The 144,179-nt window shown below is 40.3% G+C and overlaps 4 protein-coding genes across 6 annotated transcripts; 2 read left to right on the forward strand and 2 right to left on the reverse strand.

Annotated features, from left to right (window-relative positions):
* Positions 1-1,850: 1,850 nt before the first annotated feature.
* ST13 (ST13 Hsp70 interacting protein) lies at positions 1,851-28,509 on the reverse strand. The gene is made up of 12 exons (XM_027107764.1): positions 27,970-28,509; positions 22,839-22,896; positions 20,673-20,748; positions 18,898-18,968; positions 14,423-14,489; positions 10,166-10,250; positions 9,934-10,044; positions 7,369-7,471; positions 6,141-6,257; positions 5,457-5,505; positions 3,237-3,370; positions 1,851-2,736 (listed from the first exon to the last, which is right to left on the reverse strand). Exons 1-12 carry the CDS (start codon positions 28,077-28,079, stop codon positions 2,608-2,610), a joined length of 1,110 nt encoding a protein of 369 aa, XP_026963565.1. The 5' UTR covers positions 28,080-28,509; the 3' UTR covers positions 1,851-2,607.
* A 107-nt stretch (positions 28,510-28,616) lies between these two features.
* XPNPEP3 (X-prolyl aminopeptidase 3) lies at positions 28,617-87,051 on the forward strand. Of its 2 annotated transcripts, XM_027107760.1 has the most exons (10): positions 28,617-28,781; positions 38,879-38,995; positions 48,249-48,656; positions 51,134-51,336; positions 67,562-67,624; positions 68,685-68,798; positions 76,012-76,097; positions 82,460-82,640; positions 83,720-83,840; positions 84,748-87,051. In XM_027107760.1, the coding sequence occupies exons 1-10, from the start codon at positions 28,718-28,720 to the stop codon at positions 84,912-84,914; spliced, it is 1,524 nt and encodes a 507-aa protein (XP_026963561.1). In that variant the 5' UTR covers positions 28,617-28,717; the 3' UTR covers positions 84,915-87,051. The 2 variants fall into 2 exon arrangements, with proteins under 2 accessions (XP_026963561.1, XP_026963564.1); XM_027107763.1 differs by lacking the exon at positions 67,562-67,624.
* Positions 34,000-35,152, reverse strand: DNAJB7 (DnaJ heat shock protein family (Hsp40) member B7; the record flags this gene model as incomplete). The annotated part of the gene is given in 4 exon segments (XM_027108188.1): positions 34,000-34,236; positions 34,239-34,610; positions 34,613-34,661; positions 34,664-35,152. Coding segments are annotated over 4 exon segments (1,017 nt in total), but the record flags the coding sequence as incomplete, so codon positions are not given.
* A 23,829-nt stretch (positions 87,052-110,880) lies between the features above and the next one.
* Positions 110,881-124,196, forward strand: RBX1 (ring-box 1). Of its 2 annotated transcripts, XM_027107765.1 has the most exons (5): positions 110,881-111,015; positions 112,931-113,009; positions 117,908-117,978; positions 121,133-121,218; positions 124,004-124,194. In XM_027107765.1, exons 1-5 carry the CDS (start codon positions 110,938-110,940, stop codon positions 124,014-124,016), a joined length of 327 nt encoding a protein of 108 aa, XP_026963566.1. In that variant the 5' UTR covers positions 110,881-110,937; the 3' UTR covers positions 124,017-124,194. The 2 variants fall into 2 exon arrangements, with proteins under 2 accessions (XP_026963566.1, XP_026963567.1); XM_027107766.1 differs by lacking the exon at positions 117,908-117,978 and having other exon boundaries at positions 110,883-111,015; positions 124,004-124,196.
* Positions 124,197-144,179: the final 19,983 nt, after the last annotated feature.

The following is a 144,179-nucleotide window of genomic DNA, read 5'->3' on the forward strand; positions in this document are numbered from 1 at the left end:
GGGTCCTTGTTAACACTGTATAATCTAAAGTCTACTGTGCTTAGTAAATACCTTAGGATTAGTGATATAGAGACATAAAAGAAATGGAACATGTGCTGAAAAAAAGGGGAGTGGTGGTGGGAAGAGTCAATATCCAGTCTGAAGCCACACTTTATTTTTAACGTAGCTAGAAATATCCAATAACTCTCTCTCTCTATATATATATTTATTTATTTATTTATTTTAATAATGATGCCATTGATCACTGTGAATCAGCCAGGAACAAAGATCGCCATGTGTTTTTCTTTTTTTTTTAAACCCCTCATTTAAATATATATATATATATATTTTTTTTTTGGCGGTACGTGGGCCTCTCACTGTTGTGCCCTCTCCCGTTGTGGAGCACAGGCTCCAGACGCGCAGGCTCAGCGGCCATGGCTCACGGGCCCAGCCGCTCCGCGGCATGTGGGATTTTCCTGAACCGGGGCACGAACCCGCATCTCCTGCATCGGCAGGCGGACTCTCAACCACTGCGCCACCAGGGAAGCCCCTAACTATATATTTTTAAGCAGAAAAAACGTCCTTTAGTTTTCCTTCTTATAGCATCATTGGCACAAGAACAGAACATTTCTGGTTTAGAAATGATGTTCAGTTTCTACAAAAATGAATATGTACTTTGTATTAACTTAAAAGTCTAAAAAGCACAGGATACATTTTCAGACCAATTTTACTTTTACCCACTGTGCAATGTTAGAATGTACTTAGGTAATGTGTAAATCAAATGAAAAATCCAGAAGCAGCTGGATTACAGCACACACTGGAAATTTTGAATTACAGCACACACTGGAAATTTTGAGAAAGGAGAACACATATTAACAAAAAGAACACCAGCAAGCTCACACTCAAGTTTATATGCTGAGTATTTTTAAAGGGTTTAAAAAGCATAATCAGCATACAGCTTTTTCTCACTTAACAGATGCATTTCTATTTGCTTGCATACAGCAAAGGGTAAAAACTTGAATCAACTTACTTATGATTTCAGAAATGTATTCCATGGAATTTACTTCACTGCTTCTACCACTGATTCTTCAAATAAGCAAAGTACAGAGGGTCTCATCCCCTGAAACTGCTTTTAAACTAGCACTTTACATTGAAAAATAAGTAAAAACCTAGCAATTCCTGGTACAGTGCCTGGACTTAGCCTCATTTAATATAAGAATTGGATGTACAACAAAAAATTTATCATTTTCTTTATCCTTGGAGGACAGGGAAGGAATAAGGAGAGGTGGGGACATGGCTGCAGTATTTAAGAGCTGAATAGAACAATGCATCTTTCACAATGCTGAGAACTCCACAAAGAAGAATCACCATGAATCTCATCAATTTTTTTAGTTCATGCTGGATTAGGAATTTAGATGCCCCTCTTTGTGTATCAATTAATTCAAACTTCTCCCAAAATTAATACTATAAGATAAACTCTAACTGCAATAGGTATTTCCTAAGTAGGAGACCAAACACCAAAGGGAATCCCTTCTTCCAACATCTTTTGGTATGTTAAGATTTCACCAAAGAGGAAATCTAACACTTAAATATGAAATCTCTTGGCCAAGTAAGAAACTACAGCTATTATGGGTATTACCCTACATAGCCACTATTTGTATTACATATTAAATTAAACCCAGCGTTAAATATGCTTGCATAATTATGCTGTGAATGATGATAGCAGTGATGACGCTAGTGAAAAAGCATCATCTTTACCCCAAGAAGAGTAGGATAAAAAAATGTGAAAACAAGGAGAAAGCAGACAAAGAGTTGGGCATTTTCTGATCTGAAAAGAACATTTTAAACATAGAAATACAAAAAGAAAAGTATTCCCTTATTTCCCCTGTGTGGAAATGTGAAACATTTATTTTAGATATCAGACAAGAACAGAGCGAAGTAATCCAATTTTACTGCAGCAGTATAAAAATCATCCTTTCACCACAGTGTAAGATTTAAGTTAATCTGCACAAGGGTACACATTATATAAAATGTAGTAAGATTACTGCTGCCCTGCCAAGTACTTCCAGTCCCTACCCAGGTCCTACTGCAAGACTGGTGGTCCCAATAGTTTCATGGAAGCAAATCATTAAAAATAATAATAATAAAGCAATTAAAAAGACAAATCAAAATGCCTCAGTGACCATATATCCAACTCAAACTTTATCTATTTAAATGTTACATTTGCTTCCCACTAATAAATCTTTATTTCACTCAAACTTGAACAATAAATCTTCCATACTGAAGTATCTTCCTTGCCTAACTAATTCAAAGGAAAAAACCAAAATGATTAGTAAAGAAAAATGTAGGGATTAACACACCCTCTTGTTTTAAATATTTTTAAGGTTTAAAAATTGTTTAAAGTTTTAAATTTCTAGTAAGAAAACATTATCTGAATGAATACCCTAATGGCAAACCACTGTAAAATGTTTCAGCTGCATTTGGAGCAGAGGGGTAGGGATTATCTTCAAAGCACCCCAGCTTTCTTCATGAGAAGATCAGAGGTACACTGGTTTGTATTATTGCGACATCCATTAGGTGATCTAAGTTGCTTTTTCTTCAGCAGGGGCTTTATTTGTCAGAAGGGCATTATGCTTGACCTCCAAATTTGGCCGACAATTTACTGATGAGATTCATAACCTTTGGGTTGCTCTGATATTTTGACATATTTGCCGGGTTCTGAGCCACATCCTGGAAGGCCACCATAACTTCTGGATCCTGCAAAGAAAGGTGTGTCTGTGTATATATATATGCGTATACATATATATATGTTTAGTATGGAAAAAATGTTCTATGGGTCATCTGTTTTGTTATCCTAAATCCTATCTCTTTATTCAGACCTTCAAATTTGTCATGGCTAAGTCAACTCAGGTTTGGACAAGTCCCTGAAGCGTAAACATTATTAATGTGTACTTCCAACTCCAACTCAATGATGTCACTTCAGACAATGAAAAAAAAGATACACAATTTTGATACAAAGAAAAGGACAACAGGATATAATTACCAACTATTACAGAGTATTTCCCTATAAACCACTTTTAAAAACTTAAGCTCATTCTGAAAAAAAGAACATGAATGTCACAACTGCATAATAAGCTATTTGGTAATTCAGCTCAATAAAATATGGCCAACAGAGTAACCTTAACCTGTCTCCACATAGAATTATGAAAGAAATGCCTCAGTGATATAAAGTTCAACTTTGTTCTTCCAAGTCTTACCTGCATGGCTGCAAGAACCTCTGGATCACTAAGAATTTCATTGAGCCCAGGCATTCCTGCCATTCCAGGCATGCCCCCTCCCATTCCAGGCATTCCTCCAGGAAAATTACCAGGCATTCCACCAGGAAAGCCACCTACAAGAATAAATGAAAGATCTGTACCAAGCATATTCCCAAGCAGTCTGAGTACACTATTTCCTCCTGATTAAAATAACACATGTGCATGCACAAAGAACAAGTGTGCTACTAGACACAAAGTAGTCTGAACATTCTAACTGGGTGTAACAAGACATAATTTTTAACATTAATTATTTAAAAATAAGGCTGTAAATATGTTTTTCCTAGTAACAAAACTTTAAAAAGAAAACTAGTCTTACCTCAGAGAGAAAACTAACAGTCCCTTGGAATTATAAAATTAAAAAGTCTCGTAAGTCACCTTGTATCTTATCTTCTCATTCTTTAATATTATTTGTCTGTTTCAATTTAAAGTTAATTCATAAGAGTTTAGTTTTTTTTTTTTTCCCCAAAAACACTATATTCCCCTAAGCTAACTGCTTCCTTCAAGAACTACCTGAAATGCTTGTTATAAAAAGCTGTGGATTTTGGGGAGTCCCCTGGTGGTCCAGTGGTTAGGATTTGGTGCTTTTCACTACCGCGAGCCAGGTTCAATCCCTGGTCAGGGAACTGAGATTCTGCAAGCTGCAGGACTCAGCCAAAATTAAAAAAAAAAAAAAAAAAAGCTGTGGATCTTAATCTCCACCCTGACTGCCCCAAAATTTCTGAAAGTAAAACTGAAAATCTGCATTTTTAACAAGCAGTCCTGGTGTCTCTTTTTTACACTGAAAACAATGCTCTAGTAAAAAAGATTTAATTCTCCCAGTATATTTTTAGATTACAAACCCAAACTTTTCTACTCAGTTTTTCACTACCATAAACCTTTATGTCCACTGGAGATATCCTAAAATCACAATTAACACCAACATAGGGACATCCTAAAAAGAAATACAGGTAACATTAATCTACAGATCAAGGGTCATTACAAATAAAGCTATCATGAAGAAGAAACACCTATAACACAGTGATTTCCATCTGTCTCCACAATACAAACGTGCCCATAAATAACTAACAATCACAGATAAGGAGATCTCATCGGGGGCCTGAAAACAACTTCTAGCTTCTTATGCTACTGCTGACTTTTTAAAACTACTTTCTACAAAAATTACTGACCCAAGGCAACAATAGTTGGCCAGTCTGCTTGTCAAATCCATAGAATAAAACCCACATAACAAAAAATTATCTCTAGTACTAGTCCACATTAGTGGTCATTTTCTAAAACAAAGGTACCTGATATAAGGTATTATCTAATAAACAGAAAGTAAGCTATGAGCTAAAATTTATTTTCTTGCTTTTTCTCCAAGTCATCCCCAATGTATGTTCCTTCCTTTTTTTTTCCTTTTAGTTGCTTGCACATGACCTTTCAGATTAGAGGCTACCTTTCCTAGCCTCTGACCATGTGGTAAATTCTAAGCAAGGGAAGCATAAGTGGTGTGCAGCTGCCTCTATAAACCTTTACAAGACTAGTTGCAGCTGCTGATCCCCCATTACAATTACGAACTTAAAAAAAAAAAAACTCTCTTCTCTTTACGTAAATTTCACACTGCCTCATTAAGGAAGCATTCTGAGTGCCTTTTTAACAGCTCTTCTACCTGTATCGCATAGGCCTCTGCTATCATTCAAGGCTTTGCCTCACTAGTAATTTCTGATCACTTGACATTTGCAAGAAAGGGAAGAATGTGTTGATATATTAATTCTACACTGGATGCAGAACTTTTTGTGCTTAATGATTCCATGCTTTTACCTAGTATCCTCATGAATATCAATGTATAATAGAATAAAATTCCATTACAGCCATTTAGGAATACTCTAATTAATACATCATAATAAATTCTTATAGTCTTTTAATAAAATACAATGCTCAGACCTCAGTAAATTTTATCTATTTTTAAAAAGTATACTACTCAAAATATGAGGAAAATAATATACTGTATTTCCACTAACAAAATTTTTAACAAGAATGAAACTTTATAGAGGCTGACATTCTAAAGACTCAGTGTTCCAGGGACTAATGGTACAAAATACAATATACATACCTGAGCCTCCAAATCAGAATATTACCCAATTATTTACAATATTAAGAGTTTTAATTTTTCTTTCAAAATACCTGGAAAAGAGCCATACTGAGCTCCTGATTGTCGTCTGGCTTCTTCCTCCTTTAATACAAAGAGGAAATAAATTATATAATAAGAAGGGGGAAGTCTGCTGTCCACGCCTACCTTATCCATGCAAAACCATGAAAAAATTGTAAAATAAGCTAGTTAGAGGACTTACAAGTTTTGACAAGTTTCAAATGGCAATATTGGACTAAAGGAGACACCCCATCTCCCAAAAAACAATTTTCAATTGGATTCTCAATGGGTATTACTTTTGGTAATGATTTTAAGTAATATTTTTGATTTGTAACTAAAACTAAAAAATAACTAGAGTCAATTTTAAATAGCTATGAATCCACTATTAAAACGGAAGTAATCATAAAACTTAAAATATCAGGGCTTGCATCCTAAAGAAAGCAAATAATACTGCCAAGTTTTAAATTAATTACTTGATCAGGAAAAAGTCTTGATTTTAGGAGAACACAAACAAGGATATAAATTGGTGCTATACAAACTCACTTAAGAATTTGAAGACTAAGCAATGAAGGGAAGGAAAACTTCCTTTAAGTAGTATCACTATCCTACAGAACTGCAGCCAGCTCTTTTTATTTAACAAGAGCCAGGAATTAGAATGATATCCAAAAAAGTCTCATCTACTATATTTTGCTTTAATGGTTTAAGTATAGAAACCTTACCCTCTGGGCTCTCTCATGTTCTTCCCGAGCCTTCTTGACTCTTTCTATTCTTTCTTTGATCTCTCGCTCTTCACGTTTTCGCTCATACTTTCTCCGATGTTCAGCAATTTTCTGGGCCTAGGGAAGAAACAGCCACAGAAAAATGTCTTCTCTGAAAGTTGAATAAGGTCAGCACAAATCAATGGTTTTGTTAAAGAATTACTTTTCTTTGTGGAGAGATTTAATTCAACACATAGTTGTGAAAAATGGGTTAGATTTACCCTATAGAAAAAGACCTAACTCAGGCTTTAACAAGTCCACTGTGAAACAAAGAAAAGAGGCTGGGATTTGAAGATAGAGAAAAGTGTTAAAAATTTCAAACAATTACCTAGTGCAAGGATGACAAACAGATGTCAAACTGCATGACAATTTTTGCCTGATACCTGCCATGGGAAGGCAGAGACTGGGAACACATACCAGTTACTTCCCACAGTCTAACTATACTGAAGATTTCCTCATCAATAAAATGAGAGGAAGGGAGAAGTATGTTAGTCTTAACTATAACAATCAAGAGAAAATATGTACCAGGCACTAGTACATAGTCCATGCCAAACATTTGGAATCTAGTAGTTATTCACAGAATAATATAAACGTAAGAGATTCATATTCAACCATTATTTTAGCTTGTTTATGATTATTTTTTAAGAACCTTGTGTCCTAGAATATCTCATCCGATAACCTTGCTGAGTTAGCCCTGTTACAAAAAGAAAGAAAATCAAATCATCTGATAGATTAAATTCAATAAAACTTCCACCACCTTAAAGCCTCTGATAGTAAATTCTTGAACTTCCCACAAAGCTGAAAGATTTACCATGTAAACGCACTAAGTTGTTTTAACTAACAATTTTAGATAGAAATAAGGACAAACCAGACTCAATCTTGGGCTGCATTTTATAAATTTTGTATTTGTTCTTTTGCTGTAAACTTGATGCCCCCTTTCCATTTCTAACCTTCTGGTTATAATTTTGCAGGGTTGCAAACAAAATAACATAGCTTGCTGTAATACTGCATGAGAAATTAAAGCATGAAAACCCAATGAGATTTCCTGAGTTCAACACAAATTTAAGTGATTACAGATTATAACTTCCAAAGATTGTTTCTTTGCATCTGTTTTGCAGTTAATTTACTGCTAGGGCATTAAGTACTAGAGCCATTAGTAATGACTTTTCCCTTCTCTACTTTACCATACCCTTGGTTGAACTTCTTTCAGCATTGCACTAGCATCTTCATCATAATCCAGCTTACAGGCAAGGGCAAGATCATGGGCAGCTTCTTCCCAATGGCCCAAAAGTCTGAAACAGATTTTAAGTAATTTTTGGAGCCTTTTACACATATTCACTTACGTAGCATGGTGTCTTACTTCCTTATTATAAAAAAGGACTGTTACAGAAGAGGTTTAGATATTCAACTACAAATTTTCATGAACCAATTCAATTAGTATGTTCCACTCCATAAAAATTTAGTTTAAATTTCCTCTATGGTAACTGTGAAGCTGTTCTACTAAAAAATGTTTAAAAGCTTTTAAAAAATTGTTTTAATTCACAGTATTATGATGTTTTAAAAAATTATATAGAGCCACAACTTTCAACTCATTAAAAACAGGGTTAACATGATGCGTATTCAGCATGCTACCTTCTATATGGGATAGAAAACAACATGTGTGCACATATTATTTAAAAAGGAGAGATGGGGGCTTCCCTGGTGGCGCAGTGGTTGAGAGTCTGCCTGCCGATGCAGGGGACGCAGGTTCGTGCCCCGCTCAGGGAAGATCCCACATGCCGTGGGGAGTGGCTAGGCCCGTGAGCCATGGTCGCTGAGACTGCACTTCCAGAGCCTGTGCTCCGCAACGGGAGAGGTCACAACAGTGAAAGGCCCACGTACCGCAAAAAAATAAATAAATAGAAAGGAGAGATGGGATGGATCAGAAACTAAAGGTTGATGGAGATAGGTAAATATGGAGTAGAGGAGATAGCAATGGAAATGAGACTTCTCTGGTTATACCTATTAACTCAGTTTTAAACATGCAAATGTTTTACAAACTCAAATAAGAAAATTAAATCAGAAAGGACAGAAATAAAGCAAGCCCAAACCCTGAATACAAACAGAAATAAAAAGAGGCTAATTATTTATCACATTGACAACATAAACCATACAGGAAAAATTAATTCAAGTAATTTTTAAACCAGTATTCTGACTGTATATCTTAAGTGAGACATATCCTAGGGATAAGAAAGAACTGCAAAATAAACTTTACTTAAAGGGTATATTATTTTTAATGCATGATTCTAGGAGAATACTGTCTAAAATACAAAATGGAAAACATTTAATGTTGAATTTTAATTGAGAATATCGGTATAAACTCAAAATTTCTCAATTTCTTTCCCTAAAATCATTATTTTTAAAGGTTTTTTCTGACTGTTAATTGAAATGACAATGACAATACCCTGGAAACAATAAACATACCTAGTGGCCAAATTTCAGTTTCCACAAAATAATCCCCACTAAAACAAACCAAGATTTTCTGGAGAAATGGTCTATTCCAAGCTGTTTGTTTTTTAATGGTTTTCTTTGATGTTATATAGTGTATTTTTAAAATTTATTTTTTATTTATTTACTTTTTTGGCTGCATTGGGTCTTAGTTGTGGCACGTGGGATCTTAGTTCCCTGACCAGGGATCGAACCTGCGTCCCCTGCATTGGAATGCAGATTCTTTACCACTGGACCACCAGGGAAGTCCCTGGTCTATTCCAAGCTAAAGTACAAGATGAGTTCTTATACCAGAAGGCCAAGAAATGCTCAAAGACTAATGGGGTCGATCTCAAGACAATCAACAGCAATGCATGACCTTTCATATACCCAGAGAGCATTAATATAAATTTTCCAATCTTTTACCTGTATCTTTGACATCTGTCTTCATAATCACTAGAGCTACTTTTTGAGTCACCTAATACAGATGGTCCCAAGCATATTCATCTTCATTTCCATCCACACTTGAAGCACAGTACCTTTTCAATCCATGTAAGATGTAAATAGCACAGGACATTTCATCCCAAGCCACAAAGACTCATCTGTATATTAAGTTTTGCTTCCAGGTTTGATTACTGATCTGGGTTAAATTCACCTCTTTATTTTCCCCCTTATCTGACTCTTTAAGTGACCTAACAGTGATTGAAGTAGTCTGAAGCTAGTATATTCCTTTTTCCATAATATATTGGCTGTTTAATGTTAAGTTACAAAGTCTGAAAATAACAGAAAGTTTGTAAGACACTGATATAAAGCCACTCTCTTTTCTTGGCGATAACTGAGAAAAATCCTTACCTTACATTTGCCTATATGTGGCCAAAAACTGTTAACACTGGTATTCACTGAATGGAAGCAGTGAAAAGAATTTTTATTTTCTTACTTGTTCCTTATGACATTCTCTCAATTCTACATATTGAGCATGTATTACATTAAAATTAAATCCTTAGGCAATTTTTTAAATATTTTTTTTGATGTGGACCATTTTTAAAGTCTTTATTGAGTTTGTTACAATACTGCTTCTGTTTTATGTTTTGGTTTTTTGGCTGTGAGGCATGTGGGATCTTAGCTCCCCAACCGGGAATCGAACCCACACCCCCTGCATTAGAAGGCGAAGTGTCTTAACCACTGGGCAGCCAGGGAAATCCCGCGATTTTTTTTTTTAAATAAGGTATATTAAAACATCAGATTTAAACTTAAAGAGCTCTGAAAATAACTAAGTCTCATTATTTACCTGTGTGCTTTCCCTCGCCACTTGTATGGCTGAGCAGAATCAGGATTTATTTCAATAGCTCTGTCACAGTCTCGGATGGCAGCATTTGGCTTCTGTAATTTGATGAAGACACTAAAAAATAAGTATGATATTAAAAAGTATTCATTTCAAACAGTAACTTTTTGGGGGTTGCCACAGAAGCAATTCTATCTAAACAAATAAGCAGAAATCAGTTTTTATTTAGAATTCTCACCTTGCTCTCTTGGCATAAAGAATGGCCAAACGAGGATTTAGCTTGATGGCATCTGTGAACAAGTCAATGGCTTTCTGTAGTTCACCTAAAGTGAAACAAAAGTTTATTGAGAAATAGTGGATAAAAAATATTAATAAAAACTGTTGGTCTCTTTAATTAGCCTTTCACATTTCCCTTTTAGCCTAGTAAGACTAGTTTCTAAATTAACATACAAAACTGGCTCTTCAAAGCAAAATCTTTACCATACCTATACTGTAAATCACTCAAGACAGACAATTTGGGGGAACATAACCCCCCTAAAAAATATTAGAATACCACATTCTTGGTAGGACTCATTGGCTTTTAAATTTAGATAAAATCAAAGGATAAGTCAATTTTATTCTATTAATTACATTTTCCTGTATTCATTAAGTTAAAAGGACAGGGCTTCCCTGGTGGCGCAGTGGTTAAGAACCCGCCCGCCAATGCCGGGGACATGGGTTCGAGCCCTGGTCCAGGAAGATCCCACATGCCGTGGAGCAACTAAGCACATGCACCACAGCTACTGAGCCTGCACTCTAGAGCCCACGAGCCACAACTACTGAGCCCGCGTGCCACAACTACTGAAGCCCACGTACCTAGAGCTCATGCTCTGCAACAAGAGAAGCCACTGCCATGAGAAGCCGGCGCACTGCAACGAAAAGTAGCCCCTGCTCACCGCAACTAGAGAAAGCCCGCGCACAGCAATGAAGACCCAGCCAAAATTTAATTAATTAATTTTTATTAATATAGTAATTAATTAATGCAGCCAAAAATTAATTAATTTTTTAAAGTTGTTTCTATGATAAAAAAGCAAGAACTGTAGAAAAAGAGATGTGGAGCAGGGAGGGTGGCAATGTCCAATCTGATTCCAAGATCTGAGAAGCTGTTTAATGCCCAACATATATCCACTGCTTACTAGAAAATAAACATGGTTATTAAAGGATGAAATTAAATATATTTTCTTTCCATTTGTATTATTTTTTTCAAACAATCACTAACTTGTTAGGACATAGATACTTATTAAATTGTTTGAACCTAACTACATTATAAACTAAACTCTTATGTATTTCTTTTGGCCTAGGAGTGCTGTGAAAAAAGTGAAAATGGTGAGGACACTATAAACAAAGCAAGTTTGGGAAACTCTGCCCCAATGCAAAGCTATCATCATTAGCTACCTGGACTACAAAAATTTCTTCCCTCCCTCTGTGGAGTCATGAAAATGCACCTTAGATTTGCTGCAGCGAGCACAACTGATGGAGAACGCCGCCTTCTAGGCTCAAGGCTATACTCCATAAGCTGCTCCCAGCTAATGACTGAATACAGGAAGGATACCCAGGTAGGCCCATTCTTGTGAGACGTGCAACTCCTCTAATGGGCAACCTTGACTTGCCTAGACTTTTAGAAACACACACACCGTTGAAGACTTTTCCTACACAACCTTCCATCTCTCCTACGGAGGGGTAAGACCTACATGATAGCCTCACTGTCTTCCCAGACTCCTCCAGTTCTCCCTGCTCCCCCACCTTGCCTCACAGGTATTTTCCTAATATACCTCTGCCACACCAACTCATGTCTTGGCTTCTACTTCTCCAATGAACATACCCTTAATTTGCCCCTAAAATCTGATCTACACAGAGTAGCAAGAATAATCCTTTTCAAAAGTAAATTCTTCTCACTATGAAATCCTCCTAGTCAAAAAACCCTCAATGGCTTTGCATAATCAAGGATAAAATCCTAAATCCTTAGCATGATCTACTAAGTTCTTTAGTGAGCTGTCAATCATCTGTCCTCCTCACCACCTTCCCACCCCCCATCTCCCACCCCTCAAGCACTTCTCTGACCTCAACTCTACCACTCTTATCCCTTCGCTCAGCACACTCCAGATAGTCTGGCCTTTCTGCTATTCCTTGAACACGTAATTGCCCCCAATGCTCTCCCAATTAACCTCTGTATTTGTTCTCCCCTATGTCCCCAAAAGCGCTTCTTTACACGGCTTGCTCCCTGCACTTCATCAGGTGCTTTCCTGACCACCTTATATAAAATATAGCTTCCATCATTGACTATCCCTTTACTCAGCTCTATTTTTCTTCATAGCACTAATTACCACCTAACTTTATATTATAAATTTGTTTATTTTTGTTCTCCCAAAATATAAAGTCTACGAAGTAAAGAACTTGGTCTGCTTTGTTTCCCGCTGTATACCCAGTATCTGGAACATGGTAAGCCTTCAATAAATACTTGTTCAATAAATATATTAAACTGAAAAAGCCTAACAGAAATACCTCTAATAATGTGACAGCTGGAAACACTAAGGTCTTAATAAGAAAAGTACCAGTACCTTAATATTAGTACCAGGTACTATTCTAGGCATATTATACACATTTACTCATTTATTCCTTATGACTCTATTAAGTAGGTATTATTATCCATATTTTACAAGGGAGGGAACAAAAACAGAGGCAGAGAGAGTAACTTCTCCAAGTTTACGTAGCTAGTAAGCCCCAGAGCTGGGATTCAAACCCAGGAACTTGGGCTCCTTAAACCCAGGGTTTAACTATATTCCTGCCTCTCCGACCCCAGGTGGGGCCTGAACCTACAATCCCTAGCTTATAACACTAGTGTTTTATCCCTGTAACATACACCATAAAATTGTACCTATTCTAAAATTAGAACTAGGCTATATTTACACATAAACACAGCTTGGAAAAAAATAAGGAAAAACAAAAACGTGACTTATTAGGTGGTGGCTGCTTCATTTTCACTTTGTTAAATATTGCTTAGACAATATGTAAGTAAATTTTTAAAAATACAATATGCCAAAATAAGTGACAAAAATAATGAGTTGATAGTATGGCACAGTAAGATCCTGGGCAAGTCAAAACCCCTCTAAGCCCTCAGATTATTCACTGATCTGTAAAATGGGACTAGTATGAGATTTTAATGAAATAATGCACATTAAAATATAATAAAGCTGGCAGAAATGTAGAAGGCACAATTATATGCTAGGTAAATAGAAATCTTAGGTGGTAGGGAAATTAAGAAAAGATAGTGTGAAAAAGGAATGGTCAGGAAGAGAAGTGGCTGGGATGAATTGATGGGTACAACTTAGAAGTTGAAATAGGTGAAGAAGAGCTTTACAGAGAAGCACAAGTAAAGGGACATTCTAGGAAAGTGAGGTCTGGCTGGAATGGAAGGTTAATACTCAAAAAGAATAAGGCTGGGAAGGCAAAATATAGGATCTGACTCTAGCAGGTCCAATGCTATGATGAGCTTCAAAATGTATGCAAAAGTTAGTCACAGGTTACAAGCAAAGGAGTGTGTACCAATAAAAACAAGTTCTAAATAAGAATGATCCAGGGGCAGTGAATAGAAAGCAATGAAGTAGAGACATGTCAGGTAGACAAACTATTAAGGTAACTGCAATAATATAAACATATAAGGACTTAAGCTAAGAAGGTGGTGGGATTACAATGAAAAGGAACCTGAACAGCATTCGATACTGAACTCATTCTAAAATAAAACTTTAGTCATCTTCTAAGTCTAAGGATGAAGTACAAATGCACAACAGCATCATATAATAGCATCTATTCAATGATGGCATTGTGACACACTACACCACACAGCTATAAAGGGGTTTGCACAGTACCCAAGTTAATAAATAATTTGTTCTTATAAATTTTAACTAATTAAACGTAATACTTAATACTACCAGCACTCTCCCACTCTGATAGGATTTTCTGAAGGGGTTCTAACATGCAGAAACTAGAACAAGAGTGTTGTATTGATGGACAATATTTGTCAAGGGTGTTAAAATGTAAAAAGTTGAGGATCATCGATCTAATACCATTTTTGGGGAAAACCTTTCAGCTTTTATTATTATTATTTTTTCAGGTTTTCCCATCAGGCTTTTATTATAAAGAAGGTCCCAAAGCCTCCTGTCAGTGGAGAAACACTAGACTATTGTCAGGGAAGTACCCTCTTTGAGTTATAATCAGGATCTGTACACGCCCTGAGGCAAGATAATTGATACCTGAGTGATTTCAGCCTCTTTATTAATGGGAAAGGGGTGAGTGGAGGACAAGACGCTTTCTTCTCCAGTACCATATACTCAATAAATTTAAGTTCCCTTCCAGTTTCCCACCATTAACAGTTACTGCAGCAGAGAAGTAGAGAAGAGAATATCCAGACTACTATAGGAAATGTAGCAAAGAGAAAAAAAAAAAAAAAATCACTCACCATCATTTAGGGCATCAATGGCAGCCACTTTTTTATCATTTGCCTGATCCATCATCTCCTCAGTTATCTATGGGGAAATTGAATATCAACTAAGTAGCAGAAGAAAAGCAAAGGGAAGGAGGAAACAATTTGGACTTTCTTAGGGATGTGGTAGTCACAACCCCCATTTCCACTCATTTTTCTCTGGTCTCAAGGGAACAAAGAGGAGAATTATAATAAAGGATTAGTAAGAAATCTTACAGGATACATTGTAATCTTTCATACTAAATAATAAATTTCATTCCCTATACTCTGCCCTAGACATGAGTTTTGCTTCCCTCCATCCCGATCCGAGCAGGTTTTTCTGCCCTAGTTTTTACCAAATCCTTTCTAGTTATTCACAAGTATAGGCACAGCTTATTTTATTGCACTTGGCAGACAGCACAAATTTTACAAATTGAAGGTTTCTGGCAATGCTGTGAGTCTACTGGAGCCATTTTTCCAACAACATTTGCTTACTTTGTGTCATTTTGGCAATTCTTCCAGTATTTCAAATTTTTTCATTATTGTATTTGCTATGGTGATCTGTGATGTTACTACTATGACTTGCTGAAGGCTCAGATGGTTAGCGTTTTTTAGCAATGAAGTATTTTTAAATTAAGGTATGTACATTGTTTTTTAGACATTTAGCTATTGTACACTTAATAGACTATAACATAGTGTAAACATAACTCCTACATGCACTGGGAAACCAAAAAATTTGTGTGACTCACCTTATTGTGGTGGTCTAGAACCTAACTCACAATGAGATCTTGGAGGTATACCTGTACTAAAACCCAGTCTCCCCACAAGTGGAAAAGCTAGTTCCTAAGAGGCTTGAATCTTAGAAATGTCTCATTCTTTTGGTCCTATGAACATCTATTGAGCATCTATACTAGACAGGACAAACACCATACAAGATGCTGACAGTACAATGATCATTAATAACGAAAACGTACAGCAAACCTCCTACAAGAAGCGATTTCTTTAACAATCAAAAATCCACTCTATCACCATCACTGTAAAATATTACTGAAGGTGCTGGCTAATCATTAAGAAAATGATTTGATACGTTTAAAAACTGGAAGGAAAATACCAGCTGTCTTTATACACATACCTAGAAAATCTAATAGAACTGACAAGCTATTAGACCTACTATGACAATTCAGTAAAGTTCTCTTTACTGAAGAGAACAACAAGAGAATACAAGAGCAACATAAAAAACAAACCCAGAGTTCTTCCACATCAGCAACAATTATAAAATATAATAGAACAAGATACCATTCTAAGAGCACACAAGACTTTCATGGGAGGGAGCAGGGGAAAAGATAAAATTCTATTAAAGGACACAGATATATACCATGCTCATGAAAAACTCATCAACTGTATCAATCTACCCCCAAGTTACTCAATAAATTCAAAGCATTTCAAACAAAAATCCCTACAAGTTTTGGACAAACTAAAACTTTTTAAAAGAATAAAGGAAAACACACTTTCCACATAGTAAGACATCCTACAGAGCCAGGATAATTTGCAAAAAGACGACTTCAGTTTATGGCAATATGATGCACATGATACTCTGAACAAGTCTAAAACACACTTTTTATCAATAAAAGCCATCTTTGGCCTAAGAATGTAGAAATCCTCAAACAAAATAAAGTGAAGGCTTGAAATCCAGCCAGGTGCCAAGTGCTCCATCTGCTATCACCTTTGTGGAAGGTGTCAAACTGGGTGACCTTGCAATTCTGTTTTTGAAGATAGTGCAGGACACATGAAACAAAGTCTAGATTCAGGTGAAACAAATGTATGTTGTCTAATCAGACATCCTCCAAAACAAATCTGGAACCCCAAATGCCTATACTTGCAGGCATAATGGTATATCAAAAATAAACCCGTCCCAAAGAGGGAAACCTATATAGAGAGAAGAAAAAGAAATCTCCCCTGAAAATTCACAACCACAAGCCAGCCTTTGCACTGGAATTCACATTACTTCTGTAGTTAAATAAGCAATGAAAAAACCATGCTGAGAATCTGAAGTGATCCTTGAGCTGGTCGCACCAACTCAGCGTCTTGATTGAAGCAAACATCTCTCTCTTTGGAGGAACACACCTTCTACTCAGGCCTCAAAACCTTTCCACAGGTAAAGTTTACAAGAACTCATGGTCAACACACACAAGCGTGCATGCGCACGCACACACACAAACTACAGTAAACAAAGTACCTCAATGAGCAAGAGTCAGGAAAAATAACAGGAGAATAAGACCAGCAAAACAGTCCGATAAAGAATTTAATGTGTTTAAGAAAATAAATGCAAGTTCTAAAAATGAGTAAGGAGCAAGAGACTTAAAAATAACCAAGTGGTCTTTAAAAAGAATCAAAGAGAAAGTATCAAAATGAAAAACAAGCATTCAAATTCAAACATCAATGGAACAGCTGATTAGACAAAGAAAGCATACATAATTCGTCAGTGATAAAGAGATGGAACTTAATAGTGAAAAAGTCTGTGTCTAACTATGGCTCCAGAATGAGAGTAGAGAGAATGGGAAAGAAGCCATTTTTGAAAGAGATACTAGCTGAAAATATTCCAGAGCTAAAAAAAGTTAACCCTAGGATTTACGATGCCCAGTAAATCCCAAGTAGGATAAATAAAAAGTATTATAAACCTAAACACACCGAGATGAACGGCACCATCAATAAATAGAACATGATTAATTTTTTAACAAATATTGACAAAGTATTTATATTCGTTATGGAGAAAAAGTTAAATTATTTAAAGACATTAAAAAAGACCTAAAAATAAAACAGACATCACATTCATGGATAATCTCAACAATGAGGAGATGTAGCTCCTCCATTTGTTAATTTAGGTTTAATGCAATTCTAACGGAGGGGGGATAACAATCTGATTCTAAAATTTACATGGATGAAGAAAGGGCCAATAGCAACCAAAATTACTCCTAAAGGTTTGGGGGTCCTTGCCCTACAAGATAACAGACTTAATATAAAGCTAAACACAACAATGTGTCATTAGTGCATGGAAAAAAATTAGACAAGTAGAACAAGAAAACACCAAAACAGACCCACACATATACAGAAACCGTGTATTTTGGCATTAGTGAGGAAAAGGATTTTTCAATTATGGTGTTGATGGTTAAAGGTGAAAGGCAAGCATGAAATTTTCAGAAGGAAAAAACCAATATATTACAGCAATTATAACCTTAAGGTAATAAAGCATATAAAAGAACTTTCAATTTAACTATATTAGAAGATTTTGTATGGGGGGAGGGATAAATCAGGAACTTGGGATTAACATACACACACTACTGTATATAAAATAGATATCCAGCAAGGACCTACTGTACAGCACAGGGAACACTACTCAATACTCTGTAATAACCTATATGGGAAATATTCTGAAAAAGAATTAATAGATGTATATGTATAACTGAATTACTTTGTTGTACACCTGAAACTAACAACATTGTAAATCAACTATATTCCAATAAAATTAAAATATTTAAAAAAAGACTTTGTATACTAAGACAATGTAAAGAAAGTGAAGAGAAACCACAAACTAGTAGAAAAAAATGTGGAGCACACAGACGACAAACTGTTGGCATCAACTGTTAGCAGAATATAAACTGAACTTAAAAATCAGCAAGAGATGAACCAGTAAAAGAAAAAGGAAAAGTCAGAATAAGACTTCACAAGCACCTGTGAATAACCAATAAACATGAGAATATGTCAACTTTATTAGAAATCAGGAAAATGCAAACTTAAAAGCCACAAGGACATATTTCACACAGTAAGGTTGGCAAAGATGAATTATGACAATATCAAGAACTGGTGAGAATATGGACCAATCTTTTAAACTGCAATTAGTATATCACAATGTTTCTCAAGCTTTGTTTCATTATCAACCCCCAAAGAGCCTTTTTAGGCAATTTTTTCTTACTTCTCACCCCCTCCATTTTAATACTGCAGATATAGTGCATATATGTGAATGTGCTACGACCTTTGGAGTACCACTAACCATTGTAACACCTAAGTTTTTTTCAAGCCCCCCTCCCAAGAACCGATTTTCATCACCTTGAGGGCAATATCTTTTGTTGGGACAAAACCATTTTAGAAAACTGGCGATAGATATCCCATTAACAGGCAATTCCACTTGTAGAAATAAATGTTACATGAACTCTATGGTCTCAAAAGCAGTCGAACCAGATGCAAACTGAAATAGGTAAACAGAATACAAGTATTTCAGAGATTGTTAGAGACTACGATTAAAAATAAAGGGAATTTTCACAAATATTTTAAAGAATAAAATGCTTTCCTAGATGCCTTAAGTCAGAGAAAGATTCAACTTGCGCTTTTCCTAGAAGAGAGATGTCATAAAATTATTACAGTAGGTAGGCTTTCACATTCCTGGCAGCAAGCAGAAAATAAGCCATTGAACTTACCTCTACATTTTCATCTCCCATTTCTTGAGGGGCATCAGTGTCTGGTTCAATCACACCTTCATTGTCAATTTCTGTTGAAGTTAAGAAAATGAAAATAAGACCTGGGCTATCCAATATAGTAGCCACTAGCCACATGAGGCTACTAAAAATTAATTAACCTTGGCTAGTGCAACTGATGAACTGAATATTTTACTCTAGATTAATTTAAATATTTTACTTTGTTAATTTTATTTAAACTGGTACACTAAAATATTTCCCTGTTAAACACAATCTTATTGTTTTGGTAAAATTATATTTAATTTTAATAGTCACATAATGCAAGGTATTTATTATCATATTGTAGTAGGTACTCTGGCAAGTGCATAGTTTCTATTCCTATTACATATTACACAGACATACTGATTTAGTCAGTGTCAACAAACTGATTCAGTTGAAATATTGTGTTCTACACACCAATATACTATAATGTTTTTTTTAAAAATATTTTATGCAGATAGCACAAGTTATAGTGATACTCTGATGTAAATCATGATAAAATATTTAATTTTACCATTTTCTGCCTTTGAAAACATAGTATGGATAAATTTTAAACTAAAAGTATACTACTCGTACAGAACTGACCCCCAAAGATAGCACTACAAAGAGCTATGCTGCAAACTTCATGATGGACAACTGTATAAACAAAACAAAGTAACTGTTATATATCAAAAATTTTTTAAACAATAAACATTAGGAGACATTTTTAGCAAAGAGTAAATGTGATAAAAGCAGTTTCCTCTCAACTGTCAAAAAAGAATGAAATTAAAATTGGCTACCTGAAATCAGAATTAACATCCAACAATAAATTTTTAATCAATTTTTAACAGGAACTGAGCTTGTAACTTTTTCTAATTATAAAACAGCTTGATTCCTGCACAAAATGCTTTTAGATGGAATTAATTTTTTAAAAAATATTAGTCATGGTAATTGTTAGAAAATTGTAAGACTAAAAAAATTTTACAAAAAGTAAAAGATCTGATTAAGCCCCCAAACAACAAACCCTTTCTAACATACCAAAGATCAACGGACTCAAAATTTGAAAAATGAGTATTTTTTTTAAAGCTTTTAGATAGGTTCTGTGAATTAAGAGACTGCCCAATTAATAACTGGGGTATACATTTATAGTCTCAAAGGACCTCCAAATTTATGAAGAAATTTGTCAGTTTTCAGTCTAAAAAAACCAAACCAAACAAACAAATAAAACCCCAAGCCCATGGCATAGACATCAATTCTTCTAAACTGAACAAGTTTTATTAACACAGATGCAGGTACTAAAGGAAAATAATTTTTTGGTACTGGATTCATTTATTGGAAAACTTTTACATATGTCTAGAAAAACCTGGGTATCTGACCCAACTTATTCAAATACAAATTTCATGAAGTCTGAATACTGATCAAGTATTTCCATTAAAAAGGTAACATCTGCATTGAGATACGCTATAAATACTCTGGATTTGAAGACCTAGTATGAAAAAAGGAAAACAGCTCATTAATAATTTTCCCATATTGATTACATGCTGAAATGGTACCATTTTACATATTGTTTAAAATATATTATTTGAATTAATTTCAACTGCTTTAAATTTTTAAAACGTGGTTACTAGAAAATTTTAAATTTCATATGTAGCTCACGTTATACTTCCTATTAGATAGCACTAATTTAGCCAATTTAGTAAAAATCAACACAGGACCATATCATGAGATTATCAAATACAAACTAACTACCATCTCCTCACCTAGATCACTCTCCTCACTTGATGGTTCGTCTGTCTTTATGTTTTCCTCCGCCTTCCTACTATCTGTTTTTTCTTCCTAGCAAAAGGAAGGCAAACAATGCTATCAGCATTTAATAACACACCCAACATATATGCTATTATTTTATACCAATTTATGTATAAACTATTCAGATACACTGTATTTCAGTTGTTGATGCTCTTTCTTGTTTTGTTTTGGTAAACTAGCTTTTGTTTTCTATTTTTATTTCTCTTTTTAAATTAAAGGGACTTCCCTGGTGGCACAGTGGTTAAGAATCCGCCTGCCAATGCTGGGGACACAGGTTCGATCCCTGGTCCGTGAAAACCCCACATGCAGTGGAGCAACTAAGCCCATGTGCCACAACTACTGAGCCTGTGCTCTAGAGCCCATGCACTGCAACTACTGAGCCCACGTGCCACAACACTGAAGCCTGCGTGCTGTACGGCCCACGTGCTGCAACTGAGTCCAAGCACCTAGAGCCCATGCTCCGCAACAAAGAGAAGCCACTGCAATGAGAAGCCCACGCACCGCAACGAAGAGTAGCCTCCGCTCGCCACAATTAGAGAAAGCCCGCGCATAGCGACGAAGACCCAACGGAGCCCAAAAAATAAATAAATAAAAATAAATTAATTAAGTATAGGTCCAGTCCCTCATCCAAACCATTTAGAAAATGAGTTTTAGAATTTTTGAAATTTTGGATTTTAGGAAGCTAATAAAGTGGACATACCACATATTATGTAACACCCTTAACAGGCACTGTAGTCCACAACTCTCCATAATCAAACACATACTACTTTCGCAAAATAAAAATTTTTTAGCAGAGATATATAAGTTAATACAATTTTGTCTTCACACATGTATCACATGGCAAAATATCTTACCTAGGGCTCAGAATCTACCAAACTCTGACAATTGACTCACCAAAAAAAGAATTACTACTTCTGAAGCTTTTACTTAACTTCTCTCATTTCACTGTTCAAAGATAAGCTAAATAATAAAACAGCAAATTTTCTTATCAATTTAAGACAGCTAGTCAGAAGACTGAGGAAAAAAACCTTTTAGACATGAAGGCAGAAAATAGGAGAAAAAGGAATTCCAAAGGGAGCATTCTTTTTTTAAAAAATTTATTTATTTATTTATTTATTTATTTATTTTCGGCTGCATTAGGTCTTCTTCGTTGCTGTGCACGGGCTTTCTCTAGTTGTGGCGCGAGCAGGGGCTACTCTTTGTCGTGATGCACGGGCTTCTCACTGCGGTGGTTTCTCTTGTTGCAGAGCTCGGGCTCTAGGTGCATGGGCTTCAGTAGTTGTGGCACACAGGCTCAGTAGTTGTGGCTCGCAGGCTTAGTTGCTCCACAACATGTGGGATCTTCCCAGACCAGGGCTTGAACCAGTGTCCCCTGCATTCGCAGGCGGGTTCTCAACCACTGTGCTACCAGGGAAGTCCCAAGGGAGCATTAAGAGTACATCTTCCCCCATCCCCATCTCTAAACTTTAGATACCAGCAACCTCCTCCTGTTTGTACACACCTTTTTGGCAAATACGCTAAAGCAACTCCATGAACCACATTCAGAAATATTCCTCAGGTGGTAGGGCAGAAAAAAAAATTGAGAGTAACTAATTTGGGCTGTTTTTTCATTTACTTTCCAAATATTAATAAAGTACCTACAAAAACACTATGTTACGTGCTAAAAAACAACCAACCAAAAATGATGAATGGGAATTCCCTGGCAGTCCAGTAGTTAGAACTCAGCACTTTCACTGCTGTGGGCCCAGGTTCAATCCCTGGTCAGGGAACTAAGATCCCACAAGCAGCGCTGAGTGGCTAAAAAAAATAATAAATAAAGATGAAGACTACGAATGCACACAGACACAGAGCTTACCACTTACAGGTCATGCATATAATATATATCCAGCATTTATTCTCACTTACTCTATACAACATAGTGAACATTCAACCCCACATTCTCAGTGTTAAATCAGATTATAGAGATTTGATGTCCAAATAGAAATTTTACAAAGATGTTACTTCCAAGTGATTTCTCAGGGAAATCAGGAATGGCAATTTGAGGGCAGAAGGTGACAAACATCCCTAAGAAACCTTATTGTACTTTATCACTAAACATACAAATGAAATTCATAGCTTACCTTGGTATTTTCTTCCAATTTAGTTTTATGAGTAGCAGGTGGTATTTTACCCCCCATGCTTGAGAAAGATGAAAGAAAAGATATTTGTTTAGAAAACTAAAATTCAGTAAGCCAAGAAACATTTATTTATGCTGAGAAAAAGGTTACATATTTAAATAATTACCTTTTCAAACCTTTAAGGGTAACTCATTTGAATGCTTCAGTATTGTAAGTTTCTTTCAGCTTAAAAATTTATTTACTTTTAGGATACTGGTTAATAAAAATCTAACCCTTTCCTTGTCTCAATAAGTCTAGTAAACTTAATTATACAGCTTCTCTGCCCATTCCCAGAGAAAAAGGAAAAGAGGTAGAGAAACATGCAATGACAAAATCATTTGTACAAGTTGTTAGAGTTCAGTAGATATACTCGAATTCAAAACTTTGAATTTTTGAATCAGAAGTTTGATATTTAGTAAGAATAGCTCAATTAAATTCAAATAGGCAGTTTATAAAATAACCATATGAAGTCACAGTGTAATGATTCAAAACATTTGTTTCCTCTGACTAGTACCTACAAGGGTTCTTCTTGGTTATATTCATATGCCCCTCACACTGAAGATTTTCTCCTTATCACCTCTAAACTTCACCCATTAGAATTTCTTCTTGGCCTTGCAAGCCCTTGTTTCCCAAATACTCCAGGCCAACGAAGTGAATTATACATAAATAACTTAAAAATAAGGAAAAAATAAGACCATGAAGAGTTAGTGTTATATGCTCCTTCTAAGCGTAAGGGCTACATGCAACAGTCCAGTGATTAAAAAATTCAGTGGATTAAGAGCACTCCACAATAGTGAGAGCTGGAGATCACAAAGACTTAACATGTGCCTTAAAAAAAAAAAAAAAGGCCATTAACTTTTTATGTAAAACAAAGATATGTTAACTTGGAAAACAGAAAGGAACCTAGTCCAAAACACGTGTAAGCGTCAATTCTTTATAACTTACAGTTATCAGAGCCATGCTTACATTAATTTCAATTGGGTGGGATTTCTGGACATAAGGTATGAGTATACTGGATTTAAATAGATATTGGTTTTCCAAAGTTCTTTTACCAACTTACACATCTATTACCACTGTATGAGAATTCATCAGTTCCACACTTAGCTACTGTCCATCTTTTAAATTTTTAGCATTTTTAACAGGTGTGTAGTGGTATCTTATTGTAACAGGTGTGTAGTGGTATCTCTTTTCATACATTTACTGGCCATTTTAAAAACCTTTATCGTAAAGTTCACCTCTTGTCAAGCCATCTATTAGGTTGTCTATCATGTTTGTAGGTGTTCTTTGTATATTCCACATATGCACATTCTGTCAGTTTTACAAGTTGCAAATGTCTTCTCCCACCCTGTGGCTTGCCTATTCACTCAATAGTATCTTCTGATAAGGCCAACATGAAGTAAAAGTATAAATGCAAAGTAACAAATGTAAGGAGAAACAAAATTTGCAATTTCTTGTATGTACCATTCAATTAAGAAAAATGTGTACCTTTCCCATTCTGTTTAATGTGACAGTAACAAAAAAAATCTTCAGTTACTCAGTACCTTTGATAAGGAAAAATGGCTCCCGTGTGCCAATCATTAAATCATTACACAATCCAAAACATCTAACTACGCAATTCAGCAAAGTGAGATGGTTTAATGATAGGGAACAAGCATATAAACAGGACAAAATTCTTTAAAATTCTATTCTACCGAAAAACTTTTCGAAAGAGCACAGTAATCAAATACCAGTTCTTTGTAGTTAAATTTTAATGAAGGCACCAGACTTCCTAAACTGTGTTTTTCCTAAGTTTCAAAATGCAGCATCCAAGAATGTATTTAGAGTGACATCCAAACACAGTCCTAACAGTGTAATTTATGTTAAAACTTTGGGAGGTGATAGTCCTGCCAACTAATGTGTTAAACTAAATCTAATCCTAAGGAAATATCAGACAAACCCAAATTGAGGGAAATTCTACAAAATAACTGACCCATAATATTCAAAATTGCCAAGGTCATGAAAATCAGTGAAAGACTGAAGAATTATTTCAGAACGAAGAGACATGAGTACGAAGTGTAACATGTAATTCTCAAGATTAGATACTATTAATGTATCAGTATCAGTTTCCTGAGTTGATGGCTGTACTGCAGAGGACTGTCCTTGTTTGCAGAAAACACACCCTAAATGGTGTTGGGGACACAGTGTTGGAAATAGTTCAGGAAAAAATTCCTTGTACTATACTTGCATTTTGTTTGCAAGCTAGAAACTGTTTCCAAAAAATTAAAAAATTTAAAACTTGGGAGGAAAACCCAAGAGGGTTTATTCATAAACTAGATTTAGAGTTTCTCACATTCCAAATTCTAGTTAACTATTGGAAGGTAACACCAATTTATAGGTACAGAAGTTTCATTTTATGCTTCCAAGATTTAAAACAAGATAGTTCTCCGCCAAAAATTGCAAACTGGACTTTGCCAACATAGGCATTTATGTGGGACCACACAAGACTTCAGTCATAATTCTCTTAATTTAGTAACATTAAACCTACTCTGTGCTATATTTACTTACACACATGTACAAAACACTGGGTGCTATATTTTAAATTCACTGAGGATACAAATGCATCCTGTTCATTTCATTTAAAATATCTGCTGAAGGGCTTCCCTGGTGGCGCAGTAGTTGAGAGTCCACCTGCCGATGCAGGGGACATGGGTTCATGCCCCAGTCCAGGAAGATCCCACATGCCGCAGAGCGGCTGGGCCCGTGGGCCATGGCCGCTGAGCCTGCGCCTCCGGAGCCTGTGCTCCGCAACGGGAGAGGCCACAACAGTGAGAGGCCCGCGTACCACAAAAAACAAACAAACAAACAAAAAAAACAAATCTGCTGAAAAGCCATGTGCCATGCATGCACTGTGCTGGAGACTAGAATACAAGATTCTCCCTTTGATCTTAAATTGCCATAGTAACTGCACGATACAAAGTAGACCGAGTTGTGATATAGGAGCAAGTAGCATCAGAAAATACTTCTCCCCCTAGAAAAACAAAAATATTCCAAAACATTATTTCTTGGAAAGAATGTAGTCTCCCTGATTCCCACTGACTATTGGGCCAAAATTTTTTTCTTCATATTTCTCTTGTTCAATTTATTAAACTTATATAAACTTAAAACCAAATAAAATTTTAAGCTATAAACAATAGCAGAAATTATAGCAAATAAGCAAATGGACTGTTCTTCAATGTCTAAGCCTGGATATCCATGACTAATTTAGTATGTACTAAAGGAAAACCTGAGATGGTTTCTACTTGAGGAACCCTAAAAGTAGGATTAGGTTTAGGAATATTACTGGACCTAGAAGTCTCCACATTCAACCCTATCTCCTATAACTTTGGACTGCTTTAAGAAGACTGATACCAAGACAGAAAAGAGAGGAACTGATACACTTCAGAGACTACAATACTTGACAGAATTTTCAGACCATAAATCGGAATTCTCTACACAGCCACAATCACTCCAGCACAAGTTACAACACTGCTCTCGGATGCGTGTTAACTTTTTCCTCACAGTGTCCTCTACCTCTCTAGGAGTGGAACATAACATTGTATCAACTCAATATACCGCTCACTCTTGGTGCCAAATATTTCTTCCTGCAGTATAGGTCCGCTTTACCTGGAATTTTAAGAACTTATTAATTGTAGGCTCTTTTCTCCAATGAGTAAGTTTAAGAGAAGGACAAAAGCATACAAATATCTTAAGTGACATTTTTGGATCAAGTTACTCAACAGAGAAAATGACTAAAATCTAGACCTCGATTCCTAGTCCTAAAAATTTTTCTGTTAAAAAGCACAATTTGCAAAACGGTATTAACTGTTAACAACTGTTATTAAGCTACTACAGTAACTAATTGTAAGTGTTCTCAGAATTTTACATAAATTAACATGAGCAAAAATCTTACAGTAGCTAGAAAACTGGTGGGGGAAAAAAGGACTGAGAAACTTCTAGAGGAAAAAAATTACTATCAGACAACGTTGATAGATCTGAACTTAAGTTTCTTCGTTAGAACAAGCTCACTGGAAGAAATATTCTTTCAAATGTTGGCTAATCGTTGGTTCATCTTCCCCTATAAAAATGTTACTAAAATAAACAAATCAACGTTTAGGGTAGTACCTTTTAGGAGTCATATTGTTTTACACTATTTATCCCTTTTTACTCGCTATTTATCACCGTGAGATGCAATTTGTATGTCATCTCTTTTAAATTCCTCACCAGGAGTACTGACTCTAAAGAATCATCTCGGGGAAGAGTTCCCTTTCTCCCTTAAGTTCCCCTTCAATACGAAGAATACTAATCTCTATTACATGCTAAACACCAAGACGAATTTCTGTACTTATCCATCTGTATCCCTAAATAGATTGTACTTAAACTGTTTCCTAGCTAGCACCTGGCACAATGCCTGTCCAATTAATTCCACGCTCGTAGCGCCGTACTCTGGAGTTAAAGATAACAAGAATAGATCGTGTTAACATGTGGGTCCTTGAAAAATCAGTTTTTTAAAAGTGTTTGGCGTGATGGCACTGCCACTACGGAGGTACAATAAGCGATTCCCAAAATAATTCTACGCACTTAGAATCGCTGTAATTGTAAAAGTAATCAAACACAGTTACCACTTTTATTGTAACTTATTAAATAACTTACACATCACACCACTTTTTAAAGGCACAGTGCGTAAAGGAGCTGCTTCGTGTCACTGCGACCTCAGCAGGACACCAGAGATTTCAAGAAAAACAACTCCATGAGAAAGCTAAGTCTTGCCGCTTTCACCCCTCCCCCTCACTGTAGCAGGCTACAGTGCCCTGCTGCCCGCAACCATCTGCATCTCCGTATTTCGCCGAAGACACACCCCTGGCGACCTCAGAGCGGAGGAAACCCAGCTCTGCCTTTTCCTTCCCTGCCTCTGAACCATCTAAGCTTCCCGATCCTCCACGAGCCCCTCGAGGTCGCCGCCAGGGAGCGAGACTCGCCGCCGAGCTCCAGGTTCCTCCGCCCCGCGCCAGCTCGGGCCCAGCTCCCCCTCCCGCCGTCCCTGTTCCCTCCCCCATCGGCCCTCAGGCCCGGGTCTCACCTCTCCACCCACTCCTTCAGGAAGCGCATTTCCTCGGTGTGCAGAACGCTTGGGTCCTGCTTGCACATTTTCACAAAGGCTCGAAGCTCGCTCACTTTGCGGGGGTCCATGGTCCGGAGGCGGCGGGAGGCAGCAGGAGGCGGCGGGCGCGGCAGAGGCTGCGGCCCGATCCCAAGCCCGGGCTAGCTCAGCGTGACCGCGTAAAGGGGGCGGCTGCTGAGAGGCAGAACAGACTAGAACCTCCCCGGCCGCTGGCTCCGCCCACCCAACGGTCTCGTGACCCCGGGTCCTTCGCCCGTTCATTCCTATTCCTCTACAGCCGCGCTGTGCACTGGCTAGAATCTTCTAGAAGTGTGGCTGTTCGTGCTGGTGCCTGCCTCTCCATGCACGGATTCTTATCTTCACTCAGAACAGTGCTCTAGATGGATCAACCTCCTATCCGGTGCTTTCAAGGAGGCGGGAGCTGTCAGCCCCTGCGGGGAGTCATTTAGAATAGAATATTCTGTGATTGTGGCCGTTAAATGGAACATGACGTCATGACGCCAGGGTGGCCCTCCGGCCGGAGCGGCGGTCACAGCGCCGGGCGTGACGTCAACATACTGCGCCCCTGTGGGAGGAAAGCCCGTCGAGCAGCGCCGGCCGGAAGGGGAGGGACGCCTGGCCTGGTTTCCGGGCGACTCCACCCTGCTGGCGGCGGCATCATCGTCAGTTTTCCGCGTTTCCTTCCTGAAGTGCAAGCGTGGCGGTCATGCCTTGGATACTCTCGGCAACTAAGCTTGTTCCCGCGGTAGCAAGCGCCCGCAGCCTCTCAGGTTAGACTCACCTCCCACAGTGTCTGCTTCGGGGCTTGCTCTGAGAAGCCTGAGGCGCACCAGAGGGGTCCAGGTTGGTCTGGGCGACCCCTGCTTCAGTGGACTCTTCTGCTGGGGTCTCCACTCCCAAACCCTCTGTGCGCTCCTTGGATTTCTTCTCTATCCCCTGTCCCTGGAAAAGGGTGGGCCCGGGGTTCTTTCTGCAGTTGAGGTATTCTAAGAGGTTGAAATGACTGCAGAGAGAAAAGGGTGTGCTGTCTTCCCAGAGGGGCTGTCTTCAAAGTAACTCGGACTCATGGAAGTTGTGTCAGTTATCACACTTGCCCAGGTGACACAGTGTCTCACATCACGTAGCTCTTGTTTCTGTTAGGTTAACTTACAGTCGGATTTTCGTGTTTTCAAAGAGTAGACGTGAGAGCTGGCTGCAGAATGTACGGGAAACACATGTTTAGTACTACACATCCTTTGAGTAGTTCCTCTCAGAAGAGGTAATATTTGAAAATACTCCTGAGGCTTTTTATGTCTGAAGGCCTTGCTCGAAAAGGCAAGATAGTAAGTCAGGAAGAAAAAAACAAATACCGTATATTAACGCATATATGTGGAGCCTAGAAAAATGATACAGATGAACTGGTTTGCAGGGCAGAAGTTGAGACACGGATGTAGAGAACAAACGTATGGACACCAAGGGGGGAAAGCCGCGGAGGGGTGGGGGTGGTGGTGTGATGAATTGGGCGATTGGGATTGACGTGTATAAAATGGATGACTGATAAGAACCTGCTGTATAAAAATATAAATTAAATAAAATTCAAAAAAAAGAAACTTAAAAAAAGAAAAGGCAAGATAGAGTAGTCCAGGAATGGGGGGCGGGGCATTTTTTTAGGGTGTATTCTGTCGCAAGCAGTGAACATGAAGCTTGATCGGTGAAAGCTGAATCGTCTTTCAGGAAGATCTGCCATTGGATCATATTTTAGTTTTGGGGGCCGATAGGTGAACAATGTGTGAGCCGGAGCATGTGGTAGTTGACACCAGTGTTAAGTCTTGACATGTGTTTCTTACGTTGGTATACCTGAATTTATTGAAAATGGAATGGTAATTATATCAAGACTTACTCCTTACTCTAGAAAGTAAAACTAAAAAGTAATCATTGTTCAGTGCACAGAACTTGCTCTTTGCTTCTAACACTTAAGTTCCATAAAGCTGTCCCTCTCCATGGGAGTAGGTGAATAGATATGCAGTTAGTCAGTCAGTTTTTTTTTTTTTTTTTGCGGTACGCGGGCCTCTCACCGCTGTGGCCTTTCCCGTGGCGGAGCACAGGCTCCGGAAGCGCAGGCCCAGCGGCCATGGCTCACGGGCCCAGCCGCTCCGCGGCGTGCGGGATCCTCCCTGACCGGGGCACAAACCCGTGTCCCCCGCATTGGCAGGCGAACCCTCAACCACTGCGCCACCAGGGAAGCCCACAGTTAGTCAGTCTTGATCACAGAGGCCATAACTTGTGATTTAGAGCTGGAACCATTCTTTGCTTGTAACTTTTTTTCCATTTGTTGAGGCTTTGTGTAAAACCTGATTAATCAAAATTTAGAGCTAGGTACTGGGTTATACACACCAGTGTCCTGGAAAAATGTAGTCATTATGCTTCATTTTGCTTCAGTGGAATAAGTAAATTTAACCACCTCTCATATTAACATCATAATATACATATATAGGCTTTTTGAATGAATGAATGATCTCCTTGGATCTTCACAAGTCCAATAAGTTAGAGCAAATATCATTTTACTGATGGGGAACTGAAACTAACACGATATCACAAGTAGCAAGTGAGGAATGTTAGTTGTATGATTCCCATCTAGTCCTTTTTCTGTTATACCTCTGCTAGGTCTTACTCTGCTTAGTAGAGTCCTTTTGGACCTTTTTATTGAGCCAGAAAGAATGTATCTTCATTCAGTAACTTTTGAGTTAGCAGTCATTGTGGGTGAATCTCCACTTCCCTGGAGTTACAGTCTAGTCAGATGATAGAGAAGCAACAAATAAATGAATATATATAGCAAAGGATGGTAATAGAGTCTTGACTCTAGTGACATGGGAGCCCAAGAAAGGCAATAATGGGTTGTAAGTATGTTATTCTGGGATTTTATAAAGTTTTACAATTTGAAAATTCCACCGACTTTAGATGTTCATAAATAGAACTTCAAATGTCTGTGGTGCTCTTGGGTGCTTTTCCTTAGGAAGACTCTGGGAACAGGGTATTGAGTACCATAGGTAAAGTCCTATTCTGTGAAAGTCATGCATTCCTAAAATGAAAATGCTTTGGCTAATTAAGAGTGTGATTTCATTAGTTGTGATATAGTTATTAACACCTAGTCATTTGAGAAAAAGCAAAATAAAGCATTAATGATGCATAAGTAAGTTTTATATTTTAAAAGACTAGATCATTTAAATATAAGTGTGAGATGAGGAAGGGAAATATTGAAAACATTAAAGAATAAGTAGAAAATAATTTTTAAAAGCCTGTTTGCAGTTAATTCTATTAACATTAATTGAGCACCACATAGGAGAACTAAGCACACAAAAAAAGTTTCTACCATCATGCGAGACGGACAAAAAAGCAAGTAATTGTGGGCTTCCCTGGTGGCGCAGTGGTTGAGAGTCTGCCTGCCGATGCAGGGAACGTGGGTTCGTGCCCCGGTCCGGGAAGATCCCACATGCCATGGAGCGGCTGGGCCCGTGAGCCATGGCCGCTGAGCCTGTGCGTCCGGAGCCTGTGTTCCGCAATGGGAGAGGCCACAGCAGTGAGAGGCCCGCGTACCACAATAAATAAATAAATAAATAAATTAATTAAAAAGCAAGTAATTGTAATGTAACATACTTGTGGGGAGAAGGAAAAAGTGTTGATATTTTCTGGGGGCAGAGAGGGGCAAAGAGGAAACGTGGGCGTGACTTCAAAGGTTAGGAGAGTTGAGACTTGAAAGAAGGCTTAAATTCACCAAGCCAACTAGAGTGATGGAGCCATCCTGGCAGAGAGAAAGAATGCAAAGGCCCAGAACTCTGAAACAGAATGACTGGTACAAAGCTTTGCATCATTAATAAGCCTGGAGCTTTTTTGAAATAGGTTGCTGGGCATGTTAGTAGCTGTTACACCAAAAGGGTTCTGTGGTCAAATAAGTATGGGGAATGCTGCATTTTATAGTGCTCATAATAGACTATTTCCACGTCTCTAAGAGGGAAATGTCTTTGGCATTAATTTGCAAAATGTATTTGACCATGGAGCCCTTTTTCTCTGGTGAATCTTGAACTGGTATCCCTTTGAACACAGATTGGGAAAAGTTGGGCTCAAGCATGAGATGTGTAAGAAGACACATGATAGAAAGTCAAGTTGGGAAGAAAGCTGGTGGCTGGCTCGTGGAGTGTCTTGTATATTATGTTAAGCAACATTGCGCTTTTTCCTCTAGGCAGTAGGAGACGAATAATTTTAAACTATTGAATAAGATTAAATCTGAATTTTTAGTTATCTGTTAAGAATAAAATAAAAAATGGACCAGAGGGCATGTTATTGCATTCTCAAATTTTCAGAGACACTGGTTTTTGCTTTTGTTGAAAAATTGCATTTTTTTCTAAGTCTGATTAGTCCCACATGTGTAACAATAAATAAATTCTACTAAATGTCACATTTTATATAAGTGGCATTTAAAATACTCTGAGCTTTTATGATTTTATTTTCTGCAAATAAGCATTAAATGCTAATTGTCCCCAGTCTCTCCTGTAGAATAAATGAACTTTCCTCCCCACCCACCTACCAACTAAAAATCAAACAAAACAAGAGCTCACGCTTTATTCTAGCAGTCGTTTAAAAATAGTTGATACTAGGGCTTCCCTGGTGGCGCAGTGGTTGAGAGTCCGCCTGCCGATGCAGGGGACACGGGTTCCTGCCCCGGTCCGGGAAGATCCCACATGCCGCAGAGCGGCTAGGCCCGTGAGTCATGGCTGCTGAGCCTGCGGCGTCCGGAGCCTGTGCTCCGCAACGGGAGAGGCCACAACAGTGAGAGGCCCACGTACCGCAAAAAAAAAAAAAAAAAAAATAGTCGATCCTAGAATTTTTTCTGGTTTCAAAATTTATTGCATTGCTATATATCACTGAACTATGTTTTTCGAAAGGTGGTTGGGTTTTAAGTGCTACTAGATTATTTGCTCCTATCTTTTAGTCACATTAAAATTTATAGTAATTATATTTCTAAGATAAAAGATTAATATGATCAATAAGATCTGTTTGTTAAAAAAAAAAAGGAAGAATTCAATGACAGGGAACATGCAGGATGCAAGTCAACGTAGGAAATTCTTTTTTTGTTGCTTAATAAATTCGGGTGCCTTGAATGTAGCACATCCAAAATTTAACACCTCCAGGCCTATCTCAGATTAATGGCACTTCTCTTCTTTCAGTTGCTAAGGCCAAAAATCCTGACTTCTGTCATACCCCACATCCAGTCTGTCAGCAAATTCCATTTGGCCCTACCTTTAGAATATATCCAGAGTCTGATCTCTCTTTACCACCACCGCCTCCACCACCTTGGCCAAGCTACTGCAGTCTCTGGCCTGGATTGTGGCAGTAGCCTGCATTTCCCTGCTTTTACCCCTGCTTACTTAGAGTCTGTTTTTAATGACGGCAACCAGCACAGGCCTGTTTAAGTATGTCAGATTATGTCACTCTTCTGCTCACAGCCTCCATTGGCTTCCTGTCTGACAATTATAACATAGTTCATACTGTGATCTAGTAGTCCCTGAATAATCTGGTCTTCTGTTACCTTTCTTACTTCATCTACTTGCTCTCATAACTGGCCATACTGATCTCCATGTTCCTCAAACACACCTTACACAGTCTGCTTTAGGGACATTTCGCTTGCTAGTCCTGCTGCCTGGAATCTTCTTTGACCATATATCCACATGGCTGACTCCTTCATTTCATTTAGATCTTTTTCCTGGCTACCTTATCTAAAATTTCAAAACTCATTAATCTTTGCTGTTTTCTAAATTCTTAGTATCACTGTTACCACAAATTCATCTTTTTCTAACATACCTAATCCAAACAGCCACTCATCAGATGTTTACAGTCCTGCTAAATACGTTAAAAACATAATCTTAGTGTGGTATTAAACAAATATTATCTGCAAAACTCTAACAGAAACACACAAAGATGGTGTGATGAATTGGATTGACATATATACACTAATATGTATAAAGTGGATAACTAATAAGAACCTGCTGTATAAAAATATAAATAAAATAAAATTTTAAAAAAAGAAGCACATAAAGAGCTGTGTTCAAATGTTATATGAACATAATGTGTCTGAAGAGTCAACTTAATGATTCCTTTTAGTTGACTTCTTCTTCTGTACCTCTTTATGCTTCTTTTTTTTCCTCTTACCACCTGCTTTGAATCCTGCTGAGAAAATAGAGGGATTCCAGTTGCAAAAGTATATTGAGATACATGTTTGGGGCTGCAGGACTTTGGTGAATAATTGTTGAATGACCGTCTTCTCCAACTGCATTCTTCAGCAAAGCTCTCTTCATCTGCCATACCATTTAAAAGAAAGGACTTCAACTCACCATTGTCTTTGTCTCTTTCTTGATCATTCTCAATAATTCTCTTTGTATTGGTATTTCTGCCATTAACAATTTTACCTGAAGTTGTAACAGATATGTAGTTGCCCATCCCACTGTCGTCAAATGTCAGGGAAGAGAATGAATGAAGGCCCTCATGGCCCAGTGAACCACATGGTATATATCCTGTATCATATGAAGAAAATCTCTCGAAAGCTGGATATTCACTGGATGTAGAGGAAAAGATCTTTCACCTCTGTTTCTGCTTCCATAGGAGCTTCTTGGATTATTTAAAAGGTCTGCAAAAAAAAAAAAAAAAAAAGGTCCTCAAGCAAGTCTTCAAAGAAATGAAATGAAAATGGGTCCCTTTTACGAAAAATTTCTTTAAAGACATCATCTGGCTTACGGAATGTGAAGCCATACTCAGAAGAATCATCAAAATGACTTCTGCCTCCACCATTTAATCCTTCTTTGCCATATTTATCATAAATGTCCCATTTTTCATCATTTGATAATGCCTCAGCTACTTCTTTGAATTTTCTCTCGGCTTCTTCTTTATTTTCTGGATTTTTATCAGGGTGCCATTTAAGTGCCACTTTTCAATAATCCTTTTTAATGTCCACAGGTGAAGTATATCTCTGCAATTCTAGAACTTCATAGTAATCCACTGTGTTGTAACAGGTGGTTGGAAAGGGGTGCTCAGGGTAGTGAGAACCGTGGTTTCCTCTCAGCTTAGGCTCTGCTGGTGATGGTGGTAGAGGCAGTGACTGCAGATAGGCACATTTTTACATTGAAGACAATGTTATTACCATGGACCACTGCTAGGACACATTAGGATACAGATTATATGGCAAGCAGAGTTACAAGCTTATGTCAGGGAGGGCTGCATTGTGGTGTCACTGTGGGGTTGGGGTAGGGACTAGACCTTCCAAACAGAGCTAGTCCAGAGTCATACCAGACCATCCTTAACCCTCTGGACTATTTCCCCTATATTTTCCTGGAAGCCTCAAACAGTGCCATATAAACCAGTGGGAGCTGTTGTTTATGGCCACAGCATACCTCTTGCATAATATGACCTCTGGGTTACTGAGCTTTAATAACTTACTTCTCAGTTGTTCCATGTTTTTGTTTGAAAAAATGAAGAATTTGTGAACTATGAAAAAATAATCAAGCACTTGACATATTTATTTCAACCTTAGTAAGTCATTGTATTAGTCCTGAGGCTACCATAACAAATTACCATGAACATGTCTGCTTAAAACAACAGAAATGTATTGTCTCACAGTTCTGGAGGCCAGAAGCCCGAGATCATGTGTCAGCAGGACTACACTCCTTCCCGGGGCACTAGGGGAGAATCCGTTCTTCCCATCTTCCAGCTTCTGGTGGCTATACATATTCCTTGGCTTGTGGCCACATCTCTTCTGTTTCTGCCTCCATGGTTACATTGCTTCCTCCTCTTCTGTCTCAATTCTCCCTGTGCATTTCTCTTACAAGGACACATGTCATTGGATTTAGGATCAACCCAGATAATGCAGGATGATCCGTTCATCTCAAGTTCCTTAATTACATCTGCAAAAACCCTTTTTCCAATTAACAGTCACAAGTTCTGGAGATTAGGATGTGGACGTATCTTCTGGGGGCCACCATTCCAGACACTGCAGTAATAAAATCATTTTAGTGCACTGAGGCAAGCTTATTTTTAATGGAATAGGGCAGCAAAAATAAGAGTCACAGGAAGAATAGTATTTAGTGAAATTTCTATATATATTATACATATATATGTCTGTATATACTAGGTTACTGTGTAAAATATATTTCTTTTTTTTTTTTTTTTTTTGCGGTATGCAGGCCTCTCACTGTTGTGGCCTCTCCCGTTGTGGAGCACAGGCTCCGGATGCACAGGCTCAGCAGCCATAGCTCACGGGCCCAGCCGCTCTGCGGCATGTGGGATCTTCCCGGACCGGGGCATGAACCTGTGTCCCCTGCATCGGCAGGTGGACTCTCAACCACTGCGCCACCAGGGAAGCCCTAAAATATATTTCTTACTGTGGGTCTTGGTTTTAAAAATTTGAAAGCCACTACCTAATATAACGGCTTTATTTCACAGGTGAAGAAATAAGTACAGAGGAGTTATGTAACATGCCAAGATCATGTAGTTAGTAGAACTAAACTAGAACTAGCACTTTTTTCTACTATACCATGCTGCCTTTAATTCTTTGTCTTAGATTGCCTTCTGGAGTACATGCTTATTTCCTTCATTTTTCTCTATGGTCGCTTCATCTTTCTTTTTCTTTCAACTTTTTTATTATGGAAAATTTCAAACATATACACAAGTAGAGTAGTATAATGAACTCTGATGTACCCATCACACAGCTTCAATAATTATCAGCTCATGGCCAGTCTTGTTTCATTCAAATCCCCATTCATCCTCTCCGCAATCCACCCCACCCCCATATTATTTTGAGACAAACCTGAGATCATATCACTTCATCTGTAAATATTTCTATTTATATCTCTAAAAGATAAGTTTCTTTTTAACATAATCACAACACCATTATCACACGTTAAAACAAATATTACTTCCGTAATACCATCAAATATGCAATCACTGTCCCAATTTCCAGTGATCTCATAAATATAATGTACTTGTTTTACAGTTTGTTGCTTGAATCGGGATCCAGTTAAGGTTCACATATTACAGTTGGTTGATAATGTCTTTTAAGGCTTACTTAATCTATAGATTCCCCCTTCCATACCTTACCACCCCTACCTGCCTTCGAATTTATGTGGAAAAAGCTGAATTGTTCTTTGTTGATTGCTTCCCTGTGGTGTCACTTAGCAGGTTTCTCTGTATTTTTGTAAATTGCTTGCCTCATCTTTGTTAAGCTTTCAACCTGTGTAGACTGGGCATATTCCTTAATATGTATTCTGTACATTTTCTAAAGACAGATTCCAGGAAATACTTAATATTTTGTCCTTTTTCTCATTTTCCACTATTCTTAACTGTATTTTCATACTGCCTGGAAACCTGTACCATTTTCTCTGTCTTTTTAATCATTCAAGAAGCTATAATTTTTCTCAATAACCCTTTGTAAATTTAATTCAAAGTTAATGTTTAAGACTTCTTAACTCTCCAAATACATACGCTGTCATTCATGCTTTATAATCCCTACTAAAACCTTTAACTTGATCCAGACTTACTGCGTTTTGCTGTGGTAGTGATTGTATGTTCACGGGAAGATTGTACAGTACTAATTGTATTGTTGGGATTTAGCAGAGAAGACTTACTGAGTGACAGAGTAGAGGGATAAGAGCAAAGATTTTGAAGTTAAATAAAACTGAGTTTGAATCCCAGCTTCCCTAGTACTAACTGTGTAACATTGCACAAATTACTTCTCTGAGTCTGATTCCTTGTTTGTTAAAAAAAAATAAAAAAGAAGGCGATGATAATGCCTACCTCACGTAACAGTTAAAAATCTAATTCCTTAGTTTGGTGTACAAAGCCTTCAATGGTCTGATCCTTACCTTGCTGATCTTTTCCTCTCCCACCAGCAGCAACACTGACCTGAAATTCTCTTTCTATCCCTTTTCCCTCTACACGCACACATGGGCACATGTGAATGTGGTGCTTTCTATGCCTTCCCTTTCATAATCTCATTCATGATAACCTTCAGCTCCCCTTGTCACTTTCACTGACTAATTCCTACTCAGAGTAGGCATTTCTACTTCTGCAGTCTCACACAAGCGCCTGTAGTGTGCTTCTCTGTTCCCCAGATCACTGTGTCCTATCGTCATTGTACCCGTCCCAGAACGTTGTGTTAGTTTTTGTGCTCTCAAAAACCTTGTGTATGAATCCACCACTGCGTTCACAATGTAGTATTGCTCTGTCTCACCTCCACTAGACTGTATGTTCTTTCCAGACCAGGACAGATAGTCTTGTGTCTTTCCCAGCATGTGCCAATCACACACTTAATAAATCTTGCTGAATGAATGCTAATAATATTACTTCTTATGGGCTAAATATGATTAAGCATTTTTCAGACATTTCACTAGCTCTAACATTCCAAGATTAAATGAGATAAGATATGCATATTTTCTCAAACTTCACATATTCTCAATAAAAATGTTAATTCTCTTTTTCTGAATTTTAGGACACAGCATAACACTACCTCAATGGAATACTTCCTACCCCCTCCCCTGCTTTTGTTTGTTGTCTTTCTTCTGTTCCCATAGTTCCTATTCATACGTTAATCATACCGTATGTATATATACCTCTATTATATTCAGGTAGACTAAAGTCACTAAAGGTAAAGATAATCTCATTTCTGTATCCCTAAGGCCCAACACAGGCTCTGGCTGGCCCAGAGGAAGGACCATATAAATACTGAAGGAGATACTAATTTGCATTTTTCTAAAGCATCCTACTGCTGGAGGTAGATAAATGTGTATATACTGTCAGGACTTTCTAGGTACACTATTCCATTTCATCCTCTTTATCTCTCCTTCAGGACGCATGTCATGTTCACAGCGAAGGTACTCCCTGCAGCCCATCCCAGAGAGGAGGATTCCAAACCGATACTTAGGCCAGCCCAGCCCCTTTACACACCCACACCTCCTCAGACCAGGTAAGGCCTTTTAACTGTAATGACTGTCTCTCTCTATAGGGGCTTTGTCTAGAACTGTGCTATCCAATAGAATTTTTGCAGCAGTGGGAATGTTCTACAGCTTTGCTGTCCAATACAGTAGCCACTATACACAAGTGGCTACTGTACACTTAAAATGTTGCTAGTGCAACTGAGGAACTAAGTTTTTTAAAATTTTATTTTAATTAATTTAAATTTAAACAGCTACATGTGGCTAATAGTACTGTATAGACAGCACCATCTAGAGCAATAAATACGATTAGCCTTATAATTCAGAAGTATCAGTGAAAAGTATGTATTTCAAGATGTTTTTAAAGAAAAATTCTGTTACTTTCTAAAACATGGTGTCTAGAACTGTGTTCTAACTATTGATTCTTTGTGAACTACTGTGTTAAAGACATTTTAGGAAACATTTCTCTTGAAAGCATTAAATGCTCATGTCAATATTAAGAAAAATATTTTTATATAGGTTACACAAGATTTCCAGATGTGATTGTCACAACTTTGAGAAGTTGTAACAGTGATAAAGGTGATGCAAAAAGTTGATAAAGGTTTACTTCACTAATTTTTTTTTTCTACTTTAAGATTCCAGCGTTCCTGCTGGAAGATGTGTCATCACTATTGTTCAAATTCATACCTAAGGTTTTTTTTTTTTTTTTTTTTTTTTTCAAGACACTTAAGGGATGAACTATGATGAATGAATATCATCCCAAAGAGGTAGGCAGGGTAAAACCAAATGCTTTGGAGAAAAATCAGTCAGGTTTTCAAGGGAGATTAATTGTTGCTTCTGCCATGCGAAGTTAAATCTATATTTACTGTGTAAGCATATATATTAATAATCTAAATTGCCTTTGGAAATATGTTGCTCTTTCACTGTCTCCACTCAGTGAATGATACCAGTGTGTCTCTCAGTGAGGGCTTCCTTTTGCTGATTCTTCATCAGACTGGAATTCCTGCTGGGAAGTCGGCTGAGACTCAGGAAATGCAGCTCACCACTGAAACACACAGGAAATCAGAGTTTTTCAAAGCTGTAAGGTAAGCTTAATAGCAATACAGTTGATATTAATTTAAGTATTTCTCCATCCAATCAACCTACCTGTAGCTTCAATTTAATACTAAGTTTTACCAGCTTTGAAAATTACTGATTTCTCGTGGTGAGATACTTTTACATGGTGAGCTGCATTTTCCAGGCCTTGAAACTAGTAATCATGTTGTCAAGATGATGGCCTCTGTATCTAGACTGTTATTTGTGTTATGTGCATGTTAACTATGTTAAAAATGAATGTAAATAAATACATAAAAGTTCATATATATACATATGTTCATATAAACTATGGGGGGAAAGGAATACCTATCATAATTTTTTTTTTTTGTTCTTGCGATATGCGGGCCTCTCACTGTTGTGGCCTCTCCCGTTGCGGAGCACAGACTCCGTACGCCGCAGGCTCAGCGGCCATGGCTTATGGGCCCAGCTGCTCCGTGGCATGTGGGATCTTCCCGGACCAGGGCATGAACCCGTGTCCCCTGCATCGGCAGGCGGACTCTCAACCACTGTGCCACCAGGGAAGCCCAACTATCATAATTTTTATTCTCCTGTACAATAGGGATTGGGGTAAGTGAGAAGGGATAAAAGTAGATAGAATTTTAAAAGAGAATTATCAGTGTTAAAGAAACCACCAGATATACAATAGCCAAAGTGTTAATCACTTATCTTTCTCCACGTAGAGAAGCAAAACTTACAGGAATGTTAAAATAATTGAGGGGTGGAGGAAGAGTCAATTATTAAGAAAAATTAAGAGGCATTTAATACTTTTTTTAAAATCTCTTTTACAAAGCCAAGGTCAGTTTGTTAGTTTGGGGTTTAAAAGTATGTTTCTATTATGTGGTTTGCTCCAAAAGGTTTCATGTTTGGAATATTTCCCCAGTACTTGCCAGTACTTTAAACTTTTGGAAAATATCTCAGTCCCTTTCCTAATTATTATACAAGTTCCATATATATGATAGACAAATTAGAGAATTCAGATAGGGCTTCCCTGGTGGCGCAGTGGTTGAGAGTCCGCCTGCCGATGCAGGGGACATGGGTTCGTGCCCCGGTCTGGGAAGATCCCACATGCCGCAGAGCGGCTAGGCCCGTGAGTCATGGCCGCTGAGCCTGCAGCGTCTGGAGCCTGTGCTCCGCAACGGGAGAGGCCACAACAGTGAGAGGCCCGCGTACCACAAAAGAAAAAAAAAAAAAGCTCCTGAATCACTTAACTCATTCTTGTCATTGTGTGAGAAAACCAGATAATTCAGGGCTTTCATGTAAATAATTACTTTGATAGGGATAATGGTCATCCCTATAAATTTTACTCTTTCAAGATCCTACCTGGCTTTGTATTACCAAGGATGACAACCTCTTCAAGTGTAAATTATTTATTGTGGTAATAATTATAACTAATATTTATATAGTGCTAACTGTTCTAAGTATTTCATTAATTTATTAAATCCTCCTGACAACTTTGTGAAGTGGGTGCTATTATTATCTCCACTTTACAGATGAGGACACAGGCACAGAACAGTTTGGTAGCTCTCTCCAAGTCACTCAGTAGGTTGTTAAGCCAGAATTCCAACTCAGCAAAAGTCTGAGTCCACACTTAACCACAAAACAGCACATAACACCCATGCCAAAGAATACTATATGGGAATTTTTTTAAGTCTTTTTTTTTGATATAATATTTTTGGTAAGAAGAAATTCAAGTGAGAGAAGTCTTGATGTAAAAGTTATTTCAGCTTTAGAGAGTGGTATAGTCATCCCTTGGTATCCTTAGGGGATTGGTTCCAGGACCCTCTCAGATGCCAAAATCTGCGGATGCTTAAGTCCCTTACCTAAAATGGCATAGTATATGACTGCAATCCATGCACATCCTCCCATATACTATAGTCCATCTCTAGATTACTTATAATACCTAATACAATGTAAATGCTATGTAAATAGTTGCTCATGCACAGCAAATTGAAGTTTTGCTTTTTGCGACTTTCTGGAATTTTTTTTCCAAATATTTTTGACCTGTGGTTGGTTGAATCCCCAGATGCAGAACCTATGGATATGGAGGGCCAGCTATACTTTTTTTTTTTAATGTGATAAAATTTACATTAGGTGAATTGCACAGAGCTTAAATATGCAATTCAGTGAGTTTTGACAAAGGTACACCAATATAACCCATACCCCATTCAAGATATAGGGCATTTCCGTCACCCCAGAAAGTCCCCTCATACCCTTCTAGTCAGTCCCCACCTCCATCCTTAACCACTGCTCTAGTTTCTATCAACATGATTGTTTTGCCTGTTCTTGAGTTTCGTGTAAGTGGAATCATACAGTATGAACCCTTTCTGTCTGGCTTGTTTTGCTCAGTATATGCAAATGAAATCCATTGAGAGTATTTTTAAATTATTTATTTGATCATTTCATTTTTTTCAGAGAGGTCTGTGTTTTACTTTATAAAGGAAATGTTTATTAGCTTTTTCTTTACCCCCATTTTCCAACTACATAGTAATAGATCATTTTATGCACTACTTCCTTATATACAATAAAAAAACTCCTAATATTAAACAGAATTCAAGGACACTGCTTCAGGCCACGTTAAAATCCTAACCTAGTTAGTTTCAGGAAATAATTAAAATACATACCTGGATTGTAGCAAAGACTTGCATATTTCCATCCATTTTCTGTCTTCATAAAACTTTTCCTCTCTGGGTTTTCTGCCTGGCTGGTAAAATATGAAGAACATTTTTCTTATTCTCTCGAGAGGTCCAATCCTAGATGTCCTGGAAGAGCTTTTCTTCTTGGCTGCACAGTCTCAGGATTGATTGTGAGACTTTGTTATTTACAGAGTCCAGATTGTGACATCTAGGCATTTGATTGATTAAATAACTTGTTAGAGTAGCCCTTCTATCCTTAATTGACTCCACATGACAAAATACTGACTTTGCTTCTTAATACTTTACAACTTGACAAAGTTACCAGAATGTCTATTCAGATGCAGTTTTATCTGAAGAAAGTCAGGCTAGATTGACTATAATGGTTAGTTCTATGATCAAAGGCCATAACAACTGCCAGGTTTACCTCGAGGGTTGAAGTTCATTGCTTTATCACACTTTTTTTCCCTCCTTCAGTTGATAAGGTGTGTTTTTCCTTGGTTAATTTTTCTGTTGTGATGAAGAGTTCTTCGAAATTTCAGAAGTTTGGAAGCATATAGTTAATGGTCACTGTATAGTGTTTACAGTTAGTAAGCTTGGGAAAATGTAGTCAGTGTTTTAAATATTTCTCATATAGTCATTTGTATGAAATTAGATTCAGCAACGAGGAATGCTTTGAAGGGCGAAAAAGGTGGTTTTGCAATCCTGCTTTGATTTTTAAATAATTTTATCTTTTTTTCAGAAGTTACTTCCTAATATACATATATGTATACTCTGTTATTAATGAAAATGAGAGATAACACATTGATTAATTAAGATCATTAATATTGTGAATTTTCTTCTTATTTCCAAAGTTTTTTTAAAAACACAATGAATTGATTTTTTAAGTTTAGTTTTATTACATGGACCATAGCTGGGAAATGACCAAAAGCAAAGCACAGGATAGGGACCAAGTAAAATGACAAAAAGGAAAAGTTGGATAATCCACCAATTATAACCAGCCTCTGCTTTTAGAAAAGAGTATTTGCTGCTTGGGTAAATTAGGAAATTTCCAATATTGAGTAACAGTGGCAGACTTAACATGAGTAATTATCAGGGAGATAAAGAGTTAAGCTGTTCTTGGGCTCTGGTATAAAGTTCGATATTCTGCCCTAGAGCCCTAGGGGACTCTTAGCCAACTCAATCCTCAGAGAAAGAAATGTGATGTGAGCTTTTCTAGGACCAACTCTGTTGCTTTGCCTGGCCTGTAAGGCCCTCTCTTATTTATCTCTTTTGTTTCTTACCAATTTTGTTAATAAAAATGTAAATTTTTATATTGTAGGTAAATAAAAGTTAAATAAAAAATTATTAATGGGATAGAACTACAGAATTTTCTGGAGAGGTAAACTATGCATAGGTAAAACAACTAGACAGTTCCAAAGTAATCATAAACAGCTGAGTTGTATGTACTGAACATGAGTACTAAGAAAACTCGAAGGACTTTGATCCACTAATTTCTCTCCTGGGACTATCCCACAGAAATAAAAGCAACAGTACATAGGGCATTTAAAAGTACCCTATGTATATAAGTAGAAAGATGTTCATTATTGCAGCAAAAAGCTGAAAATAATATGAATGCCCACCAGTATGGAAATGGGTCAGGAAGTTATGATACATTCCCCCAAGAAATAATATGGAGACATCAAGCAGAATGAGTTGAAGCTATGCTAAATAAGTTGGTGGGAGGGACTTCTATGAGGTATTGTTGTGTTAGAAAGACAACATAAACACAAGACTGTGTAGTATCCCATTTTTGTAAAACACTAGTGACTCAAAAAACCCTAAATGCAGGTATATGTGTATGTGATTATATGAGTATTGAGAAAAATAGGAAAGGATACGTACTAAATTACAAATACGGGGGTGGTTCTAATGTGGGTAGAAGGAGGGAAGGGGAGTGAGGTCTCAAACAATGAAGAAATGGGGGAAAAGTGTTTAACTATTGAAAGAGTATGGTATGATTACATTTATACACAACTATAAGATGTGTATATGAAAATTAAATAGTTGACTTTAAAAAAAATGTAATTCAAAGGAACAAATCAACATGATCTGGGCTAATCAAGAAAGCCTTTTGAATCAGAAGGGTCTAAAAACAAACATATATTGAGCTCCAAGTCTTGAGTGGAATTGCTTTGGAGGGAGAAGAAATTTTAGAAAGGGGACACACTGTAAGGAAGGTAACAGGTTGGACTTATGTAAGATATAGAAGGAATTAATTTCAGAATAATTGGGGGAATGATAAGAAAAAAGTTGGCCACGTCACCAAAGAACACATTTGTGTGATTTCATTTATATGAAATCTGTACTATAGACAAACCCAGAGAGGCAGAAAATAGATTAGTGGTTGTCAAGGGCTGGATTGGATTCGGAGGAAACAGGGAGTAACTATTGATTGGCATGGGATTTCTTTTTGGAGTGATGAAATATTCTAAAATTGTTTAGGGTAATGGTTGCACAAATCTGTGAATATACCAAAAATCATTGAATTGTACACTTGTAAGTGGGCGAATTGTATGGTATGAAAATATCTCAGTAGAGCTGTTACCAAAAAAAGTTTGGCCAGATAAGTTGAAGTCACCTGGTAGAGAACATTAAAATGTTACATTTAAATGTAAATGTTAAAGTGGCTTAAGAGTATGAATTTGATCTGACAGACGATAAAGAACCATTGTAGGTTATGAGTATGGAGTGGACTGTCCATGGTTTCCCTTTTTTAACCTCTTTTTCTCTTTATTTGGGACTTTAATTATAAGAGTATATGCTCATTGAAACAGAGTTCAAATAATGTAATAAATCATGTTAAATAGAAAATTTCAGTTTATGTCACTCTCCATAGGTTACCACTATAAAAATTCTGATTCTTTTCTAAATTCTTTTTTCTCTCTCCTTTGTTTTTTTTAAACATAATGAGAACATATTGTCCATCTTCTTATTTAACTTTCTTACACAGCAGTGTTTCATGGCTATCTTCCCATACTTGCATGTGGAGACTGGCTACCACAGGGAATAATAATAATTCCCCACGTCATAGAGTCATTGTAAAGATAAAATAAGTTGATACGTGTAAATAATTAGAATAGTACAGACACGTAGTAAGCGTTTAATAAGCATTAGATGTTGTTTTACTATTATTATTGTTAAGTGTAGGCTTAGGGATACAGCTTTTGTGAGTAATTGTTTTAGTAGTTCTTTTGTCTGGGAACCTAAAGTGAAAGCAGGCATAATTTCCATTTCAGAAGTGAAGCGTTCACCCAGTCATCACTGGGCTAGCAGCCAGGCAGTCTGTTAGGTACTAGTATTAAGAACTAACACATATTACAATAGCCAGGACATGGAAGCAACCTAATTGTCCATCAATAGATGAATGGATAAAGAAGATGTGGCACATATATACAATGGAATATTACTCAGCCATAAAAAGAAACGAAATTGAGTTATTTGCAGTGAGGTGGATGGACCTAGAGACTGTCATACAGAGTGAAGTAAGTCAGAAAGAGAAAAACAAATACCGTATGCTAACACATATATATGGAATCTAACAAAAAAAAGGTTCTGAAGAACCTAGGGGCAGGACAGGAATAAAGACGCAGACGTAGAGAATGGACTTGAGGACACGGAGAGGGGGAAGGGTAAGCTGGGACCAAGTGAGAGAGTGGCATGGACATATATACACTACCAAATGTAAAGTAGATAGCCAGTGGGAAGCAGCTGCATAGCTCAGGGAGATCAGCTCAGTGCTTTGTGTCCCCCTATAGGGGTGGGATAGGGAGGGTGGGAGGGAGATGCAAGAGGGAGGGGATATGGGGATATATGTATACATATAGCTGATTCACTTTGTTACACAGCAGCAACTAACACAACATTGTAAAGCAATTATACTCCACTAAAGATGTTTAAAAAATAAATAAATAATAAATAAAAGGAGAAAAGGCTAAAATAAAGAACTAACACAGAACACTTCATAACAAAGTTTCTTTTTTTATATATATGTTTATTTATTTATTTATTTTTGACTGCATCTGGTCTTAGTTGCAGCACACAGGATCTTCTTTGCAGCATGCAGGCTTCTCTCTAGTTGTGGTGCAAGGGCTTCTCTCTAGTGTGGCGTGCAGGCTCCAGAGCACATGGGCTCTGTAGTTGTGGTGCACGGGCTCAGTAGTTGCAGCTTGTGGGCTTAGTTGCCCCGCGGCATGTGGGATCTTAGTTCCCCAACCAGGGATCAAACCCACATCCCCTGCATTGGAAGGCAGATTCTTAACCACTGGACCACCAGGGAGGTCCCACAGGGGTTCTTAATATGGGTTTTTTGCGTGCGCTTACAGGAATCTGAGACTCTTGAAATTGTATGTCAAAAGTTTGTATTTGGGCTTCCCTGGTGGCACAGTGGTTAAGAATCCGCCTACCAATGCAGGGGCCACTGGTTCGAGCCCTGGTCCGGGAAGATCCTACTTGCTGCGGAGCAACTAAGCCCGCGTATCGCAACTACTGAAACCCACGCGCCTGGAGCCCGTGCTCCGCAACAAGAGAAGCCACCACAATAAGCCCATGCACCGCAACGAAGAGTAGCCCCTGCTCGTCACAACTAGAGAAAAGCCCACATGCAGCAACGAAGACCCAACGCAGCCAAAAATAAAATAAACTAAATAAATTTTTTAAAAAATGTTTGTATGTGCCTACATGCCATTTAGTAAACAGAATACATCCATAGCTTTCAAAAGATTTTCTAGGATGTCTTCAGATCCTTAAGAACCACATGCTTTATCAAATTTGATTCTCATGACAGCCCCAAGAGGTGGATAATATTACTAGAGTTTTGAAGGATACGAAGATGGTTCTGACCATCAAAGAAGTTATGTATACCCAGCTTACTGTTAATACAAGGTAGAAAGTGAAAAGCCCTGTTAGAAAGATATTATTATGCTTTGGAAATTCAGAAGGAGAAATTTATTCTAACTCTTGAAATTGGGGAAAGCTTTTTGGCCTTCAACTCTAAAATTACTATAGCTCATTTGACAATTATCAAATGCCTACTATATTCCAGTTGTTATTCTAGGCCCTGGGAACATAACGTTGAGCAAACAGACAAAACTCTGTGTCTTCGAGGAGCTTACATTCTTTTGGGGAAGTCTTACACAGAAAATGTGATCCTTCTCCTCACCTTGTATATTGAAACTTCAGGGCAACTTGGATTATTTGCCTAACAATGCCTTCCATATAATAATGTTTAGTAAATATTTGCTTGAATGAGTAAAAGAATGAACCAAAGAGCTGGAAGAGATCTTAAGGGGTCATGATCCCATTTTTCAGGCAGGACCACATGTAATTATCTTTTCTTCCAAATTTTTGCAATGGAATAGAAATTTGAAACCTGGGTTATCTCCTTAATTTGCCGTGTGCTATGAGAAGATTGGGCATAAATTGAAGAAATGAACTTGAGTGTCTCCATCTAATATTAAACTCTCTTAAGTACTTTGGCACTATAGAAATGCAAAGCATCACTGTTTTTTGTCATTTCTAGGGGAGGTGACGCCAGGACTATCCCAGGTGGAATATGCACTTCGCAGACACAAACTAATATCTCTGATCCACAAGGAAGCACAAGGGCAGAGTGGTACAGACCACACAGTGGTACTGCTGTCCAACCCTACATACTATATGAGCAATGATATCCCCTATACTTTCCACCAAGACAACAATTTCCTGTACCTGTGTGGATTCCAAGAGCCTGATAGCATTCTGGTCCTTCAAAGCCTCCCCGGGAAGCAGTTACCAGCACACAAGGCCATACTTTTTGTGCCTCAGAGAGATCCCAGTCGAGAACTTTGGGATGGCCCCCGATCTGGTACTGATGGAGCAATAGCTCTAACTGGAGTGGATGAAGCCTATACGCTGAAAGAATTTCAACATCTTGTACCAAAACTGAAAGGTAACAAATGGGAGCAGAAGTCAAATCATAGGCCAGATTGGGACTAAGACCTTCCTTGCCTGTTTAGACAAAGTTCTTCATTTCCTAAAATAATCATCATAGCAGTATTGCCCTGGGCACCATGAAAAGAATATAAATCTTGGGCTTCCCTGGTGGCACAGTGGTTGAGAGTCCGCCTGCCAATGCAGGGGACACGGGTTCGTGCCCTGGTCTGGGAAGATCCCACGTGCCGTGGAGTGGCTGGGCCCGTGAGCCATGGTCGCTGAGCCTGTACGTCCGGAGCCTGTGCTCCACAACGGGAGAGGCCACAACAGTGAGAGGTCCGCGTACCACCAAAAAAAAAAAGAATATAAATCTTTTCCACAAGACTTTAAAGATTTCATTTATTCATTTGCTAAATCTTCATTGGATTATTCATTCACAGAGACTTTTAACTGTTCTAGTTTGAAATCCCAGACAGAGAATTTTAAAGTGGAGGATGAGCATGGGCTGCTTTTCAAGATTACTGATTTTCAAGATTACTGATTTTCAAGATTACTGACCAGTCTATTGACCTTTGATTACTACTTATCTTACTGCTTTTGCCAACTCTTCAAAAAAGGGCAGTATTCTCAAAGAATGATTTATTCATCACCAGCATGAGAATCACCTGGTGATGCATTGTAGAATTACAAATGCATAATAGATACTGGAAATGTAAAATCTGCAGCCCCCACTCCATACCTACTAAATCAGGATCTGCATTTTAACAAGATTCTCAGGTGGTTCGTGTACACGGTTGAATTCATGCCCCTTGAAATAGTCACTTTCTCTACGCTTATACTGGTGAAATTGTGATCACTCAGAATGTTTTGGGATTCCTTTTCTGGAACTTTTCAGAATGTACACTGCATTATAAACTATCCTTAGTGATTCTTACAAATCTACAACTCTAGTAAGCATTTTATTTTTTGAAGTGTCCAAAAGTCACTTAGATCCGAATTTGATAAATAAGATAGATGATCAAGTTGGAAAATACTTGATTTTAGACAAAATAATGTATGATCGTAAAATTTTAGTCATATTCTTGTAAGGTTTATAAACATTTCTGAAGTCAGTCTCTAAAAGAGAATTTCAAAACTGTTTCCAGTGATCATAGATTGAAAGTTTAAAAACCTAAAAAGGTTGGTCTGTGATTTTATAAGCTGACAGCAGATGGTCATGGTTGTTTCACTTTTTAAAAATTACAGCAATTAAATTTCTATTGAAAATAAGATTAGAGTTTTACCTGTAATCTACATTTAAAATCACTTTTATTTTAAAGTGAAAATATTTAGGAGATTGTACCACTAATACATATCCGATCAAAATTTTTAGGATTTTTTCCCTCTTCGGTCCCAAAGTCCATTGTATGAAACATACAAACAAACCTTCAGACTTAGATTGTCGGAATACTACTCATAGGTTTCTTTTTTATTATTACTATTTATTTATTTATTTATTTTTGGCTGTGTTGGGTCTTTGTTGCTGCGCACGGGCTTTCTTTAGTTGCGTCGAGCGGGGGCTACTCTTCGTTGTGGTGCACGGGCTTCTCATTGTGGTGGCTTCTCTTGTTGCGGAGCACAGACTCTAGGCACGTGGGCTCCAGTAGTTGTGGCTCACAGGCTCTAGAGCACAAGCTCAGTAGTTGTGGCGCACGGGCTTAGTTGCTTTGTGGCATGTGGGATCTTCCCGGACCAGGGCTCAAACCTGTGTCCCCTGCATTGGCAGGTGGATTCTTAACCACTGCGCCACCAGGGAAGCCCCTACTCATAGGTTTCTGTCAGAAAAAAAAGAAAGGAACAAATAGAGACCTGATGTAAATGGAAAAGATTTTCATAATGAGCCTCATCTTATATCTCAGGCAAAAATTGACCATTTCCTTGGGTCTCTAAAGTGAGATGGTGAACTGTGGTTGTCTGTAATGAGAATACATGGCAGATGGAAAAGGAAGGATTTCCTGGGTAAGTGTGGATTAGCATGTATTATCAACTATGAGAGCTCCTTTCACCAACACTGAGATTGTTTGTAAGGGATGGAACACTTTTAACCATAAGTTGATGAGCTGAGTACTTTTTTTCTGTCCTTTTGTGTTTAGTTATTTAATGATGCCTCTAGCTCAGTTGTGTAGAGAACAATTGTCATAATTGTTCTTTAACAGTTAATAAGTAATAAAATCAAAGCTTGCATAAAGCTTTAGTCTCATCTATCATCTTTATTAAAAACACTGAAGTTTGAGGGCAGAAAAAGCTGTGTGTTCAGTCTCAGAATATCTTGCTGTTTTCAGGGAATGGCCTTTCCAATGATTTACGATCCAATCCTTCAATTACTTCAGTCCTGAGAGTTTGTGTTCAACCCTTTAGAGTTCTATACTACGTATTTTATAGTTTTGACTCTTGTTCAAGTCATTATGACAGGTGGTATTTCTTGTTGCTGTTTTATTTTAAATCTGTTTTAAGCCGAGACACATACACTGTGGTATGACTGGATGAGGCCCCCTCACATTCAGCTCCACTGTGACTACATGCAGCAGTTGACAGAGGTCAAAGCCAGGAGCAAGAACAAGGTTCGGGCTGTGCAGCAGCTGGTACAGCATCTCAGGCTGATCAAATCTCCTGCAGAAATTGAACGAATGCAGATTGCTGGGAAACTGACATCACAGGTATGGCTCCTACTGAAAAAGTTCTTTCCAAATTAAAAAATCTCAGCTCTTAGGGTTCAGTGGGCACCTTGAGGTTGTGTACCCAATGTAGTAATCTCATGGCACATGGACATTTAGCTTCGCTTTGATGTTTACTGAATGTGTCTAGAGACTTGCTCAGAACCTTGCAAGGCATATCAAGTATCCCTCTTGTATCTTTTACCCATGATCTTAGTTGTTTCTCCTTGCAACAACATAAATTAATTCATTTTATTTCCTTTCCTTACCATAGCTACAATAATAGCAGCAGTTAGAGTTTGTTAAAGAAGATTCGTAGGACCTAAAATGACAGTGCTTACAAATCTGCAGTTTATTACAGGAGAAGGGTACAGTATAGCAACAGCATTAATGTAAGTATACCTGTCACACCCAATGGCTGTCTCACAGCCAGGTCCAGAGAAGCTGGGTGCAGACTTCTGTCGTCCTCCCTTAGGACCGGGCAAGGTGCATTTTCTCTGGCTCAGGAACCACAGATGCATGTATAGAACACCTGGGAACCAGGGAGCCCCAGATAGAATCTCAGCTAGGGATTTTTGGGTTTTGGTCTCATTGGCGTATTCCTGCTAGGTAACAGAGCTCTCACAGAGACCAAGTATAAACCTATAATCTCACTGTTATCAATACTGACAGGCTGATACAAACTGTACTGACCTGAAATTTCTTGCAATACTTTGTTTTTATTGCGGTGAAATAAATAAATAAATAAATAAATATATAAAATAAAATAAAATTTACCATTTAGCCATTTTAAGTGTACAGTTTGGTGTCATTAAATACTTTCACATTGTTGTACAATCACCATGACTGTACATCTCAAGAACTTTTTCGTGATTTCATGCTGAAACTCTGTGCCCAATAGGGAGTAACTTCTCATTCCCCCTTCTTGTAGCCCCTAGTTACCACTGTTATACTTTCTGTCTCTATGAATTTGACTACTCTAGGCAACTCATATAAGTGTAGTCATACAATATTTGTCCTTTTGTTTCTAACTTATGATGAAGACATCATAATGTCTTCAGGATTCATCCATGTTGTAGCATATATTAGAATTTCCTTCCTTTTTAAGACTAAATAATATTCCATTGTATGTATATACACTGTTTTGTTGTCCATTCATCCATTGATGGTCATTTGGGTTGTTTGCATCTTTAGGCTGTTGTGAATAATTCTGCTGTGAACGTTGCAGTAAAAATATCTGGTTAAGACCTGACTTTCATTTATTTTGAATATATACCCAGAAGTGGAATTGCTGGATCAAATGTCAATTCTTTGTTTAATTTTTTGAGGAACCACCATACTGTGTTTAGCAATTCATAAGTGTTCTAATTTCTCCATATCTATGACATTCTGGTTTTTTTTTTTTTTTTTTTTTAATAATAGCAATCCTAATGGGTATGAAGGGGTATCTGTGTGGGGTTTTTTTTGTTTTTTTTTTTAATATTTTATTTATTTGGTTTTGGCTGTGTCGGGTCTTAGTTGTGGCATGAAGGCTCTTCATTGCAGCGTGTGGGCTCAGTAGTTGCTGCGCACAGGCTTAGTTGCCCTGAGGCATGTGGGATCTTAGTTCCCTGACCAGGGATTGAACCCGTGTCCCCTACATTGGAAGCCAGATTCCTAACCACTGGACCACCAGGGAAGTCCCGGTATCTGTGTTTTTTTAATACAATTTTTAAAGGTTATACTCCATTTACAGTTATTACAAAATATTGGCTATATTCCCCATGTTGTACAATACATCCTTGTAGCCTGTCTTACACCCAGTAGTTTGTACCCCCTACTTCCCGATCCCTATATTGCCCCCTTCCCTCCCCCTCCCCACTAGTAACCACTAGTTTGTTCTCTGTATCTATGAATCTGCTTCTTTTTTGTTATATTCACTAATTTGTTGTATTTATTAGATTCCACATATAAGTGATATCATACAGTATTTGTCTTTGACTTATTTCAGTTAGCATAATTAATGCCTTCCAAGTCCATCCATGTTGCTGCAAATGGCAGAATTATTTCTTTTTTATGGCTGAGTTGATTGTGGTTTTGATTTGCATTTCCCTAATGGTTAGTGATAATGAGCATCTTTTCATTTGCTTATTGCCCTCACAACACTTTTAATCAGTATGTTTCATGCCATGCCTTGACCAAAGTAGTGCCATGCAGAAATTTAGCAAAACAGCTCAAGCGAATTCTAGGAATTAACAGTTCACACCCCCCGACCCATTGTCAAGGCTTTTTCTAATAAAATAAATCCTTAGTTTGATAACAGTTACTTGCCTTACAATGTCATACAATGAGATAGACAATCAGAGTGTCCATGCTGAATCCATTTACAATATCTACAAAATATGGGGTTGGTATAGATTTAAACGGACAGCTGAACCTTCCACTTGTACTTTCTCATGTTTTTGTACTAACCGTACAATTCTTTTGCTTCTCAGATCTATAGCTCTCTGTTCTTTTTGGCATATATTGTCTGAATTATTAAGAATCATAATCTTTCATTAATCAGCTGTAAGTATTCATCAGACCAGTTCTGCTGCATAGGGAATAAGATCCTGAGAAGGCTTTAACTCAGTCTCCCATTATATTAGATCACTATTAGTATCTACAGTGTTAATTTTACTTATGACTCCATATTATACCTTATAACAATACCGCTGTAGTTACAGTATAAATCAGACAAAATAATGGTGTTATCAATTTTTCCCTCCCAACCCAATCTACCTTTTCCCACATACCATGTATTATTCCTCATAGGAGTATAAATCAGAGACCATATCTGTTTTTTCAGGATTCAGAACATCTCGAGTACATAGCCAGATTTCTTCTCTCAGGTTACATGGTTTGACAGATACTGGTCCCCGGTGAGAAGAGTCCTGCAACAGAACCCATTTATCTACCACAGGAAGCACTATAATATTTAAAGTTTGTCCAGTACTCACAAACTACACTATAGGGAAAGAATGGTTAGCCCTCATTTGGGGTGCTGAAGCTGGTAAAGAGCACCTCGACAGGTTGCATCCTCTAGTTAATATCTTCCATAGACTACAGGGCCCATACGTCTCCCACAAATGCATACCCTGGATTTCTGCTATGGGAATTCCTGGCCATAGGGCTTGGGATGCCTTGGACTCCATTTGAATTAAGGAATCTATTAACCTAGCTTATATTAACACATAAGCTTGTTCCCTTCTCACTGCTGGGTTTATTTGGGCATGTTGTCTTAGTGTATGCTGTAATTAAAAGATTCGTTTTGTGAGCACTGTGTTATTACTTCAAGTATCTTGCCACTTTTGTCTTTACTCCTGGAATAGGATGCCTTCAAGGCACCCTATTCATGTTAGTAGGTCTTTCCTTATTGAAAGCAAATCTGCCTGGCCAGTTACTCATAGCCCAGCTCCTAATTCCTCTAAAGCTCTCGTTTCTAGTGGGCCAACACCAGACATGTTGCCATTGAGTACTAACTGCTTTAGTACAATTAGGAAATAAATTTGGTACCCCCAAAATGGTAATTCCTCCAGGCCTAGATCATATGAGTTGACTTTGGTCTACTCTTAAACAGACTTTGGTTTGAGTTTTACATAGCGCTTCCCATAACCAACAACAACAAATTCCAAAATTCTCAGGAATGTAGGCCCACTAAGTTTTAACTTTTTCTTTATCAGTGATCCAAGTGTCCCAAATGTCCCTCCTCCTCTTCATGCCTATTCACCCACAAGAAAAGGGCAAATAGCTATTTTTACACATAATGTTATTATGACAGATGGGACATGTAGTAGATGCCATTCTACTATCACATTGTGGTACCCTTTTTAAACCATCATCACAATTAATGGCTACATAATGTCCATTTAGATTATTATTAATCAGTGTTTTTCAGGTTCAGCCTATTAAATATGCCCACAGGTTTCTTCCCAATACAGGTCCTCTATAATAGATCCATCCTATGAAATGAGAATCAAAAAAACTAGCTACAGTTGTATTGTTTCACGTAGTCAGACACAGAGCTCCCATCTCTTCATCCATTTTGAGGACATATATCACTCTGGGAAGTGTGTTTGTTAGGTTGGCTATTGTCTAGCTCTCTTTTTGGCTCTTCAGAAGAGGAAGAGATTTCATCAGAGCCCTTCACCCAAGAGCTTCTGAGTTAAGGCTGAGCGAAATATTATCCTCTTGCTTTAAGCATCTCTTGAGGCACCAAAATTGTTAGATTTTCCCTTTTGTGGCACTCATTTATTGGCTCCCTTTCCCTCAGCAACAACCTTGCCTTTCCATTCATCATTAATTTTAACTCATACCCTTTCCCCGCTAAAGTATAATTTTCTGGTCCAGCCACTGAGCTAGTCCATTCCCAATTACAAGGGGACAGACTGGATAAATACAGAAAAATGGAACTGTACTGTTCCAAGAAGAATTCTTATTAACAATTTGAGCTTCGGTAGGGGCCAGTGATCTATGTCATTGTCCAGTGCATCTGCCTGGCCTGAGTTCCTCCATGTCCACGCATTTCATGGACCTTTGTTGACATTTCAGCAGATCAAATTAGGCCATCAACTAGTTGATTCCAGTCACCTTCAAACCCTGGCATAGGGTTTCTTTGGTGAGCATCAACATGGCCTACTTCGTTTTACCCTCAGAGTTTCCGTAGAGATTTATATAGAGTGGTGGCCCACATGTGGGAATCTTATTCAGTTATTTATGGCCGATTGTTAGACCAATTTCAAGTGCATTGGAGTCAGTATTTACCCAAATAGTGAGGCTTTTATTTGTGTCCATTTCTTCTATCATGGCTAGGAATACAACATGTAATTCAACTCAGTGGACCAGCTTGTTCTTTGATAAGGATGTTACCTTCTGCTGGACTCAATATCTGCTTTCCATACAGAATTGCCTTTAGTTCTGAGCTACCATCTGTGAACCAGACCAATTGCCTGGCATCCTTGGGCAGTCAAAAGGAAGGATCTGAGGAAAAAAGGCTCATAAAGATGATGAGTCTGTCCCATGGATCCCCTGGTAACATACTCCATATAGTGCATTTCCATTTTATGATGGAATTCCTTTGGGCATTGCCCTTCTTGTTGGAATGCTTTCTGGCATGAAATAATACTGTAAATGTATATTGGAAACCATTCTACATGAATGCAAGTTGTTGTAGGTTCTCACTGGTGATTGATAATGAGGAAAATGCATTAACCAGATCAATACAGGATACCAGTCTCCTTTAGCTTGTTGTATCAGTTGAATAGTGTGGAGTGTATTGGGGACAGCTGAGTCTGTGTCTACTGTTAGTGACCTGGTTCATTAGCCTTCCTTATTGGCCACTGGGCTAGTACAGTGAATTTATGGACACTAATATACCTGCATATGACATTTCTTTATTCAGGGCAGTACTGCCTTCTAGGTATCCAATAATGTTTCCAGTTTTCTAGTTGAGTTGGCTTAGGTTAATTCTAATGGCTCCCGTGTTGCATGTCCAGTGAGTACTGGATGAAGGGAAGACCCAAGTTATTCTTTTCTTCATATTACCCAGTAGAGGGAGGATTTTCCATTCAAACATTATATCCATATCAGTTATACATTCAGGTAAGGGAGATACCACAGTATATGCTGTTTTATCATATATTTCAACTTTTAACCAGACCTTAATTTTTTTTAAGTCTTTATTGAATTTGTTACAGTATCACTTCTGTTTTATATTTTGGTTTTTTGGCCACGAGGCATGTGGGATCTTAGTTCCCCAACCAGGGGACGAACCCACACCCCCTGCATTGGAAGGCGAAGTCTTAACCACTGGACTGCCAGGGAAGTCCCCAGACCTTAATTTTTATTCCTTTCACAGTAGCATCCCCTTATCCCCCTGAATTAATTCTGTCATCCCTAAGGGGCTTATTTTCAGCCCTAAGCAGTACTGCACACTGTGCTCCTGTATCCAGTAGACCTAAAAGAATTTCTTCTTGACCTCCAGTCATTGACATACACATTTGTAAAAGGTCTTGGGTCCCCTGCCAGGAACTGGGTCAAGAGACCTTGGCCTTCATATCAATTTTCTTCTTCCATTACCACCTTAATATTGAAATCGAGTATTTTGGTATCTGACGATAGTGGCTCATTGGAATCTTTCTCTTTCTAAAATTCCTCTAAATCAGATTAATTGAGTGTATCTGCCTTGAGATTTTTATATCCTGAGGAGTTTGAGGACAAGCAGTTGCAGGTTCTCCACCTTACTGTAAAATTATCATTGTTTGGCACTCTGTCATTTTCCTCCTTTTCATAACATTTTTAATTAGCCATATAAAAAATGAATTGTTGCTCCCTTATTTTCTTTCCATTTGCTACTTTTTATTGTAAAATACACACTACCATTATAACCATTTTAAGTGTACAATTCAGTGGTATTAAGTATATTCACATTGTTTTGCAACCATTACCATTATCTATTTCCAGAACTCTTTAATCATCCCAAACAGAAACTCTGTAACCTTTAAACAATAACTCCCAATTTCCCCTCTCCCAACCCCAATAACCTCTAATCTACTATGAATTTGCCTATTCTAAGTAAGAATAGGCAAATATTCTTCTTGTATAAGTAGAATCATGTAATATTTCCCCTTTTCTGTCTGACTTGTTTAATTTAGCAGAATGTCTTCAAGATTTATCTGTGTCATACATATATATATATATATATATGTATCAGAACTTCATTTCTTTCTGTGACTGAATAATATTCCATTGTATGTATAGCCTGTATCTGTATTTTATTTATCCATTTATCTGTTTATGAATACTTGGGTTGTTTCTACCTTTTGCCCATTGTGAATAGTGCTGCTATGAGCATTGATGTATAAGTATCTGTTTGAGTCCTTGCATTAAATTCTCTTGGATATATGCATCAGAGTGGGATTGCTGGATCATATGATAATTCTATGTTTAACTTTTTGAGGAACCATGTGGCTTCACCATTTTACACTTCTGCCAACAATATACAAGGGTTCCAATTTCTCTACATCCTCACCAACACTTGTTTTTAGGTTTTGGGGGGTTTTGTTTGTTTGTTTTGATAATAGCCATCCTAATGGATGTGAAATGTTACCTCATTTTGGTTTTGATTTGCATTTTCCTACTCACTCATGGTATTGGACATCTTTTTGTGTGCTTATTGGATTTTAGTATATCTTCTTTGGAGAGATGTCTGTTCAGTTCTTTTGCCCTTTTTTTAATTGGGCTGTTTGTCTTTTTGTTTTTGAGTTGTAAGGGTTCTTTACGTAGTATTCTGAATACTATGTAAAGTATCAGATATATGGCTTGCAAATATCTTCTCCCAGTCTGTAGGTTGTCTTTTCACTCTCTTGACAATGCCCTTTGACACACAACAGTTTTTAATTTTTTAAAAAAATTTATTTATTTTTGGCTGTGTTGGGTGTTCGTTTCTGTGTGAGGACTTTCTCCAGTTGTGGCAAGCGGGGGCCACTCTTCATCGCGGTGCACTGGCCTCTCACTATCGTGGCCTCTCTTGTTGCGGAGCACAGGCTCCAGACGCACAGGCTCAGTAGTTGTGGCTCATGGACCTAGTTGCTCCGTGGCATGTAGGATCTTCCCAGACCAGGTCTCAAACCCGTGTCCCCTGCATTAGCAGGCAAATTCTCAACCACTGCGCCACCAGAGAAGCCCCAGTTTTTAATTTTGATCAAGTCCAATTTATCTAGTTTTCTTTTTTTGCTTATTTTGTTGTCATATCTAAAAATCCATTGCCAAATTCAAAGCTATAAAGATTCAGCCCTATATTTTCTTTTAAGAGTTTTCTTTAGTTTTAGCTCGTAAGGTTAGTTCTTTCATCCATTGTGAGTTAATTTTTGTATGTGTTTCTTAGCAGAAACATAGGGGTGAATCTTCATGACCTTGGATTTAGAAGTGGAGTCCTAGATATGACACCAAAAGCACTAGCAACAACAACAAAATAGATAAATTGGGCTTCATCAAAATTAAAAACTTAAAAAAAAATTAAAACCTTTTGTGCATCAAAGAATATTATCAGGAGAATGAAAAGGCAACTTTGGAATGGGAGAAAATATTTGCAAATCCTATATCCGATAAAGATCTAGTATCCAGAATATGTAAAGAACTCGTAACAACTCAACAAGAAAAAAGATAAGGGTTCAACTTCATCCCCTTGGTGTCCTCTTTCTTACTGATTTTATTTCTCTTGTAAAGTCCTAAACTCCGTATTATCTTTTTTTTATCCATATGAGGAAGTTGAGATAAAAAAATCTGAAACTACCTGTTTATATCCTCCTGAGATCCAACAGCAAAGTCATATATGAAGCCCCTGCTGGTGAGCATCCTTTATCACAGTGTCTGTTATAAATTTAGTAAGGGGCATTCCATAAGGGTGCTCATTTCCTTCATCATACAGCCAGTGCAATACTGCCTACATCTACAGCATTTCTGCTGCTTCAGTAGGCACCAACCATTTATAAGACAAGGGAGAAGCAGGGCAATTGCCTATGTCTGGATATGTATGGTGGACCCCTCCCTTAATGCATTCTGGTAAACCAGGGGTTTCTCTGAAGCTACAGTGAGTCCTAATTCCCCTCCACTCAACAGTGTTTAAAGCCAGAGACACTGCTCCTTGATCTAAAATTCTTAGGAACCATTTTTAGTTCATCAGGGTGTTGCATGTAAATCTGAAAAATGGCTCATTTCTTTCACCGAATAACCCCTTTCGAGATTTTTTTTTGTCCCCCATCAAACAGTTTGCCCTACCTGAATTATCTTAGTTGTAGTGTGTATCACAAGCTTAGCTGGTTCATCAAAAATTACAGTGGCCCAGGTTCCTTTGGTTAGAGCTTTACCTGCTGCTCAAAGTAGGTGAAACTCATCTGAAGAGGATTCTGAACTTTCTCAGATCAATGCTGAAAGCCGCAACCATATCACTGAGTTTTTAACAAGACCACTATCGGTTTGCAATTCCTTTCTAGTCCATTATGCTAGCTGCTAAAGTTCAGGTTCTGTTATTTTCAGATTCCACTGATTTCAAAGCCAGTACTACTTTAAACCAGTGGTGGCTTGGCAATCATCCAAGCTCATAATTTTCTTTTTTTTCACCCTTTTTATCAGAATCATTCTTTTTCTTTCAAAATAATACCTTTACCATATATTAAGAATAATTCAGATATGCTGCAACAACTGGATATCTACATGCAAAATAATGATCTTGGACCCCTACCTCATACCATATATAAAAATTAACTCAAAATAAATCAAAGACCTAACCTTAAAAGCTAAAACTATATAAAACTTAACAGAGGGTGGCACAGTGGTTGAGAGTACGCCTGTTGATGCAGGGGACGCGGGTTCGTGCCCCGGTCCGGGAAAATCCCACATGCCGCGGAGCGGCTAGGCCCGTGAGCCATGGCTGCTGAGCCTGCGCGTCCGGAGCCTGTGCTCTGCAACGGGAGAGGCCACAACAGTGAGGGGCCCGCGTACCACAAAAAAAAAAAAAAAAAAAAAGTTAACAGAAACATAGGGTGAATCTTTATGACCTTGAATTTGGCAATGGATTTTTAGATATGAAATGAAAATAAGCAACAAAAGAAAAACAGATAAAGTGGACTTGATCAAAATTAAAAACTGTTGTGTGTCAGAGGGCATTATCAAGAGAATAAAAAGACAACCTACAGAGTGGGAGAAAATATTTTCAAGCCATAAATCTGATAATGGTCTGTATTCAGAATACTATGTAAAGAACTCTTGCAACTGAAAAACAAAAACACAAACAGCCCAATTACAAAATGGGCAAAAGAGTTGAATAGACATCTCTCCAAAGAAGATATACAATGAAAAGATGCTTAATATCAGTAGCCACTTAGGAAATGCAAATCCAAATCTAAATGAGATACCACTTCACACCCAATAAGACAGCTTATTAAAAACTAAATGCACAAACAAAATAACAAATGTAGGCGAGGATGTGGAAAAATTGGAACCTTTGCACATTACCAGTGGGAATGTTCAGTCACTGTGGAAAATACATGGGGGTTCCTGAAAAAATTAAACAATTATCATATGATCTGACAGTTCTTCTCTTAGGGATATACCCAAAAGAATTAAAAACAGGTACTCAAACAAATACTTGTACACAAATGTTCATTGAGACACTATTCAGGATAGCCAAAAGGTGCAGACAACTCACATGTCCGTCAGTGGATGAATGGAATAACAAAATGTAGTATATATATCAATACATACAGTGATATACTATTCAGCCATAAAAAGAAATGACATACCTTCCACAGCATTGATGAACCTTGAAACCATTATCCTAAGTGAAGCAAGCCAGACACAAAATATCACATATTGTATGATTCCATTTATATGAAATATCCAGAATATGTAAATCCATAGAGACTAAAAGCAGATTGATACTTGCCAGGAGCTAGGGTGAGGGGGATATGGAAAGTAACTGTGTACTGGGTACGGCATTTTCTTTTGGGGTGATGACAATGTTTTTGAACTAGGTAAAGGTGACGGCTACACAACGTTGTGAATATAGTAAATGCCACTGAATTGTTCACTTTTATTGGTTAATTTTATGTAATGTGAATTTCATCTCAGGTTTAAAAAATGAATGAATGAATTAGATGCCAACTGTACTAACTATGGCAGTTAAACAGGTCAGTTGTTAAAGAAGACTCAGTGACAGTGCTTACAAGTCTACAGTTAGTACAGAAGAAGGGTACAGTATAGCAACAGCATTAATGTAAGAATACCTGTCACACCCAATGGCTGTCTCACAGCGAGGTCCAGAGAAGCTGGGTGCAGACTTCTGTTGTCCTCCCTTAGGACCGGGCATGGTACATTTTCTCTGGCTCAGGAACCACAGATGCATGCACAGAACACCTTGGAACCAGGGAGCCCCAGATGGAATCTCAGCTAGGGATTTTTGGGTTTTGGTCACGTTAGCATATTCCTGCTATGAAGCAGCATAGCCCTTCAGAGGTCCCAGGGAGACCAAGTACAAACCATTAATCTCACTGTTATCAGTACTGACAAGCTGATAACAAAGTGCTTGGAAACTCTTCTCAACGCTGTTAACCAGCATATTTCAGACTTTGACCAGGATCAGTGCCGAGTGGGAACTTTAGCAAAACAGCTCAGGCTAATTCCAGACCTGCTGGAATTAACCTCACAGCAGAACAGCACACAGATATTTGAAGGCTGCTTTCCTGTGTTCTACCTTAGTCTTTCCAAAGTGAAGACTTGTTTTCCTTAACTATTCCTCATTTGTTATATTTTCCCTTATTTTGGTAACCCTCCTCTGTGCTGTAGTTTGTCAGTGTCCTTCAAGTACAGTGTCCAGTGCTCTTGCCACAACCAGACCAGCAAAGACTACTTATAGCTAATTATAAATGTGATAAGCGTTATGTCTTTGTCTTCCTGCAATCACTGATTTTTAAAATAAGGAAGAAGAACTAAGACTAGATCTGTGGGATAATGTTAAGGGCTCCAGAGGAATTGATATCAGTCCAATGATCAGATGTCTTTGAATAAGGTGTAAAATCAGTTTTAAATCTACCTAGGAGTATTCTGACCCACACTTCTGTCACTTGTCCTCACATAGTTATCCTGAGAGACTATTTTAAGTATTGTCCTACAATTTAGAAGTATTAAGTCTGTGGTATTCCCTTTATCTACCAATTCAGTAATGACAACAGACAGGGAGACGGAATTTGGCCTTATTTTTCTTTCTTTCTTTCTTTTTTTTTTAAGAAATCCAAAGAGGATTTTTTAAATTTTATTTATTTATTTATTTAATTTTTGGCTCATTGGGTCTTCGTTGCTGCCTGCGGGCTTTCTCTAGTTGTGGCGAGCAGGGGCTACTCTTCATTGCGGCGCGCAGGCTTCTCATTGCGGTGGCTTCTCTTGTTGCGGAGCACGGGCTCTAGGCGCATGGACTTCAGTAGTTGTGGCTCGTGGGCTCTAGAGCGCAGGCTCAGTAGTCATGGTGCATGGGCTTAGATGCTCCGTGGCATGTGGGATCTTCCCGGACCAGGGATCAAACCCGTGTCCCCTGCATTGGCAGGCGGATTCTTAACCACTGTGCCACCAGGGAAGTCCTGGCCTTATTTTTCTTAATAAACAATTTCTAGCTGTCAGTGATTTTTATTCCCTCAGTATTCCCAATTCTAATCTAGAATGTTTCTGTAAGATTTTTGGATATTTGGACAAAATAGTTTCCTTAAGAAAAGTTATGGTAAGAAAAGCAAAAACAAAAACCCCCAAACAACAAAAAAGAATAGTTATGCTGTATTTCTGTGGCTTAGCCCAAACAAAAATTTCCCTTCTTTTGGGGGGCAAGCCAAATATAATTTGTGCCTATGTGATACTAATCAGTTGGACTGTGTGGCACTCTGATTTGGTTTAAAATAAGTAAAGGACCTTACCATTAGAGTTAAGTAATGTTTACAGACAGAGCATTGCTAGAATATTTGGGCAGAAGGAAAAGTGGGGTAGGAATCAGACTTTCTCCAGGTCTAATCTCTCCTGTGGCTGAACGCATATCCTGCCTCCTGGACATCTCTCCCTGAATTTCCTGTAAGTATCTAAACTTGTGCTCTCCCTCCACCAAACCTGACTCTCCTCCTGTATTCTTTCTCATGGTTAATAATATCAATGTTTACCCAACAACTATAGATAGAAATATGGAAATTATCCAGATAATTGCTTCTCCCCAACCCTTATATCTAATTAACTAGTCCACAAGTGCCCTCCTAGGGAGGCAGAATAGTGTAGTAGAGAACAGACCTGGGTTTAAATACCAAGCTGTGTTATTCTGACCTATGCCTAGCACAGTGGGACACCTACTATCCCTTTGCTGTCTATTTGCTTCCATTATTGCCTGAGTATAACTCTACCATGGCAGAGTGAGCTTTATAAATCTGATGTCCCTCTCCTACTTAAACAACTGGGTGGCTCCTTGTTGTTTTCAGGATTACATTTCAACATGCTCATGAAAGGCCTTTCATGGTGTGGCCCCTCCTACCTACCCTTCCAGCTTCATCTCTTCTTGTTCCTCCATATGTGCTTGACATATGTGCTGACATATGTGTTTCAGCATATGTGCTGGCCATCCTGAACTCTGAGATGGGCCACAGTCCTGTGTCATCCCTCTGCCCTGAGTGCCCTTCCCCTCCTTTCCAAATGGCACAGTTTCCTTATTCTAACCTCACCCATATGGGGACACACACACAAAACCTTTATGAAATCATTCGTGAAATGCTTCTTCTCTCCACTCTCCCTTCTCCATAAACTATACAGTATCCATTCATGATGTACTCTGATTATGAGATGCACAGGGTGAAATGCAAAGAAAACCCATTTTACATTTTTAAAGAGTCAGAACACAAACATTTAAATAGCACCTAGTGGGACTTCCCTGGTGGCGCAGTGGTTAGGAATCCGCCTGCCACCGCAGGGGACACGGGTTTGATCCCTGGTCTGGGAAGATCCCACATGCCACGGAGCAACTAAGCCCATGTGCCACAACTACTGAGCCTGTGCTCTAAAGCCCATGAGCCACAACTGCTGAGCCCACACGCTGCAACTACTGCAGCCTGCACACCTAGAGCCCGTACTCCACAACAAGAGAAGCCACCGCAATGAGAAGCCCGCACACCACAATGAAGCGTAACCCCCGCTCGCCGCAACTAGAGAAAGCCCGCGCGCGGCAACAAAGACCCAGCGCAACCAGAAAATAAATAAAATTTTAAAAAATAGTAAATACATAAATAAAACAAAGTTTAAAAAAAAATAAATAGCACCTAGTGAGGTAAGAGAGTTAAGTGTTAGTTGGGAGTGTGGGCTACATTGTGACAAGACAACCTAATAAGTGGCAGTCTTAAGGTTTGCCCCTTGGTCTTTACAGAAAAGGTATCACACACATAGTGAGGATAGGTGGCATGAAGCACGTACCATATATACCTGGAATCATCTGTGAAGAAATGGATTCGTAGGAAGCACATTGATTACAAAAAGAAGTAAAGCAAAATCAGGCATTTGACCACGTATGAAGCAAAAGGAAGTTTTCTATCTTGTTTAGTCTGCATAGCATTGTAAAAGGGCCATGACTTCAAAAATTCTCTGTACTATTCATTAACAGTTTGGAAGGAAATAAACAAAAAGACAAATCCCTCTTTTAAGTTTATAAGCCTCAAGACTTCCCTGGTGGGCCCAGTGGGTGAGACTCCGTGTTCCCACTGCAGGGGGCCCGGGTTGGATCCCTGGTCGGGGAACTAGATCCTGCATGCATGCCTCAACAAAGATCCCATGTGCCGCAACTAAGACCTGGCGCAGCCAAAATAAGTAAATAAAATAATAAATATTTTTCTAAAAAGTGTATGAGCCTCAGTAGAGCTACCACACTTTTCCTTTTTTCTGTCGTGTTTTTTAATTTTCTTTCCTTTTGGCCGCGCCTCATGACTTGCGGGATGGGATCTTAGTTCCCCTGTCTCCAACCAGGGATTGAACCCGTGCCCGCTGCAGTGGAAACTCGGAGTCCTAGCCACTGGACCACCTAATTAGTCCCTAACTAATTTTAATTGCTAATTCATTCAGCAGATATTTATTTTAAGTACCTCCTGTGGTGGCAGGCACTGCTTTAGGTTCTAAGGATACAGTGGTGAGCAAAACAGACTGTCCCTGTGTCCCTATCCTCAGTCCACATACATTTCTGAGGAGAGACAGTAAACAAATATTTGATATATAATCAGCTGGAATTAAATACTGTGAGGAAAAATAAAGCAATGGAGGGGGATAAAGTGTGATGGAAAATGCTAATTTAGATATAGGGTGGTCAGGAAAGGCCTCTCTGAGGATGAGACATCTGAAGAAAGATGAGAATGAGAAAAGGCAGCAAGCCATGCAGATATTCCCATTACATCCCAGTTGCTTTTCTTCTCTTGGGCTTTATGATGATGTTACCTTGTATTAAGAAGTGTTATTGGGCTTCCCTGGTGGCGCAGTGGTTGAGAGTCCGCCTGCTGATGCAGGGGACATGGGTTCGTGCCCTGGTCCAGGAAGATCCCACATGCCGCGGAGCAGCTGGGCCTGTGAGTCATGGCCGCTGGGCCCGCGCGTCCGGAGCCTATGCTCCGCAACGGGAGAGGCCACAACAGTGAGAGGCCCGCGTACAAAAAAAAAAAAAAAAAAAAAAAAAATTAGTATTAAAAACATTTCTTCCTCAATTCATTACTTCATCTAACAACTTGAGAGAAATTCCTTTCTAGTTGTAGTATCATATAATCATATTCCTGTGCAACTGGTTTGTTTTTATCCCACAGACACTGGAAATTATATAGCCGACAGAGTTTCCCCTTTCACATTGACTGCTAGAAAACTCAGAGATTAATTTGTGACCTGTCCATATTAGCCATAGTAGTTGTGAAGGTCATTATGGTATGCCTCTTTTTGGTTTGGTTTTGTTTAGCATCATTCCTCTCAAGCCTGCCTTTTTTTTAACTCTACCATGAGTTCATGCTATCTTGTATTTTATGTATCCATGTAATCTAATCAGAAGCCTTTTTGGAACAAGATACAGTGGTGAATTGTAAACATGTATGTTTATAAAGGTAGAAAACATGACACATAGAGAATTACAGTACTTACATTGGTAGTATAGGCCGGTGGTTCTCAACTGAGGGCAGTTCTGTGTCCCCCAGGGGACATTTGGCAACATCTGATTATCACAGTTGGGAAATGCTACTGTCATCCTACATTGAACAGGACAGCCCTCAAACAAAGAATAATCTAGCCCAAAATGCTGATGGTGCCAGGGTTGGAAAACCTTGCTGTAGACTGGACCAGTCAATCCACAATTTCATACATTCCAGGGCTGTAGAAGCATTTTGTAATGTAAATGTCAAATGTGTTTCCATGTAGCTTATTCTAATATACAATGTATATTCTAAGTGGGTAGGTTGGGTGCCCTTCCACTAAGTCTGTCATCAGTCAGCTATTACTGAAAGCAATATTTTCCCCTTTGGAAATCTGTATTATGATGCCCACAAAGCCATAACTTCAGGTTGACAAAGTTGGGGAGAAGTGTGCTTTTTGTTTGACCGCCAGTATTTTGAACATTTGAATAAGCAGCGTAGTTAAAATGAGACTATGTTCTTTTCATTCTTCATTCTTTTTGCAGGCTTTCATAGAGACCATGTTTGCCAGTAAAGCCCCTGTAGAGGAAGGCTTTCTTTATGCTAAGGTGAGCATTAAATGGCTGGAAAAGTTTTGTTGGACGCAAATGTAATTTCATTGATTTGCATATGGCATCCAGTTGGCTTTCATGGAAGTGAGCAAGATATCAGTGGAGAGGATTTGGTTCTTAAATGTCAGTGGTAATTTATTAGATGATTCTAAAATATGTAGAGCTACAATTAGATGGAGAAAATTGCGAAGTAGAACAGGTAAAGAAGGAAAGACTTTTGCAAGTGTGAGTTAAGAATAATACTGTTAAAGTAATGTAAAGGCAAAGAATCTGAGGTGGTGTTGCAGATAGTAGCAGATATGAACCAGTCTCCAGGTCCATCCTAGGATATAATGAAATTAGTAGAATTTACCATTTCCCTAGCATCCTTTTTCACACTTCCAGAGCATGTAGGTCGGTAGCTATTTGAAAGGTTGAAATTGGTAATTTAGAGCTGTTGTTGAAAATGCAAGCCATATTTCAGTGTTGATCTAAATAAGAAAAAACAAATAGTAACATGTAAAGTATCTGACCGTTTCTCTGTACTCAGCCCAATCATAGGCTTTCCATGTTCTCTTCTGGACTTAACAGTTTGAAAATCACAGGAAATTTAGAGCACTCAGGAGAAAAGAACAGATTTAATAATAGAGTTGAATAACAGTATTGGGGTGAGCATAAAAGAAATGGCCTGAAGTTACAGCATAATAGTTTGGTTAAAAAGATGTGACGAGGGCTTCCCTGGTGGTGCGGTGGTTGAGAGTCTGCCTGCCGATGCAGGGGACACGGGTTCGTGCCCCGGTCCGGGAAGATCCCACATGCTGCGGAGCGGCTAGGCCTGCGAGCTATGGCCGCTGAGCCTGTGCGTCCGGAGCCTGTGCTCCGCAACGGGAGAGGCCACAAACAGTGAGAGGCCCGCGTACCGCAAAAAAAAAAAAAAAAAAAGATGTGACGAATAGTTTTCCATTGTTAACTTAAGATAAGTACTTGAATGGAGGTATGGGCTGTTGAAGAGAGCCTGTGCTGGAGCTGCCCTGAGGAAATCTCAGACTTTCAGTCATACTTTGCTGTTGTTTTGCAGTTTGAATTTGAATGCCGGGCCCGTGGTGCAGACATCTTAGCCTACCCACCTGTGGTGGCTGGAGGTAATCGGTCAAACACTCTGCACTACGTGAAGAACAATCAACGCATCAAGGTACACAGACCCCCTTCAGTGCTGCTTCCTCTGGGTCCAGATGCCTTAGTAAACTCTAACCTCATGGTCCCCTAACCTTCAGCTTTCACAAACTAACTGCTATTTATAAATCCCTTACAGACATGATCTCATTTGATCTGCACATTAGCACTGTGAGATAGGAACAATTATTAACATGCTTGTTTAATAGATGAGGAAAATAAACTAAAAAATTAGGTAACTCGTTAGTGCAGAGCCAACTATTCTAGTCTAAAGCCTCTGCTCCTTTCACTTGATAAAGCTCCTTTGCTAAGGACTTGTGGCAACAGTGGGCCAAGCATATTTTGGGAGCAGACAGGTTTTACGACTATCTTGTTAGCTGTGAGGGAACTTATTTTTTATGGTTTTCTCCCCAAGTGACTATACAAGTAAAGAATTGTGTATTCCTTTATTAAGTCTATTTTTAATTATCTACTTTAATTTACAGTAAATTCAAAAAACAAATATAGCAAACATAAATTATACAAAATAATTTTTTTTAATGAATACCCATGAACCAACGAGTCAACTCAAGAGCCAGAACATTACCAATGTTACATCTGCGTGCGTACCCTTATGCTCTGGCACCCTACTGCCTCCCTCCCAAAGGTCACTAACCAGTATCCTAAATTTTGTTTGTCATTCTCTTGATTTTTTCAATTGTTTTATCACATAGACATGATTCCCCAAACAATATTAATTAGTTCTGCTTGTTTATGAAATATATAAAAGTCATATATTGCTATATGTAGTTTTGGGGACTCAAACTTTTCTTTTAACCTCAAGTATGACAAGATAATACAAATTTTTTCTCAGGTATTTGTATCTGTTTACACTCCTACCAGCAGTGTATAATTCTGTTGACCACATCCTTTCCATCCCCTGATATTATCAGACTTCTTAATTTTTGCCATTTTAGTTGGAATAAAACAGTATCTCATTGTGGTCTTCATTTCCATTACCTCAATTACCAGAGAAGTTAAGCATCTTTTCTTATCTTTGGCATTACTGCTTTCAACTTGCTAATGTGTTGTTTAGGATATTCTGATTTGTGTACATGAATGAGATTGTCTTATAATTTTTCTCATACTGACTTTATGGTTTTCATTTCAAGGTCAAACTAAACTCATAAAATGAATAGTTTATTTTTTAATATTGTAAAATGGTTTGAATTAATGTTTCTTGAAAATTGGGTAGGACTCTGCTGTGGAATTATTTGGGCCAGATATCTTTTGTGGGATTTTTAACTATGATTCAATTTCTTTAATATACTGAGGCTTTCTATTTTTCTCTTTCTTTTTATTTATTTATTTATTTTACGTTTCTTATTGTGAAATGTAACTACTGGAAAAGTACTTAAACCATAAAAGAATAGTTTAATGGGTAATTATAAAGTTAACACCCATGTGACCGTTACCCAGGTCAAGAAATAAAACATGTAGGCAAGCTACAGCCCTCTGGGTGAAATCCAGCCTGCCACTTTGTTTTTTAAATAAAGCTTTATTGGAACACAGTGGTTTCCACTCCCCCACCCCCACCCCATGGCAGAGTTGAGTAGTTGCACCAGAGGCAGTACGGTCCACAAAATAAATATTGTCTAGCCCTTTACAGGAAACACTTAACCCCTGAAATAGGACATTACTGTGACCCCCCCACCCCCAAGAAGCTTTTCCACCATGTGGTCCTTCCCTCCCTGTGATAACTCCCTCTCTCCCTGATAGGGTAACACTCTCCCAATTTTGATGGTGATCATGTCTTTGCTTTTCTTTTTATTTTACAATTAATAAAGTAGTTTATATAATTTGGTTTTGGTCATGTTTGAACTTTATATATTTGAAATGTTATGTCTGTGTCTTCTTTTGTACAGAAGTATATTGTTGTATGCCGCTGTAGTTTGTTCATTGTAATTGCTAGAGTGTAGAATAGCAGGTAGAGTATGGTCTGTGAAGTTAAATATATTTTCATAAGAATGCTAAGACATTATATTATGTGCTCTTTTTCACTCTTATTTTCTCTCAACTGTACTGTGAAGTATCCCAGAGGCCTTATGACATGCAATATCACACCAACTTGAATGCAGAAGCAAATATGAGACTCCAGCTGTCTTCTCTTTGTCTATGCTAGACAGAGATTTGCAAAAATGTAAAACAATGCCACTTTTCTAACTAAATATTTTTATTTAGAAAAATAGTTATTTTCATTAAAAATATTATTTTAGCATGTAATTAGTGGGTTTATTGTTATTTTTAAATGAATAAATATTATAAAATTTTCTCAGTTTGAATTTCTTAATGTGATAAATATCCATAGGTGGATATTTATATATTCTCCAGGTTTTTACCATTATGAACAATGTTCTGTAAACATTCTTGTACATTATTCATGGTATGTAAGTTATCAAGGTTGCCTAAGAGACACCTAATAATGGAATTGCTGGGTCATAGGATATGCATATTTGCAACTTTCATAGAAAATGCCAGACATTTCCGAAGTGTTTTTATCAGTTTATATTTCCATTCTTCTGGAGACAGTTTGGTAGATTATATTTTTGTACCATTTTGTCTAAGTTTTTAAAATTGTAGTATTATCTTACATTTTAATCTTTTGTGTTTGTAGTAATGTACCCTTTTACATTCTTTTTTTTCTTTTGTTTTGTTTTCCCTTTATGTACCTTTTTACATTCTTGATATCTTTATTTGTTTGTTTGTTTATTTATTTATTTTTGGCTGCATTGGGTCCTTGCTGCTGTGTGTGGGCTTTCTCTAGTTGTGGCGAGCAGGGGTTACTCTTCGTTGTGATACACATGCTTCTCATTGCGGTGGCTTCTCTTGTGGAACACAGGCTCTAGGCATGGAGGCTTCAGTAGTTGTGGCACAAGGGCTCAGTAGTTGTGGCTTGTGGGCTCTAGAGCACAGGCTCAGTAGTTGTGGCTCGCAGGCTTAGTTGCACCACAGCCTGTGGGATCTTCCCGGACCAGGGCTCGAACCTGTGTCCCCTGCATTGGCAGGCAGATTCTTAACCACTGCACCACCAGGGAAGTCCCTTTTCTAATAAATCTTAATAGACAGTTTCTTTAAAAGTAAACATACATATTCTCTGTGAACCAGCAGTTTCTTTTTAGGTATTTTTCCAAGAAAAATGAAAACATATGTCCAAAAAATGCCTTGTACAAGAATGTTGATAGCAAGTGTACTCATAATAGTCCAGGGGTCCATAACCAGGATATTAGATATGGAAATTACCATGTGATATATCCTTGAGATAAAAAGGAGCAAACTACAGCACTGCCAACAGCATGAATGATCCCAAAAGCATTACACTGAATAAATAAGCCAGACACAAGAAAATTGCGAACTATATGATTCTATTTATATGAAGTTCTGAAATAAGCAAAACTAATCTATGGTGATAGAAATCAGATCAGTGGTTGCTTCTGATGGGGTGTTGACTGGGTAAGGCCATGAGGGTGTGGTTACATGGGTGTATACATTTGACAAAACAGACTTAATTCTGTATACTTAAGATCTGTGCAAAGAAATCTCAGCAGAGGTTTGTGGGTTTTTATTAGTCTTGTAAAACCATCTTCTCTCCTGCATGCCTCAGTGAAGATCCTGCGTACCGCAACTAAGACCCAACACAGCCAAAAATTAAATAAATAATAACTTTTAAAATAAATAAATAAAAATACTAAAAAAAAAAAACTTTGCACATCATTAATGCTATTTTGTCTTTGTTTATTATCTCATCACACTGTGCCCTGGCCTTTGTTAATTTCACTCTTTTACTCTTTGTGTTTATTCTCTTGTTCTTCTTTTAAGCTTTTTTTTTTTTTTTTTTGTGGTACACGGGCCTCTCACTGTTGTGGCCTCTCCCGTTGTGGAGCACAGGCTCCAGACGCGCAGGCTCAGCAGCCATGGCCCACGGGCCCAGCCGCTCCGCGGCATGTGGGATCTTCCCGGACGGGGGCATGAACCCGTGTCCCCTGCATCCGCAGGCGGACTCTCAACCACTGCACCACCAGGGAAGCCCTAAACTTCTTAAATTAGATGCTAAACTCTTTTTTCTGGCCATGCCACATGGCTTACAGGATCTTAGTTCCTGGACCAGGGATCAAACCCGGGCCCCCTGCAGTGAAAGCACCGGATCCTAACCACTGGACCACCAGGGAATTCCCTAAACTCATTAATATTCATCCTTTCTTCTGTTCTAATTATAATTATTTAAGGATTAATATTTTACTTTCATTATATTCCATGTGTTTTTTTCATTATATTTCACTGTTTCTTTTTGCTTTTGCTGCATTAAGATTTCTTTTTCTTTGGTATTTCTCAGTTTTATTATATTTCTAGATACAAATTTATCATATATTATAAACAATAAATATAATATACTGTTTAAAATAATAATGATAAAATGAACAACCATGTATTCACCATCAAGGATAAGAAGATCGTTGCTTATACCTTAGTAGTCCCTTGGGTGATCTCAAGCACATCTCCCTTTCTGTCTCCTACCATCTTGACTTTTGTTTTAACCATTTTTTTTTTGTTTTTCTTCATAGTTTTACCACCAGTGTACCTATTCCTAAATATAGTATTCATCCTTGAAAAACTAGAGAATAAGCACAAATCTAGCTTTACAGGGAGAGAGACATATTGCCATTGTTGGATAAAGTGACCTAAATAAGAAATAAGAGAAAATAGTCAAAAACTTCTAGGTCATAGTCTGGCTTCAGTTATCTGAAACTTTTCAACTTAGCGGGCAGGGTCATCAAGAAGCCGTGAGAAATGCAGAGGTCTGCTGGGGCATCTGGAAGGACTCTGTCATGGACCAGCTGGTAGGCATCTGGCAGAGATCTAGTCAGAGACAGCAGGCTGCCCTGTGGTTCTGCCTCTGAGCTCACCACGGCTACATCTAGCTGTCAGGAATAGGTCAAAGCAGAGCCCCCTTCTAACAGAGTTTGTTTAGATTTACCTGCATGTTGATCTTTCCTTCTTGCATCTTAGATGGCCTTTCTGGGATCACCTTCCTTCTACCTGAAGAACATCCTTTAGATGAAGGTGTGTAGCTGATAAACTTTTTCTACTTTTGTTTAGCCAAAACATCTTTATTTCATTCTCATTCTTGAAAGATGGCTGTGCTGAGGAAAACCATCCTAGATTGACAGTTATTTTCAGTCATCAATTTTAATAGATTATACTCCTTTCTTCTGACTTTCAGTGTTGCTGATTTTAAAGTATAATAATTATCATTCCTTTATGAGATTTCTTTTTGCTTTTGCTGCATTAAGATATCTTTTTCTTTGGTATTTCTCAGTTTTATTATATATCTAAATACAAATTTATTTTTACATGTCCTCATTATGATACCTCTGCTTCCTGAATCTGTAGATTCGTGTCTTCATCAGTTCTAGGAAATTCTCAGACATTATTTCTCCAGATATCATCTCTCCTACATTCTCTCTGTTCACTCCTTAAAGGTCTTCAGTTACATGTATGTTAAACCTCTTTTCTGTTTTCAATAGCTAATGTTTCTTTCATGTTTACATTTGCCTTGTCTGTCTGTGTCGTACTCTAGGGGATTTTCATAGGTCTGTCTTCCAGGAAACTAAATTTTCTCTTCATTTGTCTAACCTACTACTTCAGCCATACACTGAGTATTTTATTTCAGCAGTTGTTTTTATTTCCATTTGGTTCCCTTCGAATCCACAGTTATTCTCAGTTGTCTCTTGTTGCTTGTTATCCTTTGTGATTCCATTTTTTATCCCTTTAAACATTTCATAATAGCAATTCTGTATCTCATAACTCCATTGTGTGGAATTCTGGAAGATCTAAATTTGGTATTTGTTGTTCCTGCTGACTCTCACTCACAGTGACCTACTGCCTCGTGTGCTTGACAGCCTTTGGTTGTGAGCTCATATTTGCTTGTTATTTTTGGGAAATTATGCAATCCCAAATTTGGGCGCTATTTCCTCTAAATGTTATTTGCATATGCTTTTGCCAGAGTGAAGTGGGTCCTAATGACCTGGGGCCCTATTATCCCCTGTGAGTGTCCTGGGTTAATGCAGGAATCTCCACTTCATCTTCCCCACTTTGCAACTCCTTCTTTCCTATATACTGTAACACTTACCTTATCACTACTCAGCTCTAGTTTCAGTTCTGGGTTGATTTTTTTTTTTTTTTTTTGCGTCACGCGGGCCTCTCACTGTTGTGGCCTCTCCCATTGCGGAGCACAGGCTCCGGACGCGCAGGCTCAGCGGCCATGGCTCACGGGCCCAGCCACTCCATGGCATGTGGGATCTTCCCGGACTGGGGCATGAACCCATGTCCCCTGCATCGGCAGGTGGACTCTCAACCACTGCACCACCAGGGAAGCCCCTCTGGGTTGTTTTTATTCAAGAAAAAAAGTCTTTAAGATGTCTCTTATATGATGTAATGTCAACATTTCATAAAATATATTTTTGTCCAGGATCTAGTTGTTACCTAAAATTTATTCTGTCATGTTTCCAGAAACAAAAACCACATTGATTCTTCTTGCCATTATTATATATGTAATTATTTGACCATTATTCTACTATGTGCCAAGTTCTGTGCTTATTTAGATGTGAATAAGATATGGCCTGTCTTCAAGGGCATAAATAGAAAATTTCAGTATAACATGACAAGTAGTAAAAGAGAGATGTACCCAAAGTTTTTTGGTTTTATTGGTTTGGTTTTTGTCTGGGGTTTGTTTGTTTGTTTGTTTTCCCCCCACATGTATTTTGATGGAGAGCAGAAGGGAACGTGATATTCTAAAGTTAAATGGTTACGGGTAATTATATTTGAATAAAGGCCCTGGATAACAACCTATATAGGATTTTTTTAATTAATAGTGATAATGGTAATATTTATGATGTTAATAAATCATAAATGCTAATGTTTACACCTGGTAATTCAAACTCCACACTTTGGTTCCAGAGCCAATGCACTTAACCACTCTACAGTGCCATCTTTCTTGAGCCAGTGTGAATTCATATGAAAAACTTAGACACTATTTCTTGTGAGAAGGAACCAGAGAAGATTAGTCTCCTTTAAAGTAGAGTTTTTGTTTTGTTTTGTTTTTTATAAAATGAAAGGCATGAAGAGTTTAAATTAGAAGAAGAAAGAACTGACAGTCATTAAGTCACCTACTTTTACCTGTCTTACTTTTGTTCCAGGATGGGGAAATGGTGCTGCTGGATGGAGGTTGTGAGTCTTCTTGCTATGTGAGTGACATCACTCGTACCTGGCCTGTCAATGGCAGGTAGGGCTTCCAAAGATCCCACTGCTTCTTAGGAGTATGAGTTAGAATATGGGTATATTTGGAATAAAGAACTAAAGAAATATACAAGTTCCCTCTAGCACACATTAACTGCCTTTACAAAGCTCCTGATTATTTTCTAAGACTGTTTTTTATTCATCATATCAAGGATCAGGCACCTAAAAACACCTAGTTAACATGTGCGCACACACATTTTTTGAAAACAAATTTAAGTTTTTATTTTCTGAGTACAAAGATAATATTTAGGTTATGGTAGAATAGTTTGGCCAGATTAACCCTCCGATAACAATTATAGAATCTGGACAAAATATTAAAAACAAGTATTTAAAGGCACTAGAAAGCTTCCTAAAAGCCTGTAGAAATAGCAGCATAAGTCTGTCCTTGAAAGAAGAGCTATAATGGGTTAGATCTAAGTGGTTAGCGTATTTTGCTTGAGGGAACTTCCCAATTCACACAGCTTGGGCAGCAAGAAGCCACAGCCTAGTTGGCCTGAGGTGTCAAAGGACAGAATTAGATACTAGCAAGGAACCAGAAAGATGGGAAATCCTGAAAGAGAGCGTACTGCAAAAAAGGGTGAGGTCCAAAATTTGCATATAAAATATTCCAAAATCCTTGGCTGATCACTACATTATATTCTAGGGTGAGATCCCAGGAGGCTCAGCAAAATACTGGCAGCCAGAATTTGAATGGACTGAGCAGAGACTTTAGTTACTTCCCACTAAGAGCAGAGCTTGCAGTTTGAATCCAGCCAAGTTAACAAAATCACTCTTCAGAAGAACATAACAGAATTTTAGAATCTCTACATTGTATCATTCATAACTTCTACTGTTCATTTTAAAAAATCACTAGACATAAGAATCAGGAAAATGTGACCCATAATCAATAAAATTATAGTCAATAAAAACAGATCCTAAATAACCCTAATGTTACAATTAGCAGATGAGGACTTTAAGGCAGCTAACAATAGCTGTGCTCAAGGAGTTAAAGGAAGATATAAGTGTAATGTGTGAACAGATAGAGAATGTCAGTAAGAAACCAAAAACTATAAAAAGAATGAGGGATTCTGGAGAGATGGCAGCAAATAATAGTTTTTCAGTCTTTCCAAATTTTCAAATAAGAATAGAACAACTAGGTGGTGACTGGTATCCCAAACACCAGGTAATGGGGTATCCTTAAAATCTCAAAATACGAATAGTTATGAACATACTATGTACAACCACAAAACCTGGGTGGTATCAGTATCTGTGTGGAAGGAGAAGGAAGCAGCAATGGTGGGGGAGGCTAACTGACAGACCTGAAAACAGGAGAACCCCAAAATAACCAACAGCTATTCAGTCAGGATAATGAGCCAATTTCAGAACAGAAGCTGAAAACGGGAAGGATTTGCCAATCCAGTGGCCCAAGAAAGTCTGAAGGTGCTGGGCTCCCTTCTAAGACAGGGGCTCACACTTAAGGTAAACTGCTAGAAGTAGAACAGAAATTGAGCAGGTTAGGAACTAAAGAGAGGAAAGAATGAGATGATCAAAATCAAAGAGGGGGGAAAGGGAGTCCCTTGGCGGTCCAGTAGTTAGGATTTGGCACTTTCACTGCCTTGGCCCGGGTTCAATCCCTGGTCGGGGGGAAAAGATCCCGAGGGCCATGCAGTGCAGCAAATAAATAAATAAAACCAAAGTGAGGGAGAACTAAGGAAAGATCTGAAACAAGCTGCCTTGTTTTTTACCACTACACCAAAACAACAGATTACACTCTGAAATTAAATCTTTTATAAATCCTGCCTTATTCTAAAAGTACAGGAAATTAATTTCATATAAAATAAGCAATTAAAAAAGCATCTAGGGGACTTCCCTGGAGGTCCAGTGGTTAAGACTCCATGCTTCCACTGTAGGGGGTGCAGGTTTGATCCCTTGTCAGGGAACTAAGACCCTGCATACTGCCCAACATGGCCCAAAAAAAAAAAAAGCTTCTAGGTTAAATCTCATAAAAAGTTATTAAAAGCAAAAGGAGAATAAGGAGCAGAATAACATCCCTACAGAAATGAAAGCATGCCAGAAAGACATGACTACAAAATAGATCAAAACAATGCCCTTTTGTTTTAAAACAAGCTAAAAATTTTTAAAGCAAATCATTCAAAACATGAAAAAACAACATATATCAGAATTAGAAAATCTTGGTAATGAAGTGACAAACTCAGGAAAGAATTAGAAATAAATTTAAAATCATTTCAGGGGCTTCCCTGGTGGCACAGTGGTTAAGAATCTGCCTGCTGGGCTTCCCTGGTGGCACAGTGGTTAAGAATCCGCCTGCCAATGCAGGGGACATGGGTTCGAGCCCTGGTCCGGGAAGATCCCACATGCCACGGAGCAACGAAGCCCGTGTGCCACAACTACCGAGCCTGCGCTCTAGGGCCCGTGCTCCGCAACAAGAGGAGCCACCACAATGAGAAGCCCGTGCACCGCAAAGAAGAGTAGCCCCTGCTCCCCGCAACTAGAGAAAGCCCATGTGCAGCAATGAAGACCCAACACAGCCAAAAATAAATAAATAAATAAATTTATTTATTTAAAAAAAAAGAAATCAAACCAATTAAAAAAAAAAAAGAATCTGCCTGCCAATGCAGGGCACACGGGTTCGAGCCCTGGTCCGGGAAGATCCCACATGCCGCAGAGCAACCAAGCCCATGCACCACAACTACTGAGCCTGTTCTCTAAAGCCCACGAGCCACACTACTGAGCCTGAGCGCCACAACTACTGCAGCCCACACACCTAGAGACCGTGCTCCGCAACAAGAGAAGCCACCACAAATGAGAAGCCCACGCACCGCAACGAAGAGTAGCCCCCACTTGTTGCAACTAGAGAAAGCTCGTGTGCAGCAACAAAGACCCAACACAGCCAAAAATTTTTTAAAAATTTTAAAAATAGGCAAAGAGTTAGAACATACACATGAAGGAAGCCCTGAAGAAGAAAACCAAAGCAAGGGAACAGAACAAATACTAAAAACTATAATTTAAAATTTTCCTGAAAAAAAATATTGAAACTACCTTAGAAAGAGCACACTGCGTACCTGAGAATATCAGCCCAGGAAAAAACAACACCAAGACATAGTCTAGGAAAATTCTGAACCTGCAAGGAAAAGAAAAATTCTTTTGGGGACTTAGAAAAAAAGAGGAAAGGAAACTAGACTGTTATCAGACTTTTCAAAAGCTAGGCTTTATGAAAGAAGAAAATAGCGTAACGTATTGAAGATGCTCAGAGAACAAAAGTGTGAGCCAAAGGTTTTATCTGCAGCAAAAGAAACTTTCAGCTATAAAGGGTACAGATCGTTAGGTGGGAACTTAAAGAACATTACTCCCATGAATCTGCTGGAGCTGTGTGATCAGGAAAGAGGATATCACAATAAATCCTACAGATATCAAAAGGATAATGAGATAATATGTGAACAAATATGTGCATTCATCATTGTTAGTCATTGAAGAAAATGCATGTTAAACCTCTACACATCCACTAGAATGGTTGAAATTAAAGAGAGCAACCATACCAAGTGTTGGCAGTGGTGCAGTGCAACAGGAACAAAAAGACTTGTACAAGAATATTCGTAACAGTTTTATTCACAGTAGCCAAAAACTGGAAATGACCTAAATGTCCATCAGCAAGAGAATGAATACACAAATTGTGGACTATTCATACAATGGAATACCACTCAGCAATAAACAGGGAACAAACTACTGATCAAAATAACACCATGGACATTATTCTTAATGAAGGAAGTTCAACACAAAAGAGTACATATTGTCTGATTCCATTTATATGACATGCTAGAATAGGCAAAACTAAGGTGAAAATAATCAGAACAATGTTTCCCTCTCGAGGTAGGGGTGTTGATTAGAAATAGACATGAGGCACTTCCACGAGGGGGATGGCAATGTTCTGTGTCATAGGGATATGGATCTGGATCTCAGTTCCCCAGAGAAACAGCCAGTGGGATATATTATGTATGTATGCATATGTAGGTAGGTGGGTTGGTTGATGATCGATTGATTTTAAAGAACTGGCTCATGTGATCATGGGGATTGGCATTTCTGAATTTCAGAGGGCAGAACTGCAGGCTGGAAACTCAAGCAAAAGCTGATGTTGCAGTCTTGAGGCAGAATTCTTTCTCCGACATAGCAAAGTAGTTCTGGTATTTGAATTCATTTAGTGCAGGCTACCTTTTGATCCATGTTTCAGCCAACCAACCAAATAAACCGTTAGAGCCTTTCTGAGCCCTCAAGCTTCAGCATTGAATCCAGAATCTCTCCTTAGTGGACCCCTATCAGTAAATTCAGCCTGATGCAACTTTATGTTCCTTCCACCATTAGCCCACACATGAACATCCATTTCTATACATATTCCCAGATTTTTGTCTATATAAATAGGAAAAATCGTGCAGTTCTTTTTGGATTATAGTGCATCTCGTCATGGGTCACACTTTGTACCTAACTTTTTGGGACCTGCTGGGAGTAACGTCTAGTTGTGGGTCTAGAAGCAACTACCAAGGCAGCTGCCTCTGGGGAGATACCTGTAGGTTCTCAGTCAAAACAGGGTTGGCCTCCTCAGACTGGGGTAGAAGGGCTGCTTCTCCTAGCAAAGATGACTCAGCAGAATTTAGGGGTTCAGTGTCCCCAGCTTCATCACCACCAGCACATCCATTTGTCAGAATTGTAGAGCTCAGATTTGTACATTTCAGTGTATATAAAATTTACATTAGAAAAAGAATTGTTAAAAGATGTTTAGTAATACTGAGATGGGGTGGAGCATGTTTATACTCATCAATGACAAACATAACAGTGTTAATAATGGCTGAACCTGGGAGATGGGTGTGTAGGTTTTCATTATAGCATTACCTTGCTGACTTTAACCATTCTTATTAGGGGACATTTATAATTATTTTTAAAATCACAGTGAACATTTTTGTATATTCAGCTTTTTTTGAATTTCAAATATTTTGTCAGGATGGCTTCTTAGAGCAGAATTACAAACTTAAATTTTATGAGCACCTTTAAGGCCTTTGATTTAACTGGCTGTACTAATTTACAATTCCATCAACAATGTATAGGGACTTGCCTGGTAGCACAGTGGTTAAGAATCTGCCTGCCAATGCAGAGGACATGGGTTCGAGCCCTGGTCTGGGAAGATCCCACATGCCGCAGAGCAACTAAGCCCGTGTGCCACGACTACTGAGCCCAAGCGCCTAGATCCCGTGCTCAGCAGTAAGAGAAGCCACCGCAGTGAGAAGCCCACACACCACAGCGAAGAGTAGCCCCCATTTGCCGCAACGTAGAGAAAGCCCGCATGCAGCAACGAAGACCCAACGCAGTCAAAAATAAGTTAATTTTTTAAAAAATGTATTAAAAACACATATCATATACCACCCGAGCTTGGTATTTTTCCCTCATTTTTCCCCATTACTGATGAAGAAATTATTATACTAAGGACACCTGGAAACTAGTAAGTTATTAGTAGCCAAAGTTTTTTTTTTAAAACAAATACATTTTATTTACTTATTTTATAAATTAATTTATTTTACTTTATTTTTGGCTGCGTTGGGTCTTCAGGTTGCTGTGTGCGGGCTTTCTCTAGTTGCAGCAAGCGGGAGCTAGTTTTCGTTGCAGTGCTCGGGCTTCTCATTTGCGGTGGCTTCTCTTGTTGCGGAGCACGGGCTCTAGGTGCATGGGCTTCAGTAGCTGCGGCAGGTGGACTCAGTAGTTGTGGCTCGCGGGCTCTAGAGTGCAGGCTCAGTAGTTGTGGCATGTGGGTTTAATTGCTCCGCGGCACGTGGGGTCTTCGCGGACCAGGCTCAAACCCATCTCCCCTGCATTGGCAGGCAGATTCTTAACCACTGCGCCACCAGGGAAGTCCCATAGCCAAAGTATTGATTAGTTTATCCCATGACATCTGCTTTGCCTATAAGTGGATCCTTAGGCTCTGTTTTTTTTTTTTGTTTGGTTGGTTTTTGTTTGTGTTTTTTTAATGGTAAAAAAAAAAAAAATGGAGAGGATCAAGAGTAAGCCTGATCTGGCCCTCTGACTGCATTTATGGCTGGGTGCATCTTTTAACCTCACCCCGTGTCTGTCAGCTGACCGTTTGAAGGAGAGATTGTTGTTGCTGCCCCAGCTTTAAGGGTTATTGCTCTTCCTGTTGAGCATCTAGGCATGATTGAGGTCCTGTCATTAATGATATACTGGTACTGACTAAATATCAACAATGCCCCATCATCATTGCCTTGGAGTTTTTCTAATCAAACTTAGAAGCAAACTTCCTACAATATCAGAGAGTTCCAAATTCGAGTTCTTGGGTTTTCCTGTCCCCAGGTTCACGGCACCTCAGGCAGAACTCTATGAAGCTGTTCTAGAAGTCCAGAAAGATTGTCTGACCCTCTGCTCCCCTGGAACAAGCTTGGATAACATCTACAGCATGATGCTAACACTGATAGGACAGAAGCTTAAAGAGTTGGGGATCATGAAGAACATTAAGGAAAATAATGCCTTCAAGGTACTTCACTTCCTTTGACCCCATTTCTTAAGAACACCTGACATGCTGCTTAGTTTTTATCCTACGTAAAACTAATTAGATTTAGAAATGGTGTTGGTGATTCTTCACCAGTAAGAGGGACTTTTTTTGAACATGGATTAAAGCAAAAGGTGCAATACTTATTTCTACCAGAAGATGGCAGCACATCTGGTTCATTGCATACTGTGTAACTAGCTCAGAATTCAGAAAACAAAATGAAGTCTGGTACAGACAGGGTGGAAGAGGACATAAAACGGAGGAGAGGTTAACTCTTAATTCTTTTGTAGTGATTTTGAAAAGGTAGAGGTCGAAGGGGAGGGTGTTTCTTGCTTCAGTAACATTGTTGAGACTTTTAACAATATCCTCAGTTGCCATGTTTAGTGAATTTCATCTGCATCCAAAATGTGATGGTGTTCAGTAAAAATTTAAAGCCTCAGCTTTAAATTAAATGGTATGCGACCATGCCAGGTGGTCAAACGAAACAGACCAGTAAGGCATCTCTTAGCTCCAAGTTTAGGCTGCCAGGGTTTCTTTTATCAATAGGAAAAAAGCTATAAATTCCTCCTGTTCATGCCAACAAATCTTTAATCAACGGATAGAAATATCCAAGCTAGTAAATGCCTAATAATTACTGTGTTACATGGTGTTTCATACCTACTCCACAAGTTGCTGTGAGATACTTAGAGTCTCCAGAGTAGCCTTCCTAAGAGGGACATGCGAACATTGAAAAGAGAACTATTCTAACACAATTATCTTCCCTCCCCCAAGAAAAGAGATTTTCATTTGCCGTAGTCATTACTGGGCTTACCCCAGTTAGCATGTGTGTAGTATATTAAATTGTAAGAATAGAAATGTGGATTAGTTAGAATGCTGTTGGCAGAATTGCATACAAGAGGTGGCAGTTTTCAAGTCTCTTAAGCATTAGCCCGAGGATAGGTGAAACAAGTGGCAAAACTGGGGGCAGGGGTCAGTGTTAACACATATCTCATGGCGTTATAGATGCCCAACTTTCCCCTTAAGGGGTCATTGCTCTAATAACACTGAGGTAATATCTTTTCCAGGCTGCTCGAAAATACTGCCCGCATCATGTTGGCCATTACCTGGGGATGGATGTCCACGACACTCCAGACATGCCCCGCTCCCTCCCTCTGCAGCCTGGCATGGTAATCACAGTGGAGCCAGGTAAGGGGAGGTGCTAGCAACCTCTGATCCCTTGGGACATGTAATTCTAATGTTAGAACACTTTATTTTTACCTGAACGAATGTAATTAAATTAGAAGAGACAGGAAAATGAATCTCTCCAGTAGATTTTTTCTTGAGCTTTTTTATTTCACATCACACAATTTGTTTAATTTGACTTCTCCAATAAACAACAGATGGGGAATACTTTCGATCAGTAGATATTAAGAAAGAAATCTTTTTTTAACCCTGCCTTTGCCAGGGCCAGTTTGTACTAGTCCTTCCCATCATCTTGGTGGGCTGCTGACACTTGTGAAGCCCCTGGCACTTTTCTGCAGAGACACTCAGACTCCCCATGTTCTCAGTTGCAGCTCCTCTGCATTGAACTGCCTGCATTATTCCACTTTTTAGTATCCAGATCATTTCTTCTAAGCTTCAGAGAGAGCTGGCAGTCTAATGGTTCTCCAGCTTGAATGATGCTGGATGTTGGGCAGGATTCAGTAGAAAAGTGCTGGCCACGGTGGAGTGTAAGATTGATGTTACCAGTCAGGTTTTTTTTTTCCTTTTTTTTTTTTTTTTTTGCGGTACGCGGGCCTCTCACTGTTGTGGCCTCTCCCATTGCGGAGCACAGGCTCCGGCCGCGCAGGCTCAGCGGCCATGGCTCACGGGCCTAGCCGCTCCGTGGCATGTGGGATCTTCCCGGACCGGGGCACGAACCCGTGTCCCCTGCATCGGCAGGCGGACTCTCAACCACTGCGCCACCAGGGAAGCCCCACCAGTCAGTTTTAAACATCGATGCTGCTTCTGTCATGAAAGCAGATCTCAATCTTAGATTTCAAGCGTTTTCACCTCTAAATTATGTAAGTTATAGTATGAATAGAATGTTCTGATTCTTTTTTCTACTTCTCAGGTATTTATATTCCGGAGGATGACAAAGACGCCCCTGAGAGGTTCCGTGGTCTTGGTGTACGAATTGAGGATGATGTAGTGGTAACAGAGGACTCACCTCTCATCCTTTCTGCAGATTGTCCCAAAGAGATGAATGACATCGAACAGATATGCAATAGGGCCTCTTGACCCTCAGTGTGGCCCACATGCATCTTAGGTTCAGAAGGGGTGGACGTTGGCCTCTGTGCACGTGTGCTTTCTGGGGGTCTCTGTGTGGACATTTATACACGTGTTCCACTGGGGAGTGCAGCAGCTATATGAGTGTATGTAGTTGTGTATGTGGTCTTTTCTTGTTTTATGTAGCTAGAAATCTGGGAAATTGAGTTTTGGGATTGTATGTTACTGCAACTTTAGTAACATTAATTCTGTAGAATTAATGACTCAGACAAGTTTAGTTTTCAGATGTAAAGAAAGATCTTGGTTACATATGTCCACGCATCCCAGTTAGCACATGGAGAAAATTCTCTGCTTCTCTCCAGGTCCTTCCCCTCTGCACTTTTCCTGAGATCTACCTAATATCATAAGATTTTTGTGTAATGCTTATATATTTTGAGCCAATCACCAAGGTCTTTCCCTACACTGAAAACCACCCATCAGTGATTGTGGGTGGCCAGTACATACCTTCCATAACACCTGCCTACCTATCCAGGAGCCCATGTATCTACCGGAGCCATGTGAGCCCTCAGGACACTGGTGTCCTACAGTCACACCATTCAGCCACAGTCCAGATTCCAGCAACACTAGCTATCGAACAAAACATTTTTGAGCCTTTCTTGCTATTTGGTTACCTGGGACCTGGAAGGTGTTTAGATTCTTGATAAGGAAGGAAATGAAAGAGAAAGAAAAGTATATGTGTCTGCTGTAGATCCAGACCGCCATCCGTCTGTTCTCAGTCTAAAGTTGATTCCTTTCCCAGACATCCATGCTTGCTTTATAGATTCTTAATGCATTGACCCTCAGCACACCCTTGAAGCTGCTTCCCTGGCCAAGGGCAGATCCTCTACTTACCCTATTAAAGTCAGAGGAATGGCACCCAGTATTCAGAGAGACACCCCAGTTATTATTCTGTGATTTCCTCTAGTGCCAATAAAAACAAAATATGCAACCCGCTCAGTACCTGTAAACACCCTGTGATCCTTTCCTTCCTTGGACGTTAGCACTGGAAGGACAATGGTAAAGACTTATGTTTCCCTCAACACAGTGTTGGATGCAATTATATAATACTCAGTTTGTGAAGTGAACAGGGCTAGACTGCTGCAGATAGGTTATTTGGGAGCTCCTATCATAGGGGAAAGCTTTAAGAACTAGTGTGTTCACCTCCTTTAAACCTGCATATGAGCTCAAGATGTATAAAACATGCTGATTATTAGAACATAAATTCGAAAAATTTTAAGAAAATATTTGCATTAGGGAAGAACAGGCTAGGAGATTAACACTCCTTGCAATGCTAGAGGTTTGCCCATCTTGTCAGAAAAACCCAAGGTACAGAGCCCAGAGCAGACAGGCAGTGACTTCATCAGGAGACAAAGATAATGTTAGCGACCAAAGTGATACAAATTGTGTCCTGACAGTGCTCACCCGCAAATGCTTGGCTGTGCTCAGCAGCTGTGGGAATGGATGGCTGCACAGCTGGAGTCATCATCCCTGCACCTGCCCTCCTCACCCCTCTCCAACTTCTCAGTCCTGTGCTTGTTACACTCTAAGAGGGGACTAAAAAGAACCCACAACTCTGGCTTCTCACTCCCTTGGCCTGTATGGCCTCAACAACCTTTTTCTGGAATTGGGTTACCTTTGTTCACTTACAATCCTGGAATAAGGAATTTCCTTTTCTTCCTATAAATCATTTTCTGTAGTCTTCAACTTTCTAGCTAAAAGCTTAGGCGGCTTTTATGAATAGCAGCCTACTTGGACATGAAACAGACTTCTTCCAGCTGGACTCCTGGCAAGTTCTACAGGTGTTGCAAGTCACACGTAGAACGGCCGTTGTGGAATTCTTCTGGTGATTTATAGTCCCTGACCCAGGCGTATTGTCCTTTGAGTCCCCGATTAACCACAGCAGCTAACATTTGCATCAGACTATCAGAACCTTCAAGAAGTGACACAGTGTACATCTCAGAGCAGCGGTTCAGGGACTGTCTGATCTGTTCAGGATTGGTTGAGCAGATAATTGTGCACAGTGCTGGAATCTCATTAATTCTTAGCCTTACCACAGACATGCCCTACATTTCCCTCCTGGTTTCAGTATAATAAATACTTCATATATACACCAAGCTCTCCTAATGAAAACCTTAATTTTTAAAAAATGCTTCAAATGTTACACTGGAATTTTTCTCCCTGAATTGAAGAGATACAGCTAAAATATTAACAATAATCTAAAGGCAAGAAGTATATCTAGGGCTTCCCTGGTGGCGCAGTGGTTGAGAGTCCGCCTGCCGATGCAGGGGACACAGGTTCGTGCCCCGGTCTGGGAAGATCCCACATGCGGCAGAGCAGCTGGGCCCGTGAGCCATGGCTGCTGAGCCTGTGCATCCGGAGCCTGTGCTCCACAACGGGAGAGGCCACAACAGTGAGAGGCCTGCGTACTGCAACAACAAAAAAAGTATATTTAGATGGCCTCTGCTGCATACTTTTATGGTTTTATTTCAGGAATTGTTATTTTTCTCTATAATTAAACTGGGACTGTGTTTTTTATTTGAAACACAGCAGTAGAAATAGAATAATAACTCTCCTCTTCCCATAGTCATACCCAAGTTAGGAAGGTACTTCTTATGGTGACTTAAAGTTCTCTTTGTGTGTCTTCTTTCAAAATATTGTTATCTCTTTTATTAATTTTTGTAAGGTCAGAAAAGGAAAACTTCTACTATAGACATTATATCTTAATTGGGTTTAAGATCCATAAAATAAGTTAAATCCCCGGATAAAGACATTGTAACTCATTAAAATAGAAAACTTGGGCTTTGTTGTTTTTCAAAACATACATAACCAGCATCCTCCTTAGCTTTGTTAATAATAGAAGGAATGCAAATATGATGCATGAGTGCTGCCTCTCCCTGTCCTGTGTCCATGTCACATCACATGTACAGCATAGTGGCTGTCCCACCAGTTCCACCTGTGACCCCAGAGTCCTTTGTAACACAGTGTTTCCAGTAACTGCTGTCAGTAAAACAAGAGTTGGGATTTGAGTGAGACTCTGTCTACCATCCCTCAACTGGCATATGATCAATAATAATGTAACTTATTTGTGTTTGTATGTTAGAAACTAAATGAGGGCCCAGGATGGTGGCAGCATAAGGGATCTTGCTTGGAAGAGGTTTTTACCGTGTGGTTTTTGTTTGTTTGTTTGTTTTTAATTTTAGTTTCCTGAAGTGGGATCTGTATCCCAAAACTTAAGCTGATAGGGTTAAGTTTTAAGCCTGGACAAATATACTTCAAGCTGAAGTGTTTAATAATCCTAATATGAGAAGGTGAATACATCATTAAACCCTAATTCTAGAGCAGAATTCCACTGTCACAAAGCACATTTGTCTTCCTGGCTCCTTTCACCTCTGCCTATGTGTCACTGAGGAACTTGGGGTAAGCATCAGTATTATTCAGATCAGGGATCCCCACTGAAACCAAGGCCTCTTGGGGTGTGCTTCATGAGAAGCTGAGAGAACTGCAGTCTTTGTGAGCATTTCTTAATGCTTTGTATGACTTTTGTGCAATTATATAAGTTCAATTTGGACAAAATGCTGTTACTTTTTAAGGCCCTATTGACTGAAAGTAGGTATGTCATTTCCCAACAAGGGAAGACCATTTGTTACTGTCATTTTAAAAATAAACTATAAAACGATGTAAGAGTGTTTGGTTTGTGCATGTACGTGTGTGTTATTTTCAAATCTAGAGTTTATAGCTTTAAATGTGACAACAGTTTGTTTTACAAAGTATTTTATTTTACAGAGTATTCATTAACTACTGTCACAAAATCATGATAGCAAACGAGATAATCTTAGCAGTCATAGAAGGGGGAAAACCAATGGATTAGATTGACTCAAGGATCAAACGTATTAACATGGTGAATATACTTGATAACATTGTATTTTATAATTGAAATTTGCTAAGAGAATAGAACTTAAATGTTCTCACCAAAAAAAAAAAAAAGATAAATATATGAATTGATGGATGTGTTAATTAACTAGATGAGGGACATCTTTTCACAATGTATACGTGTGTCAAATCATCACCATGTACACTTTAAATATCTCACAGTTTTGTCAGTTACAGCTCAAGGAAGCTGGGGGAAAAAAGGCTGACTCTCCACAAAACTGACACATAGGTCTGCAGACAGCCCCTGTAGAACTCAAGACATTACACTATAGCCATGAGCATTTTATGAAGGGCAAATTTTGCAAAATTTTAAATATGTAAACTTTCTCAGCAAGCCATATAAAGAATCCTAAGTGTAAGCATCTCTTTATTTGTTTGTTTGTTTGGCTGTGTTGGGTCTTCGTTGCTGCGCGCTGGCTTTCTCTAGTTGCGGCGAACGGGGGCGACTCTTCGTTGCGGTGTGCGGGCTTCTCACTGCGGTGGCTTCTCGTTGTGGAGCACGGGCTCTCGGCGCGTGGGCTTCAGTAGTTGCGGCTCACGGACTCAGTAGTTGTGGCTCACGGGCTCTAGAACGCAGGCCAGTAGTTGTGGCGCAGGGGCTTAGTTGCTCCGTGGCATGTGAGATCTTCCCGGACTAGGGCTTGAACCCATGTCCCCTGCATTGGCAGGCAGATTCTTAACCACTGCGCCAATGCGGAAGTCCCCAAGCATCTCTTACTATTAGGAATCCTCTTTAAAATCTGGGGCTCTCTAAGATGTGCTCTCCAACATTTTTTTTTTTTTTTAAACAGAGAACAGGAGTATTTATTTATTTTTAAAATTTAGTTATTTATTTAGGGCTGTGTTGGGTCTTCGTTTCTGTGCAAGGGCTTTCTCTAGTTGTGGCAGGCGGGGGCCACTCCTCATTGTGGTGCACGGGCCTCTCACTATCACGGCCTCCTCTCTTGTTGCGGAGCACAGGCTCCAGACGTGCAGGCTCAGTAGTTGTGGCTCACAGGCCTAGTTGCTCCGCGGCATGTGGGATCTTCCCAGACCAGGGCTCGAACCCTTGTCCCCTGCATTAGCAGGCGGATTCTCAACCACTGCGCCACCAGGGAAGCCCAGCTCTCCAACATTTTTCACATCCTGGAACACATAAAAAGATATTTTTTATATGGCACAATGGAACAAACTTAAGGGGACTTAGAAATGTGTACATGTGACTTAGAGAAGAAAATTAATTACATACCCTTTATATAATTATAACCACAAATTCGTGCAAAGTTTTACAGGAATTTTTAAATTTGTATAACACTTCCAAAAGATAAATTTTAAAATGTCAATAAAAGACTTAGCTTCCTTTGGAAACATGACTTTTTGATAACAGGCTGAAGCACCTGCACACAATTCCTGATCCAAACTTTGTAGTGATATTGTCTTCAGATTCTTCATAATCACCATTTACAAGAAACTGTACAAGTAGGTGACAAGAAATTTAAAACCATTTTTATGATCATTCAAAAATGTGTAACTGGGGACTTCCCTGGTGGTCCAGTGGTAAAGAATCCGCCTTGCAATGCAGGGGATGCGGATTTAATCCCTGGTCAGGGAACTAAGATCCCACATACTGCGGGGCAACTAAGCCAGCGTGCCTCAACTAGAGCCCGCGTGCCACAAACTAGAGCCCACATGCCCTGGAGCCTGTGCGCCACAACTAGAGAGAAGCCCATGCGCCACAACTAGAGAGAAGCCAACGGACCACAACAAAGAGCCTGCGTGCCACAACTAAGACCAATGCAGCCAAAAATGAATAAAATAAATAATAAATCTTTTTTAAAAATAAAATAATTTTTTAAAATGTGTAATTGAACTGATGAATGGATAAATGAAACGTACATCCATCAGCAGATGAATGTATGAAACGTGGTCTATTCATACAATGAAATATTCAGCCATAAAAAGGAACAAAGCACTGATACAGGCCACAACATGAAAGAACCTTGAAAACATTCTAAGTGAAAGAAGCCAGGCACAAAAGGCGCATATTCTATGATTCCGTTTACATGAAATGTCCAGGATAGGCACATCCATGGAGACAGAAAGTAGATTAGTGGTTGCAAAGGGCTGAAGGCAGGAGGAAATGGAGTGACAGCTTACAGGTATGCTTTCTTTTTTAGGTGATGAAAATGTTTTGGAATTAGTGGTGGTAGCTGCACAACTCTGTGAGTATACTAAAAAACATTGGTACACTTTTAAGGGGAATTTTATGGTATATGAATTAAATTTCAATAATTTACAATTGAAACTAAATTTCAAAGACTCTAATAACTTCTTTTCGTTGACAAATGCAATGTGAAATTTTTTTTTTTTTGGCCTCCCCTGGCGGCATGTGGGATCCTTGTTCCCTGACCAGGGATCGAACCCACGCCCCCTACGTTGGAAGCGTGGAGTCTTAACCACTGGACCGCCGGTGAAGTCCCAATGTAAAATTTATTATAATGTGGATTTCCAATCAAATCGAAATCATTTCCATCAAATATTTCAAGTTAAGCTATAATTCACAGAACGTATGTGCATTTTTGGAACAGTCATCCTGCCTATACCTTTGACCACAGAGGTCAGAGGTGTCCAGTGTATGTGAAGCAGAGGGCGGGGCTGTCGAGAGCTGCACCTGCAAGGAGCACTGGCCCAGTCTTCACCCCCATGACACCCTTGGCCAGCAGCAACTTAGGCATTGGCACCTGAAACACCAACTGCTGCAGTGACTCCATGGCTCCCTTGTCTTTGATGAACAGCAGCATACTCAACACCTGCTGCTGAGCTGGGCCAGGTGGTCATGCTGAATATGACCAGGTGGTAGCACCCCTCTTGGCCATATTTCAGTGAGTCCACAGCTCATGGTGATACGGTGACAGGTAAGGGGGCTCTGGCTCCTCCAAGCTCCATCCATCTGGCCATCTTAAGGACAGGAGGGACCAGTATCTCCCAGCATACTAAATTCAAGGCACATCACTTAAGGTATTTAATTTAGGATTATAAAATCTAGAATTATGCTGACTAGAGCTTATTTACCTTGGACATAAAAATGTGTGGCACTATGTAAATATTGATTCAAATTTCCAGTTTTTAAAGCTCAGTGGTTCTGGATAGTTGCCACTAAATGCTGTCTTTCTTTTCCTAGCAACCTTGAGATTGGGAAGCCTACAATGGTATACCAAAAATGTTTATAAAAATAGTCATCTTGAAAAAAGTTATTTAGTATTTCATTGATCGGTGTTTGGTTATGCTTATCTTCATGTTACATGGATTAAAATCTCTAATGAACTATAGCTAACTCCTGCGCTGATTATAATCTGGGCAGTGTACTATATGTTACATGTGAATGATTCTACTTTACTGTAGGGATTGCTATGCATAATAAATTGTACTTGACATTTCATAAAGTAGTTAGAGCAGGCTCAGAGTCCACCTGCAGAAGCCTGGTAGAGTAGCTTTTGACAAAAATATGAGTATGGTTGTTCCTCAAAAAATTAAACAGTTATCATTTGATCCAGCAATTCCACTTCTGAGCATATACTCAAAAGAATTGAAAGCAGGGACTCAAACAGATATTTGTACACCCACATTCATAGCAACATTATTCACAAAAGCCAAAAGATGGAAACAACCCAAATGTCCACCAACGGATAAATGGATAAACAAAACTGGGGCAAAGCCATACAATGAAATATTATTCAACTTTAAAATGGAATGAAATTCTGATACATGCTACAACATGGATTAACCTGTAAGACATTGTGCTAAGTGAAATAAGCCAGGTACAAAAGGACCAATATTCTATGATTCCACTTATATGAGGTGCCAGAGGGGTCATTCATAGAGATAGAAAGTGAAATGATAGTGGTTTCCAGAGTCCGGGGGAGGGAGGGTAGGGGAGTCATTGTATAAGGGGAACAATTTTAATCCGGGAAAATGATAAAGTTCTGGAGATGAATGGTGGTGATGGTTGTACAACAATGTGAGTGTGCTTAATGTCACTGAACTGTACACTTAAAAATGGTTAAAACGGGCTTCCCTGGTGGCGCAGTGGTTGAGAGTCCGCCTGCCGATGGAGGGGATACGGGTTCGTGCCCCGGTCCGGGAGGATCCCACATGCCGCAGAGCAGCTGGGCCCATGAGCCATGGCCACTGAGACTGCGCGTCTGGAGCCTGTGCTCTGCAACGGGAGAGGCCACAACAGTGAGAGGCCCGAGTACCGCAGGAAAAAAAAAAAAAAAAAAAAAAAAGGCTAAGCCCCCCAAAATGGTTAAAATGGTAACATTTATGTATATTTTACCACAATTAAAGTTTTTCAACTATATTAGCTTGTGGGCAAGGGGAAGAGGAGGGCTAAAGGCAAACTGAGGTTGACAGTATTTAAGTATTTAAAATAAGAATTAATAAAATGCTGAATCAGGGACTTCCCTGGCAGTCCAGTGGTTAAGACTCTGTGCTTCCACTGCAGGGAAGTTCCCTGACCAGATATTGAACCCAGGCCCATGGCACTGAAAGCGTGGAGTCCTAACCACTGGACCACCAGGGAGTTCCCTGTTGCTCCATTTCGTAGTTACATTTCTTGAGTGAATCAACAGATTCTCTACTAAGCAGGTACTACTACTCTGAAACCAACCAGGGTGACAAAAGGATTATTATCCATTATCATAATACTTAACCACTAAAGGCTTAGGGACACATGTTATCAGTCAGACTCCAGTCAGGAAAACAAGCTACTCTAAATATTTAAACAGAAAATGTAACATCCAGAATTGGTCTCTCAGGAACTGAAAGAGCAGCAGATGGGATGGTGAGGCATCCTAAAGATTAGCAACAACAGGAAGACACTACCTCCAGGCAGGAGGAGGAGAGAAGTAAGTGGAGTTTCTCTAGACCAGGAGCCAGGTCAACTGCAGAAGCTGGGCCACAGAAGGCCTGCCTGCTGACAGGAGCTGAGATCTCAGACTCAGCTGCTTCCAGAGATGCCGCCCAAGGCCAAGAGAGGGAGGGACAACCACTGACTGTCCTTTTACACCATCCTCTCCTCTCCAGCCAGTGCATCCCACTGGCCAAGCCAAAGGCCAGCTGACGCTGACCTCTCTAGGTCAGGGCCGCCCCCACCTAATGACATGAAGCAACACAGGGAAAGGGCAAGGAATAGACCTGAAGGCAAACAGATTTTGTGATTTTTATGAGCGTACAAATAGCTAAGTTACACAGTGTATAAACCTTCTTCCAACAAAATGACTAAGTTTGATACCATTCTTTCTAAAAATTACCGGCTTTTCTGCCATTTTATTGTTTTACATCAAGTTGCTAATTGATATAACACACCTTGTAACTTGCACAAGGTCACACTGAAAATGAAATACATTCTTATTTTTTAATATTTATTTATTTATTTTGGCTGCACCGGGTTTTAGTTGTGGCACACAGGATCTTCGTTGCGGCATGCGGGATCTTTTTTTTTTTTTTTTTTTTTTTAGTTGTGGGCATGCGGGGGTCTTTAGTTGTAGCACACGAACTCTTAGTTGCAGCATGTGGGATCTAGTTCCCTGACCAGGGATCGAACCCAGGACCCTTGCATTGGGAGCACGGAGTCTTAGCCACTGGACTACCAGGGAAGTCCCCAAAATATGTTCTTTTTTAAAAAAATAAATTTTATTTATTTATTTATTTTTGGCTGCATTGGGTCTTTGTTGCTGCACGTGGGCTTTCGCTAGTTGTGGCGAGCAGGGGCTACTCTTCGTTGCAGTGCATGGGCTTCTCATTGTGGTGGCTTCTCTTTGTTGCAGAGCACAGGCCGTAGGCACACAGGCTTCAGTAGTTGTGGCATGCGGGGTCAGTAATTGTGGCTCACGGGCTCTAGAGCACAGGCTCAGTAGTTGTGGAGCACGGGCTTAGTTGCTCCGTGCCATGTGGGATCTTCCCGGACCAGGGCTCGAACCCGTGTCCCCTGCGTTGGCAGGCGGATTCTTAACCACTGCACCACCAGGGAAGTCCCCCCAGAGTATATTCTTGATTGAGTTCCTTCTCCATTTTCTTCCCAACTTTTGGTTCTGGACCATCTAGAATCCATCTTACATCTGATTCCAATCCTGGGCAACCACTTTGATCATATTTACCTAAATCATTTCTGGACAACCAAAACACACCCTGATAAACTAATGTACAACCGAAAGGTGTTTTCTGAGAGACTTCAATTACTTGTTTTAATATGTACATGGAGAGAATTAAAAACAATCCTCAACTCATTTATCTTTTACTTTGGAATTTTTTTTATGGAATGGTATCATTTTATGTTAAGATTACATTCCAAGAAAACTCCAAGTTATAGAAAAGGGGGAATTATTTTCATAGGAATTAATATAAAAAGTCTAGCTGCAATCCCAGCCAGCTCCATCCAATATATTACTTATAAAAAATTGTCCCCCGTAAAGCAACTATACTCCAATAAAAATTAATTTAAAAAAAAAGAGTTACAAACTATGTACTGTATACACAGGGAATATAGTCAGTAATATTGTAAGGAGTGTGTATGGTGACAGTGACTTATTGTAATCATTTCATAATGTATAAAAATATTGAATCACTATGTTGTACACCTGATTCTAATATAATCTCGTACGTTAATTATAATTCAATAAAAAATAAGTGAAAACAATTTTAAAAAAAGCATGGTGGCACTAAGAATGATTTCTTATTCTACGAATTGTGCCAGTAAAAATTCAACATTAAAATTATAATCCCAGGGCTTCCCTGGTGGCGCAGTGGTTGAGAGTCCGCCTGCCGATGCAGGGGACACGGGTTCGTGCCCCGGTCCGGGAAGATCCCACATGCCGCAGAGCGGCTAGGCCCGTGAGCCATGGCCGCTGAGCCTGCGCGTCTGGAGACCACAGCAGTGAGAGGCCCGCGTACCGCAAAAAAAAAAAAATTATAATCCCAGATGTTAAGTAGACTTATTGTGCTGATCATTTCATGATATATACAAATATCAAATCATTATGTTGTATACGTGAAGCTAGTATAATGTCAATTATGCCTAAATAAAAATTTTTTTAATCAAAAAAAAATTGTCCCTCCCCAAATGATCCCCAAACTCTTGGAATGACACGATCATTCTTAACTTTAAAATGTTGATTCTGAGCTTGAGAGAAGATTATGCAGATATCCTTTGTATTGCCCAAGGATGACTATCCACGTGTAGCTCCTGACCAGAGCGAATTAGGCAAAGGGTGAGGACAGATGCATACCAGGAGACAGCTCAATAGTGAGTGTGGGGATACACAGTTGACTAAAGGACTGAATGCCCTTCTTTTTTTTGAGATAATGAAGTGTCCGTTTTCCCTCTACAGTAAATCTTGGCCTCAAGACTTTCACAATAGCACACATCAGCACAACATAACTACAGAATGCAATGATTTATACCAAAATGCATCCCAAATAATTAAGCTCCTCGATGCAAAAGGGAACAAGATAGAACGGGTCAACGTAGAACCCTATAGACCTTTTCTTTTAATAACAGATGTAGTTTTGTATTCTCCACAAACAAACAACTGGCACAAGAGAGAGGCAGTGCAGATGTGTCCTGCTGGGCCACAGGAAGAGCCTCCCTGCAATTGAAATTTTGCTGTGGGGGAAATACACGAGTGGAGCAGCTACACGAAGCTGCTAGGTGAGGGGTCCCCGAGCGAACACAGCGCCCCATGTGCGAACCCAGGGGCAGGGTCCATACTCATTCAACTTTCCCTAGCTGCAACTGAGCCAGGTGCTAGGTGAAGGGGCAACACACAGTCCCTCCCTCAAAGAGTTCTTAGTCTGCTAAGAGACACTGGCCTATAAAGAATTACAATGCAGAGACTTCCCTGGCCGTCCAGTGGTTAGGACTCCAGGCTTCCACTGCAGGGGGCACAGTTTCGATCCCTGGTTGGGGAACTAAGATTCCATATGCCACGTGGCTCAGCCAAAAGATTAAATAAATAAACAAAAATAAAATAAAAATACCTCTCCCTTTTAAAAAAAAATTACAATGCAGTATCATGTCATATTAGAGCTACAGCGATGGCACAAAGGTCAGAGGGATGAGCTGAATTTGAGAAGAAATTGGGACCACTGGTCAGAGAAAATACCCTATGAGTTTTATTATAGAATTGCCACATTTGGACAGCACTTTTACTTACATGATCTCATTTATGCTTGTGATGGCCCCATGAGGCACTCCATTCTCCTAATTTTACAGATGAGGAAAATAGGCTCCCTAAGGATGTGATTTACACAACTTCACAGAGTAAGTAGAAGATCTGGATGGAATTCAGTTCTTTGGACTTGAAACTATGATTTATAAACTCATTGAACACTTACTAGGTGTGATGTGCTGGGCTGATCATTCCATGTGCGGTATCTCATTTAATCCCTGTAGCAACAATTCCTATCACTCCTCGTTTTATAAATGAGAAAAGCAAGACTTTTTCAGGAGTTACAATAAGCTGTCCAAGCCAGGATTTGAATTTAGCTATGCCTCAGAACCTGAGCCCTTAAAAACTCTACTACACTATGCTACTTCCCATCTTTATGGGAAGTAAGTGAGTACTTTCCAGGCTGGCAGGGTGCAGTTGGTGTCAGACACACGCGCGTTAGAATTTCTCCTTGGCCATTTGCCAGCTCTCTGATCTTAAGACAATTTGCTTAACCTTCTCTTACCTTCACTTTCCCTCTCTATAGAATAGTAATCGTACATATCTGGCCACCCTGGTTATTCTACTCACAGCATCTCCACTTATTCTTTTATTTTGCATTTAACCCAATCTGTAATTCATTGCTGTTATCTGCCTCTACCTGTAGCATATAAGCTACATGAGGGCTAGGACTGTCTATATGCATCTTGTTTACCATTGTATCTCTGATGTGTAACACATGGAAGATACCCAATAAATATTTGTTCAATACATAACTCACCCCAGAGGAAACAGAGTTCTCTCTCTCCCTGCTTTATTATATATGACTTCTCTGGAAGGATTCTAATAGAAGTAACCAGGGCAATGAGATATTATGAATGACCACTCCTGGGTGATTCAGGACCGTCTCCTGCCAAGGGAGGTGAGAAGGGGATTTTCAATCTTACCAGAATCACAAGCAGAGCCAGCATCACAAGAGTGTGACCTGTGCAGATGCACCAGACTCTGAGTTCAGAAGGGCCCTCCACATGTTTTATGCTCAGCTGTTGCCGTCTTGAAATTCTTAAATCATTTCTGAACAAGGACCTTTGCATTTTCAGTTTATACAGGGCACTGCAAATCTTGTAGCTGGTCCTGATCACATCGAATGGATGGTGAGGGAGGAGAAAGGGGAACAAGAGGCAATATTTCTACCAAAACAAGGTCAGAGGATTCTGGAAAGTCCAAAACTTTGGAAACTCTGTACATCTACCTTGAGCAATGCAGCTATATGCTCAACTCCTCACGAGATAGACTATGAGTTCCTTGAAGGCAGATATAATACCTTATTCAGTCCTGTCTATAGTTTAAAATGGTGCCTAGCATTTTCTTTTAATTAAGCTGATTATTTTGAGATAATTGTAGATTCTACTTGCAAGTTGTAAGAAATAATACAGTAAGATTCAATGCCCTTTACTCAGTTTTCTCCAGTGGGAGCATCTTGCAAAACTCTTGTACAACATCATCAGCAGGATATTGACATAGCTACCAAACATTGCCATCACCACGAGTTTTCTCAAGTTGCCCGTTTATGGCCACACCCACTTCCCTCCCACCTCCTTCCCTCCTTTCTTTTCTGAATTTTATTTATTTTTTTATACAGCAGGTTCTTATTAGTCATCCATTTTACACATATTAGTGTATACATGTCAATCCCAATCTCCCAATTCATCACACCACCACCACCACCCCTGCCACTTTCCCCCCCACCTCCTTCCCTCCTTAACCCCTGGCAAGCACTAATCTGTTCTCCGTTTCTGTAATTTCATCATTTCAAGAATCATTGAGTATGTAACCTTGTGGGATTGGCTTCTTTCACTCAGCATAATTCTCTGGAGAGTCATCCAGTAGTTGCGTGTGTCAATAGTTCATTCCTTTTTCTGATTAAGTGGTATAGAGGTACCACAGTTTAACCATTCACCCACTGGAGGACATCTGGATGCTTCCAGTTTGGGGCTACCATAAATAAAGCTGCTAAAACTTGTGAATGGATGTTAAAATGGACAGAAGTCTTCATTTCTCTGAGGAAAATGCCCAGGAATGCAACTGCTGGGTTGTATGGGAGTTGCATGTTTACCTTTTAAAGATACAACCAGGGCTTCCCTGGTGGCGTATCAGTTGAGAAGCCGCCTGCCAATGCAGGGGACACGGGTTTGAGCCCTGGTCAGGGAAGATCCCACATGCTGTGGAGCAACTAAGCCCGTGCGCCACAACTACTGAGCCTGTGCTCTAGAGCCCGAGAGCCACAACTACTGAAGCCCATGTGCCACAACTACTGAAGCCCACACGCCTAGAGCCTGTGCTCCGCAACAAGAGAAGCAACTGCAAAGAGAAGCAACTGCAATGAGAAGCCCGTGCACCGCAACAAAGAGTAGCCCCTGCTCGCCGCAACTAGAGAAAGCCCGCACAGCAACAAACACCCAACACAGCCAAAAATAAATAAATAATTTTTTTTTTTTTAAAAAAAAGATACTACCAAACTGTTTTCCCAAGTGGCTGTACCGTTTTGCATTCCCACCTGCAATGTATGAGTGATCCAGTTTCTCTGCATTCTCACCAGAATTTGGTGTTGTCACAGATTTTATTTTAGCCATTCTGACACGTGTATAGTGATATCTCATTGTGGGTTTTTTTTTTTTTTTTTTTTTTTTTTTTGGCGGTACGCGGGCCCCTCACTGCTGTGGCCTCTCCCGTTGCGGAGCACAGGTTCTGGATGTGCAGGCTCAGCGGCCATGGCTCACGGGCCCAGCCGCTCTGCGGCATGTGGGATCTTCCTGGACCGGAGCACGAACCCGTGTCCCCTGCATCGGCAGGCGGACTCTCAACCACTGCACCACCAGGAAAGCCCTCTCATTGTGGTTTTAATTTGCATTTCTCTAATGACTAATGATATTAAGCATCTCTTCATGCGCTTATCTGGCATCTGCATATACTCATCAATAAAATATCTCTTTCTGTCTTTTGCCCATTTTCTAATTGGTTTGGTTTTTGACTGTTGAGTTTTAAGATTTCCTTCTATATTCTAGATACTAGCGCTTTGTCGTAAACTTGCTTTGCAAATACTTTCTCCCACCCTGTAACTGTCTTTTCATCCTCTTAACAGTCTTTCACAGAGCAAAAGTTTTTAATTCTGATGAAGTCCAATTTATTAATTGTTCCTCTGATCTCTCTCTCTCTCTCTCTTTTTTTTTTTTAAGGGACCGCGCCATATGCAGCATGCAGGATCTTAGTTCCCTGACCAGGGATCCAACCCGAGCCCCCTGCAGTGAAGGGCAGAGTCTTAACCCTGGACTGCCAGGAAGTCCCACGTCTAAGTACTCTGTCCCTAAATCCTGAATATTTCCTCCTATGTTTTATTCTAAAAGTTTTATGTTTTTAAGTTCATGATACATGTTGAGTTAATTTTCATACACGGTGTGAGAATAGGTCAAGGATTTTGTTTGGTTGGTTTTGGTTGCCTATGAATGTCTAATTACTCCAGCACCATTTGTTGAAAATGCTCTTTTCTCCACTGAATTGCTTTTACACGTTTTTCAAATTTTAGTTGGGCATTTTGGGTGGGTCCTTTCCTGGGTTTTCTGCTCTGTTCCATTGATCTACCTGTCTACTCCTCTACCCGTACCACACAGTCTTGATTACCTGTAATAAGTCTTAAAAGCAGATAAAGTAATTCCTCCCATTTTATTCTTCCTTTTCAAAATTGTTTTAGCTGCTCTAGTACCTTGGCTTTTCCATATAAATTTTAGAATAATTTTGTCTGTTAACTAAAAACAAAACTAAGAAATTGCTGGGATTTAGATGGGAATTGTGTTCAACTTTATCAGTTTGGTGAAAATTGACATCTTTGCTATGTTTAATCGTTCACTCCATGAACACAGTATGTGTCTCCATTTATTAAAAAAGTTTTTTTTGGAATTCCCTGGCAGTCCAGTGGTTAGGACTTGGTGCTTTCACTGCGGGGACCCGGATTTGATCCCTGGTCAGGGAACTAAGATCCTGCAACTTGTGCGGCATGGCAAAAAAAAAAAAGTCCAAAAAGTTTTCTTTTTTTAATTTCTCTTATCAGTGTTGTTTAGTTTTAAGCATACAAGTCCTATACATGTTTCATTAAATTTATAACTTTAATTTTTTGATGATTATAAATGGCATATTTTTAATTTCTATGTCATGTTCATAGCTTGTACATACAAATACAATTAATTTTTATATGTTTGTCTTGTATCCTGTGAACTTACTGATCTTACATATTAGTTCTAAGAGTTTTTTTTTTAATTCCTTGAAATTTTCTACACAAACTGTGTGTCATCTAAAAATAGGACAGTTTTGGGCTTCCCTGGTGGCACAGTGGTTAAGAATCCACCTGCCAATGCAGGGAACACGGGTTCGAGCCCTGGTCCAAGAAGATCCCACATGCCGTGGAGCAACTAAGCCCGTGCACCACAACTACTGAGGCTGTGCCCTAGAGCCCACGTGCCACAACTACTGAAGCTCACGTGCCTAAAACCCGTGCTCTGCAACAAGAAAAGCCACTGCATTGAGAAGCCCGCACACCACAACAAAGAGTAGCCCCGCTTGCTGCAACTAGAGAAAGCCCATGCACAGCAACGAAGACTCAATGCAGCCAATTTTCTGATCTATATGTCTTTTATATCATTCCCCCCCCCCCATTATTGGACTGGCTAGAACTTCCAGTGTCATATTGAATAAAAGTGATAAAAGAAGCCATCCTTACCTTGTTCCCAATTTTAGGGGGAAAGCATTCAGTTTTTCACCATTAAGTATGGTAGCTGCATGGTTTTGTAAGTGTCCTTTATCAAGTTCAGGAAGTTCTCCTCTATTCCTATTTCTCTGAGAGTTATTTTTTTTTTATCATGAATGGATGTTGAAATTTGTCAAAAGTTTTTTCTGTATATACTGATATGATCATGTGATTTTTTTCATCTTGAACCTTTTAATATGGTAGAATCCACTGACTGATTTTTAAATAGTGAACCAAACTTGCCTCCCTGGAATAAACCCCACTTGGTCATGGTAAATAATTCTTTTTATATATTGATAAATTATGTGAGCTAATATTTTGTTAATAATTTTTGTGTCTATATTCATGAGATATATTAGTCTGTAGTTTTCTTTTTTGGTACTGTCTTTGTCTAGTTTTGTTAGGGTAAAACTAGCTTCGTAAAATGAATTGGAAAGTGCTCGTCTATTTTCTGGAAGAGATTTTGTAGAATTGGTTTAATTCTTCTTTAACCATTTGGTGGAATTCTCCAGTGAAACCAACTGGGCCTGGAGATTTCTTTTTTTTTTTTTTTTTTTTTCGGTACGCGGGCCTCTCACTGTTGTGGCCTCTCCCGTTGCCGAGCACAGGCTCCGGACGCGCAAGCTCAGCGGCCATGGCTCACGGGCCTAGCCGCTCCGCAGCATGTGGGATCATCCCGGACCAGGGCACGAACCCATGTCCCCTGCATCAGCAGGCGGACTCTCAACCACTGCGCCACCAGGGAAGCCCTGGAGATTTCTTTTGAGGAAACTTTAAAATTATAAATTCAGGGACTTCCCTTGTGGTCCAGTGGTTAAGACTCCATCCTTCCAATGCAGGGGACTTAGGTTCAATCCCTGTTGGGGAATTAAGATTCCACGTGCCACATGGCACAGCCAAAAAAAAAAAAAAAATTGACTGTGGTGATGATTGCACGTATCTACAAATATCCTGAAATCTTTAAAATGTACGCTTAATGGGCGCCTTCTACAATATGTGTAATACATCTCAATAAAGCTGTTCAAATATTGATAACTCAATGCATGATGTGTTTTTTAATTATAAGTTCAATTTCCCTAATAGTTATAGGGCTATTCAAATTATTTTTTTGTGGTTTGTTTGTGTGAGTTGTGGTAATTTGTGTTTTTTGAGGAGATAGTCCACTTTGCCTAAGTTGTTAAATTTATGTGTGTAGAGTTTGTGGTATTTCCTTACGATACTTTTATGTCTGTAATAATATCTCCTGTTTCAATCCTGATATTGGTAATTTGTGTCTTCTCCCTTTTTCCTTTGTCAGTCTTGCTAGAAGTATGTCAATTTAACTGATCTTTTCAAAGAACCTATTTTCTTGTTTCCTTAATTTTCTTTATTGTTTTCAACTTTAATGATTTCTGTTCTTTATAATTTCTTTCAATCTGCTTGCTTTGGGTTTATTTTGCTCTTATTTTTCTAGGTTCTTGAAATGGGAACTTAGATTACTCTTTTCTTCTCTCTTTTTTCTTTTTTTTTTTTTTTTTTACTTTTTTGGCTGCGCTGCGAGGCATGTGGGATCTTGCCCAACCAGGGATCGAACCCACACCGCCTGCAGTGGAAGCTCGGAGACTTAACCAGTGGACCTCCAGGGAAGTCCTTCTTTTTCTCTCTTCTAATGTCTACATTTGGTGCTAAAAATTTTCCTCTCAGCACTGTTTTAGCAGTGTCCCACAAATTTTGACAAGTTCTGTTTTTATTTTCATTCAGTTCAATATACCTATTTTTATTTCCCTTAAGACTTCGTCTTTGGGACTTCCCTGGTGGTGCAGTGGTTGAGAATCTGCCTGCCAATGCAGGGGACACAGGTTCGAGCCCAGGTCTGGGAAGATCCCACATGTCATGAAGCAACTAAGCCCGTGCGCCACAACTACTGAGCCTGCGCTCTAGAGCCCATGAGCCACAACTACTGAGCCCACGTGCCACAGCTACTAAAGCCCGCACACCTAGAGCCCATGCTCCGCTACAAGAGAAGCCACCTCAATGGGAAGCCCACGCACCGCAACGAAGAGTAGCCCCCGCTCGCCTCAAGTAGAGAAAGCCTGCGCGCAGCAACGAAGACCCAACACAGCCAAAAATAAATTAATTAATTAAATTTTAAAAAAAAGACTTCATTTTTGACCCATGGATTAGTTTTTCTAGGTGTTTAGAGAATTTTCTGTTACCTTTCTCTTATTGACTTATAGTTTGATTTCATTGTGGTTGGAGAATATACTATATGACTTCAATACTTTAAAATTTTTTAAGGTTTGTTTTATGGCCCAGGATATGGTCCATTTGATATATGCTGCATGGCACTTGAAAAAGAACATGTATGCTGCTGTTATTGGATGGAGTGTTCTAAAAATGTTTATTAGATCCCATTGGTTGTTGGTGGTGTTGAGTTCTTTTATATTCTTGCTGATTGTCTAGTTGTTCTATCCATTGCTGAAAGAGAGGTGTTAAAAGTTGCCACTGTAATGGTGGATTTGTCTATTTCTACTTTAAAAGCTATCAGTTTTTCTTCACATGTTTTTGCAGCACAGCTTTTTTTTTTTGATGCATATACATTTTGAACTGCTATGTCTTCTTGGTGGATTGATTTTTTTTTAGCATTTATGATGTTACCGTCTCTCTCTGGTAATATTCTTTGGTCTAAAATCTACTTAATCTGATATTAATATAGTCATTTCTACTTTCCTTTGCTTAATGTTTGTATGACATCTTTTTTCCATTATTTTACTGGCACCCTTCCTATATCATAATTTTTGAAGTGAGATTCTTGTAGACAGTATATATTGATTGGGTCATTTTTTTAATCTACTCTGCCAATCTCTGGCTCTTAATTAGTATATGTACACCATTTATGTTTAATGTAGTTATTGATATCTTAAGAATTTAGTCTGTTTTATTTTTTGTTTTCTGTTTGTTCTCTCTGTTTTTCATTTCTCTATTTTTATTTTCCTGCCTTCCTGTGGGTTACTTAAGCATTTTTTAGAATTCCATCTTGATTCGTCTATAATGTTTTTAAGTGTATCTCTTTGTATATTTTTAAGGTGGTTGTTCGAGGTATTACATTATATATACATAACTTATGACAGTTTACTGGTGTCATCATTTTACCAGTTTGAGTGAAGTATAGATAGCTTACCTTCCTCTATGTTCATTTATAATTTTCTTAAATATTTCCTCCACATAAATTTAGAACCACGTAAGACAGCCTTATAATGTTTACTTCAACTGTCAAACATGATTTAGAAAACTCGAGGAGAAGGAAAACCTATTGCATTTACCTCTGTTTTTGCTTACTGTGTGTTCTTTCTTATTCCTGATGTTCCAAGGTTCCTTGTTTTATTGTTTCCTGCCTACTTTAGAGAACTTCCTTTAGCCATTTTTTGGGTGGGTATGCTGCTGACAAATTCTTTCTTAGTTTTCCTTCATCTTAGAATGTCTTGATTGCCCCTTCGTTGCTAAAGAATATTTTCACTGGCTATAGGATTCTGGGTTGACAGATTTTGGTTTTGTTTTTTCTGTACTGAAAAAATATTTTGCCACTTCTTTCTGGCCTCCATGGTTTCTGATGAGAAATCTGCTGTCATTCGAATTATTTTTCCTCAATAGGTAAGCTGTCATTTTCTCTGGCTGCTTTCAAGACTTTTTTCTTTCTCTTTAGTTTTTAGAAGTTTAATTGTGTCTTGGCATGGATTTTTTGGGCTTGTCCTATTTAGGATTTACTCAGTTTCTTGAATCTATAGTTTTATGTTTCTTGCCAAATTTGAGAAGTATTTCAGCCATGACTTCATCAATTACATTTTCAGCCTGGCTCTCTTTGTCCTTCCTTTCTGGGACTCTTGACGACACAAATGTTAGATCTTTTGTTATTTTCGCTCTGGAGGTTTTTGGTTTTGTTTTTTCAGTCTATTTTCTCTCTCTTGTCCAGATTGAGTAGTTTCTATTGTTCTATCTTCCATTTCAGTGACTTTTTTTTTTCTTCTCTGTCACTTCCATTCTGCTGTTGAGCCTATCCACTGAGATATTTCAGTTATAGAAGTTTACTGTTCTATAATTTCCATTTGGGTCTCCTTTATCTCTTCTATTTATTTCCTGAGATTTGTTTTAAGCTTGTGTGTAATTGCTTGTTGAAAAATTTTTATCATTGCTGGTTTGAAATCTTTGTCAGATAATTCTAACATCTGTCATCTTGGTGTTGGCATCTATTGATAGATAGTCTTTTTTCATTCATTTTTAGATCTCACAGCTCTTGGTAAGTTGAGTGATTTTCAACTGAAATTGGACATCTTAATAGTATTTTATGAGACTCTGGATCTTATTTAAACCTTCCTTTTTTTGACACTGCTCCTGCAAGGGAGGGTAGAGGTAGAAGTCCAGATTCCCCAGTTAGTCTCCATCAACACCCAAAGGTGAGGGTGCTCCTCATTACTGCTGGGCAGGGGTGGGAGTTCCATCTCCCTACATGGTCTCTACTGACACTGCAGTGGTGGTTGGGGGGCTCATTATTGCTTGACGGTGAAAGTCCTAACTCTCCATTAGGCCTCCTCCAATACCACTCCAGCAGGGAAGGGAAGGGGTGCCTCATTACTGCTGAGTGGGAGTGGAAGTCCATACCCCTTCATGGTCCCCTGTTACACCACAGGGGTAGGGGAGCTCGTTAACACCTGGAAAGTTCCAACTCCCTAATTGGCCTATACCACCTGGTTACAGACTTGTGAACTGTACAGTCTAAGCTCCCCACTTGGGTTGGAGGGGGGCCACTTTTTTTTTTCTGTGTAATTTGAATGGAGTAGAGAAGTTATTGTCTAAAACTTTTCTGTCTGCTAGAGAAAGCAACCTGTTGCTGTTGTTTTATCTGCACTCACTGGCATTTCCAGGTTGCTGGCTTCTTCAGTTCCAAGACAGGGATATAGGAGGTAAAAAGAAAACCTAGAGAACTCACTACCATGTCATTCCTCAAGTCCTGAGGTCCCTAACAGGTCTGCCCTCTTCTCTCCATCTTTCAGAGTCTTACATTTTAAAAAATATATATCTTATCCAGGGATTTTAGTTGTACTTAGAGAGAAGAATAGGAAAAAGTATGTCTACTCCATCTTCCCAGAAGCGGAAGTCCTGCCGAGCACTTTTGAAAAAGGCATATCTGACCATGTGGCTGACCGGTTAAAATCCTTCAGTGGCTTCTCATCACTGAGGATAAAGACCAAAACTCTTTGCATGGCTCTACTGAACATTCTTGCAAGACCTGGCCCATACCAGCAGTAAATGTTTAACAACTGACTCTAGGAGGGTAAGGGGACCCCTGGTTTGTAGTGTTGGCTGATTTCCACAGTGTAAATACTCGATTATGGCCAATTTCAAGCTAACAACATGACATTGCTAAATATAGAATTGGGAAGAGAGACTAACAATTGATTCTTGCACATCTTTGCAGACATTTTATATCACCCTCATTCTCTTCCTACTGCAGCCATTCCAGGCTTCTTTATGAGTGCACTATGCATTCTCCAGCTTCCAGCTCCTTCTGTACACTGTTGGCTCAAACTGGAATGCCACCTTCTTCCATATCCCTCAGTATGTGTGAGTGCTGGAGCCAGCTTGCATCAGCTTACGGAAGCAATTGTTAAATTTTCAGGAATTTTGCAATCTGGCTGCTAAAGCTACAAATCAGGACTTTTTTTTCCCCCTTTCTTTTGTTAAGAGCTGGGTTTTTTAACATTTACCAGTATACCACTGCATCCACTCCTCTTTGTCTGGCTCATCCTTCAATCTCAAAACATTTCCTCTAAGAGGACTTCCCCCACCCTCCAAACTGTCCTTCTGCTTCAAGGCACCCTGTACTTCCCCTTTCCTAAAATTCATTGGAATTATCATGAACTGACTATTGCCTCTCCTGTTACACATCATAAGTTCAATGATGAAAGGGGACTTTGGCAAGTACTTAAAATGTCAGATGTCTTTTTATCCAGATCAGCATGGTATAATTAACACACAGCACGTTCTGTAGATGTTTTAGAAATATTTGTTGAGGGGCTTCCTTGGTGGTGCAGTTGTTAAGAATCCGCCTGCCAATGCAGAGGACATGGGTTCGAGCCTTGGTCTGGGAAGATCCCACATGCCACACAGAGCAAATAAGCCCGTGCGCCACAGCTACTGGGGCTGAGTTCTAGAGCCCATGAGCCACAACTACTGAGCCCACGCGCCTAGAGCCCGTGCTCCGCAACAAGGGAAGCCACCGCCATGAGAAGCCCGCACACCACAATGAAGAGTAGCCCCGCTCACCGCAACTAGAGAAAGTCCGTGCACAGCAACAAAGACCCAACACGGCCAAATATTAAAAAATATTTAAAAGTCCAGGTTGTTACCTGTGCTTCTGACCTACCATTGTCGGGGAGGGGAAAAGTTTTAAATAAAAAATATTTGTTGAATGAAAGAATGGCTGGATGGATGAACTGAATAGAACTAAAGTAAAATTACAACCTATGGCATTATAAACTAAGTAAAATTTTGAAGGATAGGAATCTGTACGGGGCCTACAAAAAGTTTTCTTAGGTTTATGCAGCAGGATCTAGTATACAGAACGCGGTGGCCAATCATCACAGCAAGGTAAGTCTCCAAAGGAGAGATCAGTACATGAGGTTTTCATAGCTTAATGGAACTGCCCCACTGTAGCTCTTTACAAAGCAAACAACTTGTAAATTGTTGGTGCTTCCTCTCTCGTACCTCTACCATACCTTCTTCCTACAAAGCTTAAAAACTTTAAAAAACTTAAATAAGATTATGTCACTGTTAGTCCCCTCCCCTACTTTATCCCTCCAGTATCTTCCCATAACATCTTCAATAAAATCCCTACCTGATCTGGCCCCTGCCTGCCTGTCCAACCTCTCTTACCACACTCCCCTTGCTCAATAAGCTTCAAGTTTATTCATTCAACACATACTGAGCACCTACAACTTACCGAGCACTGTTCTAGGAGTATTTGTTGCCCATAAAGAAAACAATAAAAAAATTCCTCTTGGTGGGACACACAAAAACCAATAAATCTAATAAGTAAGTGAAAAAATATGTTAGAAGGTACATGTACCATTAAAGAAAAGAAGAAGGGCTTCCCTGGTGGCGCAGTGGTTGGGAGTCCGCCTGCCGGTGCAGGGGACACGGGTTCGTGCCCCGGTCCGGAGGGATCCCGCATGCCGCGGAGAGGCTGGGCCCGTGAGCCATGGCCGCTGGGCCTGCGCGTCCGGAGCCTGTGCTCCGCGGCGGGAGAGGCCACAGCAGTGAGAGGCCCGCGTACCGCAAAAAAAAAAAAAAAAAAAAGAAAAGAAGAAAAGCACAATAAAATGAATGGGAAGCATATCATACAGGCCCTTTTAAGCCCTTGGAAGGACTTCAGCTGTAATGTTACTCCTCATAGGGGACTTATTTGATCACCGAATTTAATACTGCTTCCATCTCCCTTCAGTCTCATGACCTTGTTTCCACTTATTGATATCTGAGATTGTCTGGTGTTTATTTGTTGACTTGTGTATTATCTCCCTACCAGGAGTTAGACTCCTTCATCACAGTCTCTCCTGTTTATAACAGGACCTGGTACATACTCAGTGAATTTGTTGAATGAAGGATAAATATGCACTCAATACCTTAGTTTACTATGCGTTTCAGGTATTCCTGCAGGAACACAATAAATGACAGAACTCTTAACGTGGAAGCATTAATTTAACAAAACTTGGGCTTAGAAAAACTTTGTAAGCTTCCTATAATGCTTTAAGATCTCACACAATTATTCTCTGTTCTAGTCTGGTTAAAGCTGTGGTGGTGTTTTCACAGATTCGTTGTTCTTGTTTATGATTAAGACAAGGAAACAAATCCTACTTCTTCTGGTTTAACAATGGAGTCAACACAATCACTCTTCAATTCTCTTTTAATAGAAAATATGAGATTTCAAACAAGCTAATACAAAATTTAAGAGTTATCTAGCAGAGTCATACCTCTGCAAGATTAGAGATGAAAAAGGGGCGGGGGGCTGGTCCAGAAAAGGGAGGGTGACATAAAGTTCAGGTGCTTTGGCTGGGAAGGAATGACCAGTAAGAATAAGTGGCAAATGCCTCACACAAACACTTCAAGAAGTACAGTGACTGCAGATGTGATCATGGCTCAAAGAGAGGAAAGAGGACCGAAATTAAGGAGAAAGGACCCCATAGTCCGATGACCAATTGAGGAATGGGAAGTGTGTGCTCAAGTGAGTTAAATGTAAATCGTGTTCTTTAACCAAAGGCCATTCCGAGTTGGACTGGTATTTTGGGTGGGCTGTGGCTGTCATCTCCCAGTCTCCTAAGCCTCCTCCCTCCACCTATTTCAGGTGGGCAGGTGAAGGCAGGGCTACATAATGCCTGCTCAATTTGATCCTGCGGAGGACACGGAAGCGGGGGGCTCCAGTCTCCCCATCGAATCCTGAGTATTTCCCGAATTGGAATTAGGAAACCAAACGGTGCTTCAGGCCTCCCAGGGAGGGTAGCAACTCAGGCCGGGCTCGTAAGCGGGTCAGGATGTGGAAAGACCAGTGTGAGGTCTCGGGTTTCGGCAGCGGGAGGCGGGACGCCCACCCTCGCCCCTTCCCCAGAAGAACGCGACGAGGATCAGCGAGCCGGGGAGCTCCGCGGCGCCGGGGAAGGCGAGGCGGGGCCGGTGCTGCATGTCGCGGCCCAAGCGGAGGAAGCAGCCGCCGCCCCAGCTGAGGGAGTGTGGCCGGGGGCTTCCCGGGGGAGGGCGACGAGAACGAGCCCTTTCGAACGTTTCCACCCGGCTCGCTCACTTCGGCCCAGCCCCGCCCGGCCCCGCCCCAGACGCTCGGGCCACCGCCTCCTCTCCGCCAACGCTGGGTAGGTGGGGGGTGGGGGAGGACAGCGCCAGCGCCTTTAAGAGGCGTGGCCACATGCTCCGCCCCCACCTGCCCCTCGCGCGCCAGTGAGGGGTGGGGCGCGGGAGGAGGTGCCGGGGCGGGAGGGGGAGCGAGGCTTGCGCTGACGCGCAGGCGCAGTAGCCGGGCGACGGAGCGTGTGTTTCCAAAATGGCGGCAGCGATGGATGTGGATACCCCGAGCGGCACGAACAGCGGCGCGGGCAAGAAGCGCTTTGAAGTGAAAAAGGTTGGGTCTCGCCAGCGCCTTCCTCAGGGAAGCTAGAGAGGCGTGGATCTGGCTGGCAGGCCCGAGGATGGCCAAGGCGCGGAGGAAAGGGCTTCATTTCAGGGCGTTCCTGGGACAGGGTACCACGAAAGGAAGCCGGTGGGCGGGTTTTAGGGTTGATCGGCGTGACTGCCGCCCACTGTCAGTGGCAGTATTGGTTTCGTTAGGAAGCTGAGGGGCCAATCACGGAGGTGCTTATTGAGATATGCGGGATTGCGACTTGGCTGCAGGAGCCAAGCGCCTGAGCTGTCACTGGAGTGGTGGAGGGGTGGGGAAGGAGAGGGTGGGGTGGGAGGAAGGGGGAGTCGGAGTGCTGCGGTGGATGGAGGATGGGGCGGTGTGGCGAAAGCCGGGAACCTGAGGTCCTACCGCTTTGGAGGCCTCTGAGGACCGGGGCTGGCGATCTCCGTGCCCCGCCCCTGTCCGAAGCTTGGGGTCCCTCTGAGGGACCCCCGACCCGGTCCTCGCCTAATCGAGGCCTCCATTAGCCCTCTCTGGTCCTCGACCCTGCCGAGTTAAAGTGTCTCGAGTGTAACTCTTGGCTCTTCTGAGAGGTCTGTTGGTTTGTCACACAGCTGCCCCAGTCCTGTGGTCATATTCAGAATCCCGCTGTCCAAAAAAAAAAGAAACATGGTGGAATTTGTTAAAAAGAAAATGCGAACCCAAATCTTGTGTCATTTAGGCAGGGTTGAGTACTAGTTGCGAACGACCTGGTAAAAGTGGGAAAGCAGAAATGTGGGACGTGTCTTTTTGCATGAAATACCTTACAGTTGTTTGCCAGCAGTTGGGGAGAAAAGTGCCGATTCCCACCCAAGATAAAACAGATCTGTACAAAATGAAGACCTGAAATAGGGAAGATGTTATTCCTGGAACATCTGGCTAAACCCTGACAGTATTCCCCCTCGTAGTGCCTTTTGGCGTTTCATTGTGGGCCCTGCATGCTCAGTTACAGCCAGCAGCCATGTTGAAGAATAGAAGTAGGATTTTTTTCCTTCAAGTTGAAGCTGTAGGGTGAAAAGTGCTGAAGAAGTTACTAGACACTGAGAATTAGGCTTGAAAGAGATGAAGGTTTGAGAAGTAGCACCAAATTCGTGGATGAAAGGGAGTTTGGGAATATTTATAAGTGCAGAAGCCAGAGGGTTGAGTTACTTAAATACTACTTCTAGATAAATTCTTATGGAAATTATCTTAACTGAATATAACAGTTTGAGCATGTAAAAGTTGAAAACAGTTTATTTGATGATAGGAACTAAACAAAATTCTAGTGAATTTTAGAGTTTGTTGTGCAGTTATCTTGTAAGATTTAAGTGATGACCTTGTTCTGAGTATTGACACTGCGTAGTTATCCAGCTTATCCCACGATTACCCGTTTTATGATCCAGTCATCATCTTAGTTCATTGTGTTCCTTGTTTTCGACCTCCCCATTCCTGCTTCCAAAGTCTCCTTGAAGAGCAGATATTTGTTTTTGCAGAAATTGAGCTCTTCTGCAACTGCCAGGAGAACCTGCACAGTAATTCAATTTTGTGATTATTAGACCTAAAACAGGCACTTATAAATTATTCCTGATTTGTTTGCATTGATATGGCTGACTAAACTGTAGGAAAAAATAAAATTAAAAGATGACATTCATTTCTGTATTTATATACTCAACTGTTTGGAGAATGGGTGAGCGTACGTGTAACCTACTCTTGCTGTCTGATATAATAAATAAGAGTAATGTAACCTCTAGAAGCTCTTTTGTTTAGTGGTCCTTGTGGCCAAAAAGTTGATAACTGGAGCATGAAATCCTAGAGTGTCGTGTGTGTGTTGTGTGTGTGTCTATGCTTGTGTTACAAGGAGAGTAGAGTGCATTGTTCCCCCTTTTTCTCTTTGCAGTGGAATGCGGTAGCCCTCTGGGCCTGGGATATTGTGGTTGATAACTGTGCCATCTGCCGGAACCACATTATGGATCTTTGTAAGTAATTGGAGGAGGATGGGAGGAAGTTGAGAAGGTTACAGAGATTGCGGCCATCCTGATGTGACCAGTTTTCTTCTTCCCAAGGAGATTTAAAGTACAGTCAGAGCACTTGGGGTCTTGTGCATCTAGGCCATTGGTATGTTTGAAATAAAGTAGTTTTTTATGATGTCCTGCAGGCATACCCCTCTCTCAGAATAAATCTACTCAATCTAAAGATGGCAAGGCCACATTTAGAATGAATTGTGGACACAGAGGTACTATTGATTATATCCTCTCTGTTTCCCATCTTGTAACCAGACTCAAAGGCAAAAATAGTGAAAGAAAGAAAAATAACTTTGAGCTAAAATGTTCTGTTAGAGCTAGTTTTTGCTGGGGATTTATGAAGAAAAGAAACCTGAGTATGGATTTTCAGTGTTAGCCCAAGTGTAGTTAAGGGGACATCACTGCCGACATCTAAATAGGCAGTTAATTGCTCTAAAGAAATTTAATTTAAATTTCCACATATTTCGTTACACATAGTGGTCAACACATAGTGGACTTAGTATCCTTGTAGTAATAGGGGCAAGAATGTTGATCACACCAGGGACAGTCACTATTCATCCAGGTACTAAAATGGTTTGTTATTGAGATCAGGAATAGGGCAAAGAAATTGCAACTTTCTCGAATTGAAATTATAACTTATTTCTTAAATGACTTACCTGCCTCCTCAACTTTATCTTGAGCCACTCTCCTGCATACTCTGGTGGTTCCTCTGACTTTCTTTCCATTCTTCAAGTGTCCATGCTCTTGTTTAGAGCCCTTACATATCCTGTTCCCTCTGCTGAAATGTTCTTCACCTCTTCTCCCCCTATCTTTGTCTAATGCAGCACTGTCTAATCTAAATGTAAGCCTCAATTGTGAGCACATACGTAATTTAAAGTTTTCTAGTACTCATATTAACAAAGTTAAAAGAAACAGATGATTTGTATTTTATTTATCCTACTATATCCAAAATATTTTTATTTCAACATGTAATCAACATTTTAAAGTGAAATATTTTACTTTTTTTTTTTTTATACTAAGTCTTCAAAGTGTATTTCACACTTCCAGAGCATCTCATTTCAGACTAGCCACATTTCAAGTGCTCAGTTCTCACACGTGGCCAGTGGCTACTTTATTGGGCAATGTAGAACTAACCCATAGTTGGTCTTCAGATCTCACCTTGAACTTGCTCAAAGATGTTTTCCCTGACCATACTTACATACACACAAACACAAGCTATGCCAGTTCTGTTAAATATTTCCAAGACATCCTATAGTTTTCTTTGTAGCAGTCATTTAATTTAGTTGGTTCTTTATAATTCCATGTTATTTACTGATGTGTTCCTAGCATCTAGCATAGTGTTTCGTACTATAATACTACTATATCTAGTGATAAACTATAATAGGTTCTCACTAGATATTTGCTCAGTGAATAATAAAAACACAAAATAGGAGACTAGTCTGTGGTCATTGCAACTTGGAAAGCACAAATCAAATATTTTGTGCGGGAAAACAATCGTGGCATGTGTTGGTTGTTTACTGCCCTTGGTTTCTTTGAGTTTTGACCCTGTTTACCTTTTCACACAACAGTCAAAGCAGATCAGCAGCTACCATGATGTTTAATGTAGAGAGAAGGAACCCATCACAGAAATACACATGCACGGTGTTAAATGTGCTAAGGTGGGGTTTTTGATTGCGTGCTTGCCAATTCCTTGCTGGGCATTTTCACAAGGAGTTGTGCCCAGAAAAAATTTTACTTTCTTGGGGCTCTTTTCTGTAATCCTGACTTGTTTTTAACCTCTGTATTTAAGTCATCGTGTGTCTCTCTGGATGCAAGAGAATGCACTTCTTGGGAAGATGGTGACAGACAAAGGCCACTGATATTCTGTCTTCTTAGTGTTGAACACTTGAGGGGTCAATGTGGGCTTTTAGTTAGACACCTGCTTTATCATATATTTTAAATGTCAGATGCAGAAGTAGGACGTTGAATTCCTATAACAAACAAAGTATTTTCAAATCATGTCTTATGTTCATTTGATGAATATTTATATCCTGGGCATTTTGCAAGGTCTAGGATAGAAGACCTGAGATCAGGTCTTTACCCTTATGGAACATACCCTTCTGTTTATTACAGACACTAAAGAGAAATCTGGTTGCTGCAACTGGGCTTGTCTTCCTTTCAAAAATAGATGAATTATGATGCTTGTAAAAAGACACTTTTGGGGCTTCCCTAGTGATGCAGTGGTTGAGAGTCCGCCTGCCGATGCAGGGGACACGGGTTCGTGCCCCGGTCCGGGAAGATCCCACGTGCCGCGGAGCGGCTGGGCCTGTGAGCCATGGCCGCTGAGCCTGCGCGTCCGGAGCCTGTGCTCCACAACGGGAGAGGCCACAACAGTGAGAGGCCCGCGAACCACAAAAAAAAAAAAAAAAAAAGACACTTTTGTTAAAGATGAAAATAAGAATCTTGATCTAGCAATGGCCATTTTCTAATAAATTCTGGTCTGGCATTAAATGAATAATTGTATACAGAGCCGTAAATAAACGAGTGATTATGGCTGTGCTCCAGTTGAACTCACCTACAAAGCATCTTGGTCTGAAGACTTCCTCTTTGGAATCCAAATTGTTACTACCTGTCCTACTATAGCTTCATACTTATTTTGCATTGCCCTATTTCTTGGTTCTTTTAGAGAACACCATCTGCTAGGTATAATTTTCTCCATTGCCTCAGGTAATCTTGTTCCAGATGAAGGGGGCATCCAGAAGTGCTTAGACCCAGCGTCTGCCCCTAAGTTAGTCTTTTCCTAAAACCACAGGTCCATCAATATTTTCAAAGTGTGAAATTTCTTCACTTCCAAGAAGAAGCCATTGCTTCCTTAGCAGTCCTCTGGTTGTAATGCTCTTGTATTGAAGTATAAAAGTCCTCAAGCTTTATAAGTCACATGAAATCAACTTCTGCCTTTGCACACCTGTTGTGTGCTGCCTTTCTGTCTGTTCTAGGCTGACAGAGAACAGTTCCTTCCCCTGTTTAAACAAATGACTAAACCCCAATGCTCAGCCTCTGGACCAAAAGCTTGAAAACATTTTATCTTTGAGGACATTTTACACTTGTATTTAGTAATTTTTCATGCCTTATCCCCTTTTATCTGACGTTCTGTATTGCAATCCTATTTCTGATCTTTTTTTATTATTATTAAAGTATAGTTGATTTACAATATTATATTAATTTCAGGTGTACAACATAGTGATTGAATGCTTTTATAGATTATACTCCCTTTAAAGTTGTTATAAAATATTTCCTGTATTCCCTGTGCTGTACAATATATTTTTGTTCTTTGTTAGGAGTTTTCTGATAAGAATAAATGTATATTTGGCCCCTATTCTCTCTATTTATAGAAGTGTTTTTTGTTAGCTTATTCAGATACTGAAAGCCTAGTTTGCACTAGGCATAGAACGACAGCCCCTTAAAAATACGTAGACCTAGAAAAATTTAAACATGATAATGTACCTTGAAACAGTTTCATTATTTACTTAAATAATAATAATTGTGCCTCTTGCTTAGCTAATTTCTTAATACATAGTCCTCATCTAAGTGAGATGATCCAACTTGAAGGACATCAGATTTTATCTTCTCTGCCATCTCTTTGAATAGGATGCATTCACAGCCCCCATACATTCTTGAATATATGGCATAGGCCCTAGATTCTCCACTTTTATCAGAAGGAAAACCAGTTATTCTCTTTGTAGTGTGAATCTGGGTAGCATAAGCAACTTCTGTGATTTCAGATCCTTTGCCTTTCATATTTTTGAAGGGTGGGGGAAAGAACATTATGGTATATCTCTTCCCCTAAGACCAAATGTATGCATTAACATCTCAGCATTACTTTCATACAATGTTAGTATTTTCCGCCTATGGAAGTTTGAAGTAATTGTCTCATTAAATAGTCTTTCCTGAAGCTTTTTGTTCTTCAGAAGGGAGACTCCATTTAGTTACCGCCTTCAGAGAAAGCAAATTACACATTAGTAATTCTTGTTCGTTGACTATTTATCCCCAATAGAGCTTTACTCATCCTTTCTGGATCTCAGTCAGATTTTTTATTCTATTTAAGTTCCCTCCCTTCCCCCTCTATGAAATTGATATTTGGATACATTTGCAGCAATTTGCTCCATTCACCGGTGAGAATCACCTCAGGGGCAATAAGTGTCACTTAAGTGGTAGCCCTGAGTCTCCTCTAACCCGTTGGCCTCACAGATCTGCTGTGTTGACGGTGTTTTAAGGACTTGAGTTTTGACGTCCTCATGCAGAGCGTACACTGCTCTTCGCCACAGGCCTCTTCACCCCCTTTTACTTGCTCTCTCCCAGCTCCATATGTCTGCCTGACTCCTTTAGGGACTAGAGCTTGTCCCCCAGCTAGGCTTTCATGTGGCAAACCTGGGTGTTGTAAGGGCCTGAGAGGAAGCATTCACCAAGAATAGAGATGCCAGTTCTCAGAACAGTAAGAGTTATGAGGTGGCTTTAAGAATTTACTAAATTTACCAGATTAGGAGGAATCACTGTCATTTGGACAAGTCAGGTTATGTTCAGAGTTTAAAAGTACTCTTTCCTTCGTTACTCTGTTTTTGAACAAGGGGAGGGATTCATTGCAAAGCATGCTGTTAAGTCATATCTCTGCCTTCTCTATTCTTCACCCCTTTCCACATTCATTAAAAAACAATTATGACTAATTAACCACTTGAGATTTTGTTCATGTTTATGCCACCACCACCAACCCCCACCCCCCACCCCCAGTCGTGTCATCGTGTAATCGTGCAGGTAGGGCAGCTGTAGGTGAAAAGGTTGTTGCCAGGGTCCAGTGCTGTCTGCTCTTGTTCCCACAGGCATAGAGTGTCAAGCCAACCAGGCGTCTGCTACTTCTGAAGAGTGCACCGTTGCGTGGGGCGTCTGTAACGTAAGGAAACATCTTTCCCTATCAGCATGGCTTGTAAACATAGTACCACTTTTCCTGCTTTGCCGGTCTTGAAACTAACTAGGAAAAAAATGACTAGCCCACTTTTCTCCCAAAAGGTACACAAATATTAAAAAAAAAAAAAAAAAAGATTTAAAAGCATTGTACTGTTCACCTGTTATAGGGTTAAAATTATTAGTTATTGCAGAGACAATAGTTTGTCTTAATTATAAAGTGTACCAACTTTTTTCAGCAACATTTTGGGGATTCATCTTTGGGAATTGCCTTCAAAGCCTATGGTACAGTCTTTGGAATATTCTGTTGGTGGAAATCTTTACTTTCGTAACACATTTTTAAAAGGCTAGGTGTCTTGTGGAACTAAGGTGAATAAATTGAGTGTCCGTGTGTGTGTGTGTGTGTGTGTGTGTGTGTGTGTTTTAGGTGTGGCAAATGTACTAAGTTAGGATTTGGGGTTTTTTTTAATGTGGCTCATGCCAGAAGTGTTCTGTACAGCATCTCTGGACTGAATGTACGGCCTTCCAGGGAATGACAGCTGTGAAGGATAATAGACATCAAATATGTTATTTCCAGCACGTGTTAAAAATTCATCCTTATAGACATGTAGTCCCTGTCATAGGAGCTAAAATTGTCCTGTCCGGGCGTCCTGTGCCCAGGGAACAGAGGGCTCCCAGCATGACACAGGCCTAAGAAGTCAGACTGTGGAGTCAGACCATCATTCCCTGTCTCTGGGACTTGCTAGGTGACTTTGGGCAAAGTATTGGCCTCTCTAAGCCTCGTATGAAATGGAGCTGATAGTAGATTGCATAGTGTCACAATCACGATGAAGTGATTTTATGTTAAAAAGTGCTTAGAGGAGTTGGGGTTTTTTTGGGACATGAGCCACCCGTCTCCTTACATGCCCCTGCAGTAAACCTTTCTCTGCTCAAAAAAAAAAAAACTGCTTAGAACACCTCCTGCATGCAGTGAGCGTCTTTGTTAATAAATATAAATAAATAAAATTTGGGGTGGCTGTAGTTCGTGAAGAGAGAGCTATCAGTACTTTTCTCCCTCGGGTTGAGGCTCTCCTCCCAGCCCACACCTTGTGGGGCACCTTCTCCATGCTGTTGGGGTCCTTCGACAGTTTCACAGTAGCCTCTGGCCAAGGGACAGTGTTTATCATTTATGGGGATAAAGAATAAAGCTTATCGGGCTCTTTGCTCTCCCTGGCATCCAGGCGTGTACTAAGAACCTTGTCACTTTGTGGTGGAAGGAAAAGGAGTGAGCTTCTCCTTAAATTCAGCTCAGGAGAGTCGAGCTCAGAGAGCCTGCCACCAAGAAGAGCCAGCAGGTGTACCTGAAACCTTTGGACTAGTCCCAGGTTCTAGTGCTGGGTCTCCTACTAACCTGCTCTATGAATTAGGCAAGTCACTTAACTCTTCTGGTTATACAAACAGTTTCCTGTCTGTAAAATGAAGATAGTAATAGCCGTCATGCTTGCTTGCCTGGGTTGCTGGAGGCTCCAGTGAGGTAATAGATGTTTACAGACTGCCTGCAAAGTGTGAAGCACCAGGCAGTGTATTTTGAGACTGCTCAGTGTACTCATCAATATGTCTTAGATGGTTAACAGGAAGAAAGCTGGGAACAGGGGCATTCAGGGATGCTGTCACCAGCCCTGCAGCCTCATTTGCAGCCCGTCTTTCCCTCTGTCTTCGGAGGTGGCTGGGGAGTACAGGACCCTGTACTGCTGCAAGGTGCCTAACGGGGCAGCTGGGAGGTGGAGAAGGGTGTCCTGAACGCCCTTAGGTGAGCCTGTCCCCACCGCCTGGGGATTGAGAAAAATGCCTCCGCTTGCTGCCTTTTGGAAATTTTGTTTTTTCTCTTTTTCAGAAATAATGAGTTGTGTGAGCGTCAGGAGGAAAGGGATCTTGCAAAGGGCCACTGCTCTGGGAGAGTGTTTGTCCTGTTGAGTAGCCCCAGTGCAGCAGCCGTGGACTCTAGTGTTTGTCACGGAATTCTCTTTCTGTCTTTGTGCAAAGACAGTTCACAAATGATAATCCACATTGTGATTCTTAAGTTCCATGCATGTTTGGGGGGACACGCTGACCAGAGTTCAGGGCTGTTATTAAGCCAAGCCTGCCAAGGCTTTCATGGTGTGTTGGGGTGTCAGCACTTCTCCCCTGTCCCCACTCAGCCGACCCGTCATGGCTCAGGTGAGGAGACTCTTGTTGTTCGTCCGAGTTCGCTGCTCACACGAGCAGGGGCAGAGGATAAACATCCATTGCAGAGGTGCTGTGGTTAGCGTCTGCACGTCATTAACACGTACCAAAAAGCTGCACACGGACTTTCCTTCTCCCCATATCCGAAGGCCAACTCCTCGCTCCCTGTACCAGTAGTCTTGGTACTTTTGCCCTTTTACTTCCTGTCTTGATCATGGAGTAAGCCCTTCGACGCTCTTTCAGCTGTTTGCATGCAGTGTGCCCATCGTAATACTTCCTTTTACCCTAAGTTTTGATCTCATTCCTTTTTAAGACACAGTCTCTCACCCACTAAAGGCTCACTAAGTACCAGGCTGTTGTCATATCAATACACCTATAAACAAATGGGGAAATAAAGTCCTTCGGAAAGAGTTGAGCTGCGTGTGGAAGGTCGGGGAAGTGCCCCTCTCAGCTCTGGGTGATGTCAGGGATGGCGCACTACCCACACTGAGTAGATGCCTCTGCTCCTGGGGTTCCCTTCTCCAAGGTGGGGAGGGCAGCTGGGGACCAAGAAGGGGGAATGTTTGAAATCCACGTGTGATCAAGGGCCTCCCTGCGTGAGCCCCAGTAGAGTAAGCCCCCCCTACAGGCCGCATAGGACCAGGAAGCCCCACTCCATCTTCCCTTAGGGAAAGAGAGCTCACTGCTAGAACACTGCTATGCTTCCTAAATGCACTCTTCCCTTTGTAGGAATGACGTTTCTGACATGTTTCACTGGACTTAGCCTCGTACCTAACCAAGGTGTAACCCATTGTTGACCTCTTGTCTCCTGTTGTGTGTTGCCTTCCATCACTCTTCTCCAGCCCCTGTGTGTAACTACCCCACTGCCCTTGAGATGTATTGTCATCAGAGAGCTGAGCCTTCACAGGATTATTTTTAATAAAATGTATCTTTTCTTCCAGCATGCTTTTCACTTCCACTGCATCTCCCGCTGGCTCAAAACACGGCAGGTGTGTCCGTTGGACAACAGAGAGTGGGAATTCCAAAAGTAGGTGTCTCTGGATGTTTTGACGTTTTAAGGTTGGGCTTTGTGGTCAGTATCATTCTTGGACTCACGTCAAGCTGGAGGGTGCACAGTATTAGAAAATGGAGACATGGAACATGCCTTGTTTTCATAAACTAGCTTTTGTTTAGTTAGACAAGGACTCATCTATGTGGAAAATGCATAGGTGAATCCACATTAGAAGCTTGCAGCCTAGAGTTTCCCAACTATCCAGGTTCTATGAAAGTAGAAAATATAAGAATTTGCAAACTATTAAATATTTCCAAAATCGCATCAGTAATAAGGCTCCAGAGGCTAACTAATGTCAGGTGTCTTTGCTTTGGGCTAGAATTATATCCACCTATCATGTTTCATTGGTTTTATCTCATGCTGATTAATTCTGATACAGCATTTATGGCTATCTCAACTAAATCATTATTGTTGTGGCTGTTAGTAGTATGTAAATAAAACATGACATGTAAATTTTCAGAAATTCAAGTGGTCAAAGGGTTTACCACAAAAGATGAGTCTCATCTTGTTCTCCTCATCTCTTTCCTGGAGGTGGCCGTCAGCAACAGCTTCTTAGTGGCTTTCCCGAGTGTCCCCGTATATGTACTTGAATGTATTTGGATATACATGTAGAATTTTTTATATCTGTAGTAGTAATTCCTAAAAGAGGAATTTCTGATTAAAGAGTATGTATGTTTTTATTTTTGATAGTGTCAGATTTTCCTTTCCCAAGAATATGTGCTAATTCACAGTCCCTACAAACAGTGAAGCAGGAGGCTCCATTCTCCATTTCTTGCCAATGTTCTGTTATCAGACTTTTCCATCTTAGCTACTGACAGGTGAAAATTAGTATTCAATTACATTTTTAAAAATTTTCAGTGAAATTGGGCTACTTTTTATATATTTTTATGCCTATTATATTTTTGTGCGAAACGCTCTTTTATCTGTTGAATATTCAGTCATTTTCTTGATCAAATTTTTAATGAAAAGGGAGATTTTTGCTTAAATATGAGTTTTGACTAGCAGAATATTCTTATATTTAAAAACCAATAAATAGGGTTCTTTAGTTTGTGAAATGTTTACAAATCACTTATTGGTACAGTTATTTTGTTTTTAGACTTGATTATTTATTTTGGTAAAGAATTTTGAAAGTCTTGTGAAATGCATGTTCATTTTTTAAGAAACCTGCCAAATAACTCAATATCTTCATACCATCACATTCCTTTCAGCAAAGTATATGCTAAGTAATGTGTAAGATATAAAAATGTGTGAGACAGTCCTTCCCTGTCCTTGGGGAGCTTGCATTCTGAGTGGAGCCATGACATGACAAGTAATACATGTCAAGGCAGAAGCACTGTTCTAAGTTCTCAAGAGGCCTTTGTAATTGGCTCTGCCCTGGAGCAGGCTCCAGGTTCCGTCTTGGACCAAAACTGTCTCATGTAGCCCATTACATGTGCCTGGGGCTGAGCCTAAGAAGTGGGGGGTGTAAAGAACCCTCCTGTTGGGCTTTGACACTGTCACTGTATCCAGCTGGTGACTTTGCCTGGCCATGGTTATCAGTGCACTGGGAAAACAAATTCATAAGAAGCAAATTGCAGCATGCTTAAATCTGATGGACAACTTCCGGGTTATTCTCCAGCCCTCTAACACACACTGGAGCTCTACCCTATGAGGACTTTTTTAGACAATATTTAAGTGAATTTCTTACGTGAAGTGCTTAAAGAATCTAGTACCCCTTCAGGATGATGGAAGCAGTGATGCAGAGTTCTAGTGCCCTGGTTTCCATCCATATAACAAAGTATTTTAATCAGAGGTGAACTGCCCACAAAGAACCACGACAAAAGATTATTAAGTAAGATAATAATGAAGGATTTTGTCTTCACAAAATCCATTTAGGGACTTGCCTGGAGGTCCAGTGGCTAAGACTCCATGCTCCCAATTCAGGGGGCCTGGCTTTGATCCCTGGTCAGGGAACTAGATCCCACATGCCGCAACTAAGAGTTTGCGTGCCACAGGTGAAGATTCCACACGCGGCAGTGAAGACCCTGTGTGCCGCAACTAAGACCTGCTGCAGACGAGTGAATAAATAAATAAATAAATACTTTTTTAAAAAAGGAGAAAAGAAATCCATTTATATGTGGAAGAAATTTCCTGCCCTTGTTTGTAATCTTGCTAGAGCCAACTTTTGGCTTCTGGGGAAATCAGAAAGGACCTGAGATCCATACCTAGTTTCTCTCCACAGTTCTCTTTCTGCAGTGCTGAGTGGACTCAGGGCTATAATTGGAACTGGTGATAGATTTTGAAATTGAAGGCTGTTCAGTCACTGGTTTCTGTATTTGCCTTACCCTAAACTTGCCTGAGGACTGGAGTTGAGGTGAAGAGGCCACCACAGGTAGGGGAGGCCAAGAGTTCAGGCTGTCTGAGCTACTGCCTGGGGCAAGCAGGTGGAGCTCCCTTTCACAAGCACGGCTCTGACTTCTCCCTCTCGCCTCCCTGTTACTGCCTGGTGTCTGCCTGGTAGCTGGAAGGAGTCAGGTGGGTGCAGCTGAGTCCGTGGTGAGGCGGGACCGTCATAAGAAGGGGGTGATAAGTAAGATGTTCTAGGGGCCAGTAAGATGAAAGGGGCAGAGACCAGGGTCGTAACCCGGTCTTGGCACACACTTGTGGTCACTTACTTCTTTTCAAAGTTTTAACCAGGTTTGCGGATATATTTAAGCAGGTTTTATAGTCTCAAACAGGAAATTACTAAGGAATTAATTAAATAATTTACCTTGTCTTTCAGGTATGGGCACTAGAAAAAGAGAATTGTTCCGTCAAGCTCGACTGTATCATTAGCCACTTAATGACTTGCCCTCCTGTTACTTAATTATAAATTAGGTAGAACTGTGTTTTTTCTGCTTGTCTTTTCAGTTTGCTATTCCTGCACCCATATTGTATTCTGTGTCAAATAAAATCCAGTTGGATTCTAGAACAGATGCCGCCTCTTGTGTACGTGAAAAAAGTGAACATAAAAGGACCCCTCTTTCTAGGTTGGAAAGCCAGCTTTTGAAAGTGAGGTGTTTGTTCGTTAGAGCCAGAGCAGAGTCGTCCTGCGAGCATGTCTCTTGGTCATGAGGAAGCCTGGTCCACAGCCCGGCTACTGATGGCAGTGTTGGGTAGGTCGCCTCTCTGCTCCGAGCTCTTCTTCTGTAAAGTGGCTGCTGAGGACTAAATGGCGTCATGTGGGCACAGAAAGAGGCTTTGTGAGCTGTTAAGAACACTATACAAATGTTAACTTTGTGTATGACATGTTGCTTTCTCTTCTTAGTTTAGAAAAGTAAACTTGGAGAAATCTAATAGGTAATCTTGGTAATCTTGGTAATCTTGGCTGCCAAAGGAGTAATCTATGAACTCAAGTTGGAAATCGATGTCATTTAAAATTGAGTTAACAGGAGAATTCAAGTTTCCTTCCCCACCACCACCCTTTGCAATTTGTTTAAAATGCCTTGGCCATGGAAAGAACTGCCAGGTCTAATACTAATTCAATGGCTATATAGTCTTTAACTGAGAGGCAGGTTAGTTTACTGCAGTGGTTCTCAAAGTATAGGCTGAGGACTTCCGAGGGTTCCAGAAACCCTTTCAGCAGGTTCACAAAGTTCCTTTTCCGACTGCATGACTGTACGAGGCCAGCTTTTCTTTATATCCTTCAACCAAAGCAACATATTGAATGAAGAAGCAGAGGTGAGAATCCAGCTGTCTTCTACTAAGTCGGATATAAAAGAGATTTGCAAAAATGTAAAACAATGCCACTCTTCTAATTTTTTGTTTTGAAAAATAGTTACTTTTAATAAAGATTTTTACGTTAACATGTGACGGGTTTTTGTTCTTTTAAAATCTTTTCAATTTCTCGGTCTGATTTCCATTGTAGTAAATAGATATAACCCACACCAAATCTCTTTGGGGTCTTCAACTTTTAAGATCATAAAGGGACCCTGAGACTAAAAAGTTTGAGAACCTCTAGCTTAGTAATTAAGAACTTCGAATTCAAACCTGGATTGAGCCCAGCTTCCCCACTTTGCCACCACACAGAGCAAGTGCTCACGGAGAGGTGGCTGCTGCCATCGCTGTTACTTTAGGGCTTCCACCCTCGGCAGAAATCCGCTCCTTTAAACCCTTTTCAAGTGGCCATTCAAACTGCGTGAATACTTGAGCGGTGAAGAGCACAGCACTTTTCACACAGGTGGCGTTACACGTTTGGAGAGTTCTGCTTGGGTATTCATTGGGACCCTTGGTTGCAGGGTACCCGAATCCAGCTTCTAAGGCACGGGACATTTATGAGAGGGCTATGGGGCTATGTCCTGTAATAAGAGAAAGGGACAGAGAACTAGCTGGACCTAAGAATGAATGAATAGAACTGAGGCATCGCTGCTGGGATTCTCCCTGCCTGTGTTTCGCAGAGACTAGCTTTGGTTTTTTGTTTTCTGTTTTTTTTGGCTGCGCTGTTTGGCTTGCGGGATCTTACTTCCCTGACCAGGGATCAAACCTTTGCCCTCCGTAGTGGAAGCGCAGAGTCATAACCACTGGACCACCAGGGAATCCCTGAAACTAGCTTTATATATGGCAGGAAAACCCTGGATGCTGACACCTCTTCTGTCACCTCTTCTCCCAGTTTCTGCCACAAGAGAGGGACTTACTCCAAGTCCTGATTCCAAAAATCCCAGCTGTGTCAGGTGCCGACACCTGGACTAATCGGTAGATTCACTTAGAAAATAGTGACCGTCTTGAGAACCTCAGAGTTGAAAGGTAGAGTGACAGTTCCCAGAAGAATGGGAGTGGTATGGGGCAGACCAAACAAGGTGTCTACGTCTGCAAGACTTGCTAGGAAGTGTTTCTTACATTGAGCCAAAATGTCTCCTTGTAACACAATTCAGTTTTTCTTGTGTTGCCTCATGAAACTGGTGGACATAATTCTTCCCTAAGACATTAGTGGAATTAATTGAGCGCTTACTGTGTTCCAAACCTAGAGGACACAGCTGAAGTAGACAAAGTCTTTTCCCTCAAATAGCTTACAGTCTAGCAGATTTTCTTAAAATGAATGAGTGGTGGAAGCTACCTCTGGAGAGCTTGACAGGGCCCAGATCTGGGCTTGATCTTGACTTGCCCATTCTCTCTTAGATTCCTTCCGGCAGCCCCTCTTCTTCAGTCCATCCCTGAAGATTCTGTTCTCCGGGTTCTGCCCTGTCTGGGAGACCTTAGCCTCACCCATAGTCACCATAGTGGCCCCCCAGGTGGCCTCTTGACAACTGATTCTGTGCATCTCTTCCCAAATCCACTCTTTTCTTTTTTTTTAATGTTTTCATTTTTAACTTTAATGTTTTATTTATTTATTTTAACATTTATTTATTTGGTTGCGCCGGGTCTTAGTTGCGGCAGGCGGGCTCCTTAGTTGAGGCACGTGGGCTCCTTAGCTGCAGCATGCATGTGGGGTCTAGTTCCCCAACCAGGGATCGAACCTGGGCCCCCTGCATTGAGAGCACAGTCTTAACCACTGTGCCACCAGGGAAGTCCCCCAAATCCACTCTTAGTAACCTTGTATTGATACCTAGAAATTGGCCATAGTGGTTGTATTTACACCACAGAATTGAGAAATGCTACAAATCAGAATTTCTTTTCTCCGGAGAGCCTGTTGCTAGTCATTTACCAGCACCCCACTGCATAGTTACTGTCTAGGAACATGGCACCCAAATGTGTCCATTGTCTCTCCCTGGCTGTGCGTCTCTTGGACGCTTCAAACTCAGCCTGTCAAAAATGACTGACCTGTCATTTTCCCAAAACATACCCCTCCTCCTGGATGACTTAGCCTGGTTAATGGCACTGCCACTCATCCAATTCATGAAGCCATAGGCATTCAAAGGCATTTTAGATATTCTCCTCTCCGCCTCTGCATCTAAGTAGTCATTAAACTCTATTCACTCTGCTGTTGTACTCTCACTACAGTCTGTACCCTCTTCTCCATTCCCACCGCCACTGACAGGGCCCAGGCCTTCTTCATTTTCCTCTGAAACAACTGCAGTTCCTTGACTGGTCATGCTGTCATTAGTCTCCTTGCTACAACCTGAAACGAGTCTTTAATTTGGTGTGATGCCCCCTCCACTAGTTGAGAAAGCCCCACCTTGAAGGATGCAGAGTTCACTTCCCATTGTAGGCGTTGAGCATGCCGAATCCTGGCTCCTCCAGTTTCTGTGCAGCTGGAGCAAGGTAGGGTAGCTAACCTCCGTCAGAGATACTCAACCTGCCATCCCTTACGGCTGTGGGCAGCACCCAAGTCCCAGTGCAGACGGCCAAATGGGTGGTAGCATCCGGTGTTTAACAGCCTCAATAGCCAACACCTCCCCAGACTAGTTTTGTGGCATCATTTTGGCCGTGGTCCCAGTTGCCACCCATTTTCTGAGCCTGATTGATTCTCCAACATCCCCTGTGGTGCTGTGAGCTCTCCAACATTCTCTCCCAACATTCCCTCCGTATCCACTCTGCTACAACCATCAGCCAGGTCTTTGGTTTTCAACACTCATCATTATCTCCTCCTGTCCCTAACGGGTAGGCCCACACCATTTCCTTTTCATTCTCAAAACATTCCTAAAAAGCCCATCATTTTATTATAATGTCATCTCATGTTTTTCACTCATTTCCTCAGCCAACAGAACACTCTTCTAAGAGTCCTTTGCCTGTCTTTTCTCTCCTTTGTTTTTGTCCCATATTTGATCAATTTCTTTTCTTTTTCCTTTTTTCTTTTTTTTGGCCGTGCCACTTGGCATGAGGGATCTTAGTTCCCCAACCAGGGATCGAACCATTGCCCCCTTCAGTGGAAGTGTGGAGTCTTAACCACTGGACCACCAGGGAAGTCCCATGATCAATCTCCTTGCAAAGAACTCACTGAAGAGTTGATGCCCTATGGAGTGCGTTTTTTCTTTTGATACCCTTTATTTTCTTCCTACTTGGACAAATTTTCAACCTACTGTTGGAACACCTTTTGTGGGCCTCTTGCCCCTGCTGAGCCCACTGCCCTGCCCTCTTACCTGAGCCTTCACCCCATGGTATGTGGAGCCACACACGGCCTGGAACTTCAAAGCACATCTCCATCTCTGTTCATCTCTTTCCAGCCTGGCACGAGCTCCTCTGACTCGATCCCAGTGCTGTGTTGTAGCTTCTGCTGGACTTACTTGAACCTCTTCCTTCCAAGAACCTCAGTCCTGCCCAACCCAGTCAAGCTCCCTACTCCCTTGTCTCAGTGCCAGGTTACCTGAGAGGCTGGTCCTCCCCTAGACTCCTCTAAACGGAGACAGGGCACTTGCCTCCCATTAGGGCCCCCAGCATTGAGGCATCCTCTTTTCTCTGCACTTTTTGAAATCTCCCCCAAAGCAAGGCCATATTTCTAGCTAAACCCAGGCTGTGATGAAGTCTGAAACAGCGTGGTCTCTTTCACCAAAGCGTCCCCTTTCTTCTACTTTACTCAGAGTAAGCTCAGAGTAGCAATTTTTCAGACTAGTGGTGTCCACATTTTGCATTCTGAGACGTGAAACTATCATTACACAAAAGTAGAACCTATCATCCTATACTTACAGGAGAATGAAACTGTTTTCAGATGTCTTGATAATTATTCTATTTTCTGCCAAACTCCTCCTCCTGTAACTGACAGCCTCTATCTTGCTCAAAGACACTGCCATCCCATTAAACAGACTAGAAACCTTAAAGTCATCTTTAATGCCACCTCGACCCTCATCCCCAATATCCATGTGGTTACGTGTCCTATCTATTGTGCTTCAATTTTACATCACTCAGATGCAAGCTTACCCGCTCTGCCTCCACTATTCAGGCCTTGATCATAATCTGAATTGTTGAAATGAGTCCGTTACTCTCCTCACCTACAAGATTTAGGAGCCCTGGGACTTCCCTGGTGGCACAGAGGTTAAGAATCCACCTGTCAATGCAGGGGACACGGGTTTGATCCCTGGTCTGGGAAGATCCCACATGCCACGGAGCAACTAAGCCCGTGCGCCACAACTACTGGGCCCGTGAGCCAAAAGTTCTGAAGCTCACGCGCCCAGAGTCCGTGCTCTGCAACAAGAGAAGCCACCAAAATGAGAAGCCCGTGCACCGCAACGAAGAATGGCCCCTGCTCGCTGCAACTAGAGAAAGCCCACGCGCAGCAACGAAGACCCAACTCAACCAAAAATAAATAAATAAATTTATTTATTTAAAAAAGAAAAGATTTAGGAGCCCTAATAATAGAAAATTTCATAAAAGCATAATTCAGAAGGCCCAGTTCTATATTGTCTAAAGATTCTGCCCCTTAAACAAACTCATGTTCCCTGAATCTTCTGAGCTATATTCTCAAGAGTCTGCAGAAGGCATCTCCATTCATCCAAAGCTGTTGGGGAACATGACAAAGACAAAGGAAGAAGGAGGTTACTTTTGCCAACTATTTATTTCTTTATACCATTAATGTTTAAATCTCACTGAATCTTATTTTATTTATTATTACTATTTTTTTTGGCTGCGCCACGTAGCATGTGGGATCTTAGTTCCCCCACCAAGGATCAAACCCGTGCCCCCTGCAGTGGAAGGGTGGAATCCCAACCACTGGACCATCAGGGAATTCCCATCACTGAATTTTAGAACTTATTAAAAATACAATTGCCCACAAGGTATAAACATATGGAAACGCTCTAACACTAATCAAGTGGAATAATAATTACACGACGGGACTTCGACGGGGTAGTATATTTTCTTAAATTGTGCCAACAGATAGGAAACACAGGAAAAGCATTTATTATATGATGCCGAAAGGAAATAGAATTATCATGGGCATTGTGATCACAACAATGTAAAGAAATCTACAATATACCTCAGTAAAAAATATATACAACATGCAAAAGTGAGATGGCACTTAGGCAGATTACACTGTGGGTTGTTCATAACCATGTTTCATTTATTCTTACTATGTTTTCTCTCACATTTAAACTAAGGAAAAAAGAATCCCCCCCTAAGATGCTAAATTGTCTTCAGACTCTGGAAGGCTCCGCTTACCAAGATGACTCCTAAAGGGGCTTAATCTTGGAAACCTAAAACTGGAGCCTCACTGAGGCAAAAGTAGGCAGTGCCCACCCCTACTCTCTGCAGAAGAAGCAGTCTTGGCCAATAGCCTTCGACTAGTAACAGCCCATTGACAAAGCTAACCTCTGTTTGGAGATCTTAGTCTGCTTTAAATATATGCATCATCTAACTAACTTTAAAGAGCTCTTCCTTGGCCGCCCATTGAACTTAACTAAAATTGAAACTTCTTACCCAGAGCAGCTCATCCCCAGGTGAGCTGACCCCTGGCTTCCTTCCCGAGGTCATCTAAGAATGTCATTCCCTCTGGTGTTTGCAGAGCTCCATCCCTCTCCCCACCTCTGGGAGTCATCACCTGGCCATTGGCCTTTGCCTGGGGCTCTCCCACATTTCTGCATGGCTGGCTTCTCCAGGTCTCAGAACTCACCTTAGTGGTCACCTCCCCAAGGAGGACTTCCCTGCCACCCCATTCACTCTATCACATCAACCCATTTTATCGTCTGCACAGCACTTAGTGATCTACATTGTCTTGGTCTCTTATGTGATCACTTGTTTACCTGGTTCTGAATTTCCAGGAGAACAAAAACCTCACCTGTCCTATTCACCCCTGAATCTCCAGCACCTACCACAGTGCCTTCACTAGTTGAATAAAAAAAACAAAGGAATGAAAAAATAAACTGCTCTTTCATTTATTTTGTTCACGCCTACCAAGCGTCTGATCAGGGTTTGTTGGTCTACTGGGAAAGAGTATTAAACCAATGGTGTAGATGTATTTTTTTCTGATTCCTGTAATAGTTGTGGTTCGCTTTGAAATTATTTTTGTGTTATCTTTTTATATATAAGTCTAAGAGCTTGGTAATTATTACTGATGTTTATTTTTATGACTATTTATTATTCATTGACTGTTAATGATGTGCCAGCCATAGACGGGAACTTTACCATCCACTTAATCGTCACAAAAATAAAATCTATTTTTGAGATTAGTGCTGCTCTGGACCATGTTCCAGATCAGGAAAATGAGACTCAGAGAGCTTAAATGACTGTGTAAGTTCTCACTGTAGGGAATCATGGCAGAGACAAATTTTTCATTGAGGTTGGTCTGACACAAAAACTTGTGTGCTCTTCCCCGGGCCCACAGTTGACACTGAACCCTCCCCCTACCTGCACCCAGGGGATTCAGCTCACCCTCTGTTGGTCTTTGGTGATGATGTTTCCACCTCACACTTGCAGAGGCCTGCCCACCCTGCAATGCTGTCATCCATGACCCAGAGTAGGCAGTCTTTTTATTTTAAACTGTGGCCAGATATTCCTCTTTTAAGCTCTTTTCTCTTCTAGAGACATGACCTTTAGGGAAGGAGTGAAGATGCCACCTGTTGTTTTTTGTTTGTTTGCTTTGTTTTTTTAGAAGCTCAGTTCTTAATATATTGAAGGTCAGAGGTGAATGTACAAATCAATAATAATAATGCTGTTTGTTAAGTTGGGGCCTGGAGGAACAGCCATGTTCCCTGATTGATAAGGAGGCCTGACATTTGTGTAGCCCTTAACCATTTACAAAGGGCTTTCACTCCATTATCTCATGTTTCCCTCACACTAGCCCTTGGAGAGGCAGCCTGGGCTGGTGGAGAGGAGGCAACCTTGGAAGGAGATAAATCTGGGTCCACATCCCAGCCCACCACCAAGGAGTCATGTGACCTTGGACAGGTCACTTGATCTGAGTCACTCATTTTTTTAAAAAATTATCATACAATGAACTGAACTTTGTAAAACATCTTGGTGAATAGTTTTATGAATCTTAATGTATATACAGATTAGTATAATCATCACCGCAATCCATTGCCCCACAAACCTCTCTCGCGCTCTCTTTCCCCCACCTCTAATCCCTGAGGACCACTGACTTGTTCTCCAACCATACAGTGTTGTCTTTTCAAGAATGGCGTATAATGGAGTCATACAGTATGTCACCTTTCGAGACTGACTTCTTTAATAGAACATAATACCTCTGTGATTAATCCAAGTTATCATGTGTGTGAATAGTTTGTTCCATTTTATCCATTGCATCACATGGAGGTACCACAGTTTTCTTATTCATTCACCTGTCAAAGGACACTTGGGTTGTTTCCCATGCTTTTATTGTTGTTTGTTTTTTACAAGTTTTTGAAAATGGTCATAAAATATACATGACATAAAATTTACCACTTTAAGGGTACAATTTGGTGGCATTAAGTGCACTCAAACATAGTAGAACCATCACCAACTATTTCCAAACATTTTTCATCATCCCAAACAGAAATTCTACCCATTAAACAGGAACTCCCCACTCCTTCCTCCCTCCTGCCCCTGGTAACTTCTGTTCTACTTCCTGTCTCTATGAGTTTGCCTATCCTAGGTACCTCATATAAGTGGAATCATACAATATATGTCCTTTTGTGTCTGACTGACTTCATTAGCACAAAGTTTTAAAGGTTCGTCCATACTGTGGCACATATTGGAATTTCATTCCTTTTTTCACTGAATAATATTCCCTTGTATGTACATTCCGCATTGTGTCTATGCATTCACCTGCTGGTGGACGCTTGGTTTTTTTCCATCTTTTGGCTACCGTGACTACTGCTGCAATGCACATGATGTGTACAGATATCTCTTTGAGACCCGTCTTTCAGTTCCTTTGGGTAATACCTAGAAGTGGAATTGCTGGAAGTGGAAATGTTAAATTTTAGCTTTCTGAGGAGTTGCCAAATTGTCTCCCACAGCAGTGCACTATTTTGCATTCTCACTAGCAATGCACTCTAATTTCTCTACAGCTGTATTAGTCTGCTCAGGCTGCTATAACAAAATACCACAAACTTGGCAGCTTCGACAACAGAAATGTATGACTCATAGGTCTGTAGGTTGCAAAGTCCAAGATCAACGTTCTGGCAAATTTGCTTTCTGGTGAGAGCTCTCTGTCTGGCTTGTAGATAATCACTTTCTGGCTATGTCCTTTCTTTGGTACATGAACTTAGGGAGAGAAAGTGAAAGAGAACTCTGGTCTCTCTTCCTCTTTATGTTTTTTTTAAATTAATTTTTATTGGAGTATAGTTGCTTTACAATGTTGTGTTAGTTTCTGCCATACAGCAAAGTGAATCAGCTATACATATACATATATCCCCTCTTTTTTGGATTTCCTTCTACTCACCAGGGAGCACTGGGTAGAGTTTCTCTTCCTCTTCTTAAAAGGGCACCAAATCTATTGGATAAGGGTCCCATCCTTATTACCTCATTTGACTTTAACTCCCTTATGGGATTTCCCTGGTGGTCTAGTGGTTAAGAATCTGCCTTCCAATGCAGAGGATGTGGGTTCAACCCCTGGTCAGGGAACTAAGATCCCACAGCCTGTGGGACAACTAAACCCAAGCTCTGCAACTACTGAGCCCGCGAACCGCAATGAAAGATCCTACATGCCGCAATGATGATCCCAAGTGCCACAACTAAGACCCGACACAACCAAATAAATAAATAAATACATATTTACAAAAAATTCCCTCAGCCTGTATCCAAATACAGTCACATTGTGGGGTATGCCTTCAACTATGAATTAGGGATGGGGGAGAGACACAATTGGATGCACAGCAACATCCTTGTCAACACTTATTATCTTCCATTTTTAAAAAATAATAGCTATTCCAGGGGGTGTGAAGCAATAGTAGTTTTGATTTACATTTCTTTAATGACTAATGATGTTGAGCATATTTTCATGTGCTGATTAGCTATTTGCATGTCTTCCCTGGCAAAATGTCTATTCAAACCCTTTACCCATTTTTTTTTTTGGGTCACACCATGTGGTTTGGGGGGTCTTAGTTCCCCACCCAGGGACTGAACCCGTGCCCTTGGCAGTGGAAGTGTAGAGTCTTAACCACTGGACCCCCAGGAAATTCTCACCCATTTTTTTTTTAATAACTTTTATTTATTTATTTAGGCTGCATTGGGTCTTCATTGCTGCGCGCAGGCTTTCTCTAGTTGCACGAGCAAGGGCTGCTCTTCTTTGTGGAGCACAGGCTCTAGGCGCACGGGCTTTAGTAGTTGTGGGTCGCACAAGCTCAGTAGTTGTGGCGCACGGGCTTAGTTGCTCCGCAACATGTGGGATCTTCCCAGACCAGGGCTCGAACCCATGTCCCCTGCGTTGGCAGGCGGATTCTTAACCACTGCACCACCAGGGAAGTGCCCCCACACACACCCATTTTAACTGGGTTGTTTGGTGATGAGTTGTAGGAGTTCTTTATATAAACTGGATATTAAATGCTTGTTAGATATATGATTTGCAAAAACTTGCTCCCTTTCTGTGAGCTCTCTTTTCACTCTTGATAATGTTCCTTAATACACAGAAGTTTTAAATTTTGTTGAAGTCTAATTTATCTTTTTTTAAAAAATGTCATTGCCTATGCTTTTGGTGTCATATTTAAGAAACCATTGTCAAATCCAAGGTCATGGATATTTGCTCTTATTTTTTCCTCTAAGAGTTTTATAGTTTTAGCTCTTAGATTTAGCTCTTTGATCTACTTTGAGTTAATTTTTGTATATAGTGTAAGGTAAAGGCACAACTTCATTTTTTGTGGATATCTGGTTTTCCCAACACTATTTGTTGCAGAGACTGTCCTTTACCCATTGAATAGTCTTGGCACTCTTCTCAAAAATCTTTTGACCATATATGTGAAGATTTCTTTCTGGGTGCTCTATTCTAATCCATTGGTCTACATGTCTGTCTTCATGCCAGTACCACACTGCTTTGTTTGTTATAAGAGGATATTACCCCCCTTGCAAGTTGTCATGAGAATGAGAGATAATGAAAGTGAAGTGCCTGGCGCAGAGCTTGGCACATAGTAGGTGCTTAACAAACGACAACTATCCTTAGGGGAAGGCTGGTTATTTGCTTTCAGGCTGGAAGGACCAGGGACACACTCAGGTTCCCTCAGGCACACTGGGAACTTTGTCTAATGGGAAACCATCCTCATCTGCACAGTCAGCCTGGGGAGACCAGAATGTCTCAACAGGCCATCATCTGGTTGTCTCTGAGCAAGTGTCCACTGCTTCTCAGCACCTGAAGTAGATCTTCCGTTTTGCTTCTCTCTTCTAGTGCTACTGTCTAAATTCACATTCCCCCAAAGAAGACCCTGAGACAAGAACTTGATAACTTATTTTCGAGGAGATTCCCGGAAGCACAGCAAGGGAAAGGGAAAGTGAGACCGAAAGTGAAAGGGAGAAGGAAGTGAGGAAAGCCTCTGTGGGCAGCTGGGGCCCAGTGTCACTGGGAGGAGCCTCGCAGAACTCAGCACAGCGCTGTGCTCCTGGGGGATTTATCCACTGACTCCCACTGTCCTAGAGGTTTCAAATCTCTGGCCCTTCTGGGCTGCCCAGCAGAAAGGGCGGAGCAAGTCCCCACGACTCCAGAAAAAAACCCTCAAGCTGAGAAGCAGAGCCCTGAGAACACTAGAGATAAAAAGTGCACGCAGGGACTTCCCTGGTGGCACAGTGGTTAAGAATCCGCCTGCCAATGCAGGGGACACAGGTTTGAGCCCTGCTCCAGGAAGAGCCCACATGCCACGGAGCAGCTAAGCCTGTGCACCACAACTACTGAGCCTGTGTTCGAGAGCCCACGTACCACAACTACTGAAGCCTGCAGACATACAGCCCGTGCTCCGCAACAAGAGAAGCCACCGCAATGAGAAGCCCATGCACCACAACGAAGAGTAGCCCCCGCTCGCCGCAACTAGAGAAAGCCTGTGCACAGCAACGAAGACCCAACACAGCCAAAAAGTAATTAATTAATTAATTTTTTTAAAAAAAGTGCATGCAGAAAAGCATCTCCTGTACCTGCAGGTAAATTAAGAAGGACAGAGGGGCTGCGGGGCAGGGCACCAATAGCGTCTGCAGCTACCACCACCTACCGCCTCTCCGCCTTTACTACTTCATGAGCTCTGCACGCTCAAAGCTTCCACTGCAGCAGACTTCTACTTTTGGCTTTAATCTCCGGGCATCTCTGGGTTTCTGTGTCACTCTGCTGCCCAAGTCTCTGTGTAAGTCTTGCATTGAACCTGTCCTCCAGAGAAGCTTGGGTGGCTGGTGGAGTCACCGTCTTGACTGGGCAGGGCTCTTCACACTCACCCAGCTCATCAGGCACTGGCCTCCAAAACTGGCTGCCCTGGCCACAGGCCCTGATCTCCCATTTCTGAGGTCCCAGGAATAAAACATAACCACTTGTTCACAAGGACCATTTCGGATTCTTTCTTCAGCCTCAGGTCTCCCAGATCATCAGTAGGATGTACTCATCAGTAGGAGTACAGTTATCCCCCTTTACAAATGAGGATATCGGGGCTTAGAGCATTTAAGAATCTTGCCTAAAGGCGCACAGTTAGTTAAAGGCAAGCTTAGACTTGCACGAAGTCTCAATCATTTTACCTCTTACGCAGGGAACGCAAATCTCAAAATGTTGAGTGTTATAAGAATCTTCCTGTTTGGTGGATTATCTCACAGTGGAAAGGGATCTGTCCAGGAAGCCTCAGACTTTCAGGACTCTGGGTTCCTGAATGGCAGAGCACAAGATGGGGGTTCATACCAAACCCACAACAAATAAGCCCATGCAAGCGTGTCACACCCAACTGTCAGATCAAATACCAATTTTTATGAAATTCTAGTTGAAGCAAGCAGTAGTAGAAATCAAATATTTCAAAACATTTGGCGAGCTACTCTGGGTGGGTGGAAGGGGGTGATGTCTGATCCATTTCTGCTCCTGTGATAGGAGACGGGGGCTTGAGATAGTGCCCCAAATTGGAAGAGTGTTTGGAGGCCAGGCAACCACATGACAAATATTTTCAGAATTGCTGTTAACCTCAATGTTCAGGCCTACCACGTTCTTTTTCCTCAACACAGTGGTTCAAGCCTCTTCCTCCCTCATGAGACTTCCTCCTGCAGCTCATCTCTCCTCACAGCCAGATTTCTTGAAAGGACTGTCCACATTCACAGTCCCTACTTTGTCACCATCCCTCCTAGCAGTCTGCCATTTCTTACCCATCATTCCACTGAAACTGCCCACGCAGGTCAACAGGAACTTCCAATAACAAACCAACTTGCCACTTTCAGTCCTTCTCTGTAAGAATTCAGACCTGCACTTGGTGAAACCCTCCACTCTCTTATTGTCTGCCTCATATCTCTTTTTTAAAAAAAATTATTTATTTTTGGCTGCTTTGGGTCTTCGTTGCTTCATGCAGGCTTTCTCTAGTTGTGGCGAGCAGGGGCTACTGTTTGTTGTGGTGCGCGGGCTTCTCGTTGCGGTGGCTTCTCTTGTTGTGGAGCACAGGCTCTAGGTGCATGGGCTTCAGTAGTTGTGGCACGCAGGCTCAGTAGTTGTGGTGCATGGGCTTAGTTGCTCCGTGGCATGTGGGATCTTCCAGGACCAGGGATCGAACCTGTGTCCCCTGCGTTGGCAGGCAGATTCCTAACCACTGCGCCACCAGGGAAGCCCATGCCACATCTCTTTTTAACTGTTGCCATGCATTATATAGTATGATGGGGCAGGTTCAAGTTTTTTGGGTCCTGAAGCTTATGCATTTGCGGGGAACCTCTTTAAGAAAAATATTACAAAGTTACATTGAGAAATTGCTAGATTCTCTCCTGGGTTGCTGCAAGTGAGGCACCCTGAAGCTTAAGCTCCATTAACTTCACAACGAATCCTCCCTGAGAAGAGACAAGTTTATGTAAGCATTCTCTACCAATGGACAGGATGGATGTGCCATTACAACAGTACTGCAAAGAACTTTTTTTTTTTTTGGCCACACGGCTTGCGGGACTTTAGTTCCTGCACCAGAGATTGAACCTGGCCCCCAGCAGTGAAAGCACTCGCAGTCCTAACCACTGGACAGCCAGGGAATTCCTGCAAAGAACATTCTTACACGCGACTCTTTTGCGAACACGTGTATTTCTCCAGGGACAGAAAGAATAGGAATTGCCAAGTTCTAGGTCGTGGGCCTTTTCATTTTTATTTGACGGTTTACTGCCAAATGCCCTCCCAGGAAGCATCACTAAATTCCACTCCAGTGGGCAGTCATGGGGGGAATTGTCTCATGTCCTTGACAGCACTGGATGTTATCATCTTTTTTGTTTTTGTTTTTCCAAGCTGATGGGAAAAATAAGAAAGCATTTCAGTGTTATTTTAATTTACTGTATTAGTTTCTAGGGCTGTTGTAACCAGGTACTAGAAACCTAGTGGCTTAAAAAAAAAACAGAAATGTATTGTCTCATGGTTCAGGAGACGTGTGGCTTAAAAAAAAAACAGAAATGTATTGTCTCATGGTTCAGGAGACAAGAAGTCTGAAATTGAGGCGTCAACAGGGCAGTGCTCCCTCTGAAACCTAGGGACGTAGGGGACCATTCTTCCTAGCCTCTTCCTAACTTCTGGTGGTGCCTGTCAGTCTTTGGTGTATCACTCTGATTCTCAGTCCCCACAGGGCATTCTCCCTGGGTCTCAATTGTCACATGGCCCTCTTCTTATAAGGAGGCCACTAGTCATATTGGATTAGGGGCCCACTCCACTCCAGTATGACCTCATCTTAACTAATTATATCTGTGACAACCTTATTTACAAATAAGTTCACATTCCGAGGTACTGGAGGTTAGGACTTCAGCATATTTGTGGGCGGGGGGAGTGGACACAATTCAACCCATAATATTTACATTCTTCTAATTCTGGGGACATCAAACATCTTTTCATATGTTTACTGAAAAGTTGGATCCTTTCTTCTGCAAATCGCCCTTTCATATCAGTTGCCCGCTTTTCTATTGGGTTGTTTGTCATTCCTGTTTCTTTCAAGAGCCTCTATATTTTCCATGACGAATCTGTTATATATGCGGCAAAGGTTTGCTCTCAGCCCATCGCACGTTCTGTAACTTCAGTTTTGGTATCTGCCTTGACGTCTGTGATGCCAAACTCCCCAGATTTCCCTCCTGCTTTCTGGTTCAGGGTCTGTCCTTCTTCCTCTGCCTCTTCCTGTGAAGTCCTCCCCATGTCATAAACGGCACCACATCCATCTAGGCTCCAGTAAGAAACATAGGCATCTCTCTCTCTCCTTTTTTTTTTTTTTTTGGCCATGCCATGCCACATGGCTTGCTGGACCTCAGTTCCCTGACCAGGGGTCGAACCCGGGCCACTGCGGTGAAAGCCCAGAATCCTAACCACTAGGCCACCAGGAAGCTCCCCATGGGCGTCTCCTTTGATCTCCCTTCTCCCTCATCTATACAACTTACCGCCAATCTCCATCAACTTAACCTCTTAAATACCTGTCAAATCCATGCATCAGTGGCCAGATGATGGGAGAGTTCCTGTCTGAAGGCCTCCAGTTTCTGTGTGGAATAGAAGGTGAGGTCAGAGTTTTGGGGAGAGTGGCGAGGGTTTTCAATAGCCACTGTGGAGGGTGGCAGGGTGAGCCGACAAGGAGGGCAGCGTCGTTGATGTACGGTACTTGTGGGCCCGGTTATGGTCACTGTCCATGAACTGATGGCACCAGACTCTGTGGTGCTGTGATTTTCTTCAACAGAGCTCAGGGCCCAGGTGCTCCCCGGGAGAGGAAGTGCAATCAGACTGACCCAGAGTTGGGGCTTCCAGGCAGGTACAACAGAGAGGCAGGTCGAGAGAAGTCAGAATGTTGTCAAGAGAGTGGCCAAGGTGGAGAATTGTGGAATCGGTGAGGGAGGGGAAGGAAGTGAGGACAGGAGTGGAGTCAAAGAACAGGAAGTTCGAGCAATGAACAAACAGCTGGAAAGTAGGGAGGGGCTCAGATGTGGACACGAAGGAGGGGGACTTCCCTGGTGGTCCAGTGGCTAAGACTCTGTGCTCCCAGTGCAGGGGCCCGGGTCTGATCCCTGGTCAGGGAACTAGATCCCACCTGCTGCAACTAAGAGCCCATATACCGCAACTAAATATCCCGCACGTGCAACAAAAGGCCCCTCACGCGGCAACAAAGGTCCTGCATGCTGCCACCAAGACCCGGCTCGGCAAATAAATAAATAAATATTAAAAAAAAGAAAGAACAAAGGAGGGACTGGGGGAGAGAGGAAGGTAGAAAGTGAGCTATCTGTGGATGAGCACAGCTGAGAGACAAGGACTTCAGAGGAGGCAGGAAAGGACGATGGTCTGGAAGAAGCCTTGGGGCGGGTGCAAGAGGAGCCAGGAAGCAGGGAGAAAGGAACCGCTGAGCGAGGGAGGGGTGCTAGGAAGGGGTGACCTCACAGCAGAGCGTGATTTCTGTTCAGAGGTTCTGAACTGGTAGCCTACAGGCCAAACCTTACTTTGCTTTGCTTGCTCAAAAATTAAGTCAATATGAAAAATATCAGGTTTCTCACAAAGAGCCAGATTGCTGGCCTCTTTCTCTTTGTTTCTGAGATATCATTCCCATACTATAAAATTCACCATTTTAATGTGTGCAATGCAGTGGTTTTGAGTATATCTGTAAAGGTGTATAATCATCACCATTATCTAATTCTGGAACATTTTCATCATCTCTGAAAGAAAGCCTGTACCATTAGCACTCACTCCCCATTCTCCCTTCTCCCCCAGCCCCTAGCAACCACTCATCTATTTTCTGTCTCTATGGACTTACCTATTCTGAACATTTCATATGAACGGAATCATACAGTTAGTGGCCTTTTGTGTCTGGCTTCTTTCACTCAGCATGTTTTCAAGGTTCATCCATGTTGTAGCACGTGTCAGTCCTTCATTTGTCCTTATGGCTGGACAATATTCCTTTGCATGACTAGACCACATGTTCATATATTCATCCCTTGATGGACTTTCCGGTTGTTTCCACTTCTTGGACATAATGTTGCTGCTATGAACATTCATGTCCAAGTTTTTGTGTGAACCATTTTCAGTTCTCTGGGGTATATACCTAGGAGTGGAATTGCTGGGTCATATGGTAACACTATGTTTAACTTTCTAAGGAACCGCCAAACGGTTTCGGCAGAGCTGTACCACTTTACATTCCTGTCAGGGGTATATGAGGGTTTCTGGCCTCTCTTGAACCATCTGAAGGTCTGGCCCTATTGGGTCCACATTCTTACGTGCCGACAGTCAGCCTGGAGTTGATCAGGGCACAGGAACTCTCCAGCTTGCCCAGTTCTCACCACACAGTGCGGGCACTGGCATTCACCCCTTGACCTTCACACTTCACGCATTTTCTTTACCTGCTGGGCACCAGAGTAACCCTAGGCTGTGCCGGCAGAAGAGTGAGGGTGTAGGTGATTTTCTTGCCCAAGAATCAGCTTTCCAAAGAGCCAAGGAAAAAGGTGCCAGAAGGTGGAGAGCAGAGGGTTGTTAAAACAAGAGGGGAATTACAGAGCAGTGTGGAGAAAAGAAACGGCCGAAAGAGCTGATATTTGGGGCAGTGACCGAGGACAACAGGCACGGTGGGATGAACACCCGTGCCTGGGCCTCAGAAGGCTGAGGCCGGGTGGCTCCCACAGTGGTCCTGGTGGATACGGAAGGACCAGTCCTCCAGGCCCTGTAGCTCAGTGACTTAGCAGCTGAAGGGAGCATTTGTTTCAGTCTAGATCAGCACTATTCAACTGAAGCCTGTGCGGATAGAGCCTGTGCTCCAGAACAGGAGAAGCCACCACATTGAGAAGCCCACTCGCAGAAATGAAGAGTAGCCCCGCTCGCTGCAACTAGAGAAAGCCCGCGTGCAGCAACGAAGACCCAATGCAGCCAAAAATAAATAAATAAATGAATAAAAATTTTAAAATACACACACACACACACACACACACACACACACATATATATATATATATATATATAAGAGCCATGTTAATTTCCATTTCTGTGAACTCTTTGTTCATATCCAGGGACTGTTTTTCTATAGGATCATTGACTTTTGCATTTTGATATACAGGAGTTGCTTTTATGTTACAGAAATTTGTCTGTTACATGTGTTGCATAAATTATTGCTTGGTTTGTTGTCTTTTGTTTTGCTATTTTTTTCCATGGAAAATTTTAAAACTTTTATTGCGGTCAGAATTGATGAGTTCTGAGTTTTGAGTAATGCTTAAGCAAGCCCGTCCCACTGCAAGATTATAAATTTTTTTTAACCCAGTACTTTTATAGTTTCATATTTTACATTTATATCTTTGAGGCTTTTGTAGCTTATTTTAGTGTAAGTAATGCAGGAAGGATACAAATATATTTGTTTCTGAAAAGCTATTTAACACTCCCAGGACAATTTATTACATAATTATTATTTCCTGTGTGTATTTTGATCTGTTTCTGGATATTCTATTGTATTCTACTGATCTCTACTCATGTTCCCATACAAAAGTATTGGGTTGGCCAAAAAGTTCGTTTGGGTTTTTCTGTAACATCTTATGGAAAAACCTGAACGAACTTTTTGGCCAACCCAATATTTTAATTACCATAGTTTTACAATGTGTTTTAATATCTGGTTGGGCTAGCCCCCCCCCCACTCTCCTTCTAAAGAATTTTCTTAGCTCTTAAAAACTAGCTTTTCTGATTCCTTTTGGGGAAGCCCATATTAAATTTATAAATTATTTGAAAAAGAATTGACATCTTTCTAACATTGATTTACCTCTATTGGGTACACAAAGCTAGCATAACTTATAATCTATTCTGCTCCTTGCTTTTTTCCACTAAACAATATATCCTGGAGATCTTCCCATCTCACATCACAGAGAGTTTCCTTAGACTTTGGTAGATGTACCTTTGCTTAAATGGTTCCCTATAGATGAATAACTTATTCTTTGAATCTTTTGCTGTTACACACATGACTCATTTTGCACACACCAGGCTCAATACCACCCCAGGAACTGGTGTCTGCCCCCTGCCCATATTCACGTGGCTCACTCCCTTACCTCCTTCCTTCTCCAGGAGGTCCATCATGACCACCCAGTGCTCCCAATTTCCCTATCCTGATAGCAATCACCATCTTCTAACACACTGTATCATTTACTTTTAAAATTATGTTTATTGGGACTTCCCTGGTGGTCCAGTGGTTAAGATTCTGTGCTCCCAATGCAGGGGGCCCAGGTTTGATCCCTGGTCAGGGAACTAGATCCCGCATGCCACAACTAAAGATCCCGCACGTGGCAATGAAGATCCCATGTGCCACAACTAAGACTGGGCTCAGCCAAATAAATAAATGCTTTAAAAAAATTAAAAATAAAATTATATTTATTATCTGTTTCCTACCACCAGATTACAAGGGTTTGTTGTTTGTTTTGTTTTGTTTTTGTCAGTTTGTTCGTTTATTTGTATTCTTGGCACTCAGAAAAGTATCTGATACTGAATAAGTAAGCATTCAGTAATAATTGCAGAATAAATGAATGAATGAATAAATAAATGAATGAAAGAATGCACAAGTATGTTGGTAAGATAAATTCTCAGAGGTGGGATTGCTGGGTCAAAATGTAAGTCTTCCATTATATTTTCAAAACAATCTTTTTCATATCTAGTAAGGCTATTGATTTTTGTATATGAAATTTGTACCTAGATGCATTACTGAATTCTCTTTGTGCTACAATTTTTTTTTTTGTGGTACGCGGGCCTCTCACTGTTGTGGCCTCTCCCGTTGCAGAGCACAGGCTCCGGACGCGCAGGCTCAACGGCCATGGCTCACGGGCCTAGCCGCTCCGCAGCATGTGGGATCCTCCCGGACCGGGGCACGAACCTGTGTCCCCTGCATCGGCAGGCGGACTCTCAACCACTGCACCACCAGGGAAGCCTTGTGCTACAATTTTTTAGTTGAATTTTGTAGGTTTTCTAAAATATAATTGTATCACATTACCTGTAAATAATAATTATATCACTTTTTCAATCTTTATTCCTCTTCATT

This window comes from Aethalodelphis obliquidens, unplaced genomic scaffold, assembly GCF_003676395.1.
Source record: "Aethalodelphis obliquidens isolate GAN/ISIS:26980383/991018 unplaced genomic scaffold, ASM367639v1 scaffold8, whole genome shotgun sequence".
Lineage (NCBI taxonomy): Eukaryota > Metazoa > Chordata > Mammalia > Artiodactyla > Delphinidae > Aethalodelphis > Aethalodelphis obliquidens.

Coding starts and splice junctions, on each gene's coding strand:
- ST13 (XM_027107764.1), bottom strand. CDS start 28,079: ATGGACCCCCGCAAAGTGAGCGAGCTTCGAGCCTTTGTGAAAATGTGC. Junction 10,045..10,165: donor CTTTATGCCAAGAGAGCAAG/GTGAGAATTCTA, acceptor CTTATTTTTTAG/TGTCTTCATCAAATTACAGA. Junction 2,737..3,236: donor AGGTTCTTGCAGCCATGCAG/GTAAGACTTGGA, acceptor CTTTCTTTGCAG/GATCCAGAAGTTATGGTGGC.
- RBX1 (XM_027107765.1), top strand. CDS start 110,938: ATGGCGGCAGCGATGGATGTGGATACCCCGAGCGGCACGAACAGCGGC. Junction 113,010..117,907: donor GAACCACATTATGGATCTTT/GTAAGTAATTGG, acceptor TTGTTCCCACAG/GCATAGAGTGTCAAGCCAAC. Junction 117,979..121,132: donor TTGCGTGGGGCGTCTGTAAC/GTAAGGAAACAT, acceptor CTTTTCTTCCAG/CATGCTTTTCACTTCCACTG.
- XPNPEP3 (XM_027107760.1), top strand. CDS start 28,718: ATGCCTTGGATACTCTCGGCAACTAAGCTTGTTCCCGCGGTAGCAAGC. Junction 48,657..51,133: donor TCTTGTACCAAAACTGAAAG/GTAACAAATGGG, acceptor ATCTGTTTTAAG/CCGAGACACATACACTGTGG. Junction 51,337..67,561: donor CTGGGAAACTGACATCACAG/GTATGGCTCCTA, acceptor TTCTTTTTGCAG/GCTTTCATAGAGACCATGTT.